The following is a 144179-nucleotide window of genomic DNA, read 5'->3' as shown; positions in this document are numbered from 1 at the left end:
CTCTTTATAGGAAGCCACCAAAATATCATCCACATATTGGATAATTGTGTTACCCGCAGGCAAAATTAATTCATCCAGGACTGCCTTTAGAGCTTGGCTATAAATACTGGGACTTTCTGTATAGCCTTGGGGTGCACGCGTAAATCTAAAGCTTCGGCCTCCTAATGAGAATCCGAAGATATGTCTGCTATCAGGGTGAATTGGAATGCTAAAGAAGGCGTTCTTTAAATCTATTACAGAAAAATATTGGGCCATAGGGGGAATCATTGTAAGAATTGTTGTAATGTCCGGTACCACTGGGTATTGAGGGACTACTATCTTATTGACCGCTCGAAGGTCAATTACAAAGAGATAGGCAGTCCTATAATCAGGGGCACCATCAATTGGGATCCTTTTCAGAATCGGCAAAATGGGACTATTACAAACATTAGCCGCTGTTTTTTCCACCACCATCTTGTCAATGAGGTCACGAATGATATGCAACAAGGCCTGTTCACCTTCTGGTGAAATCTTATACTGGGGAATGCGTGGCAGCTGCGCATTTGGTTTCAGGGTTATTGACACAGGGGTTATTCTTAACAGACCCACATCAGTGTCCCCTGCTGCCCACAATGTCCGAGGAATGGTGTAGAATTCAGAGGGCATGGTCTCATTTCTAGCAAAGTATTGGGTCTCTGTCACAGATGTTTTTTGCATTGTCAGGAAAACACCATCCGGGGAACAATGAATGCGAGCATGTAATCTTTTTAGAATGTCTAACCCTAAGAGGTTTTCACCACAATTAGAAGTCAGAAGGAAGGGGGTGTGCATGGAGATGGGACCTATCGTAAAAGGCAGAGGTTTTGAAACGGGGCTTACTACCGGTATTCCAGAGAATCCTACTGATACATTATTTTGGCCAGACAGAGCTGCCCCTGGGACCAGTGTACGAGCGACTGAACTACTCATCGCCCCAGTATCCACTAAAAACTTTCCCGATGTACCCAACAGTTCTCCTTGTACATAAGGTCCCTCTTGGTCAACTGGTACTGTAATATGGCCCCTGCTCTGTCCATGGCTGTCTCATGCGTAATCCCGTTCGTCGTATCTATCATCCTGGTAAGTCTTGTTATAGTATTGTCTATTCTGAGGGTCATTGAAATAATTTTTCCGAGAACCCTCACGTTGTGTTTCCTCTCTTCTCATGCTATTCCGATCTATATTCCCTTGGCCTCTTCCTCGTCCTCTACTAGGTCCACTCCTTGTCAATAACAGAGGGCAATCTACTCTCCAATGGCCTTCCTCCCTGCAATATGAACATTGATTTATTCCAATATTCGGTGGGCCTCCCCTTCCTCTTCCTGTCGTTTGACCTCTCTGAAATGAGCCTCGCACTCCTTGTCCTGAATTATTTCCTCTACTGACTTGCTGCAATAGCACCCTCGTTTTTAGATCCTTAGGACTAGATGTAGGTAATTTCATTTTACCACTTCTTAAATACCGAATTTTACCAATTCGGTATTTAAGAAGTGGTAAAATAGAGGGGGGGGATGTAGGTATTACAGAATCGGTAAATACCGAATCGTTAAGATTCGGTATTTACAGATTCTGTAACTTCCGAGTCGGTAATGCCCATTGATTCCTATGGGCATTGAAGCCCATAGGAATCAATGGGCATTACCGAATCGGTATTTACCGAATCAGTAAATACCGATTCCAGCAAGGGTGCAGGGGGTGTCACTTTGACACCCTCTAGCACCCCAAATACAGGCATGTGTGCCATGTGGCACACAGACATGCCCTAAGGGCATGTCTGTCTGTCACATGGCATAGGTGTGCATGCACACCTGGATTCGGTATTTTACCACCCAATTGGATTGGGTGGTAAAATACCGAATCTGAAAGGCCTTTGGGACTCAGCAGAGTCCCACCTACATCTAGAAGTTACCAATTCGGTATTTTACCGATCCGGTAAATTTACCGATTCGGTAAAATTGGCCCCCTACATCCCAATAGCCCATTTACCGGTCGGTAACGGCCGAAATCGGCCGCTACCGGCTGGTAAATGGCCACCTACATCTGGCCCTAAGTCTTTTTCTCTGATTTCTCCATACTCTCATTTTCTCGATGTTCATAATATTGAGCCATGCTAAGAATAGCAGAGGGCGCAGCCGTAGTCCACGTGCTTTCTGCCGATTGAAGACGAGTCATAACCTCAGGAAGCAAGTTTGTGACAAATCTATTTACAAATAATCGAATACCATCCTCCGTAGAGAGGTCCTGACCACTGAAATCTATGAACACCTTCTCAAACCTGGTAAAGAAATCGGACACACTTTCGTCCTTTTTCTGTTTACACGCTGTTAATTTATCCCAATCTACCTTCCTTGGAGGGAGAAGAGTCTGCATATAGGTAACAATTTTTTCTGGTACTGCTAATATTTCATTCCGGGGTTTCTCACCCGGCTTTCGTTCCTTATCCCAATCCTTTAACTGATTCCAAGTTCCTGCCAACTCAGGAATATGGTCCGTATCATGTATCTGTCTCCAAATATCCACCGGAATCAGGAGACGAAAAAATAGCTTGATATCAGCTATAGTCATAATGGCCGAATTGGCGGCTTCCGTCAATTCTTTATAATAAGCTTTAGGATTTTTACGGGGTCAGGGAGCTGGGCTTTTAACGTAAGGACCTCGCTTCGTTTCCAAGGGGTGTAAACCCATTGTTCCTGAAGTCTGGCGTCCTCTCGTGCTCTAGTAACATTGCCAGCATTATCCTTTATTTCAGGTAGTTCCGGAAAGAAAAGGGGATGCACCTCTCTCATGGGGTGCTGCGCCCGCCATTCAGCACTCTTTCAGTGCATCCTTTCCCTATAATGCAAAAGGGTGTTTATATTCTGATACACTTCCTCGATTTGGAGATGGAATTTATGAGCATGATCTCTGATGTCACGCAGTATCTGAGGAGGTAATCCTTCCTCAAAACACTGTTCCCATAGTGAGATCAATCGGATCGCCATGCTCTCTAGAGCCATTTGTTGTGCAACGGGTTCAAAATCCTTCATAGTACACCAAATATCTTCCGAAGTATAAATAGGTTTCCGCATCCACTGGGATGCCTGAATTATAATAGCTCTCCTTTCCTCCTGTCCCAACAGCGACTGAGTGAAAGCTCGCTGATCACTCAAGTCAGACATCGGTCGGTTGGGCGTGGCACCCGGACCAACTATATTTCGGAGAACTGAAGGGGTCTGAGTCAGAGGGGAAAGAAATACAGGGTGCAAAGGAGAAGGGACAGCCGCGTCCGGCTGAAGGGATATTAAGGGCGAGGTAGTTGGTCGAAGAGAAGGAGGGGAAACCAGAATATCGAATCCCGATCTTCCAACGGGGGCCGTGGCGACCATTCCCGACTGTGGTCGGGCGGCCGAGACGGCACCCGCCTGATCAACTCGTACCACAGGCACAGCTGGATACAAGCCTTGCGGGGCATAAGGGGGAGGTGGTCGGGTTTCCAGCAATTCTTCTAATTCATCTCCTGTCTCTGGTCTAGCCACATAGCTTTTATCAGTTTCCAACCGGAACTGCCTATCCATCCGTTCAATATTCTTTTCCACCTTTTCCTTATCATATGCTATGGCTTTCTGTGTGACCGTCTGACCCGACTTCATCTTCCCCAGCTTCTCTTCCCTGATTCGTCGTCTTTTTGCTTCCTTCAACCATAAGTTCAAGGAATCAAACATTGACTGACGACTTTTCTTCATAAACAATTTATTCTGTATATAATTAATCTTTTTCTCATCAAAAGACCCCATGAGAGGCCATTGTAAATCCGAATTATCCTTGGTGTATTTGTTCCAAAGAGTATTAAACAGAATTGGCTGTAAACCATGTTTGGTATACATATCAAAACTGAGGCTGCCTTCGGGAGGGGCAGGCTGTCTTTCTTCGAGCCGTGTACCTCTCCGACAACAATACCCAAAACATATTTTGCTGAAGCACGACATTATGATAATACTTTCACGTTGCTGTTTAGTCACAAAAATCTCACATCACATGCATACTTGGACGCGTCCTTTCTATCATCCACCCATACACCTTTTATTCAAGAGTCACAGGAAAGTGCTGTAAAACAGTGCAAGGCATAAATACCTCTCAGATACTACACTATGCAAATGACGTCTTCAAATACGAACAGAGCCCACCGACTCCTGTACGGGGAATCGATTCAAATGAATTCCAGACCAACAAAATTTCACCAAAGGGAACAGTCATCAGACTGTTCTGAGAGCATCTGATAGGCGAACCACGAACTCTCTCACAGGCCATCCCATGGTCCTGTTCTGGTTGGGCCGGGCATCTAGACACGTTTTCAGAACCCTTGCTTACCCAGTTGCTCCCAGGGCTTTCCCGGAGAGAACTCGGCCGAGCGAGCAACACCGTACTCTGCTAAGGCATCAGATGTGTTCTCAATTATTCACCAAACAAGTCCGTGGAGCCTCTACTCGTGTAGCACCTTCGCCGCAACGATAGATCCCCAGATTCCCTCGTGGTCCGGCTTCACCGGCCACCTTCAAACAAAAACAGTTACCTGTTATCCAAAAAGAAACACTTCCTCTAAGTGATTCTTATCCAATTCAATTTCAAATATCACTCACCTGGTGCACTCAGGTCGATTGCATATTTTCCACTGCCGATCCTAGACAGACCGACACAGTCTGTTCTTCTCTCCGGTTAAGCCCGTAGGACTCCAGCGTGGGGTCTTCAAAAGCTGGGAGGGATACTGGGCTCGAGAGTGGAACAAGCTTCTTTTCATACCGCAAACGAGTGTCTCAAATCAGGATCCTCTTTCTGTCCACCCACTTGGTCAGAACTCCTCCCTGTCCCGTCTCCCCTGTTTACAGGAGGGGACGACCCTATCGCGGAGTCCCGGCGTAGTTGCCAACTGAAGGATTCAAAATTATTCTATCGGGCCATACTTACCACCAGCCCATGTACGTTAATTAATATTAATAACTCAGTCGGCAATGGAGAAGGTTCAATCGTTTATTCAATCAAATACAAGCCCTGACAGGGGAGCCTCGGTCTACACGACCCTCGAAGGTGCGCAGAGGAGACTGGTTACATGTTCAAAACACAAAGCATATATACGTTTCATGTGTTCAAGATGACACCCTACAAGGAAAGATACAGCTTGTCTGTATGCCAAGAGGAATACCCAGATAAGGCACAATTGATTGCTAGTAGCCTAGGCCTAAGCTATTCCGGGGGCGGGTCAGCAAGGTGCTTCCCTGTCTATCTGTAGCCCGGGGTATACAGGAACGGGCTCTGCTAGAATGTGCGCATCCCACAAGAAAGGCAGATGTGACCTTGGGTTTCCTTGAGCTCCCAGCTAACAACTATAGTAAGCGGTCTGACTGTCGTCATAGTTTCGAACAGCTAACGTGATCACGTGATTTCAGGGAAACAACGCAGGCACATAGGGAAACGAAACAAAATGGTTATGGTTATATCAATAGGAACAAGCGAGTCAAAAGAGAGAGTCACTAAGAGTTCATAGTGTATTCTAACTATGTGATTATATAATTACGAGATTACATTGGATATATTAGGCCAATAATGCATGGTATCGAAAATTCGATCCCAACATTCCGATGCCCTTGAATTTGGCGGATTGTTGTAGCAGGACCAAGGGTGAGTTGCATAAGGCTTTGTCTGTCTAGAGTGGCATAGTGGGTGAAAAACAATGGTCTGGAGTGTGGCCTCAGTGATCTCCAATAGCTTTGATTAATGTAAGCATTTCTTCAATCACTTTGTTGATTTTGCAGGGCCCCCCAAATGTATCTTTCTGGATCTGATGCTTTGGGCATTGGCTGGGCTATGGCTCTTTAATATTAATGTTTGTATTTCAGGGACCATTCTTTGCAAACCATAAACCCAGATGATTATTTTTACAGACTTCATTTATCCTTAGCATGTGGTCAAAATACCTTATTTCTGCCTTTGGTACATTTATTCCCTGATTACGAGTTGAATGGAGTGGCCCATTTTTCCTGCACCTTTTTTTTTTTTTACTGGGTTCGGGAGCAATAGACTCAATTTCACTGTTTGGAAAGAAAATCTTGATCATAAAACTAACCTGGAAATGGGGTACAATGCCCCCCTGCTTCCAAGCAATATTCCCGCAAAACTTCTCCTGCCATCTTCATCCTCTTCACCACCCTCTGACCTGCACAAGCCTGTCACTCACATTTACCAACTGCTGCTAGAAGGTGGTAAAGGTCAGTGTTAATCCTCATGTTAAAACAAGTACCATGTAGATTTATGCCCAGTAAAACGTTGTCTGCAAGTTATTCCCCATTCTATAGGGATTGACTTGTAACTTCCTGGACTGCCAGGCTGTTACCACACAGTATCTGAGTTTATGGGTGCAAATTTTCTACTCCTTCACTTAGGTGCAATTTGAAATTGAAAACGTAGGGCCTGGTTTAGAGTTCGGTGGATGTATTACTCAGCCACAAACATGGCAGATATCCTGTTTGCCGTGTTTCTAATTGATATAATGGACTTGTAATACGGTGGACGAGATATCCGTCACATTTGCGATGGAGTAACCCATCCACCAAACTGTAAATCAGGCTCTTAGTTCCAATTGTTTCTCCACAAAAAACATCCCTGACTGCTGCCAGCCACTTATGTAGCCTCTTTGACGATAAAACAGTTATTGCTTTATTATCTGCATGGATAAGGGGCTGCACATCAGAATCATTTATGTTTGGTGGTTATCTCTCAGTACTGCTAGATTAAAGCATTCTAGATATAAGAATGAGCAAAATGGGGCTGAAATGCAATCCTGCCAAATACTTTTGTGTTTTCCTCATATACAAATTTGATTTTACCTGTGGGGACATTTGTATTAACCCCTTTGCGTTACTCCTGCCCAACGCAACATGGTGCAAAAGTTATACAAATGTAAAATGAGATTTATGAAGCCATGCAAGGCCACTCTTCATGGCTTCATAAATGTTGAGTAATGTAATGCAAATCAATGAGTTGCATTACTCTGCACCGGAGAGGAGTTTCTATGGGGTACTGTGTGGATGTTACCACACAACATCCATGGACTATGACACATTTCCAGATTTACAAGCCCTTGTAAACCTGGGACTGCGCCCAAAAGTATCTTTATTTCTCCTTGTTGAGGAAAAGGCCTCTCAGGATTGTTTTTGTGCAGGAAGGTGCTCCTTCCTGATAAAAAACAGTCCTGCATACAACACAGGCATTCATTCATTGGTGCTAGGCTGCCATAATGGCACCAGTGCAATCGAAAAGGACAGCAAGATGACTTGCTGAGCTGCCCTGCGCAACAAACCTCAAAAATATGCCCCTTGGTCCTGCATAATTTGTCTGGATGCAGCCAGATTTTACAATCAACGTAAAGAGTCAAGGGCCTGGGCCAGTTCTAGAAAAGACACAAAGTGGACTTATCTAATTATTGTGTGCTTTTCTATGTGCCATTTTTTGATGTTATGAAAAAGTCTATTGTTTTGCAGCCTGAAGGAAATCTTGCCCCGTGGAATGGAAAAGTGTTACTTTAAAAAACGCAGTTCTCTAATTTTGAGTAGTGCCCTTTTTGTAACCAATCTATTATTTACCATTATGTTAACACCTGGGGGTAATGTATCTTTTTTCATGTGTCTGCACCAACTTCTCTCTTTCCAGGTAGTGCCCTTAAGTCTATCTTTTTACTGTTTATATCTGATTGAATGCCAGTGGTGTCTGCTACATTTTTTTTAAAGATAGTTTTTTCAATTGTCGGTGCACCTTTTGTTAAACCAATTGCAGGTTTATCTGCTGTCTGCTGATGCAGAAACAATACATCATCCAACGTAAGGTCTTTCTTACCTTATTTGAGTTTGTCTTTTGCAGCAATTTTCATACCTATAATTAGCTTCTTACCATTCTATTATTTAAAGTGTTATATACTTGTTGCAGGGATTTCTTCCTGTAAACAGAACTATAACTTGGGATCACAGGACATCATTACGTTGGGACTGAATCTACTTACCACATCAGTACCTATGGGCCCAAATCTGACTCGCTCACAGTGCCTCACCTGCCCTCTTAACCTTCCCAGAGTAACAGGTGAATTGGCAACCTAGAACACAACTCTCTAGTCCCCAAGGGAACAGTGGAAACAGATCATCACTTTTTGTTTCTCACTCATGCATGTCCACATAAATTCAGAAGAGGCACGAGAAAAGTTTACAATATTTATTGAAACTATTTTAATCTATTATGAAGCAGTTGTGCTGCAATTAGAAAGCATACAACTAAGCCGTATCATGGCGCATGATATATCTGTTTAAACCTGCTCTCGCTAAGTGAGCACAGGAATGTATCAGTGATCTCTGGAATTAGCAGAAGATCTCATACCTGTCATTTATATTTAGGTGGTCCACAACTCAGGTTGTGCAAGGATGTTATGCCTATTCCAAGACCTTTCCCCTCGACTGGAATTTTCCTCCAAAGGGCTAGTCTTGGTTTATATGAGAAGAACTACCATTTTGGAAAATAGCAGATGTGCCACTGTGTTGTATCTAAATGTTAGGAGATGTTGCTGACCGAGAAGTGAAAAACAGCACACCATGTTGTTGGACTACGCACAAAATGTTCAGACTAAGGGCCTTATTACGAGTTTGGCAGTCTGACCGCCATAGGACCGCGTTAGTTGACCACAGGGCAGGCAGTTTGGAGGCAGGGATCTTGCAGCAGTGGATAGTATTTTTCACAAATATATTGATGCCTGTGTGCATTTCGACTGCAGATGTGTTGGAGGCACACATTTGCATGATATATGTTGAAAAAAACATATATACATTACCAGGTTCAGCCCATATGTGGGCAGTCATGGCAATATGGTATAAGTTTCAAAACAGACTCACATGAAGTTCGCTGCAAACAGAGTTTTAATCCTCGGGGGAAGATGCTGCTGTAAAGAAGGGGCCTAGAGAAAGTGAACCATGTCGGAATCGGCCTGGAAGAAGAAGAATAAAGAGGTGAGTACGCAAACCAAATCCTTCGTCACCGCCACCTTTAATGAGGCAGAGGGCCGGACTGGCTACCGGGCAGTTGTGTGTGCTGCCGAGCTGGGGGTTAATTTCTCAGTGGTGGGGGCTTATTTCGTTGATGGGGACCTGCGTGCGCATTGAAATAAAAAAAGCAAAACGAATTTCGTTTTTCACACGCAGGTCCCTATCAACGAAATCAGCCCCCAGCACTGCAGCACACACAACTGCCCGGAAGCCAGTCCGGCCCTGATGAGGCAGTCGCACTGCTGCAGTTAGCTCATGGAACAAGTAACTCTTAATGCGGGTGGAAATGCAGCTCCCCTGCACCACCCTATGGCTGCTGTCTTTTTGTGACCGTGAATCTGGCAGATTGCTCACAGTCTTGGTGGTCCATCGGCGGTCTTTCCAAAGCCGATCCGCCTAACTCAGGATACAACTGTCACATCGTCCAGCTCACCGCGCTCCGACCGCCACAGCTGATAAGGCGCTTCACTGGACCGACAAACTCCCAATCAGGTGCCTTAATCCCAAGAAGAAGAACTGAATAATAATGACATATAAAGCATATTTCTAGAATAATATCATGGCACAAAATACATGTTTTATGTATGACTGTTCAAAGCTATGTAATACGCTAAAATAAGGGAAAACCAAAGTGGGCCCAAAAGGCAACTTACTACACTCCCTCCTTGGTCACGAAAGTAGTTTAGCGACTAACTTCATAATAAAAGGAACAATCAAAGCAAAGTCAATGCTTTGCTACTAAGCATGTCATAGAAAATAATTATAAACATAATATAAAATATAATACGATAATTTTAAAAAGGTGGCCAAATTAAGGTGAGCCGTTGACACCCAAAATTCCTTCTGCAAGTGCAATTGTTAGTAAATCCAGAATGGATGCCATCTCTGCAAACGATGATTCCGCAATCACCCAGTTTAAAAGCTTCAAAGAACAGACATGATTCTCGTTATCAGCCGATGCTGAGGAAGTAGCTGGGAAATCCACTTCTGAATGATTAGAGCCAGAGTTCAGTGTTCCATGTGTCAAAGAACTCATCTCCCCAGGAGGGAGTGGCTCATACCTTGAATGCTGAAGCAGCCGCAAGATCATGGGACCGCTCTGAGAATGGGTCTTTCAAGGATCCATCAACAGGTTCATGTCCACACTAAACGGCATTCACAGAGCCAGCAAAGATCCAGTGCCCATTCGAAGGGGCACCACAGACAATGAAACAAGGGTTGCAAGCACGTAACCAGTTGGGTTGAAATCACAATGACCAATCAGTGTTCAGTTCTAAGAGCAAAGAGATTCCAAAGAATCGTGGTACGTGCTTACGGCACAGCTGGACCGGTGGTAGTTTCAGTGGGCTTTGAAACAGATCATCCATTGCGGAGAAGCAAAAATAGAACCAAAATGCCGCAAATGAGGAATAACACCAGCGATATGCCTCTGTACACACCAGAAAAGAGGAAATTAATAAAAGCTGTTATTACACCAAAGATTTTCTGGAATGCACTTACTAAACCAGTCTCAATAATGGTTCGCGGACACAATATTGAAACAATAAATATCGAGAAACTAAAATATTGTGTCAAAAATATCAGTCACAAAGGTATCATTTTTCCATACATATAATGGTAATAACAAAACTATTTAAAATATTGTTTTACACTCATATCTAAAAATATGCACAAACATATAATCTTTTATTATATATGTAGTTTAAATAAGTAAAACCTGAATATTTTAACATTAATATAATATGCATCAAATGTTTAAATACTATTTGAATATATATATAAATATTTACTAATTTAAACAAACACACACACATATATATTAAAGTTGGTATGTTTATATACACATATATAATATAAAACTATTTACAAAAATATTAATGTTACCTTATTTTATAATTTGATTTAAATTTACCAATATAACATATATATTTACATACACATACATTTAAAACATTGAAAAGTAAAACAAATAAACTGAAGAATGTAACATATTTCCATTTTAATAATACATAAAAAGTACAGAATCTATAAAAATAAGTTTTAGTAAAAGTATCTTAAAAATTACTTAAATGTATATATATATATATATATATATATATATATATATATATATATATATATATATATATAATATATCCAAACAAATAATAATAATATATATATATACATATATATAATCCACTTTTTTCAATTTTGCAAGTAAGCAAAGCCACGCGCTCAGGTATATGCAGTCACAAGATATTTATTTCCAGATAACGCTACGCGTTTCGACACCCCCCGGTGTCTTGTTCACACGACAACCTCTCCCCTGTTGCCAGCGCATTAAATACACGTCACCTTTTGAAAAATAGTAAACATAGACAAGGATACTGGTGCATACATCAGTTAAAGGAAAATTATTCGGCCATTTTAGACTAGTCATTTTGCATAGTTGCAAACAGTGCATTAATTGGCCTAGAAAACTAGCTATATACATAATACATTGTATTAACTGATGTGTAAATCACAGTTATTAAAAACGGTTTCATAATTTGAGTGATTCTATCCAACCATGAGGTATCAGTATAGAAAAAAGAGAGAGAAACAAGGAGCGGTCTAGTGCCTTTCGTGTGCTCCACAAATTCTAATATTTCCCTCAATTCGGTGAAAATTAGTATACGGTCTAGTGCCAAATCTAACTCTAATGTTATGGTACATCTATACATAACAAACATTTCTTCACAGTGTGTCTCCCCTATTTCATATTGACACAACTGTTCTAACGTAACATAATGATAACCGGTCTGTAAATTATAATTGATTGAGATCAGATCCATGAATACATGTAATACTTTCAAGGAAGTATGCAAGAAAATAAAATTAAAAGAGAGCCAACACGGTCTAGTGCCCATCATTTCTAATATGTCTCCCAATTAAAGATAGCCATAGTAGACGGACTAGTGCCAATTCCAACAATATTATACTGGTTCATCTATGCCTGACATACATATCTTCACAGTGTGCATTACACAATATTAATTGACATCCTGGAATGTGCATTCTAATGTAAAGAATCGTGTACAAAGCTGCTGGCAACGCAAGAGGGGAGGCAGTGCCCAAACTTAATGTGATTAAAGTCTTATCTTAATGTGAATTAAGTGAATTCCTCCTTCCCATTGGAGATAGGTGGGGCCAAACAAGGGTTTCCAAAATACTTTTTTTTCTCCTTCCTACATTGTCTTCCCCCTTCCTTATCTCCTAAAAAATATATAACAAAAACAATAGTTAAAACAGGGTTAAAAAGTACACTGAAAGTGTACTACACACATATACACAGTATGCAGGATTGTCAATACATCCAAATATTTTAGTGGAAAACCGGAATTCATCCTTTTCTAATATACATTGAGACCCTAGTATGCTAAATGCAACACTATTCTGTATAGAGATGAGTTGACAGCTCTTCATCCATATTGTGGCCTCCCGGGAATTTGGTCTCTAAAATCATGATCCATCTAGATTCCCTCTTTCTAAGAGCCAGTTCCCTATTGCCTCCCCTTTTACCTAGGTTGACCTGTTCCACTGCATAATACCTCAGTAAAGAATTATTTGACTGGTGGAACTCCTGGAAATGCCTGGCAATAGGGTATTTAGTATCTACATTAGTTATGGCTCCAAGGTGTTCTTGTACACGTTTTTTAGCCATGCAGGTAGTACTTCCCACATATTTGATTTTACACGGGCATTCTAAAACGTACACCACGTAATTGGTGTTGCATGTCAAGAATTGTTTGATTTTTTTATGTTCCTTAGTACCTGGGATTTCAATGTCTTTAACCATAGAACTGGCTGTGCATGCTCGACAATGTCCACAGGGATAGAAACCCTTGAGACCCTGAATATGCTGTTTCTTAGTCTCTGTGATATCTCCTTTAACCAGGATGTCTCTCAAGTTCCTACCCCTTTTGTAAGTGATCTGGGGTCTTTCTGTTATTTTTGGGCCTATGATGTTGTCTGCTTTGAGGATTTTCCAATTGTCTGCAATAATTTTGCGTACTTTATTGGAATCTTGATGAAATGTAGTGATGATCCTCGTACTCTCTGATGTGGGGTCAGCTCTAGGTTTGGGTACTAAGGTTTCAGATCTACTAATTTCTCCAATTTTGGCAACCGCCTTTGCAAGGACCCATTCCGGGTAGCCACATTCTCTGAACCTAGTTAACATTACCTCCTGTTCAGTAAGGAAACCCTCTGTTGTACTACAATTCCTTTTTGCCCTCAGGAGCTCCCCATAAGGTATACTCCATTTCAAGGGATCTGGGTGAGCACTGAGGGCATGTAGTAAACTGTTCCCTGAGGTTGATTTTCTATGAAGTTTAGAAACAAGATGACCATTGCTCACTTCAATAGTTGTATCAAGAAATTCAACACAATAGTTACTGATGTTGGATGTCAGATTTATGTTATAGCTATTTGAATTCAGTTTCTTAATGAATTCAACTGCTTCTTTTTCAGTTCCCAACCAGATGATAAAAAGATCATCTATATATCTGATCGAAAACTGAACTTTGGCAAAGTCTGTTGTCAAGTTTATGTCCTTCCTAATTTCTTCCTCCCATTTGCCTAAAAATAGATTAGCAAAATTGGGAGAAAAAGCTGATCCCATAGGGGCCCCCGAGTTTGTTTAAAAAGAGACCCATCAAACATAAAGATGTTATTTCTGAGACATAATTTCATCATGTCTACGAGCATACTTGTGTGATCACTAAAGCCTATTTCTCTCTGTTTTAAAAAATGGTAGCAGGCTTCCATGCCCTGGACATTGTCAATTATGGTGTAAAGGGCATTTACATCCATAGTAATCAGCAATGCTCCTTCCACCCATTGGATATTTTCGATCTTATTAAGAAAATCCATGGTGTCTCTAGTATAGGAAGGGAGTAAACATACATATTCTCTCAGGAAGTGATCAATGTAAATCGAGAGGTTCTCATTGACACTGCCTATGGAGGAAATAATGGGTCTCCCTGGCGGTTCTCTAAGGTTTTTATGGACCTTAGGAAGGAGGTAGAAAATGGGCATCTTAGGGTAGTCTTTTTTAAGGAAACAATACTCTTGCCAGGAGAGTAGTCCTTCATTTTTCCACTCCAACAATTTGTCCCAAGTATCCATAATGCTTGTATTGTATTCTTCAGAGTTTGAACTGCAATAAAAGGCACTCCCTTTCAGTTGTTTTAGTGCCTCTGTGATGTATAGATCTCTACTCCACAACACAATGTTGCCCCCGTTTTCCTAAGGCCTCATGACAATACTTTTATCATTGGCCAAAGAGAAAATGAATTCCATTTGTTCTTGTGACAGATTTGTGTTCCTCATTCTCGTTTGTTTATGCTTGAGTTTAATCAGTTCCTTGGTCACCACTTCTTGGAAGGTGTCAATAGGGTCGTGTGGTAGTATAGGGAAGAACACTGACTTAGGTTTGAATGCCGTACCTGCGGCTCTATCTAATCTCGTCTCCCTTACGCCCACTGCTGATATCTCTCGTTAACTATCTCTCCAGTGGCACCCAAGGAATAAACATCTTGCAGTAGATCTGTATCTCCTACAGTGAGTTCTGGCAATCTATCCTCAGATGTAGCTTCTAATACATTTCTATTAGGTCTCAGTGAATGCCTTTTTTTAAATTTCAGTTTACGTACAAATTTAAAAATGTCCACTCTCGTCTCAGCATAATCAAACAATTCAGTTGGACAAAAAGTAAGTCCTAGGCAAAGAGGTTTTTTCTCTTTAAAAAATGTAACTATTTAAATAATAAGTATACTATTTCCACTCCAATTTATACAACGGTAGAGAAAGTGTTAAACTCAGGAGGGGTTACATTTAATTATTTATTTAAGAGTTTTATATAGCACTGGCCAGACTGGAGGGTATCGGAGCGCTCTACAACATACGTGTCAAGGGAATCACACAGTAACGCAGTAGAATCAAGAACATCACATAGTAATGAAGTAGTATACATAGTGGTTCATGGCACATTGGAGGTCTGAGCATGCTGTACTGCATTAAGGCAAGAAAGTCTGATGGAGTACTAGCAGTGTACACATTGGTGTTAGCTCAAGCCGACCTCCTTTAGTGAGGGGGCACGAGGGAGGTGTCCGGTGGCACGGCGGAGGTAGATGTCTTAATGTCAAGGAATCGTAATGCTGCCAGGTGCAAGCTAGTGTGCTCCGGCGGCAGCTATTTATACAGGAGTGACTGATTGAGAAAGAGGTCTTTGAGCTGAATTTTAAATTTTGGGAAGGAATGGGTAGGTCTGATGTGGACTGGGATGCAATTCCAGATTTGGGCACACTTCCAGAAAAGGAGCCGGCTGCGGTTTTTTGTTTACGAGTTTTCAGCGGGATGAGGAGAAGTGTATTGAAGCTCCTGAGGGTCCTTGTCTGACCGGCCTTCTTAAGTTTGGAGGCCAGGTGGGTGGGTTTCCCTGCGTGCAGGGCTTTGTGCGTGAGGCAAGCAGTTCTGAAGTTGGCACGCATTTCAACTGGGAGCCATTTTAGTTCTTTGACTGGGGGTGATATGTGATCATATTTCTTTGCTCCTGTGATCATTATGGCTGCTGCATTGAGCATTGTTGTGAGGGGAGCTAAGTGGTATTTAGCTGTACCTCTGAGGACTGCATTCCCCTAGTCTAGACTTGACAGCACCAGTTATTGAGTAGCTTGTTTGAGGTGAAGTGATTTATAGCAAATTCATTTTTAACGATTATTTATTAAATAACTTCCCACCCTGTTCCCCTAAATACCTACAACCCACAACTAAAAATTAGGTGTGGCCCTTGCAGGTCAGACCGATGGGATGGGGGTGAAGGGTGTGGAGGATTCGACTTACGATGATGAGGGAATCTTAAATTAAATAAAGGAGCCAATTGTTTTCTTTGTTTTTTATTGAAGTTTCCCTCATTGTCATATTTTGAATCCCCCTACCCCAATGCTCTGACCTTCATGGACCGCACCTGCTTAAAATATAACCAAAAAAGTATAACTGCACAATTTACATTATTATCAACTAAACAATTGATAGTAATAAACTAATAACTCATTAATTAATTTAATTAACTTCTCAACCTTTGCCCCTAACAAACACACAATGCACCTGAAATATTACTTAAAAATATCCTAATTACACAATGTATTGATTAACTGTTACATAATTATTATTAATTACAAAAAAATATTATTTAAATATGTTTAATGTCCTTCCCACACTTTACCCCACAAACCATATAACCTACACATAAAACATAACTTGAAAAATAAACTAATTACACAATTTACATAATTAATGTTCAATTAAATAATTAATAGTAAATAAAAAAGAATGACTAATTAATTCTAATCAATTACTTACCACCATTTGCCCCTACAAACCCCACAACCAACACATACAACTTAACTTAAAATATGAATACATTCTGCAATTTACATAATTAATTATCAATTAAATAATTAATAATAGTTACAAATTAATGATTAATTTTAATGAATTTACCTCCCACCCTGTACCCTTACAAACCCTACGAACTGCTACAACAGTTAAAATTACATTAATTAAATTAAATTTAAAAACAACAAAAAAATTACAAACGATATTTTTAAAAACATTAACAGTAATTATGCAAACAATTCATAACATGCAAATAAAAATATACTAAATACAAATAATTATAAAACAATATTTTTGACAAATATATTTTTGTAAACAATATTAAGAACATAGGGGCCGATTACAATGGTGGGAAGTCTGCCACCGCTGGCAGTCCCTTGCTCACTTTGCCACTGGAGTCAAGAAAGCCCGGCTGAAGACGGCTGTAATGCCAGAAACCGGTCCTGGGAAGCTTGATTCCGGTCTAGGGAAGACATGGCTTTGCAGTTCGGGCTGGACTGTTCCCATGAGGCACAGGGTCAGACTGATTTGCATATGGCCATGTCTGAACTGGGATGGCGGAGTGAGCTAAAGAACGGTGATGGATTAAACCCAGATCAGTTGACTGGGGGTGAGTGTTTGTATTGTCAACGCTCCATCCATCACCACCTTTGGTTTTTCTTTGTTCGCCCTAAGTTGGCAGGGTATGCTCAGACGTGAGTCCCTTGCTCACTTTGCCACTGGAGTCAAGCAAGCCCGGCTGAAGACGGCTGTAATGCCAGAAACCGGTCCTGGGAAGCTTGATTCCGGTCCAGAGAAGACATGGCTTGGCAGTTCGGGCTGGACTGTTCCCATGAGGCACAGGGTCAGACTGACTTGCATATGGCCATGTCTGAACTGGGGTGGCGGAGTGAGCTAAAGAACGGTGATGGATTAAACCCAGATCAGTTGACTGGGGGTGAGTGTTTGTATTGTCAATGCTCCGTCCATCACCACCTTTGGTTTTTCCATGTGGGTGGGGGCCATTTTGAGGACTGGTACAGGCAGGGCCTGGCCATGTGGTGGGGGTCAGGGGGCCATTTTGAATCCAGGCAGTGTGCTTTGTGCCATAGGCCTGCATCCACTGTGCCTTGCTTTCATCCATTATGCCCAGGAGTACTCAGTGGTGCATGGGCCTAGTCTTTCTGTGGGGTCTCTTTAATGTAAACATCATGGAGGGCATGGATGGCATTGGATTGTGGTGATTTTTATGTGTTTTTCGATTTTTTTGGCTGTTGTTGGGGCCTTTTGCCCAGGGGTACTCACTCAGTGGTGCTGCATGAGCCTAGTCTTTCTGTGGGGTGTCTTGAATGTAAACATCATTGAGGGCATGGATGGCATTGGATTTTGGTGATTTTTGTGTGTTTTTCAATTTTTTGGGGTGTTGATGGGGCATGGCCATGTGGGTGGGGGCCGTTTTGAGGCCTGGTCCAGGCAGGGCCTGGCCATGTGGGTGGGGGTCTAGGGGCCATTTTGAAGCCAGGCAGTGTGCTTTGTTGTGTCGTAGGACTGCACCCAGTTTGCCATGCTTTCATCCATTATGCCCAGGGGTACTCTGTCAGTGGTGCATTTTATTGGTCTTTCCATTTTGGGGGGTGGGTATAATAAAAATGCTTACTTGCAAACTATTAATTGAAGTGCTACATATGCAACATTTATTTAACTGATGTTCCTCTGGCTTCGTTTGCTTTTAGGTGCAGAAAGACGAATCATCAGCCTCATCGTTCCTCATCAGTGCCAGGAAGAATTCCTGCTGCGGTGTGTGCAGCACAACGTCACGTGTGGCCACAGACAACTCTGCAACTTGGGCAACTACGGCCTGCTGTTCTGACATGTGAAGAAGATTGCCCCAAAAAAAGTTGCCCGTAGCTCCTCTAGCAAGAAAGTTGCCAGTAAGGAGCAGAAGAAGCAAGTGGCGCCACTTACCAAGGAGACTGGTGTGACGACCGCCACATTTTTTGGGGAAAAAAAAGTACGCCTGCAGCAGCAGCGGGGTCTGCTGTGGACCAAGCTGGGAGCAGCACCTCCGCTCCATTGGGCTCAGTGCCACCACCACGACGCCAACTTAGGTCCAAGCCCTTGAGTGCTGCAGAGGCAGCCAGTATAGTTGTTCAATCACCATCGACCAGTGATGTTGGCTCATCGCAAGAAAGTAGCAGCATCCCTCAATCAACACAGGTTGTTGTAACTCATCTGACGAGTGTTCAACAACCACCACCGCAACAACAACCACATGTGCTGCAAGTACAAGCCCAAGTACATGTGGAAGGAGAGGCGGCGCAAGGAGAGGCACAAGCAGAGGTGCATGGAGCGGCACAAGTGCCCACAATAGTTGTTCCTCCCGAAGTAGGGGCACATCAGGAAATCGACATTCAAGCCGAGGTATCATTTGAGGAAGCCACTCCTCCTGATGATTCATTGTCTTCCAGATCCCCAGCAAGCAAAAGATCAAGGATGGTGTCTACATCTTCTTCAAGCCCCCTTCCTTCTGATGATATGGATAAAAATTGGGAACCACCAGTACTGTCTGAGATTGAGGCACACCATGATCTGACAAAGGTAGCTAAGCGTAAAAGGAAGGTCCCCGAAAGTCTCATAGTTATGGAGTGTTATGATGACGCTGAACAAGAAGTGGCGTATACTCCTGCTGATGAAGACTCTCACGACGACGACGCAGTCATCATAGATGTCACTCCAGCCTCAGCAGGCATGTAGCAAACAGACATTTATACCCTATCCCGAAATGCTGCTGAGCGTGATGTTGGCGACGTGTCAATGGGACCACCACCAATGCAGTTAACTAGTACACCACCACCTACAGCTTCCATATTTTCTTACCAGAAGGGTCCTCCATCCACCTCGACCTCCATTTCCTCAATTAGTGGTGCTGTAAGTGCACAACGTACAAAATTTCGGCAACACACATCCTCCACTTCATCTGGCATTAGCATTCCCAGTATCGCCTCCTCCGCCCCCCACAGACATTTGAAGTCCGTAGTTTGGGACTTCTTTAGTGTTAGCCCAACAAGGGAAAACATGGCCATTTGTACCATTTGTAAGGTTCGAGTTAGTCGTGGTAAGCTAGGTACCAACTATGGTACCGGAGGCCAGATAGGTCCTCTTGAAAGACAGCACACTGTCAAATGGCATGCGCACCTAAGGGAGATCAAGGCAGCCCGAACTGCAAGTCAACAAATTGTATCCGTTGATGTTTCATCTGATGATGACGAGGAGGAAGAAGCGTCAAACATTTCTTCAGTTACACCCAGTACCCCTGTCAGCAGCACACCCCCTGCAAGATATATGAGCCACACTAAGAGTGTGGGAGAGAGTGAGACACCAATGTGAAAAAGTTCATCATCATCACTGAGCGTAACTGGGTCGAAAAAGTCATCATCATCCCGTAAAATGATCTAGCCCACCATTAGAAGCATGTTGTTTTCAGATGCGCCATTTGAACGCAACCACCCTACGGCGCGTCTGTATAACACTAAGCTGGCTAAAATGCTAGCACTGGACCTTCTCCCTTTTTCTTTTGTGGAAGGGGTGGGTTTTCTTGAAATGGTGGCAACGCTCTGCCCTAAATGGAAGGTTCCTAGCCGGTTCTATTTTGCCAGAGTTGCGGTTCCAGCACTACATGAAGATGTGCTGGAGGTGATTGGGGCAGCTTTGCAGAAGAGTGCTGTTCACACTATACATCTGACAACAGACATGTGGACTAGTTGCGCAGCCACTGAATACATGTGCATCACTGCACACTGGGTCACTTTTTCAGGGGTTAAAGCAAAGCTAAACGCTGGTGTTGACACGGACAAAGTTTATAAAGCTGCTCGGAAACATGCAACAGTAGCCATGTTTGCCATGGAGAAAACTCATACAGGAGAAAACATTTTGCATGAGTTTAACACAAAGGTCTTTCAATGGCTGTCCCCAAGAAAACGCATGATTGGTTATGTTTCCACGGATAATGGCGCCAATGTAGTTAAGGCCATGGATATGGGTAACAATTTCAGAGTGCCGTGTTTGGCGCACTGTATAAACCTGGTTGTTAAAAAATTCTTGCATGAAGAAAGGCCAGTCTACGAGTTACTGACCACCTGCCGAAGAATGTGCACACATTTCAACCATTCTTTTAAGGCCCGGAAGCAGCTGAGGTGCCTGCAACATGAACGTAAAGTGCCAGTGAAAGCACTCATCCAGGAGGTGGTAACACGTTGGAACTCAACCTTCTACATGCTTGAGCGTCTGTATGAGCAGTATGCGGTAGTCGATCAGTATTTCTTTAAACTGGGTACACCTATGATAGACCTGAGGATACAGGTGGAGCAATGGGAGCTAGTTAAAAGCCTGACAGACATGCTTTGTCCTTTTGAGGTCTTCACGCGTGCAGTCAGCCGGGAGGACTGTAATTTGGGAAAAGCTATCCCATTGTTGCGCATGCTAGAGGACAAACTGAAGGCGGTGTCTTCTACGTTTCAAAAAGATGTAAAGCAAGAAGCATTTGGGTTGGCGGAGAAGTTATTACAGCGCCTACTTCGCGATTAACGTCTTCAAAAGATCCACACAGAACAGCATTACATTTCTGATACTATTCTAAATCCACGGTATAAAAAGGCAGTGGCAGGCAGAGTATTCTTTCCTTTTGATGACGCAGATGTTACAAAGTACAAACATTGTGTAGCTGTGTCAGCCACTCGGTTTGAAAGAGAACGGCAGGAAATTGAAGGAAAAGGCAGTACATCAGCATCAGCAGGCCATCCGGAGTCAAATAAATCCACTTCTGCATCTGTGGCTGTGGCAGAAGTGAGTGATTTTCCCTCTCAGCCGTTAACGACACCAGCAACCGTATCATCTGCACCAGACACAACAGTAATATTGTGTGAAGAAGAGGATTGGCTAACTCAGCTTGGGTTTGCTTCTCAAAAGGTCCCAGAAAAAAGTAAGCAAAGTGGAGAAACCCTGGAGAACCTTGAGTCAATGGTGCAGGCCTATCTGAATGACTCAACAGAGGTCTATGTTCATCATGACCCATTGGCGTATTGGCATGGGAAAAGAAATGTGTGGCCAGAGATCACCAACCTGGCTATATATTACTTGTCTTGCCCACTCACAAGCGTATCTTCTGAACGTGTTTTCAGTGCTGCTGGTGGCATGATAACTTCCAAAAGGACCCGCCTCTCGCCCAAAAATGTGGAGAGGTTAACAATGATCAAGATGAATCAGCACTTCATACCACCAGATTACAAAATACGAGAATGCACGCAGGAAGAAGATGAGGAGGACACCAACTTAGATGAGGGAAGTTCTTCTCTGTTAACTGACCTACTCCTGTCTGAATGCTCAGAGTTTGAGGACGAGCTCTTCTTCCCTGACACCGAGCCCTGAAAATGAGTCAATGAATCACTAACTTTCTTTTTCGTCCTTATTCACTTTTATTCCTGTGTGTCTGTCTTTCTTTGTTTTGCAAAATCTATATTACAAAAAACTTTAATCACCTAATTACAAAAACAAGCCCATCAGCAGAACTGTCTTCACTTATTTGCTTATTGATTTGAAGGTGCCGCAGTCTGCATTCCTCAGGTTCACAAGTTCACAAGAACATGTTCCTTTATCCTCCTCCTCCAGACTCCTATTTCCCTCAAAGCAGATGGCTGGATTACGCCCAATGAAGAAAAACTCTGCACTTGTGGGGGTGTTCTTCTTCTTTGCGGGTGAGTTGACGGGTCTGGGGCATTGCTGTGAAGGTCTAATACAGGATAAAAGTGGTTTGGAGAAAATCAGAGGTGAAAAAGTATATTGCGTTTTTGCTCACTTGCCTGTTTTTGGGGTGCTGTTTGGGGGCTTCCAGGTTTTTGGGGTGGGTTTTGGGGTCTGGGAGCACTGCTGCCACAGTCTAATGTTGATTGCATTTGTTTTTCAGAATATCCGTGGTGGAAAAGGGGAGTTAGGGCCTAGCGGCAGAGCTCATTTGGACTGCATTCCAGGTAGGCCCAAAGTTTCCTAAGTGTGGCTTTTCCCGGTTTTGCTTTTTGGCTTTTTGGGGGGGGGTGAAACTTGTTTTTGCGTGGGTTCACATGTCTGGGGTCTTGCTTGGAAGGTGTAATACGGACTAAAAGTGGTTTGGAGAAAATCGGAGCAGAAAAAAGGTTTTGCACTTTTGATCACTTGCCTGTCTTTGGGGTGCTGTTTGGGGGGCTTTTAGGTTGTTGGGGGTGGGTTTTGGGGTCTGTGAGCACTGCTGGCACATTTTAATGTTGATTGCATTTGTTTTACAGGAAATCCATGGTGGAAAAGGGGAGTTGGGGCCTAGCTGCAGAGCGCATTTGGACTGAATTCCAGGTAGGTCCAAAGTGTGGCTTTTCCCGGGTTTTGCCTTTTGGCTTGTTGGGGGTGTTAAACTTGTTTTCGCCCGGGTTGACAGTTCTGGGGCCATTGCTGGGAAGGTCTAATACCCGAAAGAAAGTGTTTTGGAGACAATCCCTGGGGAAAAAGTTTTTGCATTTTCTGAGATTTCGCTCACTCTACCATTTTCGGGGGGCTGTTTGTGGGGGTTCCTGGTGTTTGTGGGGGGATTTGCGAGTCTTGGAGCAATGCTGGGTATGGATACTTTTGTTTGCTTGCAAGTGGTTTGAATACAATCCATGGTAAGAGGGGATATGGGCCTACTTTACTTTCAAAGTACGTTTTGTCACCATTTTCTACTAGGCCTCTGACAGGTAGCAGTATCGCACGTTTATTGAGATCTGATTGGGGGTCTTCTACATTTTTGCGACTGTGTTTAGTAAGGGTCTGGGAGCACTGCTGGGAAGGTCTAATTTTGTTCTAAAACACAGTTTACAGTACACCTAGCTTGAGGGGAAAAATCCGCTAAATTAATTCGCCCATACTTATTTATCCTTCAAAAGGAGATTCAGACAGAGTACGCACTTTCAAAAATATTGTACTGTCTGTTAGGAAACTCAAAGTGTTACTTTTTGCACTACACATCCTACATACCTTATATTTATTTGTCATTGGTGGTCTAATATCACTTCCTGTTTTTCCATCAATAATTACAGGCCGGGTTTCAGCCTGTGCAATGGGAAAAAAAGGATGAAGTCAGGCTTCACATTAGCGAGCCGCAATCCAGCATCCGCCAGGCAGGCAGTGGACAGGGTGTCTTCTGGTCACCAACATTGATGGACGGAGCGTCAGATGGAATGGAGGAGTCCCGCTAATAAGAGGAATGGTTGGATACATGCAACTTCCCAAATTCAACAGGACAACTACAACAACATACAGATACAGTATCCGTTCTTTTCTAATTATATTTTAAGTAATGTCATTGCTGTGAACTTCTATGAGTGTGATTCTGCATTTCTTTGATCTCTGCTTCTAAATTCATCCCTACAGCCATTGTATAGGTTTTACTTCTGCTATTTTTCAAACCTAATTTAATGTACGAAGTGTTTCTCTGAGTGCAGAAATAGGCAAGCGAAAACGCATAATTACTGCAGCCCTGTACTGTCGCATTCTTTCATTCACGGTTGTCTAAAGTACTACTTACTTTTCAGTAACCATGCATGCAGTAGTGCATGCGCTTCCTTTATGTCACTTAAAAGATTTATGGATAGATTTGTACCCAAACATATGTTTATCTTCAATTATTGTTTGTCAATGCTGTGCTTTTTTTTCTTCTCTCAACAAAACTTTCCCAAAAACCCCCATTCCCATCCATTGTCCAAACCCTAACCCTCTTCCCCCGGGCTGTGTGGTTTTGATTGATGTGTGACTAAATGACAGCAATAATTCCACACACTTGCTGGGGAGGATAAGGTCATAGCAACAGGCTGGTGAAGGAATCCGAGGATATATTCTTACTCAGCTTGACATAGACCCATGACTATTGGCAAATGAAAGCAGATTTTCATGTGCGCCATCAACTTGATTGCTCATCAAGAACATCCTCCTCCTAAGAGTGGCAAATGATTACGCTGCTGTGTCCTTCACCCTCAGTACTATTTCTTGTAGTAGTAGCCAACGTCAAAGAAATTCAACGCAAGTAGTAGTTATACTTTCAATACTTTACCATTTGTAAGGCTACATTGTGGCACTGTTCTAGTGTACTGTCACCTGCTATATTCTCTATCGTACCGTTCTAATGCTACGGTAAGGACAAACAAGGTTTCATTTTCTTTTTTTTCAGATGCTGCAACTGCCACTGTGTAACACCACTAGTACCACTGCAATGATGACATTTCATCCGCCCAGGATTCCCAACCTTAATCGCCATTTTCCGTGCAGCCAGCCCTGTGCCTAGCCCTATTTCCAGACACAAATTACAGGTAAATTAAGCATTTGGGGGAGGTGGTATAATGGAGTATTAGGAGAGACTGACGGTCCTAGGACTTTTGAATTCACTTACTCTGTGAGAGGCACTTAGTTTTGAAAACATTTGGGCAATTACTTACACAACTTGAATCAAGATGCCACTTAAGTTTCAGGAAAACAAACTTACTGTTAAACCCCCACCCACCAGCCTCAAAAGCAGTAAAAAACACGTATGCTAAGATAAAGTTTAAAGTATATTTATATCCCTAACATAAATAATCTCCCGAAAGACACAACCCACACCCCCTCCCGAACCCCAACGAATGTCCGTGAAAACTAAGTCCAAAAAAGTAGAAAACCAAACTCCCAATTCCCACCCCCAGAAGTCTTTAAAAAAGGGGCAAGGGACAGTCTCCTCCTACTGCTGGCTGCTGTTGACGTTTCCGGCCAGGTCGGCATGCTCCTTGCGGAGGGTCTCGAGCAGGGTTTTGGTGTTGAGCAGCTCCTGCTCGAGGTAGGACACCCTGAGTGAAAGGCGGTGCAAACTTTTTTTGGTACTGCTGTGGGGGGCAGCTGATTTTTTTGCTGCTCGGAGGTGGTGGGTGGCTGCGGTACCCCGGCTCCGTACCGCTGGAGACCTGCTGCGCTGACTGGCTGACCCAGGGAGCGAGGAGGAGGAAGCAGCTGTACCGGTCGATGTTGTGGTCGACTGCGTGTCCCCCTCCGCCTGGGCCACCAGCCACCGATATTCGGCGACAGTCGCCTCCAGCCTCCGTTGCCGGGCCCTTTTAGCCAGCACCTTCTGTGTTGGTTTGGAAGTAGCATCTATATGAAGAAAGAAAGACATAGTCTGTAACCAATGCTCTTTAAGATTAACACAAAATGATTCAGCAGAAAGTTGTGTCACAGTAGAACTAGCAACTTGCAAGCGCAGTACATAACTATTGTGGCCAGTATCTATCTAACCTCCCACTTTTTCATCCTTGCTCTAACATTAGTGGGAGTTTAAGGAATCAATTCTGCGAGCACTATGGACTCACTCCATTAGAGTCGACTATGACAGTACACCAGTCTTCTTCTTCTTCTTCTCTCTTGTTTAGCAAAATTGGTACGTTAACTTCTGCAAGCCGGCATAATGCAAGCGCAGTCAACTTGCCCCCGAAAAAAACAGACGCCCGCCATGATGAGTGAGACAGACTTGCGTTACTGTACCGGTACAGTGCTTGCAGGTGGTGATGCTCTTACTTTTCTATTACGGGTGGCACTGAGAATACTCTGTTACAAGGGCTACTGCTTAAATAATTTAACTTTCACCCTACAGTGCCAATGAATACTAGAAAAGGAAAATGAAGAAGATAAATAATCTGATTATCTATCACTGCACATAGTATGTATTTGCTTACATATGGGATGACTTTAGGTGCCTTGCTTTTTATTGAGTGAACAGTGATACATCCACACATAAATGACCGAGTTTTACTAAGCTTATTAACAGCGGTAGTGAGTGGCCATCGTAATAGCCGGATATATGCTGTGCTTGCAATACAAACTACTGCTACTATTCATGGTAGTATTCGGACAAAATGAAAACTTCTTTTCCTTGCCTTTCCTACACTGGAACGGACGTGCGGGTGCGGTGTTACATGCTATTCAAAGTAACACTTAGTTTATCCAGTGACCGTCTACTCTCTCTAGATACACATATGCTATCTAAGAGTCAGATAGTACCATGATCCAGGCATCCATCCATTCAAACTACATGTCAATCATTCTTCTTCATGTCTCTCATCTGGACAAACCTTACGTTTTCTCATGGGAAAACAACCTTTTCATTTTATTTGGGAAACCGCAAGCCATACATCCGTGCTTGACTTGCATTTGAATTTCAACCAAAGGATATATTGCGCACACATACAGTTTCTGTTTCACCCACCAAGGCTGTTCTCCTTCCACCCATCCTTGCTTCATCCTTCACCCAGCCATGCATCATATTCCTTCCCAGCCACCTCGGGCACCAATCAAACACGTATCATTCTTCTTTGTCAGTCATCATTACTTTTAACTTGCTCGTCCTTCCACATTTACTTACACCCTTCTCTCGCTTTTCGTTCATCCCATCCATCAAGTTCATCTCAGATCTGATTTGGATTCTCCAAAAAAAATTCACCCCTGAGTTGAAGTACATTTAGAGGAGGCTACTACCTGGTTGATAAAAACTTTGTTCTAAATTTGAAAGTCTTCTTAACAGTATAGTAACTTAACTGTACAACATATATACTACAGCCGTGCAGAGAGCATACTCTGCAGTCTGCAATCTCAATAAGTAAGGAATATAAGAGCTTACCACTGCCCGCCACTACCATGGCAACCCTCACAGCAGTTTCCTCCGGCACCTGCACTGCCTCCTCCCCAGAAGTGTCCTCCTCCACCTCCGCGTTGGCCCCGGCACCAGATGTTCCACCTACAAAGTACATTTAAGAATGTTAGATGTCATAGTCATACACCACTCACTAGTATTTTGTCTAGGAATGAAGAAATGTGAATACAGAAACCAATCTAATATTTGTGTCTAATACTTGTTGTCTTGCTGCACTTTTTGGCACAACTGATGAATGCTTGCTTTTTAACACGCATCATTTTTCTCATAACAGACAGAAGCTTCACTTCTAAGAACAAGAGCAAGATCAGATCATCATCACTAGGACAGAGTGACCAACGATTCAGCACCAAAAAGAAAAATTAAAGTTCAAACCAGGTGAGGGCTCGGCTCGGCTCGCCCACAATAAATGTGTGAAATAAATCACTAAGCACTTTTCCATTTTTAATCAACCGTTTATGTTTTATGACAAACTTGATTTTTAATAAATGTTTTTACTTTTAATAAAGCTTTAAAACTTAAATAGACTTTGTGGTTTTTGGTCAAGAGTGACTGAGCAAAAGGTTTTGCAATTTGCACGCATGAGTCCGTGCCTCTGACACTTCTGGACTCTGACTCCATACTCTTGTCCTGCGTTGGATAATCATCATTGGGGATCAATCATAGATGAATTCGGGAGCTAAATGACTCTGCCACACTATCTAGTCAGTAAGGAGATTGGGGGTTCTTCAAAGTCTGTTATCTCTGAGGTATGTGGAAAGTCTACCTGCGCCTATTATAATTGATAAACAATGCACTATTTAGTGTCCATAGTTCTGTTTGTGCAGATTTGTCCCTGCAACAGTAGTAGTATGGATTGTCCTCCTATCCAAACCAAAAGTAAAGTAGTATCTTATTCTTTTTTGGTGGTCATTCGCATTTTATTGTTGGATTGTCAAAGCATAAACATTTTGAAGACTGAAGGAAAAAATAGGTACTCTATATTAAAATGAAAACTTACTGGGGCCAGCAAAGGAGCCCTCGCCTGACCGATCCTGGCCTTCTACAGCAGCTGCAGCAACCACCTCCTCCTCTGTCCTCTTGCCCCTGGGGGGAGCTGATGTACAACATGAATTAAAGAAAGATCCGAAAACATGGATGATTGTTGTCAACCAAATCAAACATTTCAAAAGAACAATAACAAAATATTTTGGCGAAATAGCAAATAGACAACTATTACACGAGATATATTGGCCTATCTCATGGGGTCTTCTATGATATTAGTATTGCTTGATTTGCGGACCGTCGACTTGGAAAGTTATGTAACTCACTAAACAAAGTACTAAAAAGGTTCGCCTAGGACTGGCAGGCAGCAGTCTGCAGCACGTGAAGTGACATACAAACTCCATCGTGATTGCAGATCAGTGACAACACTAAAAAGTTTCCTACTACATTAACCAGTCATTAAAATACTCAAACTATCAATCCACCACCACTATATCTTCTTATTGCCAGGTGTACAAAGGAAGGACTGGACTTGAGTCTGTAGGGGCAGATTTACAAGCCCCTTGCGGCTCATTTGCTCCGTTGTTGCGTGACTTTTGTGAAGCAGCGGCAGAACAAAAGAGGCGCCATGGTGCCGCGTATATTAACAACGTGACGCATATGGGAGATGCATCACGTTGTAAAGCCCTGCGCCATCAGGGGGCGTTCCGGCGCAAGAGAGGGCGTTCCTGCGCAGGAACGCATCCTAAAAGTGGCTGAGGGAAATCTACAAGATTTCAATCAGTCACTTTTAGGACAATGATGCGTCACTCAAACCCTGCGCCTGCTTGAAGCAGACATACAGCTTGACGCAGTATTGGGGAGATAGGGCACCCCAGAGCATTGCTGGAGCTGCGCCATCGTTGCGACGCAACTCCAGCAATGCGCCGCCTTTACGGCACAGATGCGTAACGCTTCGGTGACGTTTTGGGCCCATGGTGTGATCAAGCCCTGATCTTTGGACTGGGTAAGAGTGGTCTGCTTAATTCAGACACTCTGTTCATCACCACCCCCTTTTCTGAATCGTTTTTGGCCACTATAGGTGTGGCAGGGTATACTCAGACATGAGTCCCTTGCTCACTGCTCCATCAGGATTCAAGCAAGCCGGGCCGATGAGGCTGAAATGCCAGAAACCGGTCCCCGGTAGCTTGTCTCCTTTCTGGTGAAGAATTGGCTGGGTAGTTTGGTCTGCCCTGTTCCCATGATGCACTGGGCCAGGGACAGACTAATTTGCATATAGCCAGGTTCTGAGCTGGGATGGGGCAGTGAGCTAAATAACGGTGATGGATCAAGCCCTGATCTTTGGACTGGGTAAGAGTGGTCTGCTTAATTCAGACACTCTGTTCATCACCACCCCCTTTTCTGAATCGTTTTTGGCCACTATAGGTGTGGCAGGGTATACTCAGACATGAGTCCCTTGCTCACTGCTCCATCAGGATTCAAGCAAGCCGGGCCGATGAGGCTGAAATGCCAGAAACCGGTCCCCGGTAGCTTGTCTCCTTTCTGGTGAAGAATTGGCTTGGTAGTTTGGTCTGCCCTGTTCCCATGATGCACTGGGCCAGGGACAGACTAATTTGCATATAGCCAGGTTCTGAGCTGGGATGGGGCAGTGAGCTAAATAACGGTGATGGATCAAGCCCTGATCTTTGGACTGGGTAAGAGTGGTCTGCTTAATTCAGACACTCTGTTCATCACCACCCCCTTTTCTGAATCGTTTTTGGCCACTATAGGTGTGGCAGGGTATACTCAGACATGAGTCCCTTGCTCACTGCTCCATCAGGATTCAAGCAAGCCGGGCCGATGAGGCTGAAATGCCAGAAACCGGTCCCCGGTAGCTTGTCTCCTTTCTGGTGAAGAATTGGCTTGGTAGTTTGGTCTGCCCTGTTCCCATGATGCACTGGGCCAGGGACAGACTAATTTGCATATAGCCAGGTTCTGAGCTGGGATGGGGCAGTGAGCTAAATAACGGTGATGGATCAAGCCCTGATCTTTGGACTGGGTAAGAGTGGTCTGCTTAATTCAGACACTCTGTTCATCACCACCCCCTTTTCTGAATCGCATTGTAAATACGGCGCACCATGGGTGGTGGTGGCGTGGCGCACAATTACTGGCGCATCCCTGCTACTTTACAGGGATGCGCCGGTAATTGCAAATCTGCCCCTTAGTGTCTAGCATTACACAGTTCTGTAAACTACACTCATACATATTTTCTCAGGCCAATGAAATGAACACAAAATCGAAAACAAATAAGCATAGTAGCAACGCTACTGAGAAGGAGAGCAGTGCACCTGAAATGCACAGAAGATTTTGAAATATAATTTACCTACAATGTAATCGGCAGCAATATTGCTCTTGATAAAAAACAAAAATTTGCAATATAATAACTCACAGAGCAGGAGAAAACAGAGTAGTGATGAAATAGCTACTACTACTCACCAAGCCCGGGGATCTCGACGCCGAGCAGGTCGAGCAAGTCACGTTCCCGGTCCAGGAGATCCGTCCAACGGTGGGTGGCCTGGTTGTAGGTGCGCCGGACCCAAGAGTGTTGATACATGGCCCGGCACACCTTCTCCCACCGCTTCCGGCGCTCCCGGAGCCTGTAGCCGCTTGCGATCTTGCAGCCTGCCGCGATAGTCCTGGGGAGGCGGCGCTGCACAAAGTTCACCAGTGCGGCCACCTCCTCTGCGCTAAAGATCTCCCGTGGCATCACTAGCCCCCCCTCAAATGCCCGCACGGGAGCGGGGCACGGGGTGCGGGACCCTTCCCCTTCGCGGGCTGCTTCCCGGCTCCCTTTACCATGGTCTGGGCAGAAAGGAAGGTAAATATTAAATAAGAAATAGAATAGGGAAGAAGAAAAGAAAATAGTTTAAAAAAGTAGTTTAAAATTAACCAAAAGTAGCAGAAAACACAGAAATATAGAGCTAGAAAAATAGAGGGATAGATAATAAGTAAAATAGATCAAAAAAACTTCAAACAAGCAAAGGATGGCAGAGATTGAGAGAGGATACAGAAAGGATGCCCATAACCAAAGCAATGAATAAAAAACAAGATGGCCGCGCCCGTTCACGACCGCGTAGGTAAGTTTGCGCAAGATTTCCCTCGCGATCACACGCGAATGTGTACTAGCGAGCCGCACACTTTGCGAGAATACACATAGCGCCCGGAAACAGAAATACGTCACGCAAACAATATGGCCGCGCCCATGTACGACCGCTAGGGTAACTTCGCTTCGTTGCGCTACAAGCGGCTCGCGAAAACGCAAAAAACCACGGGAACTAACACGCCGCAAAAAACAAATCGCATATCCGCACAAATTTGCGGCTTCCGAATTCGATCTCGTGCAAATTCGCGCCCCGCGAATCGCGCGGAATTGCAGAAAAACTATTTTTGCAAAACTGAAAGCACTCAGCAGGTGCAAAAGTTCAAGCTCATAATTAGTAACCATTCCCTGTAGTGCTTCCTGAGGGGCCCCTCCAGAGTTCAGTTGCCTAATTGCAACTATTCTATGACCCTGCTCTGACCCTCACAGCACGCTCAGAGAATAGCTAGAAGTATGCCACAAAGGTCCTGTTAAAAAAAATTACACTGCAACAGAAAGGAATTACAGATAAGGAAGCAGGTGCCAGACTGGAAGTTCAAAATTTAGTGACACATAATTAGCCCCTAATTCATTCATGTCAGTTGAGGCAGGGCAGGTGTGCTAACGAATTTTGCAAAACTGAAAGCACTTAGTAGGTGCAAAAGTTCAAGCTCATCATTAATCAGGAAGCACTTACAGCTAAGGAAGCAGGTGCCAGCTCAAATTCAGTGACACATTAATCAGCCCCAAATTAATTCATGTCAGTTGAGGCAGGGCAGGTGTGCTTTTCCCCCCATAATCTACAGTGATGAACCAGAGGGTGGCAGTGATGAACCAGAGGTGGCATGGGTGAACCAGAGGGTGGCAGTGGTGAAACAGAGGGTGGAAGTGGTGAAACAGAGGGTGCTGTGATGAACCAGACGTAGAAACAACATGGTCGCGACCGTTGCAACCCGACAAGTAAGTTCGCGTTTGCGAACTGGTAAAAAACCCTCGCGAACTGGCAGAAACCCTTGCGAACACAAAAGAAAAAAATCCGCAAATTCGCAAAAGTTCGCAAATTTTGCGGATTGCGAATCCGTAAATACGCAATTTCGTGAATAGCGAATTCTCAAAATTCGCCCATACTTAGTTGCAAGCTCCCTTGGGGGTGGGGGGTTCTGCACGTGGGGGTACCTATGGTACCCCCCTACATATGCATGTACAAGGTGGCTTGCACCGCACGTGCCTGTCACGTTGTACATACATATGCACAATATGTATTTTTATATTGTGGGGGGTGCTGCCGCCCACCGCAATGTAAAAATACATAATGTGCCCGCCAGTGTGCCGGGCGCATCCCAATTCGTATAGCGGGACCGCCACACCAATGGCGGGCGATTCCTTTTGCATCTGCGATGGCAGGGGGACTTTGTCATACGCCATGAATGGTAACGTGTTTACGAACGAGTGAGTGTCTGGCAGAAGAGTGACACTCCATTCCAGTAAGGAAGACTTCTTTGTTGGCTCATTCAGGTTGATAAGAAAACGGGAGTGACCATAACTCATGAATGAAACTGTCAGGTCCGCTCCACAGGATCCGAGTGATGAAGATAAAGCCCACCTCCAAACGTCACAAACACTCTGACTTTGTGTTAACAGAGGATTTGAGCCATTAGGTGAGGGGAAAAGTAAAATAACAAACAGGGAAGGGAAGGAAGGGGACAGCTGGGAAGGGAGGTACCTGAAACGACAGAACATACAAGGGTAAGGCCACCTTTCTTGCAACACCGTAACATCTAAGGTATTGATATGTAGTTTGAATACCTGTGAGGAAAAGGCAGGTCTTTCCTACTGGTTGTTTTGGCTGTTCTCTTTTTAGATATATAAACGTGAAACCTATAAGGAATACACATAGATTAGACACATTGCATTTCCCATACACTAACACGCTTATCACCCAAACAGAACCCTCTTCTATACCTTGTACACAGCCTATGCCTGTAGGATAAGGGATTCCGTGGAAGTTTCGCCACCATAAAAGAAAACCAAAGAAATGACAGAGCACTAGGCAGCTGAGTACACGTCTTAATCCAGGACACGGTAATGCGTGGGAAGCAAAAACCACTGCACTCCGCTCCCTCGAGAAAAGCACCCTCTGAACACCAGGCAGTTCCCAGATACCAATGAAGAAAGAGAGCAAAGTAAATAAGCAAGGGTGCTTGAGAAGAAAGCGGAAATGTTCCAATATAACACAACACAAAATCCTGGGAGAACTGCTCCTATGGCAACGCGCAGCTGCGACCGCTACAGCGCTCCTTGAGTACTGAGCATACTGATTGTCCCATAAACCAAAAGTAATCACACAAGCGCTTGCACTGGTTGCCTGAAGCTGCGACCGCCTCAGCGCACCGCCTCCTTCAGGAGTAGCACCCAGGACGAAAGTAAACACAAGATAGAAGACACGGCAACGTGTGGCTTCCTACCACTCCGCTCCGCTCCTCAGAATAGTCCGATAACAATTATACAACAAACGCAGCAGTTCCTTCACTGCGCGCTCCAAGAACAAACGGCAACGCGTGGGTCCCCACAGCGCTCCGCTTAATGACGGAGAAGATACCGGCGAGGGGCCGCTCCTACCTGACACGCTGAACAAACACAGCAACCGTCCAGGACGAGCCCCTCCGCCAGCAGCAAGACGCGACCTCCTTCCTCCACACCGGATGCCAGGAAACGGAATAACACGCAACAGGATGCGTGTCGCCCTGACTGATGTAGCCTCAGCTAGGGCTTCTGGGTAATGTAGTTCTTACCTCGTATTAAGTCTAAAGAGACATCCGTCTCGCGTTGCGCTACACTGCAGGCGCCCCGACGAGACCTGACAGTATGCCCTCCCTTCTAGCGCCTCCTAGGACCAGGGCGCAGAGGGAACCTCCTGTGGAAGGAACGGATAGCCACCGGAGCGTGGATGTTGGACTCAGGTTCCCAGGAATCGTCCTCCGCAGAATAACCCTTCCACGACACCAGGTACCAAAGCACCCCTCTCCTGTACTTGGAGTCCTTGATGCTCCGCACGACATAGTCGAAACCCCCATCACACAAAACCGGAGGAGGCGCCCTGCGCCTTTCCGAGAACGCTGGCTTCAGCAGATTGCAGTGGAATACTGGGTGGATACGAAGCGAACCAGGCAGTTTCAGTCTGTACGCCACTGAGCTGAGCTTTTTTACCACCACATACGGCCCAATGTACTTAGGGTGAAATATGCTGCGGAGTTTGAACCTGATGTTCCTGGTCGACAGCCACACCCTGTCACCCTCTGCGTACGTTGGGCCTTGTCTTCGGTGTTGGTCTTCGTATCTTTTGTATTTCTTCTTTGCCTTAATCAGATGGGTTCTGATCTTCTTGTGCATTGTCTGGATCTTCTGCATCTGACTCAAAACCGAAGGTTGATCCGCTATACCACTAGGAAGGGTAAGTGGAAGGACCTTGGCATCGTACCCATACGTTGCACAGAACGGAGACACCCCCAAAGAACAATGCCAGGCGTTATTATAGGCTACTTCAGCCATCCATAATAACGAGACCCATGAGTCATGAGCGTCTGCAGCATAACACCGGAGATATTTCTTAAGGGTTTGGTTCAGTCTCTCCGTTTGACCATCTGTTTGCGGATGGAAGCTGGTGGACAGAGAGGAACGAATACCCAGGGCCTGACACCAAAACCTCCAAAACCTGGCGATAAACTGCGGACCCCGGTCTGATACAATGACTTCGGGTATCCCATGTAGCCTGATGATGTTAGTCATCAGTAGCTGGGCTGTCTGTCCCGCTGTAGGCAAATTTACACAAGGGATGAAATGTCCTAGTTTGGAGAGGCTGTCTACCACCACTAGGATGGCGGTCATACCCTGATCCGGAGGTAGACCTGTTACAAAGTCTATGCTGATGTGTTGCCATGGTCTGTTGGGGGTAGGAAGCGGACACAACAACCCTTTCTTTTTTCCAGTCTCTGTTTTTGCCATGGCGCAGACACTGCACGATCTTATCCAAGCAACGACATCATTTTTGATCGTGTCCCACCAAAAGTACCTTTGTATTAACTGAACTGTCTTACACACCCCTTGGTGTCCCACCAAGTGGGAATCGTGACACCAGCCAAAGGAAGTCTTTTTGAGCGCTTCGCTTGGGAGGAACAGCTTCGCGTTTTGGAAAGGGAGGCCTTTCTTAAGGGTGCGTCCGCTCCCCTGGGTAGCCCACACGACCCATTCCCCTGGGGTCTTTGCTCTCCCAACTTGATCCAAGAACGTATCAGCATGGATAACACACAACACCTTTCCAGGTTCTATGATGGGTTCCAGCCTTGCAGTCTCTGTTGACACCCCCCCTTGTTGTTGTCGTGATAGGGTATCGGCCTTTCTGTTGTCAGCCCCAGGACGAAAAGTGATCACAAAATCGTATTCCGAAAAATAGAGCATCCACCTCATTTGTCTCTGTGTGAGGTTGCGAGCAGTCTTCATATACTGCAGATTTCGGTGGTCGGAATACACAGTAACAGGAAACGCAGCCCCCCACAGGTGCTGACGCCATTCCTGAAACGCCTTTTTGATAGCTAGCAGTTCTTTCTCAGCAATAGTGTAATTCCTTTCTGCCATGCTAAGCTTTTTTGAAAGATATGCCACTGGATGTAATTGGCCCGTGAGGTGATTCCTTTGAGACAATATGGCCCCTACCGCTTCATCCGAAGCGTCGGCTTCAACGATGAAAGGATGTTCAGGTTTGGGGTGGGCCAAGATAGGAGCAGAAGTAAACGCGTCTTTCAGGGTCTGAAAGGCTCTGTCGGTGTCCTCTGACCATTGAAAAGGAACCCCTTTTCGTAACAACCTAGACAGCGGAGCAGCCACCTGAGAGAAATGTGCTATGAATCGGCGGTAGTAATTAGAGAACCCTAAGAAGCTCTGTACCTCCTTCATGCTCGTTGGTATTGGCCAATCCTGCACTGCCTTTACTTTCCTGTCGGACATCTGTAATCCAGCATGACTCAACACCACTCCCAAGAACTCCACTTCAATCACACTGAACTCGCACTTAGACAATTTACAGTATAACTTGTTCTCACCCAGTCTCTGCAAAACTTGGGACACATGGGCGTGATGTTGTATGGTGTTGTCCGAATAGATGAGGATATCGTCTATGTACACAACAGCACAGACATCCACGAATTCTTTCAAAACATCGTTTAGGAAATACTGAAATGCCGCCGGGGCGTTGCACAGCCCAAACGGCATTACAGTATACTCATAAAGGCCATAACGAGTTTTGAATGCGGTCTTCCACTCATCGCCTTCTCTTACTCGGACCAGGTGATAGGCACCTCTCAAATCAAGCCGTGTATATATCCGAGCATCCTTCACCTGATCCAGAAGTACGGTAATGAGGGGTAAGGGGTATCTGTTCCTGACGGTGTTTTTGTTTAATACCCTATAATCGACACACGCTCTTAACTCGCCATTCGCTTTTTTAATGAAAAACATGGGGGAGGCCGCCGGTGATCTAGAGGGACGGATAAACCCGATATCCACATAGTGGTCGAGATACGCTTTCAAGTGAGCGGTCTCAGGAACCGAGAGGGCATACACACGACAAGAAGGCAGAGTGGCCCCATCCACTAGATCTATCCGGCAATCATAAGGCCGATGAGGAGGTAGTTGTTCTGCCATGCTTTCACTGAACACCTCCGCATAAGCCTTATACTGCGAAGGCAAAACCACCAGTTTCTCTGCAGCAGTGGCAACCACCAAAGGCAGATAGGACACTGCTGCGGTCGTCAAACATACGGGAACCAGATGCTCCCTGCATTCCTCGGATGCAAACCGGACCTCCTTGGACCTCCAATTGATAGTGGGATTGTGCAAGCTTAACCAGGGCATACCTAAAATGACCTCGTATTGGGGCGCCTCGATGATATTCAACGTTACCTCTTCCCTATGAGCACCACCCGGGACATCGACTGACAACACCAAGGAGTCGGTTTGTTCGGTGATCTTTCCTGACTTCAGCGGCTTTCCGTCCACTGCCAATACATCCTCTGGGACGTCTCTTGGCACTCTCTCCAAGGCCAGTGCGGTTACCAACCCACTATCAATGAAGTTCCCCGTGGCTCCGGAATCTATCATGACCCTCACTTGGTGACTCTGACACTGACTCTCTAAGCACATGGGCAAGAGTATATGCGTTTCGGTTTCTAACAGTGACATGACCGTTAACGAAGGGATCTGATAGGGGGGAGTACTGACATCAAGGGAAGAGTCCGCCCTACCTCCTTTGTCCACTGCCCCCAATGCCGTGACTGCCAACCGTTTGCTGCGGTTCCACACGCCACTGGTTTTGGGTTTGGTAGGGCAGTCCCTAACATAGTGGCCTTTTTTACCACAATAGAGGCAGAGGCCCAAGGCCCGCCTATGTTCCTTTTCTTCTTTGGATAACGGGGCCTTGACTGCCCCTATCTCCATGGGTTCCGTACCAGATTCTGGAGCCGTAATAGCTCTCCGGGGGCTAGCCTCAGACCCAAGAAACCCCCTATCCCATCTTCTCCGATCACTCCCTCTATCGCTCATTCTGCTGTCCAGACGTAGGGTCAAGTTTATCATGTCTGTGCAGGTGGTGGGCTGGGGATCTATTTGGGCAATAACATCCTTGAGGCCATCCCTCAACCCCTGATAGAATAGAGACATTCTTTTCTCTTCTGGCCAAGCGGTTTCTGCTATCAGCCGATTGAAGTCTGTCATATACGATATCAGGTCTCTCTTACCCTGTCTCAGTGTTAGCAACTCACGATCTGCGCTGAAGGTTGTAGCCCGGCGATCGAACACTCGCTCGAATTCGGCCCTAAACGCCGACCAATTGTTCAACATAGGGTCATCGTTACGCACCAATGGTACAGCCCAATTAGCCGCATCCCCAATCAGATATGAAATGGCAAAAGCCACTCTGGAATGGTTGGTCGGAAAAGAGGCCGGTTTGCACGAAAAATGCATCATGATTTGTGTCAGGAATATTTGGGTCTTTGTCGGGTCCCCTGAATACCTCTCTGGGCTGGCAAGGGGTATTGGAGGAGGAACCGTAACCTGAATCTGTGAGGGAGAGGCATCAAAAGGGTTCCTACTCATTCTGTCCACCTTGTCCCTCAGGGCAGCGGCCTCAGTCTTGGAAGCAGCGAGTTCTTGCTGCACCAACACCAGCGCCTGAAGCACATCCTCTAAGGTAGCCATATAGTCCCCACTCGGATCGGGTGTAGCTATATTCGTGGGCGTGTTATTCTGTCAGGTCCGCTCCACAGGATCCGAGTGATGAAGATAAAGCCCACCTCCAAACGTCACAAACACTCTGACTTTGTGTTAACAGAGGATTTGAGCCATTAGGTGAGGGGAAAAGTAAAATAACAAACAGGGAAGGGAAGGAAGGGGACAGCTGGGAAGGGAGGTACCTGAAACGACAGAACATACAAGGGTAAGGACACCTTTCTTGCAACACCGTAACATCTAAGGTATTGATATGTAGTTTGAATACCTGTGAGGAAAAGGCAGGTCTTTCCTACTGGTTGTTTTGGCTGTTCTCTTTTTAGATATATAAACGTGAAACCTATAAGGAATACACATAGATTAGACACATTGCATTTCCCATACACTAACACGCTTATCACCCAAACAGAACCCTCTTCTATACCTTGTACACAGCCTATGCCTGTAGGATAAGGGATTCCGTGGAAGTTTCGCCACCATAAAAGAAAACCAAAGAAATGACAGAGCACTAGGCAGCTGAGTACACGTCTTAATCCAGGACACGGTAATGCGTGGGAAGCAAAAACCACTGCACTCCGCTCCCTCGAGAAAAGCACCCTCTGAACACCAGGCAGTTCCCAGATACCAATGAAGAAAGAGAGCAAAGTAAATAAGCAAGGGTGCTTGAGAAGAAAGCGGAAATGTTCCAATATAACACAACACAAAATCCTGGGAGAACTGCTCCTATGGCAACGCGCAGCTGCGACCGCTACAGCGCTCCTTGAGTACTGAGCATACTGATTGTCCCATAAACCAAAAGTAATCACACAAGCGCTTGCACTGGTTGCCTGAAGCTGCGACCGCCTCAGCGCACCGCCTCCTTCAGGAGTAGCACCCAGGACGAAAGTAAACACAAGATAGAAGACACGGCAACGTGTGGCTTCCTACCACTCCGCTCCGCTCCTCAGAATAGTCCGATAACAATTATACAACAAACGCAGCAGTTCCTTCACTGCGCGCTCCAAGAACAAACGGCAACGCGTGGGTCCCCACAGCGCTCCGCTTAATGACGGAGAAGATACCGGCGAGGGGCCGCTCCTACCTGACACGCTGAACAAACACAGCAACCGTCCAGGACGAGCCCCTCCGCCAGCAGCAAGACGCGACCTCCTTCCTCCACACCGGAGGCCAGGAAACGGAATAACACGCAACAGGATGCGTGTCGCCCTGACTGATGTAGCCTCAGCTAGGGCTTCTGGGTAATGTAGTTCTTACCTCGTATTAAGTCTAAAGAGACATCCGTCTCGCGTTGCGCTACACTGCAGGCGCCCCGACGAGACCTGACAGAAACTGCCTCCTAGGGGTTCATATCTACCAACAAGAAAATGTTTCATGCAGGCTGAGAACAGAAATATTGAAATTGGCAAAGATATTTTGCCATATATTAAGCAGACAGTGGAGGGTGTTTCTGTTATTGTGAATGGGAGCGGCTCTAACTTCTCGAGCTGTAACACAGTGTATGTAGTATCTTTTTTGCCAATGAGCCATGGCACGCAACCATTCTTAAGGACTTGAAGTGTCCAGCTAAACTGGAAGATAGGTTTAAGATGACTTTGCCCATAGTACAATGAACACATGTGACTTTGTATGTTATCAATAACAGATGACACAATGTTATTCAAATTATAAATGCGAGAAGACTAAGGGGGCCAAAAGTCCGCCCGTCATCCTACCGGTGATCTGGACCGCCTGCCATAAGGGCGGGGGTCCCATGGCCAGCATTAGGATGCGCCCACCACAGTGGCGGGCGCATCCAGTATTCCAACCACTGTGGCGGGCGGTGCACTCAGCACCGCCCACCACAATGGCAGGAAGGCATGCTGTGCACTTCCATGCAGAGCATGGCAGGCACCGCGCGGTGCCTGCCATGCTGTGCATGGAACTGCTGGGGGGTACCATAGGTACCCCCCATGTGCACCCCCCCAGAGTCCTAGGGAGCCCGCAACGGGCCCCAAAAGCAGACTCCGCATGCCTTTTTGTGGCAAAGGCATCTGCAAAAGCCCATCCCAATATGGCTGGCAATGATAGATAGACACCGCCACCATATAAACCCTTTTCCGCCCTGGTCACAATGCGACCCTGGGCAGAAAAGCGGCAGATGGTGTTTCCATCCGCCGCGGTCCCCCTCGCCATAGTAATATGGCAGGGGGGGAATGGGTGGCGGGCGGGCAAGGATGTCGGGCGGATCTCCACCGCCCGCATGGCAATGGCGATCCGCCCAACATCCTAATGGGCCCCCAAGGGTCTGATTCACAAAGGTAAAATCGTTAGGTATACACAAAGGGATTTACAAGTAGAATCTTTGGAAGCACTGAGTCTCTGCACATAAAAAGATAGGGCAGTCCTATCTTTTTAGGTGTGGAGACTCCATACTCGTAAAGATACTACTCATAAATCCGTTTGTGAATACCAAACAATCGTAAACTTTCACAAATGTAAATGTTTACCTTTGAGAATAAGGCCCAATGCATTCATAATATTATCAATAACAGCAACAACTTCATCTAGATTATCTTGTTCTATTTGTCTTAAACATGTGGCAGCTTCCATTTATGACAATTTCCAAATTTCATTTTATGTGGCATACATAAATCTTTTGGAACATGAATACTTACGACCCAACAGGAAATCAGATAGGTTCATTTCTTCCAATAGGAGAGAAAGATGCGGTTTTACTGCAGACAGTGTGGAATGTTCCAACCATTATTGGCACAGTTTTCCCACCCAATAGGCGGTGACAATACCTGAAGAGTGGTAATAGCAGGGGTTGGGTCAGTGTGCCTTAAACCCTAGTGTGGAATTAAAAAAACAAGCATAGCTCCCCTGTTTGTCCACTGTCCACAATAAATACCAGTGAGGACCTGAAGGTGTGGAACTAAATGTACCATTCTTCAAAATACCAGCTTGTTGTTTTTCAGTGTAATTTATCAAATGTTGGCAATTGTCAAATTGCCAATAAAGGGAATGTTTGGTGCATTCGTGTCTTTAATTTTTGCCATTCCCAGACCTGTAGTCTGCTGAACTCTATCATTCAGAAAAATCATTTGGGCTGGAACTAAGTAGGCTCGAAAAAAGGGGTCAGTACTCTGAACCTGCCAGGTTCTGGTACCCCAAATTGATTCCACGTCAATGATATCCTGATATCCTTCCAATAATCATAGCATATTACAGCTAATTCTGTGACAAATACAACTGTATTATATATGCTATATATTAGCTTAGTTTGTGTAAGCATATATTTCTTTGGTGTTGTAGGGACAAGTTTTAAATAAAAAGATTTTGGGTCTAACTTGTCATATCCTGAAGAAATATGTGAATGTATCCCTATCTGTTTTTGAGCTCCCGTGTGGGGGAGTAGAGCAATGTTCCCATTGTGAGCAATTAAAATGTGTGCGTTGTTTTCTATCAAGGTTTAAAGTGTGATGTCCTTAATCATGGGACTAGAATATGTCACCATAATTAGCAGAATTTAAATATAGATCCTCTGATTCAAAGCAGAAATGTATTCTAGCTCTGAAAGCATTGTGTTTACAGTTTCAACATCCCAATCATCAGAATGTAACTGAGGCACAATTACATCACACATAGAAACCCTAAATACATAAGGAATCAGCAGCATTCCTGTAGGACAAAATATATCATAAAGTATGTTATCACAAACATTTATCAGTTACTGAAATGTTCACAAGGAACAAGTCTCTCTTAAGCTTATGTGAAGATGAGTGAGGCGTCAACACCTCATTCACCAGTTCTGTTGCAGTGCATTCTGGAAGAAAATGGCCATTAAACAACAAGAAGAAAACAGTCACAAAACCAATCTATAGATGGAAAAACCAAGGAAAGTGTTAGGCAAACATATATCCAAGGCTGCACTAGATAATTGCATATCAGCCATGAAAAGAAAACACAAGCCTTTGTAGGCAGAGTGTCCAAAATGGAAGAATTGTCAATAGAGTCCGACAAAAAATCATCTGATCCCACATAATAACCAGAAGCAGTTAGTTGAAAAACTGGTGCCACAGGTGCAGTAATAGAACTGGAAAAATCCAATAAGAGTGGATCAGTAGAAACAATATCAGCGGCAGTAGACACAGTAGTAAGTACAGTACTCACTGCAGCCTTGTGGCTGACCATTGTAGCGGTATTGTGAATTAACTGAAGTTCCTTCTCCACCCCCCCACCCCTAGGCTGGGAAGAAATAGATTTGGTGCTGCTCACTAGCTTCAGAGGAACTTCCTGCCTGGTGGGAAAAGGAATAAGGAATTTACCAAGGACTCCTTGTGGCCTACAGTTTAGAATCTGCCACATGATGTAATTTGATGTGATCAATAGAAACAACACGATTGTCTTCAGAACCAGCAAGCGGTAGCAAGATTACAATGCTGGTACCTTTAATGCCAAGGAAGGCACTGGTGCTCTATGATGTGCCAAACTCCTTCTTTAGCACAACCTTTTCACAAATGATATCACCATTCTGGCTGGATTGTGTAATGCAGCCAGAAGGTCCCGGCTTTTCCTTAATTCTGGCAGAGCCAGACATCTTCAACTATCTGTTGAATTGGTTGTCAGAGAGGTTTTGTGGATCTTGTAAGTTAGCACAACTATCTTTTACGTCAAAGGGCGCAGCTGGACCGTCAAGGTCTGGAACCTTCATTATGATGCCAAAGAGGACCTTGTATGGGGTCTGGCCACTCAGAGATCTTTTAAGGACATTGTAAAGTGCTTGTTGTACCCTATATCGGGGGTGAATCCAACTGCGAACTGTGCCTAATACACTAGCTGTTAAGGACAGCTTCAAGTCATGGGTCATCTTCTCTACTACAGATTTGCCCTTGCGCCTATGTGCAGAAGAATAATGCACTTCTATACTCAGGAAGGTCATTGTAACCCTGTAAGCCTTGGAGGTAAAATGAGGGCCCTGCTCTGCGTGGAATGTAGTGCATGCATGTGTTCTGATAAAGTCTTGCATATCTTTAACAACACTGCTAGCTTCAGCTGAACACTCTGGCCAAACCCAGAGGAACCTTGATCAAGAATCCTCTGCAACTAAAATACATTTACAGGCAGTGTCCAAAATAAGAGGGCGATAGTGGTCCAAATAAATGCGGCTGAAAGGTTTGTTAGAAATCAACATGTGTGTCTGTGGTGGACATGCCATGGTGGAGGCTTTAATTTGCTGACAAAAGTCACAACAAAGGACATATTTTTTGCATGTTAATATAAGCCTTGCCACCAGTAACGTTGATGTAGCACCGAGAATGTGGCTGACACACCTGCATATGTTGAAGTGACACCTTCATGCGCAGCTATCACTAAAGCTAGTCTGTGGTCTCAACCGATCACCAACCCCTGGAATCGTTAAAAAGAGGTAACATTTTCTTCATTAAAATGGCATGCATATTTAGATTGAAAGCCCTTAGGTAAAGGGGTATCCTCCTTCTTACTCTTAAGGCAGCCAATATGTCATTATCTATCCTTGTTCTTCTAGAATGAGTAGTCACAGCAACAGTAGCAGTTGTAACTGCAACATTTGGCCACTTCATCAGCCAGAGAATTCCCTACAATGTGTGTTCCCACATGCTGATGATTCAATGTATGAATAACATGACTCTGTGACAACCTATCTTTAAGGACCACCACTTTTACCCAAAGTGTTTTATGCTTGATTTAGTTGCCTTTACATTCTTTGAATCCATTTTGGCACCAATAATGTAAACTATCATTAAAGGATTGGACACTGTAATACGAATCACACACTATACGTGTGGGGAATTTATTATCCGTATGTTCTAGTGCAAGAAGCAAAGCTTTTAGTTCAGTCATCTGGGCAGTTCAGTCCCCTAAGGACTGGGTGCAAGTCTTTTGTGGTTGGAATTTCCACTCCAACATACCCCAAAAACTGTGGCGCATGCCGCTAAATATTGGTGCTTGGTGCCTATAGCAGGCTGGGCTGTACCATCAGTATACATAATGTATTTATACTGTTCAAGACATAAAACTGTGCTGGGGATGGGATAGACATGCTCATATTGTAGAAATTCCCGTGTCTGTAAAGACAAAGTCTACAACAGCTGTAAATTATATTGCCCAATGTATCCATCTAGGATGAAGAGATTCAGCATTAGGAATGCTAGCTTTTGTGAAAGCCTCTAAGTCTGGCATGGGAGAGATGACAATAATTCTTTTCCCTTGTGCAAGTGGCTGCTCTTTAAGAATAGCCATCTGCACAGCAGTCAGTATTTTTTCAGTGGATGTGAAACACATTTCCTCACTAGAATATAAATGCAATTTATATGCAATCAGCACAGTTTCACCTTCGTTAAAGGTGATATAGGTAAATCCAATTGTACCCGCAATGACACAGATTACCATATTTGTATTATTTACACATATATGCAAGTGATGTGCTGCAAGAAAGTCAGATTCTGAAGACCTGAGTGTATCTGTATGTTATGATGTCCAACATGAACTGGAAAAATATAGGTGGATTAATTCATACACTGATTTGATGAGTTGAGCATAATCAGGAATGTAAGTTCTTCCAAGATTAAGGAATAGGAATCCAAACAAGGATCGTACTTTCTTTAAAGTGTTTGGAGATTGTAGCTGTGCACATTTCTCCAAAAAGTGACAGACTAGACTCCTCCACTCATTGGTACATTTATATCATAAGAAAAAGATGCTTAGAAATGCTATCTTAAAGTTGGACTTAGAACCAGAGTTAATAAATCCTAAAATGATGCAATCTACTCTGGCTAAGTGAGTGTTAAGTTCATTGTGCATCGAGTAGATATCAACATAGGACAACGTATCAGGGTTAATATCATGTAGAATTGACACTATACGGATTGCAAACAGTCCAGGGCTGTTCTTATAGCCCATAGGCAGACTGGAAAATGATGCTGAGAGCCAAGTACAGAGAAAGTTGTCCAATCTCTGCTTTCAGGCACTAGATTTTGGCAAAAAAAACATTGGAAATATCCGAGGTTGTTTTATATTTTGTATTTACTATATTGTTAATGATTACTGTACTGTGTGCATTTTGTGTTGCAAACGTGAGTGTAGTCTAAGACTATACGGTATGAATGATCTAATTTTAAAACAGGAAAAAGGGGATTATTCCTTTGAGAGACACAGGGTTCAGTAACACCCTGGTACTCCAATTGGGAGAGTGTTTCTATAATAGGTGCTTTAGCATCCTGTTTGATAGGGTATTATGGTTACATTAGTGGGCTGGACTATGGGCAATACATGATAAGGAGAGTCCTTATTGCAGCCAACATGATTGCAATATAAAGCTGGGGCTTGTGCAAGAACCTATTACGCTGCATGAGCTCATTTGACAAGCACAGAAAATGAAAATATGATTACATCCTCACCTTGTGGGAATGTTTGGACAAACTGCTGGGCCCAATCAACATTTGCTAAAAGCATGTCATTGGACAATGTTAACTTGTCCCAGAATATTACTCAAATATGTATGTCACCCTCAATTTGTGTGTCTAAATTTTATAAACTGTCTGGATGGGCTTCATGCCTCTCTGGGGTTTCAACTGTAATGAAGTTATCAGTTAATGTTGCTACTAGAAACTCCTTGAGAATCTGGCACACTATAGTGACTTCTGGCGCACCGTCATGGAGAGTCACTGCCCAACTCCTATTCAGGAGGAGAGTCCTCAGTGTTTGTGACATATTTTGCCAATATAGCCGCAACTTACCTTTTCGGAAATTAGGGTTTAAATTGAGAAGGTGTTTTCTCCTTTATTTTCACGTCAGATGAACGTTGTGAGTCCCTTTTCGGTTTCACTTACTCTACATGTTTGCCATCAGAATGGCCTCCTCTCTCAGATTGATTATCTGGTGAGTCCTGAAAATAACGAGAAGGACAAGTATGAGTAATCAGATACCTTTCTGGTGCCTTGATTTGTGTGTAATCACGTAAATTATAGCACCTTTCAGGGGGCTCCGGTGGCAGAGAGGCTCACTGAGGTTTAGCTTTCTATTGTTTAGATTTGTCTTATTGTAGTTTAACAAACACAGGGTTCAGCTTGGCTTTCTTGTCATAACTAGGTTTGGCAAGTGGAAGTTTAATTAGCCTGGTTCCCAAATTATCACATCCTAACGAAGTATAGACATCTGCAATAATTGTATGTAGCTCGTATTCCCGGTTGACTGGTGCAACCAGCGTGAGACTCTGGCATATTGCCAGCAAATATGCTTCCCCTTTAACCCCTTCCGTGCTCGTGATGGAACCACTCCGTCACGAGCCACGGACATGCTGTGCTGGTGACGGAGTGGTTCCGTCACAGCGGGCCACGCCGCCCACGCTGCAGAAATTCCACGCCTGCGCGGCAGTTCTACTGAGCGGGCAGGGCCGTGACGGAACCACTCCGTCACAAGCACTGTGAGCCCGTGGCTCGTGATGGAGTGGTTCAGTCACGAGCATGGCGGCACCGCGCAGCTCCCCCCCAGTGCCGTGGCAAAATTACCGCCGCGGCCAAGGGATTAATGTTAGACAGAATCATTGTTGACACTACGGAAAAACTTCCCATGAGTTTCATCCCCAAATATAGGGCAGCAGCTGCCCCGTGTTTGTTCGTTCTGTATTTTTTTTTAACATCTGTGGCAAGACTGACATAGATGGAGTACCATGAATAATGGTATAGACTGCAGCAAAGACTGTGACCCAAGTGTTATAGTCACCAAATCCAGGAACTATTACAGGGTGAAAGCACATAGCCAATATACTGTGCTTGTCTTGTGGTCAAGTAAGGGGAAACACAGCTTCAATTTGATTGATTTTTTGAGTGATCCAAAATGGAATCTCCTCACGATTAGTGAGAATTTTCCCCATTATTGAATGAACATTCCCAGGACTTATTGTTGCCACTCCAGGCAACTGGGCTTCCCCAGGCAATCCAGACCTTGTTGGAACAGCCAAGGTGCACCAAGCATATTGAGCCAACTGTCTGTATAGGCGAACTAGACCATTGTATAATTGTAGTAGCTATCGGACACTGAGATCCGCTAAATTAGGTAATGATGTATAACCATATAATGCTGGCCAGGTGGCCCCTTCATCACTAAGGGGTCCTGTGCGTACCGGTACAAGTACATGTGGAAGGGAGCCTTAGAGCCAAGTTTGATGGTCCCAATGTGAAAGGGGCATTCCTAAAAGCACATATGCTCTGTATGGATTAACATTAGTGTATTCATGAAATGTGTCGGTATGAGCATTCACAGCCGGATAATTGACCCAAGAATAAAAGACCTCAAAGAGATAGCCATCGTGGGCTTCAACCACAAAAATAAACTCACCACCTGCATTAGTAAGGCCATGTACAGTCACATGTGCGTGTCCTGCAGGTCTGCAATTGTTAGCAATGGGGACTGGCTGTAGTTGCACCATGATCAGAACAACAATGTCCAGTTTTCAGAGATTCCTGTAAATGCCAATTTATTTTGTAACAAGAGCTGAAACTATCCTTTGAAAAAACACAGCCTGGTAGTTTGGAAATATGATGGGTCAATTTGACCCTACCATCCAGCCATAACATACTATGTGGCAGATTAAGGGATCCCTAATCTAAAACGGAACCCACAATATCACAGGCAACCATTCAGGTGTGCTCTCTTGCTGGTCTTGTAAAACTATTGATGGCCTATGGAGCACTACTCCAAGAAATACCACGTTATTTAGCCACTTCCAAGCTAATCAAACCTTGGGAATACTAGGAGGGAATGTGATAATGTGACTCTGCTAGTCTTATCTCAAAAATGGCTGACGGGATAGTCGAATAATGTGGCAATGAGACCCTGATTACAATATGGGTGGGAAGATGATACTGTGCCACTGCAAACCTAGTTGCATAATGGCAATCTAGCAAGAGTGCAAATATTCAGGGGCAGATTTTCAAAACTGTCACCCAGCGCAGCACAGCAGCCAAAAATGCTGTGCTGCATTGGTGACAAAGACGGACAGGAGAGCGCCATATCTACAGAGATATGGCTCTCTCATCCCCTCTCCCTAGCGCCGATTTGAGCTGCCGTGTGCCAGGCACACAACTTAGCGCCATTGCATTATTGTGCATGCCTGAGTCTAAAATAGGTTTTGAACAGGAAGGGTACCTTTTCTGTGCAAAATACTATGCCTAGACAAGTGTACACAGTTTTCCTACTTTGTATGTGTGCTGCAGAAAGGAAGTGGGAAATAAAAACATTTCGCCTTTTAATGCTGCCTTTAAAATGGCCTTGACTTTTGGTGCTAACCCCTGTCTACTATTGTATGTAGATAGGGTTTTGCATCAAAAGACATGGGTGGTTTCATGGGAACCCCAATGTACCATCTATGTAGCGCCTCCTTGGTGCTAAGTAATGCAAATCAGTGCTTCATGTTGCTTTGCATTACTTTTAGGGTACTTTCCAGTGCAAAACAATTTTTGCGCTGGAAAGTAAATTAAGAAAAAAATAAATTGTGCTGGTTATCTTCACTTCTGTAACGCTGACCCAGCGCAACATGTTTGTAAATCTACCCCATGGTGTTTAGCTCGATCATAATGTATGCCGGATTAAAGTGAGTGTGCAAATGTGCTACTATCAACCCATCACTTCATGGGCAACTACGATGCAGTGCCATAATGCGACACTTGTGATGTGATCTCTTTAAAAGTAAACTAGAAGAGACTACAGTGTAATGTGGAGAGCGCCATTGAACACAGTGGAGTGGCAGAGGGCCTAGATATCTGTTTATAGACATTATTATAAACCAATGATTATTTTCTGATTTTCGTTGTTTAATTTAGTACATTCCACCATCAAAGGGTGAAATGTTCTAATAGCCCTATCGCCTCAGGTTATAATGGTCATCAGATACCCTGGGGACTGTACAAATTGTTATAGCTCTTGGTATGTAACACTATAATGAATCAATGAGTCTACATAAAATGAGCAAAGCAGGAATGAGAGCAATAATGTTCCTAATAAATGTATATTAGGGAAGGTCTGCTAATATACTACTGACAGCCAGATTATAACATAGGTCAACTAGAAATCAATTAGGGAGGTGGTGAGGGCGAGGGATCATAATCAAATTGTACTTTCCATAGGGTTGAAGAACTGGTTGCACTAGACCTGAGAGTATCTTCAAATGTTTGTTCCTTCCCATACTCTTGGTGGGGTTTGCAATCAGTGGTATACTTAATGTACCAGCGATTTCACTTCAGCTTTTTGCAACAGTTTAAGTTCAGCTGCCTGTGGAAGCACATAAGGAAACTAGCTGAACTCTAGCAGTATGTATGTGTGTGTGTGTCTCTCTCTAGATCCACAGTTAATATGGTCAGAGTAGCAGCCAGATGTGCAGTGCTTTGGATTCCATTCCACAATTGATACACGTGGATGACAATGTTTCCTCCTTATTGTCAGCAATCTCTGGGCAATCATAGTCCACACCCCCTACTACAGTTTGAGTCCCTTCCTTTTCATGCTGTCTTCCTTGTTTTAAGAGCACTGCTCAAATCAATGTTAATCTTCAGTGTTATAATACGTTTGGGTAGTCATGCATTTAAGTATGTCTTTCACATGGATTTTCTCTACTTTCTAGATATGTATTCCAACATTTCATCTTACTTTCGGAAATGTTCTTAATAAATATCTGAAGTTGTCAAATATTGACGTTCCCCTTCCCTCTTTCTTGGTCATCTCCTCTGCTGAGGATGCTGTTGGCAGGGGCGGCCTTAGGCATGTGCAAGCTGTGCACCTGCACAGGGCCACCAAACCCCAGGGGCCACCACGCCAATATATATCCTTAATATAATAATCCTTTGAGGATGGACACATATCTGCGTGGCGGCCCCCCCCTCTTCACTGGCCTCCGTGCTCCGCCCCGCCCGGACCCCCACTTCTGGGGCCCCCTACCTACGCTCTCTGCCCAGGGCCGCCATGAGCCTAGAGCCGCCCCTGCTGTTGGATTAACATTGAAACAAAATCATCAATATCAACAGGATATTTTATTAATAAAATGTAAAACAGAAGTGCTTTGCACTGTTTTGCATGAGGTCACTTTTCTTGGCAGTGCACCAAAATCGTGGGGTGGAGGTTCTAAATGCATTAGTTTTTATGGATCCCGCAATGTGGTCAAGTGGGAAAGCCAAGAGGGAACTCAAGTTTGCTGGGTCCACTTTTGGCAATCTTTTATCCCAGTAGTGGCTCCTGGAGGGAGTGCTGTGGGGCGGTGAAGCAGGGTGGGGGAGGGGCAGGGTGGGGGGTAGTAAACTCCAAAATACGGCTGAACTGAGGTAAGTACATAAATAAATACATAAAACGAATTACATTGCGCACACTGCAATGCCAAATTACAATTTTCCATTGGCTGGCATGGTAGCTGGTAAAATAAATATTGCAAAGAATTAGGATACGTTGGCACTAAAATGTGACTGCTGAAAACAAGTCAGGATTACAAGCTGGTTGTTAATTTGCAGCAGTGTCCTTTCTTCCAATCATTTTTTTAACTGACTGGACTATATGCCAAATATGCATAACTAAAAAATATGAACTTTGTTTCTCTGTTAGTAAAATTATGCTCACAGCTTGAAAAACTGCTTTCCCATAGATCTGTGCTATAAATACAGGCTCATGTAGTTTGAAAAATATCAGCTAAATGTAGTCTTTGAACGAATGTTTTATGTAAAAACCAGGGGGTACTCCATGAACGTCAGTACAGTGTATAGGTCGAAATAATGGATTTTCCATGATACTTCATTTTTTCTAAAAGTAAGCAAGAATAGATATTCTGTTAATTTTTGTTACATGCTGACGTTGTCAGTCGAAATTCATGTATAATTAGGAAAATCTACAACAAACAACAGCTTGCAAACACTAAAATCTCATCAAAGCAAATTAAGTTGCACAACCTATTAAATTTCATGGATTTTGTTTTTAAGTGCGTTCACAATAAAAGGAAGGAGAGAGGTGTTAAAAAGGTTGCACTGTAAAATACCATAAAGGCAGTAATTTATTTTGCAATTTCTTCTTATGTAGCATAAAAGTGATAATTAATTTCATACGGTCTAGCAAACATATCCTAACTAGCTAAAATACCTAAAACGTCTGCCATAATGCTCTTCAACTTAACCTGCTTCCCTTACCTTAAATAAATTAAAAGACAAGAGGAGTTTGGCAAAACAGGAGCAAGTTGTTTTAATTAAACACTGCAGCTGAGAAAGCTGAGACAGAATGCGTCTTCTCAAAATCTCTCCATGTACAAAGTTTTGGCCATCTAGATATACAATTCATGAGGTTCAGTAAAATGTTCTCCACATTCCAAAAGATCTTCTCAGTTATAAATCAAATCACATGTGTGCATTTGATAAGAACACAGATGGCTCCCTAGGGGAGTGCTAATGTGGGCCAGTGTGTATATGTCCAGATGTCCGGTGTGAGGAGCTGGTGTGCATGTTGTGTCCTGATTGGTTGAGTGTATCTAACCATGGTATCTAGCTTTGTGGTATTTCTGGAGAATGCAAGCCTTTGGCAAAATGGGTTTTATTTACTTTTACATCAGACTTGTTTGCTGTGCAACTGTCTATGTGTGGAATCAATCAGTTTTTCCTTGGGTGCGTGTTTGCCTGTAACTTAGGGGGGACTCCACCTATGACTTATTACTCGATAACCATGGGCATGGGTTGCAGGATCTGCCTGACCAAGCATCTGTGACTAGGGGTTGATGGGGAGGTCACCTTGGGTGAATCTGACAACAATGATGTGACTTAGAATGAATTAGAGCTCATATTAGCCAGAAAGGTACCAAAAATATGTAAAGTGATTTGTGCATAGCCTCATCCTGTTGGGATGCATTCCATCCAGTGGAATACCGTATCAACTTGTTACGAGGGTTGCACTAGCCAAAAAAGTGCATCAAAGTGACTCGTGCTCATAAACACAGGTACTGTAATAAAATAGGCCTCCAATCTAATGAAAGATTGTTGCCCACATACCTCACATCTCGATATGATCAAAATTCCTCCAGTAGGAAACCTTAGCAGCTAAGGTTCTAAAGTGCATCTAAGGTACATCTGAAGTGCATAAAGTGACTTGTGCTGTGTAAACAGATACTGTAAACAAAAAACATCCAATTGAATACCTTAGCAGCTGGGGTTTTAAAGTGTAGCTAAAGTGCATAGAGACGCTGATACTTTCTAAACAAATACCATTAACGTAGACTATAGACATGTAACACCCGGGCTTTCCTAGCAGGCACTGTGCTCAGGCAGAACATGTTATCTGATTATGAAACACACAAAGTCACTGTGGGTCTGAATAAACTAGTTGTTAAGAGTGTCTGACCGCCAACCTTGACCCAACTAAACCATAGTTTGAAGTCATAAGTGATACTTCCAGAGTGTAAAAGTACCCATCAGTTATAATTCGGTGCCACCCTTGTCATCACTTGGGACTCCTTACACTAAGAAGGATATTCCTGCATCCATAATAGGTGTGGAAAATATGAACAGATGCCCCAGTGTAACTAAGGGTGTATTATTATTATTATTATACATTTTATAAAGCGCTTGGTTACACCTGCTGGTGTGTCCCCGCGCTAGAAGCTACTGTTTGTTTCCTTAGTCGTGGGACTCTGGTTGCGGCTCGAAGCCCTATAAGAGGCCTTAAGGGTTGGGAAACAGGATTGTTTTTAGTTCTTTGTGGAAAGTCAGCTCAGATTTTTCCAGTCGCATCTTCTCTGGCAGCTTGTTCCACAGTTTAGCGGTCGAGACTCTAAAGGATTTTCCACCCATTCTTACTCTTTTTACCTTTGGGACCTGCACCAGTCCCGTGCCCCATGATCTCAATTGGCGTGTGGGTTCATACCGCTTAAGATAGTTGAGCAAGTACCTAGGGCCTTTTCCGTTTAGGATACGATGTCCTGTGCAGAGGGCCTTAAACCTCACCCGTTCCCTAATAGGGAGCCAGTGAAGTGTTTTTAGAGCCTTTTGTGAAGATGCCATTCCGGGCAGTTGAAGGATCAGGCGGGCCGTCGCATTTTGTATGCGCTGCAGTCTAGTGATGCACTTTTCGTTGGCTCCTAGATATAGTACGTTTCCGTAGTCCAGCCTGGATGTTATCAGTGCATGGACTAGGGTTAGGCGCACCGGCGTAGGCATGAGGTCCAATGTTTTTCTAAGGACCCGTAATATGCCAAAGCACGTGCCTGCCACCTGTTTGGTCTGGTGGTCGAAGGATAGATTTTTATCCAGCCAGACTCCTAGGTTTTTCACTAGATTTCTGGGTGTGGGTAGTTCACCCAGCTCGTCTGGCCACCACGCTGAGGTCCATACTGATGGGGTTTTGCCTATGATCAGTACCTCTGTTTTATTTCCGTTAAGACGGAGACAATTGTCCGTCATCCATTTGGCCAGTTCACGCATGCAGCTCTTAAAATTATCAGCACATTGTTCTTCTGGTTGCGTGAGCGACACGATCAATTGCGTGTCATCTGCGTATGGCACTGTCTCAACCCCGAATTTGTCTGTGATTGCTCCAATCGGGGCCACATACAAATTAAATAAGGTGGGGCTGAGACTGGAGCCTTGTGGAACTCCCTGCTTAAGTATCATTTCATTGGACCTAAACTGTCCTTGTGCAACCTGGAAACTGCGGCCTGTAAGGAATGATTCCAACCACTCCCAAGCTTTGCCTCTTACTCCTCCCTTTCTGAGACACTGCAGCAGTGTGTGATGCGCCACAGTGTCGAAAGCGGCACTGAGGTCCAACATAATGAGTGCCGCTGTCTGACCTTCATCTACGTAGCTCCGTAGAGTTTCCGTTGAGGCCAGTAGGGCCGACTCCGTGGAGTAAGGTAACCTTATGTTGATAACTGAAAAGCAGTGCGTGATAGGGTGTGTGATTAAGGTGAATAATATAAAATTGGAGAGTGGAGAGGGAAAGTACTTTATTAGATACCTCTCATACTTCCAAGGATAAAAAAAAGTGCGGGAACGTAGTAGTTTTCAACAAATAGCTACTACTTAGACATAGAAGGTCGACATGTTTCAGCAGTGTGTTGACCATACCAAGTGTCCGCTGCTTTCTTCAGGACCAAAACTTCGCTACTGTATTATGGTGAAAGATAAGAAAAATGTAATCCAAAAATGTCACCTGGACGTCTTGGATAGGTAGCAGTCCTCCAAGATTCTGAAAGAAGTAACGTCCAAGTGGAGTAGGTCAGCGTATCAGACAAACACAACAAAAAATAAAGAAAACAAAAACACATTGGTATTTGTAAAGTAACATCACATTCGATGGTAGGTCTAACAAAAAATTCTTAGACCTTAAGTACCCACTAATTATGTTCCTGACCGATGCTGAGACTCCGCAGGGACGTCAACCCACGACACCACCAACACCATCACCACCGCCTCCATCACCACCACCATGGCGGACAACCCCACCACCACCACAGCGGACAACAACACCAACACCACCACCGGGGACAACAACACAAAGCCGCAGGGCAAATGTCCCCTCCCTGCAGGTGATGGAGACGGAGCAGAGGCCAGCAGCCACAAATGTTCCATGGCAGTCATTCGTCACTCCGCCAGCTCAAACACCAGCACGTGTCCGAGTCCGACAGCGGGGCAGGCTTCTGGGTAGAGCTGCAGAGAGATCTGAGGATCCAACACACGGCTACGGAGTGGTTGAGACACGGATGCTGCGTGTCCAGCGCCTGCAGGGGAGACACATGGGTGCTATAAACATTAACATATCAAAATTGGCACCATGACTGATGCTGTGCGTGAGATGACCACAGCCGTTGGTGAGGGTAACAGAGACATGAAACTGTGCCTGCAGAATCTCACACGTGCTGTCATAGCAGGGCAACAGAGCGAGCGCAAGAGGCATCTGCGGGAACATGCTCTGTTCCAATGCCTCCATTAGGGCCATCACTAAGCTGTGCAACAGCACAGCTGTACTATCACGCAGATCTGTGTCCCTGCAGGTTGACTTGGGCCAATACTGTGGAGATGTGGCAAAGTCCTTAGAAAAAGTGACCACTGCAGTGGAGCATCTGCAGTCTGGGACTTTTAGTGCCAACAGTTTGGGAGTGGAGGAGGGGAGTGAGGCTGCTTCACGCATCAGCAACATCTCTGTGCCGGAGGCCAGCGAGAGGAGGTGCAGTGCACGCAGCTCCACAGCCACTGACACACATTGCGGTGATGTGGAGGAGTCACGCAACAGGAGGCTGGGGGTACGTGGGAAGCGCAAATAGCCATGTTCCATTGGCTCCCTGGCCAGGGCGACGTAACCATGGGCCATCTATACTACCACAAGATACTCCTGTGATGACAACGGACATGTATCCCAAACTATTTTTTGAATCGGCGTCATGTTGGCGTCTCATTTATATGCACCTGACAAGTGCTTATGTGCATTAAACATTTGCAAACAAGATCATGGTGTGATAGCTCATTCATACCTGTCTCAGAAGTGATGTCGTGTGATGTATGCCCGCCTCCTTTGGCCTTCAGCTGTGTTAGGCACATGTGCCTGTTGGTGTTGTGGGGGGGGTTGCTGTGCACGTAAGTCGTCCTCTCCATCCACATCTATTGGTATCCCCTTCTTGTGGAAATGTTGTGCAGCATGGCGCAGACCGCTATTATCCGGCAGCAGGTCACTGGGTCATACTACAAGGCACCTCCTGTCTTGTGTAGTATCCGGAAGTGACTCTTGAGGATACCAAAGGTTCGCTCTACCACATTCCTGGTGCTGATGTGTGCTGTGTTGTAGCGCTGCTCCTGAGGTGTTGCTGGGTTGAGGTAGGGAGTGAGGAGATATTCCCGCAAGTTGTAGGCACTGTCACCTGCAGGGTGGGGAGCAAAGGGTTAGCAGCATGAATACAATTACATTTGTGAGGATGGAGTTAATGATGAGGCATTAGTATGTACCTAGTAAGTGTCCCTCTCCAAATTCACCGTTGTTCAGACGCCTGTGGATGCCACTGTGTCTGAATATGTATGCGTTGTGTGTGCTTCCTGGAAATTGGGCTACAATGTCCGTTATGATGTGCTTGGCATTGCACACGACCTGCACGTTGATGGAATGATATGACTTCCGGTTGCGGAAGATGTATTCGTTGGCTGAGGGGGGACAGATGGGGACATGCGTGCAGTCAACGCATCCTATCACATGGGGAAATTGTGCCACCTGGTAGAACTCCTATTTGGTGTGGTTCAACTGCTGTGGGGTTGTGGGAAAGGTGATGTGGTGATGTAGCAATGTCAGCATGGCATTTAGGAATTTGTGGAAGAAGCGACTCGCCTCTAGCTTCTGCTATGACCCCCTGGAAGCTTCCAGACGCCAGCAGGTGCAGGCTGCATAGCACCTGGACATGGGCTGGGATGGCGTTGGTCCTACGGGTTTGGTGCTGCAGTAATGGTTCCAGGTCAGCAATGAGGCGCATGATCATAGCCCGGCTCAACCTGTACTTGTCGTTGATCAGTTCCTCTGTCTGGCCCAGCAATGTGATGCGCACCCTGAAAACCCTGTCCTGGATCATCCTCCTGCGCTGTGCAAGAGCGTTGATTCTCCTCCTCCTAGCACGCACATAGGGGCAGCCATTTTTGTAGATATACAGGGTCTCCAGAGGCATATTTGAAGGGTTTCTGATTATCTGCACCTGTATACTTTTTTTTTCTTCCTTCCAAAAACTTTACCTCCAGTTTGAAATTCCCCTTATTTTGCTCATGCAAAATAGCGATTTTGGTCATTTTTGGTATTTGCGAGTTTTGATGCATTTCGTTGCAATTTTTTAATAGTGATTCGGTATTTCCGGGGGCTGATTACTTTCTGGGTATTACCGATTGGCTAATTTGCGATTCGGTAATTTACCGCGGGGATTATTTTGCGATTCTTTATTTTTTTAGGTTTTGGGGTTGATGCATTGGATTTTCAGGTTTTGCGTTCGGTATCGGCCTGTTTTACCGATTCGCTATTTTGTTTGATGCATCTGCCAGTATATATATATAAAGACTGATTTCTTGATAGGGCAAAAAGAGCAATTTATTGCAGAATGGTCAAAATGCGTAACAGAGAAAAATGCAGGAAGTGCCATGAAGGCCCAATTAGAGAAGCACTGATAAATGCAAAAGCATAGTACTTAATAATCCCTAGCTAGGCAAAATATTAAGTACAAATTCTAAGTTTCTGTTGAAAATGGCCCTTTTTGCAGGGTTATCCCCAAACTTTTTGCTTCTTCCTTCCTTGTTTTTCCTGACCCGTGGTTGTTGGCAATAGCACTCTGGACACTTTTCCACTCCACGCAAGGTATCGCATCCCTCCCCATACAGACCGGAGTCACCGCAACAAGCCCGCTACGTCCAGCGGGGTTGTCACATTGCCTCCCCAGGGTCTCAGGAGTGGTGCATCGCTTGCTTTTCAAAGCTACAGATTTCACTTGGAACTTTTGTCGCATCTAAAGGTACTGTTGGCTAAAACGTGACACAACTGCGGATTATTTTATCGCAACCTTAAGAACTCATTTGAAACCATATTCTTGAACTGTGTATGTTGGATTTTTGTTGTTTTGGTCTTGTGTAGTTTAGATTAAATACCTTTATTTTTCTAAACTGTTGTGGAGTCAGTTTGTGGTGTTTTCACTGTGTTACTGTGAGTGTTGGTACAAATACTTTGCGCATTGCCTTCAATAAGCCTAACTTCTCATGCCAAGCTACCAAGGGGGTGAGCAGGGGTTTTCTGAAGTGTGTTTCCTCCTTACCCTGACTAGAAGCAAGGTTTCCTATTTGGACAGTGGTACCTACCTCTGCCAACTCGAGACCCCCAGTTTTAACAGTTTGAAACTCATAAAGAGTACTGACAGCATCCTTTTAGCCAGTTTAAAAGCAAAAGAGGAGCATGACAAGTTGCCTACAAGGAAAATTAGTAAAAGAAAATCCCACGAAAGACAGAAATCCAATGTTTTTGTAGACAAATCAAACAAGCTATTAATAGATTCTGCAATGTCAGCATGGTACGATCATGGTTACGGTCGCATTAGCAAATCAGATGCACCAATTTAATGTTCTAAAACTTTAGAACTAAGCCTTTTTCTAAGGTACGAGAAATATTCCTCCTGGTTTTCAAACCACTGCACTCCGGAGATGTTCAACATGAATGAAACATTTCTTGAACTATGGTTCACAGATTTAGCACATCTACACTAACATTTACAGTGGAAGTCCTTGAAAATGATACTTTGGGTGACAATGGAAGCTTCAGTCATAACACATACTTTCTGACAATGTTATACACTGCTAATACATTGACGTACTTCACCTGTTGCTCTGCAGAAACAAGGGAAGAGATGGCTTTTTGTGGGAGACACTGATCGGGAGAGGGAATGAGTAGGAGCACGTTTAGTAGAACACTAGAAATAACATATATTAAAAAAATATTGCGTATTACACGAAAATGTGGCATAACATTTATAGCATTATTTTCACTCCTAAGTTACCTAGTACAGCATCATAAGCTCATCGGTTACAACTCTATGCACCATTAACTAATTATAAAAAAAAAATCACACAATATTTGCACATTTTCCATATTTTGAAAACACTACAACAAGGTCATAGGCAAATAACTCATTCCAGGACGAATAAAATGTGGCACAGGAACATCTCTTGCACACTTCCAATTTTTTTTCTTAAAATCACAACAAATTAGACTTTTGTTCTGAAGAGTCTGTCCTTCCACAGGTTAGAAAAGTTTCAGATGTTCCAATTAGTCCAACAATTCATTTGCAGAACCTAATAGGTAAATTCATGTAGTTATCAAAACACCAACATCTAAGTTTCTATTACACATCTTTTTAATATAGCAACTTGAATTCACATCCGCCAGTCAGTATTGCTGATGCTGCTGTAGATGTAAAAGCGACGATCATTGATCCCATTAGTTTACTTGTCTATCAGGTGTGTGTCTCAAAACCTTAATGTTTCAATGGATGTCAAACTCAGTGATGGTTTCAAAACAGCACAGGGGTGGTTTGACATGGTGGGTGGAGGTTAGTAGAACAGTGTCCCTTGGATGCTGTGTGTTAAGAGTGGTGAGTATCACTTGAAAGCTTTTCAGCATAGGGCACAACGCCATTTGGAGGGTTAGCGATTCAAGGATACAGTGCAATGTGGTGATTTACGGTTAAAAAAGTACAATATATTTTCGATTTCTTTCCAAATGGTACAGTGCAGTGATGCGTATTGGCTTTCCTAGGGATAACTACGTTGGGTTAGTGTCCTTGGGATGTAGGATGAAAGAAGAGAGCCCTAATGATGCAATGCAAGGTGGTGGATTCAGTGCCTCTAGGATGCATGTGTCGTGTTTGTCCCTCTAGGATGCAGGATTGTATATTTGCATTGCATTGCATTCAGGCCTGATAGAGTGCACATTATATGCACTATATCAGGCCTGTTTCCCTGAATGAAATGTAATGCAATGATGTGGGTTAGTTAGTGTCTTTGGAATTAATCTAATTTTTTTTGCTTATGCCGCTAGGACATTTGGTTAGTCTGCCTTTGGTGAATGTCAATGTAATGGTGGAAGTCCATGGTTTGAGGGCAATGTGGTGGGCTAGAATCACAGAGACAAAGTGCAATGTGTTGGGTTATTAACTACAGTATCCAGTGCAGTGCAGTGGGAGAGATGAACCCGCACATAGGGACTTTGAACCGGATAATAGCATACAGGTAGCTGCCAGGTCTTTACCAAAAGGTTGAGCCAACACATATTTGTAGATTGGCGCTTACTAGAGGAAGGTGTAGACCTAAAAGGCATTTTCATTGATTCTTGGGCACTCCAGAAGCATAAGTTAGATTTTTAATTCTGTTATCTGTTTATCGCTAAACAAATCGCACACATAATTGGTGCAATCTCCCAAGGTAAGTGTTGTGGGCAACAGTTCCTTACAAAAGTGGTTGAAGAATGCAATATTCGGAAATATAGCAACACTTATTGAAATCGCGATACTGACGTTCAGAGTCATTGATTCCAGACTGTCTGTAGCAGTCCTGCTTCACTCATTCATTTTGAGAAATGTACCAAATCATTTCTAAATACATTTTTAGGCAACAGCTATGATTACCAACAATTGATTATGATATCACACCAACATAAGAGTTGGATAGATTATGTTTTCTGGTCCAAGATGTATTAAGATGGCCTTGTTAGATGTATTACATCATTTGATACAGGCAACATGTAAATAAAATGCTGCTGATTTACAGCTCCTTAGAAATCTGACGAGTTTCTCACCTGACACATTTGTATATAAAGTCAGGTTACTACACTGTGAATCGTCTAATAAATTTTTAAAGAATATTGCTAACTAGCTACTAGGTCGAGTAGATTTTACATTATAAGTTGAAAAGAAATGAGCAGTATGCATTAACAATTAAGAATCATTACCGTGGCCTTAAAATATGACATGATTTGAACTGGTTGAGGATAAAATGTTATATGAGCAATGTAATGCCAGTAGGACACATGATATTAGCTGCTACTTACCAAGTCACTGCTTTATTTCAAAGAAATGGACAGCGGCATAATTGAATGAGTTTTAATCTCAACAAAAGAAATGGTAAAAATGAGGTGTTAGCTGTAAAAGCTACCTAAAAGCACTATGTGAACTTCACAAGTTCAAAGCCAAAAGTATTAGTTGTAATTAACCAGTTCACCCACATGATGCTGAGTGTACATGAGCTAAATAAAGACAAGAAAAATTCTCCACATTGATCTACACTTACATTGAGAGTACTATATCGATACCTACCATGAATTTTATTCAACTTCTCAGAATATATTTACCTCAACTTTATGGAGGAAAATGATTTCCTTGGCATGGTATTAGGTAAGTTTCTTACAAGTTTCTAATTTATTATTGTATTGCTTATTATTCAAAAGAAACAGCTTTATTAAGTATATAAAATCAATTTGATAGAAAAAATGAATTAGATATTGATTGATAATAAAGTCCTATTGCGGATGCATATCTTATGATTCATAAACTCATGGGTGTGGGACTGCAAAGGGCCTGTTCCTAAAAAATTCTTGTAGAAGTCAGAAAATCATTTCCATCTCTTAAAAGGGCTTTGTCAACCCTTTCTAAATTGCAAAATGGAGGAGGTATGACAGGGAGGTACCCCTACTATTACTGTTTTTAAAAGGAATATATCAATGGTTTGTATCGCAAACCATTAATGAGCTACCAACACCGGACCTGGATGGTAACTGGTTCACAAAAGGAACAGTGACCAAAGGACCACTGATTTCTCCCTACAATGTATTCTCAAATAATCAACATTTATTTAAAAGCAGAATCAGAGGCTTAGATGGAAAAGTGCTCCTTTTAAAAAAAAATCCCATTTTGGAAAAGCAAATGTATAGAACGAGAGCTGTTCTGCGTGGCAGGCATCTATCTGTGAATTGGCACCCAATCACAGGGGATTCAACAGCCCAATAAATATTCATTAGGCAGGCTGTTTTGTAATGCCCTTGCAAATTAACAATTTGTGGTGTGAGTGCATAGGTTGAATTGCAAATTGCATTCCCATTCTCAAACCAGTCAGTGTGGAAATTGCACATCCCTAGTTTGCCAATAGGAAAGATGTACCTGACACTTATTTCTTTGTTACTTGATTTGCCATTTTATTGTCATTAGGTTTATATGGTTAGTCTTTCTTCCAGCTTTTCCTCTTCATTGGGATTAGACTACTGAAGATGGAAGTACTGGAAGGTGCCTAGAAATTGCCCTTACTTTGAAAATGTCAGTTAATTTGGGTTTTTTCGGGTGTTCTGGCATTTGTTTTTGATGATAACCCTTGTGTTTGCTTTTTACAGGTTATCACATGAAATGTTCTAGCGTCATGTTGGAATTTTTATTAGCTCTAAATTATTTTTAATGGATTTGGATTTGTGGAGTTTTTCTTTTTGCAGGGCAGACAAGTGCGGAAGGAGTACTACAACATTCTCACAACTAATCTTCATATTTATATTCCTAACTGTAAAACTACTATTCTTAAAGTTGTTTTTGCTGATTATCTTTAAGGTTTAATCATTTGAAGGGATTGTGCATCACAAGCTAGTATGTGAAAACATGGTAGACTTCTACATCTAATTCTGCCTAGCTTCTCTCTATTTAACTTCAAGAAATCTAGTGTTAAGACAGTACTAAATAATTTGTGGGTGCTATTCTCTGTAAATGTCATGCCCACCTTACTAAAGGTTTTCCGAGGCATAATGCAGACTTAAGAGTGTTTTAAACTAGAAAAGATGGCCTTTGTAACTTCAGGGTTTCCACTTGGTCAAGATGTCCCTAAATACGTTTTAAATATGTCCTTCTTGGTTTCAAACTATTGTAAATCAATCTTTTTGTTTTAATAAAGTATAAATATGAACTTAAGTCAGGAAAGATCATAGAAAAACATCCTTAGTTTTCTGGGTAATGCCCACCAAGTTGTATAGAGTTTTATAACATAACATTTGTAAAGCTAGTCATTTTACTTTTTCATCTGATGTTTCAATTTGCTGTCTGTTATGTACGCATCTAGTAATGAACTGTTCAGGTTTTTTGCCAGATGGTTGTGAAAAAAATATGATAATAGCCTTGCTTCTGGATTTCTATGTATCATTAACATACCTTTTCAGGCAGGTTTGTTCCAATTTCTTAATTAATTTTCCCAGATATTTTGTCAAATATTCCTAGATGTTTGTTTTCGAAAAGGAAGGTGACTGATAGAATCAGCCTTTAAACAGTCCATCCATTAGCCAACAGCCACTTTCTTTAAGGATTTCTATATTTTTTATGACTTTTCTTATATAAGAAACAGTTTGCATCAGTATGTGTGTTTTTATACTGCTTTTGAATGCTTGGTTCATTGTAATTCAGTTCAGCTATTGGTTTGCTGTTTTTCTAGATGTCTTCCGGTGAATAGTGCCCATATGACAATTGTGCTTCCTTGTAGTTGTCCTCTGTTGCCTTCTGACGTATTGATAGACTTTTCCTTGACAGGTTCCACTGTCCTCATTGCAGTAGAATTGACTCACCTTGCAGTTCATACATAGTTACTCTTACTCCTTTCTCAGCTACTGATGCTGTACAATTAGCTTTGTTATGGTGTTGTTTTGTAGACAGCAGTTGTTATTCCTTCACTTTTATTTTCTTAACATTTTACTAAACTCCAATGTATTTAATCTTTGCTTGATGTCCTCTTGTTTTATAGGTGCTATTTGTGGGCTGCGAGTATTTTTTACCTGTTTCTTAAATATGTTGCTGCCATGTTTAAAAATGTCAGTTTTGGGTGAACGTTAATTGCATTGAATTACTTAATTTTCATTTGGAATATTTTTCATAGTATTGTAGTTGATCTGTGGGATAATTTGTTCTTGTACTTTGTGTTTAGCGTCACCATTTACAGTAGGATTACCTGTTGAGCGATGTAGACAACACAACAGTTTGATTCTTTCTCTCTCTTTGGGTATGAGCTTTCTGGTGTGTGCTCTGCTCTTTATATATATTTATTTTGTGGTCGTCCCCTTCTCAAAATCACACATATTTGTATTTTTTAATTGGAAGTTCACAACGTCTTTGTGTAATCTGTTAAAAAATAGTTTGTTACTTTTATATCCGAATCAGTCATTACCTCGATATCAGCGTAAATTGTTTTCCCAGTAATAATTGTTAGGGATAGCAATATACTTTAAAAAAAATATATATTTTGGGGTTGTAAATAGATATATTTTGTAGCCTTCATTTGAACTTCAGTGGCAAAAAACATATTTTTGGGCAAGACAAAATCAAATATATCTAGTATTATCTTGCCCTTAAAATGTAATAGGGATATAGAAAATTAAAACAAAACTTTAAACCTGATTAACAAAGATAAAATTACACTTTTGTGTAACTTTACGCTTTACACTGCTCATAACAGGTATTTTACAGGTAGTATCTTCAGGACTGCAGAGTATCCACATCTAAAAAAACCCGGAATGAACTATCTTTTTATGAGCAGAGTCTCAGCCTACTGTGCGAATAGGGTAAAAAACATACACCGAACTGCTCACAAAGGTATTTTATAGGTAGTGTCTTTAGGACTGCAGAGTATCCACATCTAAAAAAACTGGAATGAACTATCTTTTTATGAGTGGAGTCTCAGCCTACAGTGCGAATAGGATAAAAAACGTACACCGAACTGTAGGTTTACCCTTGTGAATAGGGACCTTCCTGAGGGTGGGCCCTTCGAAGTGCTAAACACATGTAATTGGAACAGTCATTGTAATCAGCTGTCGTGTGAGATAAATTAGCAGCAGAATCCTGTTTCTGCAAACAATACTATATATAGGAATCCCCAGTCTGACGAGAAATATCTCACAAACATCACACTAGTGCAAGACATACTTTGCAAATCCTTTGCAGATGCTTAGAGCAGGCAGACTATGTAATTTAGGCAATTTCAAGGATCATTTGCATTTGAAATTCTGAGAAGAAATGAGCACTGCAATGACATACAAGTGCTCTGAGTTTAAAGGGGCCATTACTAATGGTCACTCTAGCATTCTAGAACGTTGCTTTCTTTGATGATATGTGCTTTGGTTTAGAGATATATGGTAACACCATTCACATGATGGCCCATGTAAGTAAGTGGAACTTATAGTGTAGAGAAAAGCTGAGATGACCATAGACATTTAATAGAAAAGGGGTATTTACAATGCTAGAAATCAAGAAGCAGCAGGCATGAAATGGGCAGGAGAAAACCTTGAAAATTCTGGGCCATATTTACATCTGGCAAGTATAAAATACACTTTTATTTACTGGCCACAATCACAAGTCAGGTGGAGGGTTCGCTATCGGGAATACCACCCAACCCAAACCTGTACTGCACATATCAGGACCCATTCTCTCCATTAATATTTTGCACAGTCGCACAAATGATCGCGCACAGTTTCCTATCCCCTGGTGGAATCTGTTCAAAGAAATACTTCCAGAATAGGAAAAACATCTAGGAGTAAGCCATGCTTTTTTCCCCATTGCACCTGGGCCTGCTGCACCGGGATTTTCAGAATTGGCGCAATACTGATTTAACCTCCTATGGAGAGATATCACTTTTTATAATAAATAGTTTTTATATGCCACCTGCTTAACCTGTCTATGTTCCATAAAGAGAAAACAAGGTACGCCAAGTGTCATGTGGAGGGTGCATATGACATAAATCTTCTTGAAAGTTGTAAGTAATAAGGTCACAAATTTAAAACTAAAAGTCACAGAGGTGAGCACATATTTATAAGTTGAGTTACAAAAAGAATGATCCACATCTCGAAAATGACTCGCTTAAACAATGGTTGTTTTACATAATCATTCTGGCTAGAGTGATTAAGGGCAAATATTGGTTTAGGGCCAAGCCATGTAAATTCAACAGATATATTGATGAATTGGTTATGTCCATGATACTAGATAAGATTAGAGTAACACAACCATGACCTGAATTGTGCAGCCCAACTCACATTTGTACTAGGCATGTGGTGGAGCACTCCTAAAGGGAATTGCCATTCATACACAGTCAGGGAAATGAAAACACTTGCGTGTAATGGCACCATTTTTAGAAGAGTATGAAATGTGCGTTGAGTGCCTTCTTATAATTAAATGAAATTTTGTGACAATTATGGAAAGCATGCATAATTATGCGAAATGCTAATCTGTTATTTACTGCTATATTTTAACTCAAAATGAGTACTTGCATCCACTTTAGACGAGAGGCTACATTTTGCTATAAACACTGTGCAAAAAACAGAACTGCTTTGAGCAACATATGCTTGCACTTTTGGTTCTTCACACGCTCCTGTGCTGTAATTTTGTAAGCTGCAAAAACCACAGGTGATGGACAGAATGTAGAACAATGTCTTACATTCACCCCAGTACAAAGATCTGGACCTAAATCCATCGTTTTTGTGCACTCCACACCACCCTAGGTCAGACAATGGCTATCTGCAAATCAGCCTTGACCCTGTGCCTCATGGGAACAGTCCAGCCCGAACTACCAAGCCATGTATTTCCTAGACCGGAATCAAGCATCCAAGGACCGGTTTCTGGCTATCAGCCTTCTTCAGCCTGGATAGCTTGACTCCAGTGATGTGGAGAGCCTGGGACCTCAGGGCCCCAGGCTCTCCACACCACTGGAGTCAAGCTATCCAGGCTGATGAAGGCTGATAGCCAGAAACCGGTCCTTGGATGCTTGATTCCGGTCTGGGAAAGACATGGCTTGGTAGTTCGGACTGGACTGTTCTCATGAGGCACAGGGTCAGAGCTGATTTGCATATAGCCAGTGTCTAACCCAGGTTGGTGTGGAGTGCACAAAAACGATGGATTTAGGCCCAGATCCTTGTACTGGGGTGAATGTATGACATTGTTCTACATTCTGTCCATCAACTGTGTTTTTTGCAATATTCACACCGAGTGGGCTGGGTATGCTCAGACGTGAGTCCCAGGCTCTCCACACCACTGGAGTCAAGCTATCCAGGCTGATGAAGGCTGATAGCCAGAAACCGGTCCTTGGATGCTTGATTCCGGTCTGGGAAAGACATGGCTTCGTAGTTCGGACTGGACTGTTCCCATGAGGCACAGGGTCAGAGCTGATTTGCATATAGCCAGTGTCTAACCCAGGGTGGTGTGGAGTGCAAAAAAACGATGGATTTAGGCCCAGATCCTTGTACTGGGGTGAATGTATGACGTTGTTCTACATTCTGTCCATCAACTGTGTTTTTTGCAATTTTCACCCCGAGTGGGCTGGGTATGCTCAGACGTGAGTCCCAGGCTGTCCACACCACTGGAGTCAAGCTATTCAGGCTGATGAAGGCTGATAGCCAGAAACCGGTCCTTGGATGCTTGATTCCGGTCTGGGAAAGACATGGCTTGGTAGTTCGGACTGGACTGTTCCCATGAGGCACAGGGTCAGAGCTGATTTGCATATAGCCAGTGTCTAACCCAGGGTGGTGTGGAGTGCAAAAAAACGATGGATTTAGGCCCAGATCCTTGTACTGGGGTGAATGTATGACATTGTTCTACATTCTGTCCATCAACTGTGTTTTTTGCAATTTTCACCCCGAGTGGGCTGGGTATGCTCAGACAAGAGTCCCAGGCTCTCCACACCACTGGAGTCAAGCTATCCAGGCTGATGAAGGCTGATAGCCAGAAACCGGTCCTTGGATGCTTGATTCCGGTCTGGGAAAGACATGGCTTGGTAGTTCGGACTGGACTGTTCCCATGAGGCACAGGGTCAGAGCTGATTTGCATATAGCCATTGTCTAACCCAGGGTGGTGTGGAGTGCAAAAAAACGATGGATTTAGGCCCAGATCCTTGTACTGGGGTGAATGTATGACATTGTTCTACATTCTGTCCATCAACTGTGTTTTTTGCAATTTTCACCCCGAGTGGGCTGGGTATGCTCAGACAAGAGTCCCAGGCTCTCCACACCACTGGAGTAAAGCTATCCAGGCTGATGAAGGCTGATAGCCAGAAACCGGTCCTTGGATGCTTAATTCTGGTCTGGGAAAGACATGGCTTGGTAGTTCGGACTGGACTGTTCCCATGAGGCACAGGGTCAGAGCTGATTTGCATATAGCCAGTGTCTAACCCAGGGTGGTGTGGAGTGCAAAAAAACGATGGATTTAGGCCCAGATCCTTGTACTGGGGTGAATGTATGACATTGTTCTACATTCTGTCCATCAACTGTGTTTTTTGCAATTTTGTAAGCAGCATAATTACACAACATGTTGTAGTTTTGCCAATTTGGCATAACAAGTGAGCGCAAATTTCTTGAAAGTACATGAATTACGCCGACGTAATTTAAATTTCACCCTGTCCTACTCATTATGTGTGCCCTGGAATTGCTGATTCGAACCGTCCTGCCACCTCAGAAATGGCAAAGTCCACAGAAACACCACAAAATTGTCCAGCGTTTCCTGGAGACAACTGACTGCTAAAAGGAGCTGAAAACGATGGTGGAAACTGTACCAGAGAATGATGAATTACCAGGAGAATCTGACACAGAATTACTGATTCCTCCTGGCAATCCCTCATTATTCAGGGGTTCAACCAGTAATGTCCATACATTCCATGCCCTTGCATTTAACAGGACCAAAGTATCATTCATTACGGGGGCAAAATTGAGATAATCAGCATCTGATCATTTTTAGGACTAGCGGTATGTCACTGATAAGAAATAAAGTCAGGTGAGTGCTCTTCAAAAAAAGTTCACTTACTCATACAGCTGCCTTTACCATTATAACATCAACACACACCCTTTCTCACTCCATGTATGCACAGAGTATGTAAAATCATTGAAGGTACTAACTGAACCACTAGTCTTTCGGGGATCAAGGTGGGTCAATTTCACCTCCTACCAATCAACTTTTATCACTTACTAACACCTTGTCTAGCAGACAGGATGCATTGATTTTCAGCAGCCACATTGTAGTACCAAAGGAATTAATGAAGTCTATCATGAGTTTATTAAACAAAGTATTTGATAATGTATTGCAACCCTAATATATTTGGAAATTAATCTAAATATCCCCATCAGGTGTATGTATTACGCACACAGGGCCTGATTCACAAAGGTAACCTTACACTTTTGTGTACGTTTACCAATTTGTTGGTATTCACAAACTATTACTTTAATTTTACTTATAGTACTTTTATGACTGTGGAGAGTTCACAGAGACCTTCACATAAAAACATAGAATAGGCCTATCTTTTAATGTGCTGAGTCTCTGCCACAAGTGTGTAGTCCTCACAGTCATAAAATTACTTTTAGTAAAATTACGCTCATAAGTTAGGAATACATTTTAAAGATTCTCTGGTCTGTAAGAGCGTGTCCAAGCAGAAAGTTATTGCTATGTTTATGTTGATGGCTGAATATAAGCGTAGGGAATACCATAAAGAGAAACATGTAGCACAGGTTTATTACCTTAACCCACCACTAATGGAGGGGGATTTCTCTTACCTAGTCAACATAAACATTTCCCAAAATAGATTCTTACTGTTAAGATTCCGCACCAACTTGATTTCCCTGATACTTGGAAATCCTGAAAAAACATATAACCACTCCAATCTAAGCTTGTGCTCATGTGATAATGTATCACCTCAAACCGAAGTGCATTTGGTTTGATTTTGCAGGCTCTACGAGAGTGAATGGAAGGCCTACTTGAAGCCAATTTTAAAGAAAATGGGCTTTAAGCAGTGTAGGCTAGCACTATCCTTCGTAAAAACACTGCCAGGTCCTTTGGTTTGCTTCTCTGTAGCAACTTTCCTATGGGCTTGCATGAGAAAAAGGAAGGGGATGACATGCAGTAAATTGAGTTTGATTAGCAATCTCAACGTAACTAGACCTATGATAGGAAATGTTTTTTATATATTTTTTATCTCTTTTTTATCTTTTATACACTCTCATCTCAGCTTAGGATTGTGAAGAAATATTCGGAATTTTAAATGATAATATTTTGTAATAACATATTTTTATAGATCCATTTGTATGTGCTTTTATGGTTATTTTTTAATATGACTGAATAAAGATGATGATTGATTGATTGAAGTTAGGAATACCAAACTACACAGCTATATAAAAGTGTAAGTTTGCCTTTCCCTACAACTGACCCATAGGCTCTGCAAAGGCAGGTCGGAGACAGGTTTGAAGGGCTCCTTAAGTGGGTGGCACAATCAGTGCTGCAGGTGCACTAGTAGTATTTAATTTATAGGCCATCTATGTACCTTCCATGTACCTGGATCTGTGTGTCTGTTACTTTTCTCCTGAAAAAGCATATCCATGGCACTACCCTATTTCTCATCCTGTGCCTCTATCAATATCTTTAATCTACATATACTTACCTCCTTTATGTATCCTTATACTTTCAATGTAAATATGGATCTATATATTTATCACTTCCTTCTAATTTAGCATTTCCAATGCACTACCCTATTTCTCAGCCTATACTTCGCTCAATATATCTTCTAGCCCAACCTTCTGACTCATCTCAAACTTCTTCCTTCCAATGCACTACCCTATATCTCATCCTATACATCTATCAATATATCCTCTAAATCCACTCTCCCATTTACCCCAAACCCCATACCACTACTATGATTGCCAGAATAACCCTTTCTAGACTCTCTCCTACTCTACCCCTCCTTGCATCATCTGACACCTCTTTTACTATACCCATCCCCTAAAACAAACCTTTCTAAACTCTTCCCTCTGAGTCCTCCCCTCCAAAACTCCTTTTTACTCATCCAAAAGCCTCCTCCTACTGCTAAGACCTAAAAAATAAATAAATAAAAAAACTTCACTCTGTTATCCCTCCACTATCCTTTTCAATTGAAATTAACAGACTAACATGTTCACTTCTCAAATTCCATATTAAACTATACTAATATACGTCCCAAATGACTGAATAACATATCCACTACTCAAATTACTTCATATTTTTTACTATACTAATTTTCAACAGTAATTCTTTATGGGTTCCAGAGTGGCGTGCTACTCGCCAGAAGAGCGGTTCAACACCCATCAGGGGTTACAAGTGCTATATGAATGCAAATCTTTCTTCCCGTTTTATCCCTCCACTATCCTTCTCTCTCCAAGTAACTGACTAATATCCACCACTGAAATTACTTAATATTTCACCATATTAATTCCACTAATCCTTTGTAGGCTTCCTGAATAGCGTGCGTCAACAAGCGCTATATAAATACAAACCTTTGTCCTCCTCTACCCTTCTACTATCATTCCAAATCCAAATAACTGACTAACCTATCCTCCAATTAAAATTTACTTGCATGTTTCACTATACTAATTCAACACTTATCCTCTATGGGTCCCAGAGTAGCGTTCTACTTGCCGAAAAAGCTCTTTGACGCCTCGTCAGGGGTAGTAAGCGCTATATAAATGCAATTACAATACAATACAATGTAGTCCCATTTTACTTCTAAGTAAATTAAATACTCCAATTGGGTATGAGTCAATATTACCATGCTTTAAGGAGCGAGTGCATGCACTTTAGCACTGGTTAGCAGTGATAAAGTGCTCACAGTCCTAAGGCAAGCAAAACGAGATCAGTAAAAATTGAGAAACGCAAAAAGTTTGGGGGAAGACCGCTCCTAGTGTGAGAGGTCTAATATGTTTGATTATACATCACATTACAGGAATGGGAGGAGATGTATGGAACAGAATCGGTGACTTATCATTGACACTTTACTGCACTCCACCCTAGTAAAAGAGTAGGGATAAAACGGCGCTGTGCTGTTATTATGGTGTTCGTCAGCAACTCTATAATCAGAGCTGAGGTTTATCGTACGTGCTCCATCATGGAACGCAAATTGTTTGTAAAAGAGAACCTAGGGAATTTAGGAAACAGACTCATTGGTTTAGGCCACGTAACTTTTTGTTGTGCACATTTGTACTGCATATGAGCTGGGAGGTTTCACAGTCACATATTTCAGTGATTTAAAGATGTACAGCATGACATACTTCAATCTGCTCTAGGCAATCCACCTCTTACCTTGGAGCAGTCATGTCCAGGTGTAGTGCTATGCCACTGCAGGTAGGGGCAGAGATTATCCCTGTCCCTATTGCAAACCCTACAATAAAGTGGTGGAGTATGTGTTTTATTCCGACTGCTAATATAGTGGTATAATTCAAATCTAGCGACTCCCTTGCTCTGTCTCGGTGCCTGTAAGGCTTATGCATTCCAATGCATAATAAAGCAGAGGCTGTGCATTGCCTACTATGATGTAAATGAGAGCCGAAATTGCTAGTGCAGCAACATGCACTCGCTGCATCCATCGTCATTCCCAAGGGTCCCAGTTCCGACTGAGCTTTGAAACCTCAGCCATTTATTGCCCCATGAAACTCAGCAAGGACAGAGTCAAGTTATCACCTCATTGGAGCTAATTCAGAGTTACATATTGTGGTGCTTTTTTAATTCATATGCATGTGTGGTAACATGTTACCGAACGAAAAAGCCACACAATGAGTCATGTGATGCAAACACAAGCAGGTTTATGTCCTCCGTATATAGACAAAGCCCTTATTGTGCTATTGATCTCGTCTCTGTGGGGACCAAGTAACGCGCATATGTTTATGGCTGTGCAGAGGCAAGCGTTAATGTGGGTAAGAGACGTTCTTGCAGCCCCGGCCCCTTGGGGGGGTTTGAGGTGTACTCACTCATGCAATTTTGTGCAATTCAGAGAGGGTCGATTTAAAACACTCTTGTATTTTTGTCATTTAAGTGCTTAAAACTCACAACCCACATTTTGTTTTTTGCATTTGATTGATTGTGCTGTCACTCCTTCTACTTAATGCAGCCTTAGACTTGCATGATAAATGTAATGTAAAACACAACTCAAGTTCCTCCTGGCATGCAAGATAATAGAGACATTTGATAGACTGATAAATATGCTCTGAAAAGCATAGAGAGTGATAGCGCACTTCAGTTTCTATTTCAGCTCGCAATTTTTTAATATGTAAGTTCCACGTTCTAAGCATCATGATTGCATACTGTTTGCCATTTTATTATTTTTTTGATTCTCAAGTGAATGTCAGATAGAAATCTCATGGGGGACCCTTTTACAGAACTTGTAAATTTCACTCTGACAAAGATGTTGCTGACTTTCATGTTTTTGAGCAGGCCCAATCATTAGACATATGTACTTAAAATGTTTGGTTATATAAAATGGAGGAGAGCCACAATGACTGGCCCTCGGTTAAATGGACAGTAAGTGGCGGCCATTAGTCATAGTCTTGCAAAATAAAGAGGAAGTTATAAAATTGTTATAAGAAGTACTCAGTGAAGGCGAACACACTTCCACCTTCTTCATTTTTTTTGCTAAATATTTTCTGATTCGTTTTTATCAATGTGTTTACTATAAAGCTCATGTAAAGTAACAACAACAAATGAATAATCCTTTGGTGCTTGGAAGCTGCGTTGCCTCATATGGAGTGTTGCGATCACACAACGCGAGAGTGGGAACATGCTGCACAGTTTTTGAAAACTGTTTGGGGTTGTCAGCATCAGAAGACGTACACCTGCGAACACCTATATTAAGATGTTTCTGCATCAATTGCTGTCAGAATTAGAAGATCATTAACGCGCCGTGTTATTCATCTACTTCCTGTCTGTACTAATAATGAGAAAACAAACTTATAAGTACAACGAATAAAAAAAAAAAGCAGGAAGGAAAGTACCTCTCACAATTTGCATGAAATGACTTATCATCCTCACACAAGTTAACAAAATGTATATGATAAATAACTCTACAGCTGTAGTAAATTTGTAAAAAAACATAAGTGCTGGGGCTATCCTCAGGAGGCAGCTTGCACAAGCTCATTTCTCCTGTTAGCACAGCCTAAAACAGAACCAACTACTGACCATGAAAGTGGCAAAGAGGATGTGGTGTAATGTCCAGAGTTGCCAGACTTTGGCCCTGGGCATTAGATTCAAGTCTCGGCGTGGGCTCAACATTCTGTGATTCTGGGCAAATCACTTAACCCCTTCATTGCGGCGCACGTTCAGCGGACGTCGCGTGCACTACCTCCGCTGAACGTTCCGGCCCGCCCGCGCAATAGAACGTTCCGCACCAGCGCGGATCCTTCGGCGCAGCGGAGGGTTAATCTCCCTATAAACTAATGTTTCCTGGTCCCCATGAAAAGCAGTTGTGTTGATGAATAAGTGCCAGTGCACCGGCTCAATTTAAGCACTAGTCTATGGAGGAAGAGAATAGACCTTCAACACTAAAGGGCTTATTTACAAGACTTTTGCAAAACTTTTGCATCACTTTTATCATGGGAAATGTGGTGTACGGGTGGCATAAGGGGCTTGTAAATAAGCCCCTAATTCTTAATTCCTAATACATGCAGTTCTCAGAAAGATAGCACTGCATGTGACACACTAGCTGCCCTCAGAGATGAGACGTTTAATCAGAAGGCGAGTTGTATGAACGTAAAATGCAACCACAGTTATGGAATCACATGCGCAAGGTGTTGAGGCTTGGTTTGAGCAACAGAATTGCCTATTTCCCATATCTGGGTTAGTGATGGCTCCATCAGAAGACAAGAAGGCCAGGAGAAGAGGCCAGAGGTTAACTGACTGGTTTGTATACTCGGACCGCCACTGACTGGCAGAAAAGTGCCAGGGTTTTAGCCAAAGAATTGAACTCACACTACTAATCCCCACATTTCCAACATCTCATGCACTAGGCTTATGCTGAAAGTAGGGATGAGTCAATATAGCACTGTCAAAATCAACATTTAGCCATTACATAGAGCGGTGGTTATTCCTCTCTACAAGCCCTGTCATAAAACTCAATGAAGCTCCTTTGATTCCATCTCTGTCACTTGTTGGCTAAGCCTCCACTGGAGACACCGGGGCATACGTGAGACAGTGGCTATTTCTATTAATATGTATGTGCGCTCGCACGGAAATCTCTCAAAAATCTCCACAAAAGATGCCTCCTTAAAACTTACTTAGATAGCCTAGAAGTTCAGCGCCTTTATCGGCCGATGAATTTTTGCCACCATTTTCGAATGGAGCATTAAACATCAAAAGACATTGATAATTACATTTGATGATCAGCCAATATAGAGAGTTGGTGAAGTTTTAAAGGTTTATTTTAGTACATTAGTCAGCATTTTTGTTCTTTTTATTCAAATTAGTGGCAAATCGATTGTTGAAAAAATTAGAAATAGATTTGGTTAGAAGAAGCATAGAGAAGTAAAAAGAGTCTGTTTCATACAGAGTATCATCCTTGTTCTAAACAAAAGGGCACATTCAATCCTAATAAGAACCCATAAAGAGTCTTTCAGGAAAAGAGCAAGTAGATTTAGGAGCAAATTCCAGATAACTAAGAAGAAGAACAAAATCCCTATGAAGGGAAGTTACGGAGACTCAGCTGAGTTCTTCGGACAAGTGCAGTAGCAATCATCTAAAATGGTGACAAGGAAGGAATCACAGCAGCAGCTATGATCTGCATAAAATAGAAAAATCTCCTCACAAGGCGTAATGAAAGAAAAATAAATCACTGTAAGCAATAGCTTATGGCGAGTCAAATTAGCATAACAAAGTGTCAACTGCCCAGGCAACTGAGTCCCCGTTAGGGGTGACCCTGCTGGATGCCCAAAAAGCATTCAACAGGGTCTCCTGGCGGTTTTTATGGTATGTCCTGCAGTGGAAACGATTCTGTATGGAATGTATTCTAGCAATTAAGGCTTTATATGTTTCTCCAGAAGCTGCTTTCTGTATATCTGGGCAGGAGTCCAGATTGTTTAGTACTACTAGAGGCACCAGGCAGGGGTGCCCAAGCTCCCCCTTACTGTTTGCAATATATATTGATTCATTTCTCAATAAATACAATTTAAACATCAATATCAAGCCAGTCAAAGTCCACAATGTGGAATATAGAACATTGGCATATGCTGATGACATTGTGATTCTTACTAGTGATGTCCCCCTGGCCCTTCCAGCAGTGAGGTCTCTGGCAGAGCAGTTTGGTATCTTTTCTGGTTACAAACTAAGTGGTCGATTAGGATGGCGGACGGACGCGCGTCCGTCCGCCACCCCCGAGGTGGAGGGACCGACCGCAGAGGCAGCGGCGGTCCCTCCGTAGCAATTTGGATGTGACCGCCACCCTGGCGGTCACATCCCGTATATTTTACATTGCGGCGGGTACTGCTTTGAGCAGCACCCGCCGCAATGTAAAATATGCATGTTTTACTTTGGCATGCACAACTTGGCAGACACCGCATGGTGCCTGCCACCTTGTGCATGCCAAAGCAGGAGGGTATGATAGGTACCCCCATGTGCACCCCCCCACCCTCCAACACCCCGGGGGCTCGCAACGGGCCCCCAAACACAAAAGACCACATGCTTTTCCACGGCAGAAAAGCCGCCGTGGAAAAGCATGTTTCCGCCTGCATCATAATATGGCTGGCGGTGTCTGCAAGACATCGCCACCATATTTGGGTGCACGCACCGCTGATCAGCGGCGGACGGACTTGCCGTCCGCCGCTGATCCCACCGCCATCCTAATGTGGCTGGTGTTGTTTTCGCAGTCCAAGGCCATGAATCCGCATCCTCCAGGCCGGCGGTGGCTTACGCCGGCCCGGAGGATGCGGATTCACCGCCATCCTAATCGGCCCCTAAATGTGGGGGAAAAAAAAGATTCTTCGCTCACAGACCCAGTATCCAGCAGATTTACTAATTGTTGCTGAAGCCACATATCTGGGGAATAAGATCACACCGTTAGTAGACCAAATTCCTGATTTAAATATTATAGCAGTGATAGATAGTGTTAAAAGAAAACTGGAGCGATTAGACCATTTACATCTCTCTCTTCATGAGCGATGTAATGTTTTAAAAATGCTGGTTCTTCCTAATATTTTATATTTGTTTAGGACTATTCCTTTAGAATTTACTGCTTCTAGTCTAGCAAAGTTAGAGAGGATTTGATCCAGATTTCTTTGGGGCTATCGAAGACCGAGAAGGGCACTTAAATGGATGATTCTTCCTAGATACCGGGGAGGGTGGGCATTTCCATATTTTTTGTATACTATTGGGCATCTTTGTTACAGTATAAGAGGATTCTTTTAGTTAGAGCCAAGGCTATAATTCCGCTAGCTAGCAGACCAACCATTTATGAATTTGGACTGGGGATGAAGCTAAAAGCTGTTGGGTGAGGATAATATAGCCTAGCTATTGTAAAAAGACGTAATTCAGAGGGCCTCATTTATGAGGTTTTGCCGTAAGGAAGCGCAGCAGGTCTTCCTGCTGCGCTTCCCTATGGCAAAAGAAAAGGGCAGGAAGGCACTATATCTATAAGATACAGTGCATTCCTGTCATTTTCCCCTGTGCTGGCGCACAATGGGCTGTCTGTGCCAATGCAGGTACCTTTGCACAATGGTTGCAGGGATGATTATTTTTGTTCAGGAAGGGAAACCTTTCTGTACAAAAATAATCACAAGAGGTTTTTCCTCTTTCTATGTGTGCTGCAGTAGGGCAGTGTCAAGGCCATGGATGTTTCTGGGAACGCCCCCAGCAACACCCATTGCACACCCCTTTAATGCAGAACACTGCATTGAAGGCACTGATATTTATCAGGCAGCATTAAGCCAGAAAAAGTGGATTAGGGCTGCCTGATAAATATCACGCAGGCTTCTGCGCCACGGAACATGACAAAAAGTGATGTTCCGATGGCGCAAGGGGCCTCATAAATGAGGCCCATAGTGCTTAAAGCCGCTTACTCTGTCTGGAACCAAGTTCGGCGAAAGCTGAAGATTCTAAATGCAACTATTTATACTCCATTATATGCCTCTGGTATTCTCCCAGTAATTTTTCAGGATCACAATACACTTTGATGAGGGACGAAGGGAGTTTTATGCTTCGGTGATGTATTTGATGGAGGCCAACTCATTTCATTTATGAGAAGGACAGTTTATCTAAACAAGATTTTTTTTAATTTTTACAGATTCATAGCCTTATAGAAAGAGGTACACATGGGTCAGAGTTAAGATTTGACAAGATCCCTCTGGTTGAAATAACAGGCAAAAGGTCTTTGACAGATTTATCAGAAATTACTGGCAGCTTTTCCCGATGATATGTGCACTTGGAATGTAAAGTGGGAAAACAAGTTAGAAACATCGAGAATCGACATAGGGGAATCGCTGGATTTGGCGAATCAAATTTTAATAACTGGTAGACTTAGGAGCCATCACTTCATGTCTATTTTTGATCTGTATTACACACCTGATAAAATTGCTAAATGGGGGGGCTCGAAGGGCGGGAATTGTAAAACGTGTGGACTACAAGCTGGAAGTTCTGTTCATATGTTTTTTTCTTGCCCTAGATTAGACTGTTTATTTTCGAGAAGTTGAAAAATTCCTGACTATGATTCTAGAGGTTCCGATAATTATGACTACCGACCTTGTAATTTTGGGTGTAGGATTCGATATAGAAAGAAACACAAGACCGAGATCTATGTCTGCATTTTTGTTTATCGCAATGGCTTTGGTTCGCTTATGCATTACCTCTGAATGGATAAGCCCGGATTCCCCTACATTTATTAATTGGCGGTCAAGGCTTTGGATATTTATAATTTAGAATCTTCAATTTATAAAGTAAGAGGGTGCAGGAAAAGGGTTTTGGACTGTCGAATATGGGCTCCAGTTACAAACTGGTGACAGGAAGTGTAGTTTTTTTTCTATTTTCTACTATATTTTTGACCATGTGTGAATTATGTGATTGCTAAAAAATCTTTTCTTTGGATTTTTTTTGTTTTGTTTGGTGAAAATGAGGGCGAGAAGGCCCCTGGGTCAAAATAACGGATGTATTAGAGAATATTACAGCTTATCAATGTGTGATGTTATGTACCCAAACCGACCGCATAGTCAGTATTCTGTTTTTTCTCTTGTATGATGGATTTGTCGTGACCTGATTTATAGTACAAGCCCTTGTAAAAAATGGGATAAAATCAATTGAAAAAAGTATGTATTTTTCTTTTTAAAGTGCCAAGGGCCAGGGTAGGGATGCCTGGAATTAATAAAGAGCTCTCTAGCTAGGAACACATACTATAAAGAAAACAGCAAAACATGTTTTCAAAACAGGTGAATGTCATTATCATCGTCCAATGGTAAGAGGTCTTTCAATGTTCTATCCTCTTCACCCTCAGTTCTCACGGAAAAGGTCCACTCCAGCATGAAGTCAGTTAGAAATGGCTACAACGTATTACAAAAAGTTTCAATTACGAATGTTCTCATGAGAACCTTGTGCAATGCTACTCTATTAGCTGGATGATGACTCATCATATAACAATGAGCTGTTCTATGAAATGAAGCATTCAAATTCTGGTATGTCCTGGTTAGATCATGACATGTAAGCTACAGCAAGCATTTTTTTTCATTAGTACACTTGGTCATTATACATATGTGGCAAAGAAAACAATTACAGTGAAGTTGTTAGATATGGGGGTCTCTAGTTGGCAGAGGTAGGTACCAATGTCCAAATAGGGACCCATGCTTCTAGTCAGAGTAAGGGGGATACACTCTTTGGATAACCCCTTCTCACCCCCTTGGTAGCTTAGCACGAGCAGACAGGCTTATCAAAGGCAATGTGTAAAGTATTTGTACCAACACTCATAGTAACATATTGAAGACAGCACAAATGGACTCCAAACCAGTTTAGAAAAATAAAGTATCTTTATCTAAACTAGACAAGACCAAAACAACAAAAATCAAACATACACTGTTCCAAAATAAGGGGCCGATTAGGATGGCGGTTTTTCCGCATCCTCCGGGCCGGCGGAAGTGTCCGCCGGCCTGGAGGATGCGGAAAAACCGCTGCGGAGCCTCCAAAGACCCACCGCCAAATTAGGATGGCTGGTGGGTCTGGAATTCCGTCCGCCGCTTTTCCGCCGCGGTCGGCTTCCGACCGTGGCGGAAAAGCTATAACATGGCAGGCGGTGTCTATGAGACACCGTCCGCCATATTAGGATGTTCGTGAATACATGCTTTTCCACGGCGGCTTTTCCGCCATGGAAAAGCATACGGACATTCACTTTGGGGGCCCGTTGCGGGCCCCCTGGGTGAATGGGGGGTGGGGGGTGCACATGGGGGGTACCTATGGTACCCCCCTGCATTTTCGTGCACAAAGCAGCAGGCACCGTGCGGTGCCGGCCGCTTTGTGCATGTAAATGTAAAACATGCTTTTTTAACATTGCGGCGGGTGCAGCTTGAAGCTGCACCCGCCGCAATGTTAAATATAGAGGATGTGACCGCCACCCTGGCGGTCACATCCTAATCAGCACGGAGGGAACGCCGCAGCCCCTGCGGACGTTCCCTCCTCCTCAAGGGTGGCGGACGGACGCAAGTCCGTCCGCCATCCTAATCGGCCCCTAAGTCTTTAAAAAGAGTTCAAAGGTTTGCACCAAAATAATCCACAGTTGCGTCACAAAGTACCTGTAGATGCGACAAAAAAATCCAAGCAGCAGCTGCAGCGTCAGAAAACAAGCGATGCGTCACTCCTGAGACCCTGGGGAGGTGATGCAAAAACCCCACTGCACGCAACGAGCGGGTTGCGTCGATATCCGGTCTGTATGGGGAGCCATGCGATACCTTGTATGGATTCCGGTTTGCAGGTTCTCCGGTAGGAAGCGTCTCGCACAGCATGATGAAATGATCTTCAGGGCGTTGATCCTCTTCTGTCACGGCCCCTCGAGGCGTTGGCGCTGGACTCTGCCACGATGTTCGCAGCGACAAGATGCGGTCCGCAGGCAAGCGGTGCAGCGATTCTCTCAGCAATGACAGGCTCTGTGACGATATTCGCAGCGACAGGAATTTTCCCGCACCGGGGCGATGCGCTCTGCGGGTGAGCGACGCGTCGGATCTTGCAGCAGCAACAGGCGCTGAGACGATCTTAGCGGCGACAGGAATCTTCTCATACTGTCGACAATGCGCTCCGAAAGCGAGCGATGCGTGCAAAATTATAGATTTTCTCTTCTTTTCCAGCTCCCCAAACAACAGGAAACAACCTCCAGAGGCCCCACAAATGGATCAAGCACTCTAGGCAGGTCCGAACTCACACAGCAGAGCTCAGGGGGGAAAGCTGGGGATGAAGTCCTTTTATTCCTCAGACTTCTTAACAGGAGGCCAGCTCTCCTCAGGCCCTTGAAGATCTCTTCAAGCAGGAGACAGAGCAACTGCAAAGTCCTCCCCCTCTCCTTGGCTGAATAGCAACTGCAGGTCAGCCTACAAATACACAGCAGGGCAGTCGTCCCTCTTCATTCTTCCAGATTTCCTCCCTAGCAGAGGTTCCTTCTTGATTCCAGGATGATCTAAAGTTCTGGGTTCTGGGTATCCCTTTTACACCAATATTTTCTTTGTTCTCTGAAGGCTGAGAGGCCTTTGCCTAGTCCAAACCAGTTCTGGTCAGTCCTGGAGCAATCTGTTTACATGACTCCTTTCCATTGAGAGAGAGGGGCAGGGTCGTCAGCTGCCCAGCAGGAGATGGACCCAGTATTGTGGAAGGTAGGCACAGCCCTATTCAGGCCCAAGTGCTATCCCCTCCGACCACTCAAGATGCATATGGAGCGGATTCAGCCCAGTGCTGACTCATTCAGCCTCCTGGAGCCACCCCAGCCCCTATCACTCACAAACCAGGCAGTCAATTAGCAAACAGGCAGAGGCACACAGAAAGGCTAGACAGGAAAACAGCGACTTTCTAAAAGTCTGTTTTCAAACACAGGATTTAAAAACCATCCTTCCTAAAAGATGGGTTATTAAATTCTGAGTTCAGGGATGCTACTCTTACTGGTGTCCAAATAGATTGAAGTACACGTTGGGTGAAGTTCACTCTAAGGTAAGATCTTGTGGCATGAGCTGACTGTAAAAGTTGAGATATGTGCTTAATACCCCAGTAATAGAACAAAAAGATGAATTCTTACTTTGAAATACAACTTTACCAATTGTTTTTATAGGGATATTGAATTTCACAAGCGTTGGTAGATACAGTGCAGATCAAATTGGATTTCGGGTGAGCCATTTTATAGATGTGTATGTAGATCACAGATGTTTTCTGCAGCATTTGCACAGTATGACTGTAGGTGTGGTCGGTTTTGAAACTATGGCCTGTCCCTTTTGTTTGCTAGTTTTTGTCACTTATTGGGTAATCCAGGTCACTTTCATGGTTTTTATGTTGGTAGTTTCAAGTGGTGGCTGTCCTTTCTGCAGTTTCATGCTTCATGTGTTGCAGCGCATGTATTGGCTGTCGCAGTTCTGGCATGATTATAAGCATGATATTTGTCATGAAATAATCTTTGGTGGTCATGTTATAGGCTGTCTTTCACAAAATATTATGGATTGAAAACTATGTATAAGGGATGATAATATTGGAAAAATTACTGTAATTTATTCTTTTACATATGATTTGCAGCCTTGAGGAAGCCCACAGGGGGCGAAACGCACGTCAGCTGTGAAGCACTTTGTTTTAAAAGAAATACAAACTGAAATTTGTCTACACTATGTGATTCCTTTGAATTGAGAAGGAGTGTCTGTGCAGGAATTCAAACTGAAGAATGGTGCTGAATGCACATGGATTATAGTGACTGTATATGATGTGTGCTGGTGTTTTTGTTTCATCTAAAAGATGGGTTATTAAATTCTGAATTCAGGGATACTAGACTTCAATTTTATATATTGCTCCTATGGGAAGATATGCAGGTACACTTTATACACAACATTCTCCATTCTAGCCTCTGGGCAAGATAGCCTTTCTATAGTGAAAAACGAAAGTGGCAGTATTTCACTATCATAGCATGTCACTCACACTAGTACATGCTCTACCTTTCACACACACTGCACCCTGCCCAGGGTGGGTACCTTGGGTCTTTCATAGAGGTGTCCAATGTGTACAGAAAGAGAGGGGTTAGGCCTGGCCAGTGGGGACACTGGTCAGTTAGCAACTGCACACAGGCACTGCGGTGGCAGGCCTGAGACACCATTTTTAGGGCTACTCGTGTGGGTGGTACAATCAGTGCTGCAGGCCCAAAAGTAGCATTTGAATCACCAGCCCTGGCACACGTAGTGCACTTTACTAAGGACCCACTGATGAAACAAATCTGCCAATCATGGAGAACCAATCATAATAGCAATTTGCCCAGGGAGCACTTGCACTTTGACACTGATCATCAGTGGCAAAGCATCTAAACCGGCAAAAACGAAATCCAGCACAGCGTCAAAAATACAGGAGGTTGAGGCAAAACGTCAGGGGAAACCACGCCAAAGATGCCAGGTCTAACACGTGTCCCCTCCAGCTGAAAGTGAAGAGAACTACCCACCCTCTTGGGAGTTCTCATCACTAAGGCGGAAAAACCTGGACAGACCATCAGCATTGGCGTGTTCCACTGTGAAGTCCATTCCCTGTAGGGAGATGGACCACCTCAACAGTTTTAACCATCTGAGAGGCCTGTGGTCTGTCTGAACCCAGAAGTGAGTCCCAAGCAAGTAGGGCCTCAGCTTCTGAAGAGCCCAGACCACAGCAAAAACTTCCCTTTCAATTGCACTCCACCACTGTTCCCTGAGAAGTAGCCTCCTACTAATGAAAACTACAGGTTGGTCCAAGTCCTCATCGTTCAGTTGTGAGAGCACTGCTCCCACACCATGCTCTGAAGCGTCTGTCTGCACTACAAACTCACTGGAGAAATCAGGCGTCTTGAGCACAGGTGCTGTGTACATGACAGTCTTCAGGGCATCAAAAGCAGTTTGACAGGCATTGGTCCAATTCACTCTCCTGGGCTGCTTCCTTGAAGTCACCTCTTTCAAGGGGGCAACAATGGTGCCATATCCCTTGACAAATATTCTGTAATACCCGGTGAGACCTAGGAAGGCTCTCAACTCTGTCTGGGTCTTGGGGGGCTCCCAAGCCAGAATAAAATCCATCTTCGCCTGTAGGGGCGCCACCTGGCCGCTCCCTACCTGGTGTCCCAGGTACACCACAGATCCCTGCCCTATCTGACACTTACTCACGTTCTTAGTGAGGCCTGCCCTTTGCAGAGCCTTCAATACTTCACAGAGGTATTGCAGGTGTTTCTCCTAAGTGGAGCTGAATACTGCAATATCATCCAGGTAAGCGGCGCTGAATCCCTCTAGCCCGGACAGTACCTGGTTGACCAGTCTCTGGAATGTGGCAGGAGCGTTCTTCAACCCAAAGGGCATGACACGGAACTCCAACTGCCCCTCTGGCATTGAAAACGCAGACCTCTTCTTAACCCCCTCAGTTAAGGCAGTATGCCAGTACCCAGATGTTAAGTCAAAAGTACTGAGGTACTGGGCAGCACCCAACCGATCCATGAGCTCATCAGCTCTGGGGATGAGGTGTGCGTCAGTCTTGGTGACCGCATTGAGTCCACGGTAGTCCACACAAAACCGGAGTTCTGGAGTGGTAACGGGAGCACCAACTTTTGGCACTAAGACCACGGGCTAGCCCATAGGCTGCTGGAGGGCTCAATAACCCCTAGTGCCAACATCTTGTAAACCTCTTCTTTGATGCTGGCCCTGACGTTGTCAGCTACCCTGTAAAATTTCTGCTTCACAGGTAGACTATCTCCAGTGTACACATCATGGACGTACCAATTGGTGACTCCTGGGGTCGGGGAGAACACGGAGGCAAACTGACCCAACACCTGGAGACAGTCCCTCTGCTGTTCTGGGGTCAGGGTGGGCGAGAGGACCTCTCCATCCACTGACCCATCTTGCTCCTTGGCTGACATTAGGTCAGGAAGAGGGTTACTATCCTCTTCCATCCCAGCATCTGTAGCAAGGACCATTGTCACATCAGACCTCTCAAAGTGGGGTTTGAGGTGGGTCACATGTAGGACCCTCAAAGGGTTTCTGTGAGTCTGCAAATTAACCAGATAGGTTACATTGCTCTTGCGCTCTACCACCTCATATAGCTCAGTCCACTTGTCTTGGAGCGCACAAGGCCCCACTGGCGGCATTACCCACACCTTCTGCCTATGTTGAAATTCGACCAGAGTGGCATTCTGGTAGTACCATCTTTTAATTTCTTCCTGGCTAGCTTCCAGGTTCGCCTGAGAGAGTTTCCTCAAGCGTTGTGTCTGGTTGCGAGAGGCCAGCTTGTAGCTGAACACATTCTAGGGGGTCTTACCAGGGGATTTCTCCCAACCCTCCTTCTCTAGACTGAGAGGCCCTCTCACAGGGTGGCCGTACAGGAGTTCAAAGGGACAGAACCCTAAGGACTTCTGGGTCACCTACCTGTAGGTGAACAACAGGCATGGTAAAAAGACGTCCCACTTCCGTCTCATGTGCTTCGCAAGGCCCATTATCATACCTTTCAGTGTTCAGTTGAATCTCTCAACCAACCCGTTTCCTTGAGGATGGTAAGGAGTGGTGAACTTATAAGTTACCCCATACTCCTCGCACAAAGACTTCATGTACCTAGAGATGAAGTTGGCACCCCAGTTGGAGACCACCTCTCTAGGGATCCCCACACAGGAAAAGATCCCCATCAATGCACGGCCCACCACGGGGCTGTGATTGTCCTGAGAGGTACAGCTTCCGGGTACCAGGATGAACCTGTTGCCTAAGGCAGTCTTGGGGTCCAGTGGCCCCATAATGTCGATGCCTACCCGCTCAAAAGGGGTGCTCACCACAGGAAAGGGTTGGAGGGGTGCCTTGCACTTCCTGCCACTCTTGCCACTTGCCTGACAAGTCTGGCAAGTCCTACAAAATGTACCAATGTGCTTCTTCATCTGGGGCCAGTAAAAGTAGGTGACAAGCCTTTGGAAGGTCTTGTCCTGCCTCAGATGTCCTGCGAGAGGCACGTCATGAGCCAGACCCAGTAGGAAGGCCCTGAAGCACTCGGGTACCACCAGCATACGGGCTGCACCGTGCTCAGTGACCTTAGGCTCACTATAAAGTAACCCATCTTCCCAGTAAATGAGATTCTCCTTGGACTCGCCATCTGCTGCCTGGTCTGCAGCCTGTTGCCACACCATTTAGAGAAGGGCATTCCATCTGTGCCTTGCATAACTCCTCCCTGGAGGGGCCCCCTTCTTGTGGCCAATAGGTCAGCTCAGGTAGGTCCCCCAATTCGGCCACCTGTTCCCCTGTAGGCTCCAGGGCATCCCCCTCAGGTTCTGCTCCTTCCTGGACCTTGGGAATGGCTGGGGCTGGTTTCCCACACCCCCTGCTCATTCTCTTCCTGGCAGGCACCTGCGCCACTGTTTCAGGCTCCAGGTCTCCTGAATCACCCCTTCTGGCTGCCATGGACCGAGTGGTCACACAGACCCACTCAGGCAGACTCAACATCTCCAGGTGAGCCTGGTGTTCCACCTCCTTCCTTCGGGAACTCTTCAGGTCATTGCCTAGCAGTCTTCAGAAATGGATGGACTCACAAAAACCTTCAAGAGACCCGAGACCCCCCTCCACTCAAAGGGAACCTACGCCACTTTGCAGAGGCGCACTGAGTTGTCGGCTGACACTACTGGGTGGAGTCCATTGGGAATGACCTGCTCTTCATACACCCACTGACACCTTGCAGATGTCACACTGGCTCCTGTGTCTCTCAGAGCCTCCACCCTCCTCCCAATAATGGTCACCCACTGCCTGTATTTCTTTGTATTCTCAGGCAGGTAGGTTTCCTGGACCATCTCTCTGGCTCCTAAAGAGACAAGGGTCATTACTGCTGGTCTCTCTCCCTAAATGGAAATGAATTCCTCCCCCAAAGCTACACTCACTAAACCAGGTGACGGAGCACCAGTGGCTGCTTGGGATTTCTTGGAGCACTTAGGGTCAACGTGTCCTACCTCATTGCAGTGAAAGCAGGTAGGGGCATCCCTGTTGTCCCACCTGCCCTTAGGGCTACAGGTTGGTTTAGGCATAGGGGCTGGGACTCCTTTCCCTGGGAACTGTTTTGGGACCCTTGAGAGAACTCCTTTTGATTACCCTTGTCCCCCCCCCACTCTTCTGCTGGGGACCCTGCCCACCTTTGGCTGTGGTACCCTCAATCCCCCTGTGGTCCCTGGTGCTGGTCCAGCGGTCCGCCTCCTTAGCAAGCTCAGTGGGGTCAGTCAGCTTGCTGTCTAAAAGATGCTGGCACAGCTCTGGAACACATAGACTGCTCAAGTGCTCCCAACTAATTAAATGCAACAACCCCTTATAATCAGTTACTCTGCTGCCCTTTATCCAACCTTCCAGTGCATGCGTGTAGATTCACACACTCCATCCAAGTCTCAGACTCTTTCTACTTGGAGTTCCTAAACTGTTGTCTATACTGTTCTGGAGTAAGTCCATACCTGAGGCATAGGGCCTCCTTCATATTAGGATAGGTCATGGCACCTGCCAACTCTAAGGGCTCTGGAGCACTCCTTCCAGAAGCCTCAAAATGTTTCCACAGGCCCGCCCCCCAATGCTGTTCAGGCACCTCGTTCATTCTCAAAGCATTCTCATGAGGTGAACCAGGCATAGAGATCCTCACTCCTATTATAATTCTGTACCAAATACTTGGGGGATATATACCTTATCCCCCTGCACTGGCTATGCGATGCCACCATTTGAACCGGACTCCGCCTGCTTGGCCTCGATCTCAAGCTCCCTCATGCTCAATTCATGAGCCAAAAGCAATTTCTTTTCTTCCAAGGCACACGCATTCCTGCACTCCTCTGCCATCCTTTCTTTTTCTACTTCCATTTGCTTCATCTTGATTCTCATGACTTCCAATTTGTGATCTCTCACTCTTTGATTCTCCTCTAACTCTTCTAGAGTGAAAACTCTACTTGAATGGTTGCTGTCAGGCCTTGAGCCTGATCTGCTCACAGGCAGATTTTGGGGCTGAAAACCATTCCCTCCACTTGCATCATTTCGATCTTTGGCCTCCCACCAGGCCTTCAAGGCTCTTTGCAGCTAATCCTTCCTAGAGCTGCTCTTCACGGGGCAACCAAAATCTTTGCAGAATTGTTTAAGCTGACCAACTTTGTATGAATACAGATCCTCAATGCGAAACTCACATTCTGCCTTCTCACTGGTTGCCTTCTGAGACATGATGCTTTTCAAGAGTTACTCAAAAATAGAACCAAAAATAAAAACATGGTATGTGGTTGCATCGTGGTCTACACTAGACCAGTGATGTACACAACTTACTGTAGGTCAAGTACACATACAATTTCAAATCCTCACCGCTGACCACCAATGTTAGATCTTGGGGCAACTAGTTGGCAGAGGTAGGTACCAATGTCCAAATAGGGACCCTTGATTCTAGTCAGGGTAAGGGGGATACACTCTTTGGATAACCCCTGCTCACCCCCTTGGTAGCTTGGCACGAGCAGACAGGTTTATCAAATGCAATGTTTAAAATATTTGTACCAACACTCATAGTAACACAGTGAAGACACCACAAATGGACTCCACACCAGTTAAGAAAAATAAAGTATCTTTATCTAAACTACACAAGACCAAAACGACAAAAATCCAACATACACTGTTCCAAAATAAGTTTTTAAAAAGAGTGGCAAAGTGCCCAAAGCATTTAAACCAGCAAAAATGAAAACCAGCACATCATGAAAAATACAGGAGGCAGATGCAAAAAGTCAGGGGAAACCACACCAAAGATGCCAGGTCTAACAGAAGTCATATAGTGTGAGGAAAGAAGGAATACATTTTTCCAGGACACAGCACATTTCACAAAAATGCAAGCCTTAGAGTTTGGTTATAACATTTAGGGCCAGATGTAGGTAGCCAAATACCGGTCGGTAACGGCCGAATTCGGCCGTTACCGACCGGTATTTGGAGATCGGCATGTAGGTGACAGAAAATAGGCCGAATCGGTAAATTTCCCGATTCGGTAAAATTACCGATCGGTAAAGTTACCGATCGGTAAAGTTACCGATCGGTAAAGTTACCCATCGGTAAAGTTACCGATCGGTAAAGTTACCGATCGGTAAAATACCGAATCGGTAATTAAGAATAGGTAAAATTGAGGTTTGAGATGTAGGGAGGCTCTGAAATACCGATTTTGGGCCAAAATCGGTATTTAAGAGTCGGTATTTACCATGGATTCAAATCAGGTGTAAACCAGGTACAGACTATAAAAATGGACCCAAAATGCAAATCTGTTTGCAAAATGGCGGCATTCTATGTAATTGCAAGACGGCTACGGCTACAGGAGGAAGGAGAGAGGGAATGGCTGAGACAGGAGCAGGTCTACAGGCAGAGGGTGACCCTGTTCATGCTCACAGAGGAAGAGATTTTGCAAAGGTACAGGTTGGCTCCAGACACCATCATGGAGCTCATCAGGGACCTCAAACCTCTGTTGGAGCACCCCACCCCAAGGGCACATGCAATACCAGCACATGTACAGGTGCTGTGCAGCATCCACCTGCTGGCGTCAGGGAGCTACCAGAGCGTGGTTGCTGCGGTGGGAGGGGTGACCCAGAGCAGCCTCTCAAGGTTTTTTCACAGATTCCTTGACGCCATGTTGCACAGGATGGACCATTACATTTCTTTTCCATCCACCCATGCAGAACTGGTACAAACCAAATCGGACTTCTACCAGATGGCAGGATTTCCCCATATCATCGGGTGCATTGATGGCACACACATCCCCATTTGTGCCCCTGCTGCCACAGAATACATTTACCGCAATAGGAAATCAACCCACACCATCAACGTGCAGGTGATTTGCAATGCTAAGCACTACATCACAGACCTTGTAGCAAAATTCCCGGGAAGTACCCATGATTCATATATATTTCAGAACAGTGGCATCTATGAACGGCTGACTGCAGGGGAATTTGGTGAAGGCTACCTCCTAGGTAAGACACAGTGTGCAACACCTATTAGACCTATTGCAATTAGCAGTACATGTATGCATGTGAGTAAATTATTCCCTTTTCTTTCCAGGAGACAGTGCATATGCCCTTCGCTCATTCATACTAACCCCCTACCTCAACCCCTCAACACCCAGCCAAAGGAGATACAACCGGGCACACAAGCGCACACGCAATGTTGTTGAGAGAACATTTGGAATTTGGAAGAGCAGGTTTAGATGCCTGCACAAGAGTGGAGGTGCAAGGCAGTATACCCCCATCACATGCTGTAAGATCATTGTTGCCTGTGCCATGTTGCAGAATCTGGCTGTTAAGAAGGGGACTGAGGTGGAGTTAACTGACTATGAGGATCACGACGACGACGACAATGCTGTGCCTGAAAGACATCCTGCAGGAGTGTCAACACCAAGTGATGGCAGATACAGACGTGAGGAGATTACACGCAACTATTTCTGAGTAAGTGAAGACACTGAGCTATAGTCAAAGCACAAGCTTCTGTTTAATTAGATTTCTTAAACAGATGGTAAAGAAAAAAAGAGCAACAGTAAGCATTTGACATCAATGCTCACAGTGAGCAAACACACTCAGACAGGTCTTGAATCCACCCACCATAGTTGCATATTGACACTAGGCTTGTTTAAATGGCACAAATGTGCAAATGAAACTTTAACAACTATGAAACAAATGTCCACAGGCAGTAGGCCATAGTAAAAACTTTTCATTTTCGGCCACGCTTTGCACTGCCAGGTGTTTGTGGCTCAGCCTGTTCACTGGGCGTTTGGCCTGTAGCCTCACCCTGTCGCCTGCTGCTCCTCCTTGGCTCAACACCATGTGGGCTAGCTGTGCTGCTCCTACTGGTGCTAGGTTCACTGTCCGGCACGTCAAGAGCAGAACTTCGTGCACTTTGTGCATTGAGTAGGGCCTCCAGCGCACCAGTCATTCCAGCTATGCCCCTTGTTAACTGGTTGGTATTAAAAGTCAGGACTTCCTGACTATTGATGCTACGCCTGCATAGCAGGGATGTGGCTGTTGCCAGGCGGTGTAAGGATTTCTCTGCTCTCTGTGCGCGCTGCTTGTCCCTGCGCCTTGCAGCAATTTCAGAGTCAAGTTTAGTGCACAGTTGCTGTATGCCTGTTGCCATGCACTTGTTCACTTCCACAAGCTCTTGTATGCCCTTGCCAATGTCCTGAATGTTAATGTTCATGTTTCTCATTTGTCTCTGACAGGCCATGATGCCCTTGCCCTACATCCTCTGTATCCTGACCATGGATCCCTCCAGGCCTTGGAAGACACTGGACCCCTCCCCACGTGCACCTACACCCCTTCCTTGGACTGTGCGCCTTCTAGTGGTAGGTGGTACAGGCTCTGTGCCGGGCTGCAGTGTGGCAGTGATGTCAGCCTCAGACAAGTTATGTGACTCTACACCCACCATTTCCTCAGCACCTATCTCCATTTGCAGCAGTGGGGAAACAACATGCCTCCTGCTAGGGTGTGCAACAGGTGTTACCAATTCAAGGGATGCAGGCATTTCTGGTGATGAGACCAATAGTGGTGACTGTGAGGGAATTGGGGATCCCTGCCTTTCCTCACTGATGTCTGTTTCTTGGGAGGGCGGCTGCCCACTCGGAACCCCTGTGTCCTGGGATGCACTGGGCCCTGGATCCTGACTGTCATCCCTCTGGGGTGCCGTGCCTTCTGCCTCCTCGGACTACCTTCTGGATGTGTGACCTGTGGACATATGGGCACATATCAGCTAGGTGCAAATGTGTCACAGCCACTACAATTAAACATATCAATTTGCACTTTGAACATGCTGCCTGCCCTTCATTTTGTCTGCAATCATTTAAATTTCTTGTTGGTTACAGTGCTATGTCACATGTTCTTTCAATGACTGACTACATGTACCATGATGCATTGCTACAGTTTTGCACACACACCATGGGACTGGGGTAACTGAGCTGCAAGGGGTGAGGGATGGATGGGGGTGGGATTGCTGTGCATGCATCTTACCTTTTGTTTTTGCAGATTTAGCCGAGCTGTCCACTTCTCCCAGTCCATGGACACTTTCTGACTCCAGGGTTGTGGCTACCAGCTCCTCAAGCTCGGTGAGTGGGGGTGCAGTGTTCTTTCCTCCACCTGTTTTCTGTGACTGTTTGTGGCGATCAGCCAATTTTTTCTTTGTGAGGCTCCTTAGGTCATAGAACCTCTTCTTTAAGTCTTCAGTCACTCTGGTGGTCACTCCCACAGCATTAACTTTATCTAGGATGTCCAGCCATATTTTCCTTTTTGTTGATTCTGCCACAGTGAGGGACAGTTTTCCAAAAAGTCTGTGGTGTACCTTGACCACCTCCTCAACAAGCACCTGTAATTCAGTACTACTGAATTTAAGTTTCCTTTTCCTTTCTGCCTGCTCAGTTTCCCTGCTGCTTTCCATTTTAAAGTGTTCTCAATTCACAAGCTCTGCCTGCTGCTGCTCCCAGTCTCTCTGCTCCAACTGCATTTCCAGAACCTTCTAATTAGTTGCAGCTGCCTGTGTGCACACTTCCTGCCAGGAAGGGGGAGGGTGGTTGCACCTGATTGGCTGTTGTGTTGAGTTTCACTTTTGTTTGCTGGCCGAAGCGGAAAATACCGATCGGTATTTACCGATCGGTATTTACCGATCGGTATCTACCGAATCGGTATTTACCGATCGGTATTTACCGATCGGTATTTCCAATGCATTCCTATGGGACTTTTGCCCCATAGGAATGCATTGGACATTTACCGATTCTTATTTACCGATTCTTACCGAATCGGTAATTGGAACATCTGGATGTTCCTACATACCCCCCCTTCTTATTTACCGATTCTTATTTACCGATTCGGTAAAATTCGGTAATTAAGAATCGGTAAATATTTTTTACCTACATCTGGCCCTTAATCACTATTTTATGAAAGGCATTTACTTTCTTAAAGAGATAGAGCAGAATAAATTAATAGTGCGGCCTAGCAAGGGGAGTACAATACAAATGGATGCTTTCTGCAGAAAATAAACAGCATTTTTCTCACTTTTTCCTGTTAAATAGAGGTACTTTTTCCAAGGTTTGACTTATTATGCATTTTCAAGTTTAATATTTAGCGCGTTTCTATACTATTATGCAATGAAATGTACGTAACTATTTCAGCTTCATCATCTCACTCACACAGCTTATGCTGAAGGTAGGGATGAGTCAATATAGCACTGTCAAAATCAAGGTTTATCCATTACATAGAGCAGTGGTTATTACTCTCTACAAGCCCTGATATAAAACTCAGTGAAGCTCCTTTGATTCCACCTCTTTCACTTGTTGGCTGAGCCTCCACTGGAGGTACTGGAACCTAAGTGAGGCAGTAGCCATTTCTATTTATTTATATGTGCATCACTCCTTCGGTCGAGTTTTGGACTTTATGACGGCGCACTCCACCTTATCCACTGTTGTCTAGGTGCTGACACTCACTGACCCCAGGTGTTAGGAGGCAGAGATCTGTAGGCAGGGGTTCTCTTTTACTTGAGCCAAGGAATCAGGGTAGCCAAGCACCATGTCCCCAAGTACCACCCTCTGCCATGGTCCAGTCATTCAGAACCTTCACTCCTGACTGTGTCACGAAATCCTAGGAGTTGAGAAGAGACAGGCCTAGTACCCAAACTGGAAGTGTAACTTGCCTAGGCCATGACATACGACGAAGTCTCTTTTTTTTTTATTCTCCATCTGATCAAGTAAAATCTCTCACTATATTTCAGCAGACAAGGTACAAATGCTTGCTCCCATTTTCCTCCCCTGTCACTGAGATAGCAAACCAAACATGTTCCTTATCTATCATAAACAGTGATGTTCAATGTGCAACAAGCATTCATTAAAACACAAAAGACTTAGGGGCAGATTTATGTCGGACTTGCACCACGTTTACGCCGCCGTTGCGTTGCGCAACAGCGGCGTAAACGTGGCGCATCCCTGTGACCCATTTACAACGTGACGCATCTAGGCAGATGCGTCACTTTGTAAAGCCCTGCGCCACATGTGGGCATTCCGGCGCAGGGTGGGCGTTCCGGGGCAGGTGCGCCTCGCAAATGTGCCTGCGTGAAATCTACAAGATTTCACGCAGGCACTTTTAGGCCAATGCTGCGTCAAAACCCTGCGCCTGCTTGAAGCAGGACTAAGGCTTGATGCAGCATTGGACAGATAGGGCCCCCCAGAGCATTGCCGGAGCTGCATCGCGCTTGGGACGCAACTCCAGCAATGCGCCGCCTTTACGGCACAGATGCGTCATGCATCTGTGCCGGTTTTGCCCCATGGTGCGCCGCATTGTAAATACGGCGCACCATGGGTGGCGGAGCTGCGGCGCACAATAACTGGCCCATCCCTGGGGATGCGCCAGTTATTGTAAATCTGCCCCATTGAAATTAGCCCAAAAGATTTAACATTGCCTCACAATGGACACACATCATATCTTACAAAGCTAAACATTCTGTTCATCTTCACAAAGCTCAGGGGACCTCTGGGAAAATGAAACAAATCTACTGCCCCAACAGTATGTTATGTTATGTCATGTCATGTTTTGTTATCTTATGTTACATTATGTTATGGTATATGTTATGTTATGTTAAATGTTACGAAACATTAAAAGCACACAATTACCTGGATGTGTCTTGCTCTAACTCTATTGAGTGGGCTCAGAAAAACACGTAATTAGACAAAAAGCCACGTTTTTAGTTCCTTCCAAAAGGATAAAAAATTGGCTCATACCACCTCAAACTATGTCTCTGGTAGACTGGACCAGCATCATACAGTGCCTTGTAAGATGTACACAGAGTCTCTAATGTAATATGTTGCCTGATTGGGAGCCAATGCAAATGATGCATGGCTTGTGAAGCAAATTTAAATTTGGGGATCCCTGTGAGCCGTCTGCCTGCAGCGTTCTGGAGGGTTTGTAATTTGTTAATATGTTGGTGCTGCATGTTGAGATACAAGCCATTACAATAATACATTTTTGATAGAACCAAAGCTGTAATCATCAATTTTTGTGACTCAGTGGGAATAAAGCGGAGAATTTTCATAATCACCCTCAAGATGAAGAAAGAGGATGAAATAACTGTGCTCACCTTCTCACCAAAGTTAAGTTTGTTGTCCAGAACAGCTGCTATGTTTTTGGCTTTGTTCACTGGAATGGACAAGGTTCCTAGTTCCTCCAGCCACCAAAATGGTGACCAAAGGGAAGGTTGATTACCAAAGAAGATGACCTAAATTGAGTTGTAAGCAGTTTATGTTCATCCAGTTACTAATGGCCAACATGCAGTCATGAAATCTCTCCACTGTGCCTTTGTCATAGGTAGATAGTGATATCACAATTTGTGTATCGTCCGCAAATGATGTTAGCTCAAAGCCAAAAAATCTTATCAGGGATGGCAATGAGGTTACATAAATGTTGAGCAATGTTGGACTTAATGAGGAACCCTGTGGGAATGAGAAAATGTCAGAGACAAATTGATCCAAGGCCACTGTTTGCGTACGCCCTGAAAGGAAACATTTTAATAAGGCAAGGGTAGTCCCCTCGATACCAACAGCCTGGAGAAGGTCAACCAACAAAATGTGTTGACTGTGTCGAAGGCAGCTGATAGATAGAGTAGGATGAGGGCTGCATTTCCTCCTTTTCCCAAAGTGTCTCTTATCTCTTTGTTTGTTTTATTCAGAGCTATCTTGGAAATGGGACTGCTTCTGAAACTGAACTGGGAGGTATCCAACAACTGATTTTTCTGAAAAATTTGAGCAAGTTGTTGATTCATCGCCTTTACTACAATCTTTGCAGGAAGTGAAAGGCAAGAGATGCTGCATTTACTGTTCAGATCCATCGGATTCAGACTGGATTTTGTTTAATGAGAGGAAGTATAGAGGCTAATATCCAGTCTTAAACATAAAATTAAATATTCTGGTGAGATGAGTAGCAATAATCTCTGGGGTTAACTTAGTCGCTGCAGGGAGGTGGGGTCCATTGGGGATGCTGACTTAGCAGCTTAAATCTGTATCATTACTTGTTCGCTAGTAATTGCAGAAAATTCTGTGAAAGTGGCCTGAGACCTACTGAATAATTCCTTCCGGTGTAAAAATTAGATTTTTATCAAACTTATTATATTTTTGTCCCGGAAAATACTCCCAAAAGTGTTGCAAAAACACTGGCTGCTGTTTATTTGATTATTGTTCAGAACAGTGGAAAGTTTAGACAGTATCTGGAATAAGTTTTAGTAGAATCTTTAGCAGATTTAATTTTGTATGTAAAGTTAACTGATTTTTCTTTGGACAGTAGGGACTTGTAATCAGAAATACATTGTTTGAATTTTTCTTTTTTATCCTTGCTATACTTGTTTCTCCATTTCCGTGATTGTCTTCTGCAGTCTTGTCTCTACAATCTAAGGCTATCTGTAAACCACGGCGCATAGGGTTTACCTCTATGTCAACATGAGGGCCTAATTGGAGCGGAGAGGGAGACAGTTGAAATCAGCCAATTAGCTAAGTGAGACGTGACTGAATACACTCCTCTGAAAGGTCAGGTTGAGAATAGGCTACAGTCTGACCAAATTTGCCAGCCTAAATTCTGTTCCATGCACACTACCTATTTAGGTTATGAAGTGGTTTTCCAGGCCGAGCTTTGTTTAAAGTTTGATATCAAACATGAAGGCATGGTGGTCTATCCATGTTGAGGGCAGAGAATCTTTTACTTTCATCTGGGCATTATTCGTAAAGTTCCCACCCAACAAATTGACAGCAAGATAAGTGGGGCCATCTACTATTTGGGACAAACCAAAACTAGCCATAGTCTTGGTAAGGGCCTCCGTATCTCTATCTGCTAAGGCTTCTAGATAGTAATTAAAATCTCCAAAGGCAGTGAGGGTATTGGAACACAGGCTAACTTCCAGTTGGATCACTATGTCAAGGTCACACTAAGGGACAGATGTACAACCATTCCATTTTACGGGGTCAGAAGGTGCGATTTTTTGCGACTCACAATTAGCGACTCCCAAAACGGACAGTACTAATCTGTCTCCGATTGGGTCGCAAATGACCTGCCTCATCAATATTCATAAGGTAGATCACAATTTGCGACTCATTAGGAATGGGCTACAATTACAGGGATGGTGGCCGGCTCTGGACAGCAGACCACCATGTCTGTGTTTACTTTGTAAATAAAACAACTTTTTTCTCAAATGCAGCCCATTTTCCTTAAAGGACAACAGGATGTGTTTACAAGAAAAACATTTAAAGTGTACTTTTCGTTTTTTAAGAGCAGGCAGTGTTCCAAGGGACCACTGCCTGCTCTGAAAAAATGTTGGCGCCCCCATTCACAAAGTTGAAGTGGTCCCTAGGGGACCCCTTACCTTTGGCAAATGGCTTACTACTAACTTGAAGTTGGTGGTAACTGCTATTGTTTCACGACTGCATTTACAGTTCCAAAACAATCATACATATAATCATGCATACGCCCTTGGCACGCCCCTTCCTAATAGAGACTAGCAAACCCGATTTTGCGAGTTGTAATAGGTTACTGACTCGCAAAATAGGGTTTTTAAATGCTTCAACCATTTTTAGCAGTCGCAAACGGCCCGATTTTCCATTTGCAACCTCTAAAAATGGTTGTACATCTGGCCCTATATTTTTACCAAGAAATCTGCATTAAAGTTCAGTGAAGGTAATGATATTGAATAAGATTCTGATATATACACATAAATCCCTCTGGGAATTGCCCTCCAACTTATTTAAAAATTAATTAATGTTAAGCCAAAGATTTCACACTCGCTTTGCTCTCAAGTCTGGAATATATGATGGAAAATTGAAGGTTCTAGATATCTTTTCTTGGAAGAAATACGATGAACCAGGCATTTGAGATGTGCAGTACACTGTGAAACACCACTCTGCTACTCCACTGTTGCTTACAGGGGTGGTTAGCAGGGAATAGGCACGTGGGGGTGGGAGTGTGGAAGGTAAAATATTTTTAAGAAAAACAAAACACTTACCTCCTCACGCCATGGCCACCTCCATCTCTCCTCCGTTGTTGCGGAAGAGCCCAGAAGCACACAGGCTCCCCTAAGCCAATCATAATGCTACAATGCAGTGTTTTGATTGGTCTGAGAGCCATGGATCAGGGATTAGAGGGGGTCTGGGGGCCTGGGCATGTTCTCCACTAGGCTGTGTAATGCATCATTTTCATATGGCTGGGTCTGAACTGGAGTGGCAAAGAGAGCTACAGAAAGATGATCAGGAAGATGCAAACAAATTCAAAAGGGCGATGGTTAGAAGCAAAAATGATTATTTCTTATTAGATCTAATTTTATGGCCCCATATGGTTGATATGGCAGTTGTAATTTGAAGTGATAGTAATCATAATGCACTTTCCCTCTCTTTGAGGAACACCTCCTTTATTCTTTGGTCTGCACCAAATAATACACCTGGTGTGGCAATCTTTTATATTAATAACAGAACTATATGTATATATGTTGGTCAACAAGATCCGGATAATTAATATTCATCCCAGCATGTTCATCTAAAAGAGCAAACACTCAGCCTTTTACACCAAAGGAAATACTCTGCTTTAATAAGAGCTGTAAGCAAGCTAAAGTACAATTGCTCGCAGCAATCACAAGTGGTAACAGAGAAGTGATAGTTGATGCCAGGAAAGTATAAGTTGCTCAAAATGTAGGTAAAAAGAGATGGAAAGAATCACAATGGCAAGTCCTGGTTAAGGCTATGAGAACCAAGGATAGCAGGTCACTTTGGAATATTCTTACAGACAGCAGTCGCAAAACAACCAGAGATGAAGAGTTTAACCCCTCCCATGCTTATGACGAGCTGCGCTCAGCAGGGGAATAACCCCCGCAGTGAAGGGGTTAATACATCACCTCGGATCTGGTTTCAACAGTTTGCAAATCTTTAAACAGTTCAAGAAGAAAAAAGCCTACCTTGCTGATGGTTGTGCCCTTATAAATACCCTGACTGGCCTGGAATCTATTACACTCCAATTTTCCTATAACCGTGGCATTGCTGCCGCGGTGCGGCGGTTTAGTGCAGTGGGCGGGGCCGCGTCAGCAAATGGACGTGCGCAGCACTACGGAGGTAGTGCACGTGATGGCCATTTGCCGGCAGAAGCAGCGAAGGGGTTTTAATGCAACATTTTAAGCCATTGAGACTCTAAAAGTCGGCCAAGCCTCCAGATTGGACAGGATCTCAGGGAATCTCTACCCACCCAAGTCTATCATCTGGGGACCTTATGTGAATGTAGTATTCAATGAAATCTCAGCTGGTGCTGAGATTCTCGAGACCTGGCAGGTAACAGCTGTTATTCCAATACACAAAAAGGGAATACGGATAATCATGAAAACTATCGAACCATCAGTCGGATATATAATGTTAAAAAAATATTTGCAGACAAATTTTGGCCAAAATCAATGACTGGATACAGGAAGCAGAGGTTTTATTCCAACTTCAGGCAGGATGTAGATTCCACACAAGCACCATTGTTCAAGTTTTTCACTTTTTATTTGATTAATTTGGAAAACAATCTTCCAAAATTATGACCACTTGTCTGTGGTATTTGTGGACTTACAAGTAGCTTTTGATCTGGTCCTAGTAGCCAAATTATTGGTGGTACTGTTGGACAAAAAATCTTGTTTTCTCATTGTTTTATGTAAGTTAGCCTTCGCCGAGAGAAGTTCATCCCATATATCACCCCGAGATACTAGAATTAACAGATGGTCGTGGCAATGTTACTCAAGCTGCTGTGGAGGCCTGGTTTCATGGAGCAATTGGTTTATAATCTGTGGAAAATAAGTGAAGTATTATCTCTTAAAACTCATTTACCTGACCCTAGTAAAAATCCTGCTGCATATTATAAAGAATCAACCAAAGCTGCTTCTTCCACTGTAATGACTCTCGCTGATATTGAAATGTTCTTTGGTTTACCGGTTCAGGTGTATATTGAGAAGCAGGTGCACACACAAAATTATGTTGTGGAATTGGGAGGCACATGGGATCAAATTAAAGCATGGGACCGGGAGAGAAGCCAGGTGACAAGCCTTGAGCTGAAATTTTGGCCTCGCCAACCCGCATTATTACCTACATGCATTCCCTTATTCCGCTGAGAAAGGTAGATTGGGAGAAATTATCGGCTTGTCGACAAAAGAAAGATGAGAGTGTGTCTGATTTTTTCACTTGGTTTGAATGTACATTTTTGGATTACAGTGGGCAGGATTTGTCTATTGAGGAAGGTGTTCGTCTGTTTGTTAATAAATTTGTTTTGACAATTGCAGGCCCCCTTCTGTTATATTGAATATGACACCGTATTATGAACATAGGGATAATGAGGAAAAAGAGAGGACAGAGAAAAGGCACAAGGATTTAAAGATGAAGTTGTTGTTACAGTAGGCTTTTAGAAGGAACGGCAGAGGACGTGGTGGTTCCTGCTCAACAACTACCACGTACTAGTAGACAGCCGAACTACACCCTTGGGGCCGAATCTCATAGCAAGTGTCCTGTGTTCTCTTGCAGAAGGTAGCGGTCCCTAGAGGATGGGGTTCTCCTGGACGAGGTTGTGCAGCTGGTGGTGTCTTACAGCAAAGACAGCCATGGACAGAGTGGGGGACCAGTTCTGAGACCTGTAGACCAGTGTGGTCCTTATGTAACAGCAGAACTGCAAGGTTAGACTAAGGAATTTTTAGTGGACACAGATGCAACAAAAAGTTCTGTTTCTCGAAATATGGTCCCTGGGGCAGCTCTGTCTGGCCATAATAAAGTTTTGGTAGGTTTTTCCAGTATACCTGTTGTAAGCCGCATTTAAAGACCCCTTGCATTGATCATTGGTGCATTTACTGTGGGTTCGCCATTCCTGCTGACATCCAATTGTGATAAAAATTTGGTGGGATTGGATTTATTGAAGAAATTGCATGCTATGATTTAATATTCTCCGGCAGGTGTCTATATGACAATGGGTCCAGATAATGTTGCACCCACTAAACAGTGTTTGTCCAAGGATGCGCCTCTTCCTGTTGAATTAAAGCCGTACCACCCACTTTGTTGGCAACCGGTGATACAGACTTGGGACTGTTGCAGACACCACCAGTTTTAAAACAGGTTAAGGACGGCGCTATTTTGCCCTGTATCCCTCAGTATAAAATACTGCAAGCAGGCGAGGGAGCCTTTTTGCAAATTATTCAGGATTTGATTAAGAAAGGCGTGATTGAGGAGACAACAGCTCATATTTATAATAGCCCTATTCTTCCAATTCTTAAATGGCTGCCATCAGGTTCTCTTGATGAGCATGAAGATGTTTATCATTTTGTGATTGGTTTGCGTGAAGTTAATAAAATTGTGGTTCCCCAGTTTCCAGTGGTCCCTGATGTTACCACTCTTTTGACAATGATTCCTTCTTCTGCTAAATTCTTTTCTGTAATTGATTTGAAAAACGTGCCCACGCCACAGACTCAAAAAGATGTACGCGTTTTCATACTGTCAGCAATGGATACCTTACTACTCCTTACTAATTAAACCCTTCCTTGCACTAACCACCAAAGACATGCATAAGCCCCTGCCTTGGACGCCTGAATGTCAGCAGTCTTTTGAGCAATTGAAAACTGAGCTTTGTTCGGTTCCAGTACTCGGCACTCCTGCTTATAACAAGTTGTTTATGTTGTACGTCCATGAGATGGCTGGTTGCACGTTTTCTATTTTAACACAAAGCTTTGGAGATAAGCAATGGCTGTGTGCGTATTTCTCTGCTGTTCTTGACCCTGTAGCACAAGCCCTCCCGAGCTGTCTAAGAGTGGTTGTAGCTCTGGCCGTCTCAATAAGACAATTGACTGGACTCGTACTTGATACTGACCTCATATTTACGGTGCCCCATGCTGTGGATACACTCTTGAATAAGAGAAAGACATAGCATATCACCAGTGCACGTCTGACTGGCTATGAATTAACATTGTTTGCTAAACATATCACAATTAAAAGATGTGCCACTCTGAATCCAGCTACGTTACTGCCCCTCCCTTCTGAGAGTGATGAGAATGATGAACATGATTGTATCTTCCGGACGGAAGAAGAGATGAAAGGATAGGTAGACTTGACTGATGTTCCCTTATCTGTCCCATAAGGGGAACTATATGTCAATGGCTCTTGCTTTAAATTGCCAGATGGCACTACAACTGCTGTGTATGCTAACATCCACTGGATATAGTAGTTGAGACATCACAAGTTCCCTATCAATTGGCCCAAGCTTCTGAGCTTGTTGCCTCAATACGAGCTTGTAAATTGAGTGAGGGACTGGTGGTCAGTATTTATACTGACAGCTAGTATGCCTTTAAAGTTGCACATAATGTTGGGTGGCTCTGGGCTGAGAGAGGGTTTATTACTTCACATGGCACCAAGATACAACATGGGCACCTCATATTGAGGCTTTTTCCTGCTTTGATGCTCCCTAAGAGATTGGATATAGTAAAGTATAGTACCCATCAGAAAGTCACTGACGACGTGGGCAGGGGAAATGCTTTTGCTGATCAGACAGCAAAGGAAACAGCCCAAACTAAAATGAAAAGAATGTTTGTAGCAGGACCCGCTAGGTGGATGCCTGAAGTTACCATGTTTGCGGATACACTTGAGAATGTGAAGGGAATAAAAAGTGACACAATAGAAGAATTAGCAATTTGGCAATAAATGACATCATAATTGAACAATGAGGGGTGTTGGATTGATAAGTCAGGGAATCAAAGATGGATGTTGCCAGATGCATATGTTCTTCCTGTAATGACGATGGTCCATGATCCAGTTCATATCAGTGCTATGGGTATTTGCAATTTGTTAGACCCTGTATGGCAGAATGATAACATTTCAAAGACAGCTGCACATTTAGTGAAGTATTGCATGGTGTGTATGATGCAAAATCCTGGAAAGGGTACCCCTACACCACCAGGTAATTTTGCACCACCAACTTTTCATTTTGAGGTCCTCCATATAGACTATATTGAGTTAGATAGGTGCAATAATTTGAAGTATGTTTTGGTGGTTGTTTGTGCCTTTAGTAAATGGGTTGAGACTTATCCCACCAAAGACAATGCAACCATAACGACTGCAAAGGTGCTCCTGAAAGAGTTCTTTCCTTGTTTCGGCATGCCCTGTTTGATCTGGAATTATAATGGAAGTCATTTCAATGCCTAAGCAATCCAATTGATTCATGATGACTTGAGTATCAAGCACAAGTTTCATGCTGCCAATCATCCACAGTCAGCTGGTTTGGTTGAGAAGTACAATTGTACTATCAAACTGAAGGTCGCACAAATTCAGGAGACTACAGGGTTACAGTGCCCAGATGCTTTACCATTAACTCCTTTGTCAACAAGAACAACAGCACATTCTAGGACAGGATTGTCACCATACAAGGTTGTGTTTGGACGCCCGGCAAATGTCTGTGGCGTCCCGCGCCCCCTGCGTTTTTCAGATATTAAGGGGCAGATTTATGATAACTGGCGCATCCCCAGGGATGCGCCAGTTATCTTGCACCGCTGCTCCGCCACCCATGGTGCGCCGCATTTACAATGCGGCGCACCGTGGGGCAAAAACGGCACAGATGCGTGACGCATCTGTGCCGTAAAGGTGGTGGCGACGCAGCTGCAGCAAGGCTCGGGGGTGCCCCATCTATACAATGCTGCATCAAGACCTACGCCTGCTTCAAGCAGGCGCAGGGTTTTGACGCAGCATTGGCCTGAAAGTGACTGAGTGAAATCTTATAGATTTCACTCAGCCACTTTTGCGAGGCGCACCTGCTCCGGAACGCCCACCCTGCGCCGGAACGCCCACAAGTGGCGCAGGGCTTTACTACGTGACGCATCTGCCTAGATGCGTCACGTTGTAAATGGGTCGTAGGGATGCGCCACGTTTACGCCGCAGTTGCGTGACGCAAACGTGGCGCATTCCCATCATAAATCTGCCCCTTAGTATCCATTGTTGATAATTAACCTTAGCCAGTTACCTGACAATTTGCATTCCATTCACCAACAGGTCCAAGAGTCCCTACCCACTACACCAGCGGGGCCCGGATACGAGATCCAGCCTGGGGATTATATTTTGATACGCAATTTTCAGCAAAAGAAGAGTTTGGAGCCACGATGGAAGGGACCAGAACAGGTCCTTTTACCAACTTGTACTGTAGTCAAGGTTGCCGGCCATAAGAACTCGATCTATGCGACTCATTGTTGCAGGGTCCCGCTGCCTCTGCCCTATGATCAATTTGTGAAGGATGGAGTAGGGGACTCCGAGTCTCAGACAGTGCCCCTGTTTTCCCCTTCAGTGATGCAAGGCTGACCTGGACCAAAACGGATGTGGAAAATGATGAAGTGCTGAATGGAGCAGTTCCTCCAGAAATACGGGCAATCCAGGAGCCTCTTTTTGTTGATCCACCTGTGCCTGGAGTCACTAGGTACAATTTGAGATTTCGGCAGAGAAACAGTGCACCATTGGAGAAGTCACGTTAGGTGGGGATGGACTGTGTAAATTAGGATGTAATTAGCTATAGTACCAATGGAGCTAGTGTAGGGTGAAGTGAGACTTGTGCACTGTTTGAACACTGGACAGGATATATTGATGGTATCCCTTTGGGGGTACATTATCCTGATCGACGTGGGAAGCCGAGTTTAGGACAGAGCAAGTGCCACCTCCGGTGCTCTAGAGCACCAGCGTTTTGATGGACATTAGGAGCCTGTACCAGTGAGGCTCGGACGACACTAGGAACTTGTATATTCCTCTTGCTGGCTTTTCGTCCCTTTGTTTATCATTTTGCTATGCATCCCTTTGGCAGAATGGTTGCTGATGAGGAGCAGCCAGTGATTTCCCCTGTTCAAACACTTGCATTTTGGTCAAATAAGAGAAAAATGCTATTTAGTAATTTTGTGATTTTACTGCTATTGGTTTTAGGTGGGGTGTTCTGGATCCTTGGACGAGATCAGACTGCCCCGTTAAATGTTGAGAACAAGGTTATTTCTCAAATCCGCACAAAAAGGACAGCACGAGTAATGTATTTTTGAACACACATAAACTATTTTTTGGGGCATGCACAGCTTGTTATCTTACTGAATCCATTGCAAGTTTATGGACTGCATACCCAGTGTCACTTGTTAATTACATGTATACTCGACCAGCCCACTTCATAGAGGTAAGGGGTGAGTTTGGTATGGGATATCCTGGCCCTTGTCTGTATTACAGAAAGCCACTAGGGAAGGGGTACATGGGGTGTGATAATACCACGCATTGTGATAACTTGTATATGAAAGAGCAAGATTTAACGGTTCGTCAAAAAGCTGGACATTACCCTGCATGTTGCCTGATAATTAATAGTACTGACGCATTTTTGTATGTCAAATGTCCTGGAGTAATACTGTTTAAAAATACACTATCTTTAGCGAAAAAGAAGGATCCGAGTACCTCCGTAATGAATACTAGATATGCCCCTGTAGATTATCAAGCCCACTATATGCACATCCAGGATTTTATTTATCCACTGGTATGTACTCAAATGATCGTAATGGTACAGATGATGTTGCTTTAGGAATGGTGCTCCCCTAGGTGTACCATGTAAGTACAGTGACCCTAGTATAAGATGGATGAAAAGAACATTGACAATAGAGTTTTGCGATGGAGTGACAGATTTAGAAGTGAATAATTATAGCAATGCTATCACTTTTGGTTATATTCTTTCTTCCATCATTACCTTTGGTGCCAGAGAATATTTTACATGTAAGATGCAGATATTGTCTAACTCTACAGTAGCAGCTTTGCATGAAATCACCAACCAATTGGAAAGTATGCGGATATATTCCAAGCAGACTAAATATGCTGTTGATTTCATTCTAGCTAAGAGTGGTGGTGTGTGCGCTGTAGTTGGAGACCAGTGTGTAGTAGAGAGCACTAATATGGAAAAGAACAAGACCCAACACATTTTAGAGAGCCTAGAAAATGTTAAAAGAATGGAGAGTGGGAATTGGAGTTGGTCACTCTTTGGTGGATCGGGCTGGATTCTTGAAATGCGATTTATTTAATTGTGATTCTGATTTCCTGTTGTGTTCTAGTCCAGTGTCTCCCCTTATGTTGCTCTTTTTGCACCACTCTTTTTGCTCCTCAGAGAATATCAATTCATGATACTAACGCAACAATTATGATTCAGAAGGAAGTTGATGACCTCATGCAAATAGATGAGGGTAGTTTTGAGACTTCTTCCCTCCTTACTACTTCTCTTCCCGTAGCTGATAATATGGAGTGCTCCTAAAACAGTTTATTCTTGGTTTATTGTTACATGTCTTTTAATCATAACACAAAATTACTTAGCTCATGCTAAAAAGAGGGTCTGTTGGACAAAAAATCTCGTTTTCACATTGTTATATGTAAGTTAGCATTCGCTGCTCCATTTTGTGTACAGACACCATTTTGTATCATGATCGAAACCAATCCTTTGCGACTTTCGAGAAACAGCCTTCTCTAAGTTATGTTTCTTCAGAGCTGAGTTTCTGTACACTAATGAATGTACTGTTCTTATTAGCACATACATATCCCTTTAAATAGAAGCCTTCTCCCACTTGTCTAGTGGTGGGCACGGGCAGAAAGACCTTGACTGGAAGATAGTTTGTGCCTGGCCTTCTAATCAAAACGTACTCCTTTGTAATTTATTGTCCATCTGCATCTCTCTGGAAAGTTCCATGGTGGGAGCGTGCTTACATTGGTTTCGCAATGTACATAATGTATTTGGTATGCTTCCTGGAGTCAGTCCCTCTGCAGCACTCCTAGCGACTGGGCAGACAGGGGTCCTGCTCTGACTGTACTTTGAATAAACAATTATTGGTTTGCATTCTCTACTGTCTGACCGACTTTTCATTTGGTATGGAAGGCTGAGAGGTGGTCGTGAGTGACCAGGGTGACCCCAATTGGGCCACTTCCTTCAGTACTAAGAGGCCGTAAAATCTACTTTAGCAAACAATAAACATATATAGCGACAATTATGCTTATGTTACGAGGGGCAGGAAGGTCGAGCTGACGACCAAATTAAAACCGAGAGAGGGAACAAACCAAGGTTTTGTGCTTTCCCAAACCTTATTTTTATTATAGATTAATGGGGTATTGATATGCTTCATGACTGAAACAATGACTCCCTCATGTTTTCTGCTCAGAAAATTCCTTTGCTCCTCTGTGCAGGTGATACCCTATTCATTTTTTCGAAAACATCTATGGGCCTAAAACCATTGCTCAACAGTTTTTCCATCCTCTGTAATCAACGTGGATTGAAAATTAAGTTTAGCAAAACAAAATGTATGGCATCCCCTTCATATAGATTCTTTGGAGCCTGGGTAGTATTGGGTGTTACTCACCTGAAGAGAGTGAAGGTCTTTTATTTCTTAGAGATGCGGTTGGTGAATTGGTTGTCATGGGTACAGATTACAAAACTCCAACTGATATTGCAGCATAGAGCATTTGCTGTCTTGAAACTGCAAAAATCCTCCACATTTCCCCTATTTTATCCGGAGATATATCGTGCTAAACTGTTAGGGACAGCCCTATATGGTGCACAGACGTGGAACAATGATGATCTATCAAATCTGATCAGAGCTTAAAATAGGTTTTAAGAACTCTCTTCTGCAAAGTGCTCGAATAACTCCTGTGCTCCTGGATTTTCAATTAAAGAACATAGCACATGATGCAAACCGTAAACCCTTAATCTACTGACTAAAACTCTGCTCTAGCAACTCAATACAGGCCTTCAAGAATGAATTTGCAGAACTGAAAGAGTGCATAAGACTTTCAAATTATCATGATTTAACTAAGTTAAATACTAGTTTTATAAACTGGACTTACACGAGACCTGAGACAATCCAGAATCCAGCTCTGATGAAAGGGTGGAAATAGTGAAATCGTGATATTGGCTGTGTGCACATGAAAGGCAGCTTTTTGAGTCGAGCTCAGGAAGCCTGTCGGAGACACTTCTTAATTTCTATGGGGAGCTGAGATTCGAACAGTTTATGGATCGGATGGAGCCGCCTGAAGCAAGATTGCTATTTCTGAAATTTAGGTTTGGGATTTTACCAGCAAAATGCTTTCATAGCAAATGGTGTGCATATATTAAAAGCTGAAAGGTTTGTCTTGTAAGACTCTTCCAGAAACCAAAGAGCCCCTTTTGTTCTTTTGCCCTACATACCATCACATTAGAAAGGGCTAGATAATCTCTTGCTGCTGAAACTTGAACACAAGCAGCATGAAGTTGCATTAAGGAATTTAGGAGAAGTTTTTGCTGTGTCCAAATATTCACATCTTGTGTGGCGATTAAAGCATAGGATGAGCAATCGAGCAAAGGGTTTTATGATGATTTTATATGTAATTACATTACTTTTAATTTTAATTTTTGGGGCAATTGTTTTTAAAGTTTATCAGTGATGTATCTAAATAATGTATTTTATCAGAATGTGTATATTGTATTTTATACATGTTTTATGGAGGATTCCCCCAATAAACATTTTATGATTATTATTATTATTATGTGGATAATGTGCAATTTGTGAATTTAGATAATGATAGGGTTTTCCCTAATAAATTCATCTTTGGGAACACCATGTGTCCAGCACAGGGATTTCATTTAACCCCTATGGTGCGGAGGACTGCCACTGTGCTTGTGTGCAGAGGATGGAACCATTTTGTCTTCTGCACACGACCACCAAATCCCTCTTCTGTAAACAACAGAGGGATTTCCTTTTTTGTTTTTAGCTTCGGGAGCTGGGGAAGAGCTTCCCCAGCCTCCTGAGGCATGTTTTTTTTCAATGTAATTAAGATTGTGCACATGGCGCGCTGACGTCATTACATTGAAAGTGAAATGAAATGAGCCGATTGGCTCATTTCACTTTCACTGCTTTGGTGCTTGTGGGGCTATTTCAGCCCACGAGCACCAAAACACATGGGAGAGGTATCTTTGGAAATGGGAGATTTGGGGACAATCTCCCCTTTTCAATTGTACCCTTCCCTAGTGGATCCCTGCTCTAGGATTACCGCTGGAGGGTGATCTCCAAGCATGGATCAACGACTAGACACCAAGGAGGGGGAAGCGGCCCCTTGGGAGAGGGCCTTTGCAATCCCCCCATATTTCTATGGGCATATTCAGTCTTTCTGCCCCCGGACAGAAGGGAACAATAGCTCAGATCTGCCCCCCGGGGGGTCAGAAAGCACACTAGGACCAAGGTATTATTTTTATTTTAAAATATAGGAGTTGGGGCTGCCCAAATGGGCATGCCAAGGCCCCCAAAACAAAATGGACAGTGTTTCTGCCCCCCAAGGGGCAAATGGAGGCTATTACCCCCAATCAGCCCCCCTCATGGGGATAGAAAGTCCACTAGGCACCAGGTATTATTGGGTATTTTTATAAAAGAGGAGTGGGGGCTGGCCACAATGAGCATGCCAATGCCATCAACCCCCAATACAAAATGGACAGTGTTATGCCACCCCGGGGGCAAATGAAGGCTATTACCCCAATCTACCCCTTCAGGGGGTTAGAAAGCCCACTAGGCACCAGGGATTGTCAGGTATTTGTTATAAAAGAGTGGTGGGGGCGGCTCACAATGGGAATGCCATTGCCCCTACCCCTCAACACAAAAGGGACAGTATTTCTGTCCCCCCTGTGGGGCATAAGGGGGTTATTATCCCAACTGCCACTCCATGGGGGCATAAAGCCCCCGAGAAACCAGTGAATTTTTTTCTATAAACGAGGGACAGAGGATTCTAAGAATGGGCAAGCCAATGCCCCCAATCCTCAAAAAAATGTGCAAAATCGTTCTGCACTTGGCATATGGCAGAAATTGCCCCCTATCTGCCCCTTGTGGGGCAGAAAGCACACTAGGTACCAGGAACTATTTTCTTTCTTAGTGTAGGGGTGGATGAAGCCTAGACTGGGTGGCATATTGCAGAAATAGCCACTGATCTGCAGGGGGGCAGGAAGCCCACTAGGACCGGGGACTATTTTTTTTCCTTATGCAGGGGTGTGGGCTGCCTTGAAGGGCATGTTCATGCCCCCAACTCTCCTCTCAAATAATAGGCACAGCCTTTCTTCCCCCCAGGGGGCAGATATGGGCAACAGACCCCGATCTGCCCCCTGACGGGGGGTACAGAAAGCCCACTAGACCCCAGGGACTATTTTTGCTTTGGGTGGGGCTGCCCTAAATGGGCATGTTGATGCACCACCCCCTAAAAAAAATGAGCACAGTCTTTCTGCCACCCCCCGCGGGCAGATGGCAGTTATTACACCCAATATGCACCCCAGGTGGGGGTAGAAAGCCCACTGGGCACCAAAGATTTGTTTATGGGCATGTTTGGGAGCGGCCCCATAGTAAAGTGTCGCTCCACTTTTTTTTAGGCACACACTTTAGCCGTTTCTGACCCCCTTGGGGGCTGGTCAGTGATATTTGTAGGCTCATCTGCACCCAAGGGTGTGGGGGGGGGGGCAGAAAGCCACTAGATACCAGGGAAAGTTTCTGTCTGTGTGTGTGAACTGGAGTTCGGCTGACAGTCTGCATGTACTGACATTTGGTTGGCTGTGTGTGCACTGGCATTTTGCTGGTGGTGTGTGTGGACTTGCATTTGGCTGGCAGTGTATGTGGTCTAGCGCTTGGTGGGAGTACAGGGAGGGGCCCAAACCTTATTGTGGAGGCATGACAATTGTCAATTGTTTTGCAAGGTGGTCACCTGCTTTTTGATCACGGACTTGGTGGCCATCTAGGGAAACCTACAAAACCCAGACATTTCCTGGAAACTAGACACGAAGGGGAGTATAGGGAGGTCTGGCTGGCATGGACCCCCCACTGTTTTCTTACCCAGTATCCCATGCAAACCTCAAATTTAGCTAAAGAAATCACATTACCTCACATTTCTGTGTGGGTAATCAGTGAGATCACCAGGCCATCACAAATTTACTACCACCCAGAATTCCTCCAAGTCTCCCAATAAAAATATTACCTCACTTGTGTGGGTGGGCCGCGTGTCCACAACAGGGAGGGGCCCAAAACGTATTGTGGATTAAAAAACAACCTTGTTTTTCGAGAGGGTCACTCACCTGCGTTTGTGGACCCTGGCTCAGTGGCCATCTAGGGAAACATACCAAACCCAGACAGTTATGAAAACTAGACTCCCGGGGAGTCTAGGGACGTGTGGCTTGTATAGATCCCCCAACGTTTCTAACCCAGAATCCCCTACAAACCTCAAATTTAGCTAAAAAAACAATTGTTCCTCACATTTCTGTATGTGAAAGCTGTGGGATGACTGAGCCATCACAAATTTCCCACCACCCAGCATGCCCCCAGGTCACCCACTAGAAATGCTACCTCACTAGTGTGGGTGGGTGAAGTGCCCACGACAAGGAGGGGTCCAAAACATATTGTGGAGGCATCAACATTTTCTATCACAAAACAACCTGGTTTTGCAAGGAAGTCACCTATGATTTTGGTCCCGGGCTAGCTTACCATCTATGGAAATCTACCAAACCCAGACATTTTTTACAACTAGACACCCGGGGAGTCCAGGGAGGTGTGACTTCCATGGATCCTCCAATTGTTTCTTACCCAGAATCCCCTGCAAACCTTACATTTTGCTAAAAAAATCATATTTCTTCACATTTTTGTGTGGGTTCACTGCCCCGGCCCAAATTTCCCACCACCCACCATTCCCCTTGTGCTTTACAGGTTACAGGCTTGCAAGGTTTCTCTAGGTGCAGGCTGATCTAGGGTACAAAATCCACAGGCTAGCCATATTGCAAATAAAGGGTCACTTTTATGTGGAAAATGTGATGTGTCCATGTTGCGTTTTGGGCCATTTCCTTTTACAGGCACTAGGCCTAACCACACAAGGGAGGTACTATTTGTATCAGGAGATTTGGGGGAATTCTGGGTGGGTGGACATTTATGGCTCCCAGCAGATTCCAGAACTTTCCATCACAGAAATATGAGGAAAGTGTGTTTTACTCTAGTAAGTTTGTGGTTTGCAAGGGATTCTGGGTAACATAACCTGGTGAAAGGAACATGTCACCCCAGCCTAGATTCCAAAATTTTACAGGTTTGTGAGGTTTCTCTCAGTGATGGTTGAACTAGGGCCCAAAATCAACAGCTAGGCACATTGCTTGGTCCGTTTTCAGCTGACAAATGTGGCTAGTATCAAGGAATCCAAACAACATTTATTCAGCACGTAAATAGGTAAAAGGTCAGTGCTAGAACCATTATGCAGGTCCTAGATAGGGGAACATAACACCCACCCGCACCTCATCCGAAAAACGATATGTAACTGATGCTAACACAAGCCCGCTAAAAAGCACAAAAGCATGGTCATAAAAAAAATTAAAACCTATGGCTAAAAACATCTAAAAGCATGTTGCATGGAAAAAAGGATGCTGTTCAAAATTTCAAAAGCTCTATAAGTCCACTAAAAAGGAGTTAATATATCATCGGAATGACTGAGCACATCGAAAGTCATGGTACTCAGTGAGAGCAGAAAAAAATATAACAAAACAATGTTGTCATTACAATTTGGTCTTATTTTAGAAAAAGGCCAAATTGTTCCCATCACACGGAGAGCCAAGTGTTTAAGTGTCCTGTGTGAGAGACGCAACATCACTGTCACTCACATTTGTAGATGATGGTCCCTGTAACACCTTCTGTATCAGGTCAATGGAACACAGGTGATCTTCTCCAGTTCCCACAGCAGCCACTGAAGAAACACTTGAAGCCTGTGAGGCTGTTGTAGAGCTGTTATCTGTTCCACCAGGAGCTGAAGCATCCTGTGGAGGCTCTAATAATGCTGTAATCAACATGTGTAATACGCTGAGGACAATGATACACATGGGCCTTTTAGGGGTCCAGTAGTACTCTGCGTCCGGCGGCGCAACCGATGGAAGAGTCAGACATAAGTCTAACACACATTCATATCCACAGAACAGTCAGCGGAACATAGGCAAGATGCAATCAAACCAGGCTGGTCCGAACAATAGGAACCAATGGTCACTCAGCTCCGGAAGCCGAGGTGTGCCCAGATACAGCACCATATGGTCACGACCACGTTGCACCAGCTGTGCCCCTGCCATTTCTTGATAAACTGGGATGTTCATTGCAAAGAAGGAAAATTAAAACTAGAATGGCCGCTAAAAGTAGTAGGACCAGCGGAAGTCCACCAAAAACGCTTCCCAGTACTGAGTGTATGAATGTTGGAATTACTCCGAAGTTTGTCTGAAAGATGCTCAATAGCCCAGAATCTATACATTAAATAGGTGCATGATCTCCCTCGTACCAGACATATTAAAGATACTATGAACCATTTCTCTGAAATGGAGAGGGAAGTTCATATGGAATAGTACCGGTAACTCAGATGATCCACCCCCTCAGCCTGGGACGAGTCCTGGTGGCAGACCACACTGGGAACAGCACCAACACCCACGACCATGCATGTCATCTAGGATTCCTCCTCGACTCCTCCCTCTCCATGTCTAAGCAGGTCAACGCCGTCTCCTCCTTCTGCTACAACACCCTCCACATGCTCCGCAGGATCTACAAGTGGATCCCGACCGAAACAAGAAGAACAGTGACACAGGCCCTCGTCAGCAGCAGACTGGACTACGGCAACGCACTCTTCACAGGAATCCCAGCCAAACACCTATGACTACTACAACGCATCCAAAACGCCTCCGCCCGACTGATCGTCAACATCCCCCACCGCAGCCACATCACCCCCCATCTGAGAGACCTACACTGGGTATACAACCTTTACAACGCAACTTTTACAACGACCTACCATTACCACGCATTTTTTACAACGCAGGATCCATTACAACGCATACCATTACCACGCATGTATTTACAACGCAGGTACCTTTACAACGCATACCATTACAACGTAAGTATTGGTAAGTATATTATTTTATTAAAAATATTATAAGTTTGCGTTTTTGGGTAAAGGGGTATTTTTAGGGTTCAGGGTCAGTTTTGTTTTTTTGGGTAAAGGGGTATTTTTAGGGTTCAGGGTCAGTTTTGGGTTTTTGGGTAAAGGGGTATGTTTAGGGTTCAGGCTCAGTTTTGGGTTTTTGGGTAAAGGGGTATTTTTAGGGTTCAGGGTCAGTTTTCAGTTTTTGGGTAAAGGGGTATTTTTAGGGTTTAGGGTCAGTTTTCAGTTTTTGGGTAAAGGGGTATTTTTAGGGTTCAGGGTCAGTTTTCAGTTTTTGGGTGAAGGGGTATTTTTAGGGTTCAGGGTCAGTTTTCAGTTTTTGGGTAAAGGGGTATTTTTAGGGTTCAGGGTCAGTTTTCAGTTTTTGGGTAAAGGGGTATTTTTAGGGTTCAGGGTCAGTTTTCAGTTTTTGGGTAAAGGGGTATTTTTAGGGTTTAGGGTCAGTTTTCAGTTTTTGAGTAAAGGGTATTTTTAGGGTTCAGGGTCAGTTTTCAGTTTTTGGGTAAAGGGGTATTTTTAGGGTTCAGGGTCAGTTTTCAGTTTTTGGGTAAAGGGGTATTTTTAGGGTTCAGGGTCAGTTTTCAGTTTTTGGGTAAAGGGGTATTTTTAGGGTTCAGGGTCAGTTTTCAGTTTTTGGGTAAAGGGGTATTTTTAGGGTTCAGGGTCAGTTTTGGGTTTTTGGGTAAAGGGGTATTTTTAGGGTTCAGGGTCAGTTTTGGGTTTTTGGGTAAAGGGGTATTTTTAGGGTTTAGGGTCAGTTTTGAGTTTTTGGGTAAAGGGGTATTTTTAGGGTTCAGGGTCTGTTTTGGGTTTTTGGGTAAAGGGGTATTTTTTGGGTTCAGGGTCAGTTTTGGGTTTTTGGGTAAAAGGGTACAGGGTAAAAATTAAATATAATTAAATTTAAATTACATTAAATTAAATTGATTAAATTAAATTAAATTAAATTAAATTAATTAATTAAATTAAATTAAATTAAATTACATTATATTAATTTTAATTAAATTAAATATTAAAAAATATTATATACTTACCAATACTTACGTTGTAATTGTATGCGTTGTAAAGGTATATGCGTTGTAAATACATGCGTGGTAATGGTATGCGTTGTAATGGATCCTGCGTTGTAAAAAATGCGTGGTAATGGTAGGCGTGGTAAAAGTATGCGTTGTAACGTCATACATCCCCTACACTGGCTCCCCGTCGACAAGAGGATCACCTTCAAGCTCCTCACCCATGCACACAAAGCACTCCGCAGTGCCGCACCAGCCCACCTGAACAGCAGACTCAGCATCCACACCCCCACCCTCCAGCTCCGCTCCGCCAGCCTCACCCTCGCCGCTGTCCCCCGCATCCAACGAACGACCTCCGGTGGCAGATCCTTCTCCTACCTCGCCGCCAAGACCTGGATCACCCTCCCTACCCAAGTATGGCAGACCCCAGACCTACTCACCTTCAGAAGACCTCTCAAGACCTGGTTCTTCGAGCTGTAGCAGCACCCCCACTCCCCTCAGTGTCTTGGGACCCTCATGGGTAAGTAGCATGCTTTACAAGTACTCTGATTGATTGATTGATTGATTGATTAATTGATTGATTTGTTCAAGTCCTTGTTCTTGGCTAGCCAAAGACAGGAAGTCAGTTACACTGTATCGTTCAGGAAAAGCATTTGATGTAGTAAAAGGCATGATCTAAATAGGGCCTCAGTTCCCTGAACCTGACAATTTTTAGTACCCCAGACAGATTTTGTGTCTATAGTATGCCTCCAAAATTCCAAACCCTGTAAAGACAGTTGAGAAATAAAAGAAGCAGAGTATATCAGCTTTGTGTCAGTGAGCATACTTTTCTTTGCTGGTGCAAGCCTATAGTAATAGGAGGCCGGGTCTGAGGTATTGATCCCAAAAAAATAAGCAAACTTCTGTACAAATGCTGTTGAACTGCCTTTCGGAGGAGTTGGGCAATGTTCCCATTAATAATAATTGAAAATATTATGTGGGATACTTGCTTTGGGCAAAAAGTGGTCACCATAGTGCTGGTAACAAAACATGGTGTCAAAATTAGATGTACCATCATACAATTAATAATTTGAAAATGCAGCAGATTGTTCTAAATCAGACAACATAGTATTAACAGTTTCAAAGTCCCAATCATCACAGAAAGTGATAGAGGTGATCACAATGAGAAATTGTAAATAAGTGTAGTATTTTTAAAAGTTCAGTTGGACCATACACATCATAGGAAACTCTGCCCCAATCTATTACTTCAGGAACTGGAACTGCTGGTTCACTAAGGACAGATCCCACTGTTCACAGTGTGATTGCGCATGCAGTTTCAGGACCACGTTTACATGTTGTACTGCAGAGTGTTCTGGGAGTTAATGTCCATTTAGGAGCAGGAAAAGGATAGTCACTACACCTATCCAGAAAACTAGGTACAGTAGACCAATTTCAAACCAAAGCTGTATCCAGGGAGAAACAAAGTAAGTTTTTTTCAGCCAAAGGAAAAATGTTGAAAATCAATGAAGTAGCCAGACGCAGTCCGATTTATCTTTGGTAGCTCAGCAGGTTTTGTGGAACTGGCAAATATCTCCTGTCGAGACATTTTCTCATAGGTATCGGTATTAGGCTGCATTGAGATCTGTGTTTCATTTGTAGTTTGTTGCTGTTCCATTTCAACAGGTACACGTTCCATTCCATTGTTGGTAACTCCTTCACTTCGCTAAGTGAAGTCTTCAAAAGTTACTAATCTTCTATCTGAACTTCCTGTATGGTAGCGAGAGGAGCTATGTGGCTACCCAGGAGCCCACGCAGCTTACTGTTGAGTATCAGTCACATAGTGTGGTTTCATCAGATCAATTGAGGCAAATCTCTTGTCTTTGCAGCAGTGTCTTCAACAGTCAGAACAGGTACAGGCCTCTGTTAGATGGCACACATTCTTTTTGCCACTATTATTTCTCTGACCAGGTCCCCAATCTTCGGTACTCAGGCAGGTCTTGTCGGAACAACTTTCACTTCTCCAGTGGCGGTGCATTTTACTTGGGCGTTCATTGAGTTCCTGTAAAATAGTCAAACGATCATTGATGTCAAATGGTTTTTCATCTGCCACTGTGCTTCCACAATCGATGTTGGGTACCCACATTCTTATCCTGAACAGAACTTTATGTGGGGTACAGCCCCTGAGGGACTTTCTTGGAACGTAGTAAAGTAGCCTCTGGACCTAATATAGGTGATTGACCCAACTGACACCCAAGCCTAATACATAGCTGTTAAGGGATGGTTTAAGACTAAGTTCTTCCACTCTACAATTCAATTTCCCTTGGGATGATATGGAGAGGAGTACCGAAAGGCCACACCCAAACTTCCCATGGCTTCTTTGTAAACCCATGAGCTAAACACAGAGCCACGGTACGAACTTAATATGCCAATTGCATATGTCCCTATAAAGACTCGCAAATCCTCTATAACAGTTCAGGCATCAGCTGAGTGCTAAGTTCAAACACACAGGAATCTAGAGCATAAATCCACTGCCATCAAGATGTACTTGTAAGCCCAGTCAGGTTGTAAGGGGCCGCAGTGGGCCAAATAGACACATGCAAGAGGTCTGACTAAAATCAGTCATGGTGTTTGTGGTGGATGTGCTACAGAGGATCCCTTCATCTGCTGACAGATGGCGCACTTAAGGGCAAAGTCCTTGGTCTGTTTAGCAAGACTTGGCCACCAATAACGCTTCTTCAGTAGTGAAACAGTTGCAGCGATACCTGCGTTTGCTAAACCCAGACCCTCATGTGCCGCTAGAAATATTCCTAATCTGTGATTCATGTTTGGTATTAATCTATCCCCCACTACTGGACTTTGAGCATATGGAATGTTTTGTGCAGGTACCTTGCAGGATTACTTGAGTGGAAAATCTTTTGCCAAGGTTGAGCTGTTGAGTGTAGCTGTCTGTCTATCCTTGTGCTAGAGCTAGTGATTGCAGCAACGGCAGCAAATCGCACTGCCGCCTTGGCGGCTTCATCATCCAATGAATTCCCTTCAATGTGCACGCCAACATGCTGATGACTCAATGTGTGGTTTACATGAGCCCCTGATAAGCTTTCTTTCAGCTTTGCCACTTGTTCCGAAAGCAGCTTGTGCTTTATTATGCAACCTTTGAAATCTCTAAACCCATTCTGGCCCCAATAGTGAAGGTATTCATTGCAAGACTGAACACAATAAAACAAATCGGACACAATGAGTGTGGGGAATTCCTGATCCACATTTTGTAGTGCCAGTATTATGGCTGTTAATTCTGCCAGCTGTGCCATGCAATCTCCTAGAGACTGCGTCTGTGTAGTGCTAGGACGGAGCTTGCCATCCCGCATAGAGACTGCATCTGTGTAGTGCTGGGACGGAGTTTGCTGTCCCGCATACATCCCTTCACAACCTCACATGCTGCGCTGTATTGCTATTTACTTTTCCTACCTGAGAAACAGACGAATACACACGCTGCCGGTTACCGAGCCGCTACAATGGAAATATACATTGTATAAAACTCTTCTGAATCTGTGAACCATGACACTCTGTTCAAATACTTATCATCCCTGAATGAGTCTATCTGTTACTTGAATGAGCCCTGAAGAAGTCTCAGTGTGAGACAAAAACGCATCGGCTATGGTCCTTTGAATTTTAAAACTCAATAAAGAATAACCTGGCTTAAAAAAATAAAAACAACTGTATTCTGAACATCCTTTCGTGCACTCTCTGCTTTGGACATTGTTTTGCTATTACACTGTAAAGTGCTGAACCTTTTTGCTTTACTTTCTACGGCAGTATGGGCAGAGCCGTCAGTATAAATGATGTATTTGTACTGGTCTAGAGGCATTATTTCATTTTGGATGGGATATTTTTAGTCATACTGCAGGAATGCTTGTATCTTTAACGTAGAATCAAATTTGTAATCTACATCTGTTGCAGTGAGAGAATTAGCCTATTGTATCCATTGTGGATGCAGTGCTTTTGTGTTTGGAACACTCGCTTTAGTAACAGCCTCTATGGTTGGTACTGGAGTCACGACAGTAATGAATTTCCCCTGTGCTAGTGCTCTTTCTCTCATGACAGCAGTTTATACTGCTCCCAGTATTATTTCTGTGGATGCAAAACGCAATTCAGCTTTTTTGTAAAAGTGTGATTTGTATGCTATGGGTACCATTTCGCCTTTATTGAAAGTGAGATATGTGTACCTTGTTTGACCCGTGGCTACACGGATCACCAAATTAGTGGTATGTAAAAGTGTGTTTAAGTGTTTGGAAGCTATCATGTCAGCTTGTACAGAACAAAGGATTTCTGTCTGTTCCTGTGTCCAATGTTGGACTGAAAAATCAAATCTGATTCGGTCATAGAAAGGTTTAACCCTTTATACGTAATCCAAAATGCATGTTCTGCCAAAATTTAGTAATCCTAAAATGGATTGTAAACTTTTCAGAGTCTTTGGAGGTTGGAGCAGTGCATACTTTTCTAAAGAAAATAGCTGCCAGGCTTTTTCCTTCACTTGATAACTCATATTCCAAAAATAGGTCATTGAGGTGGGCAATTTTTGTTTTTTTAAAGTTATGTTTGTAGGCCATTGTGGCAAACCCCAGAGTTAAGTTGTTCACCTTGTTCAAATGATCCAATAACTCATCGTCCATCGGATTCATATCATACATGGAGGACAGTGCCTCCTCATCATAATTTTTAAGTAACTCTGTTACTCTTTCTGAGAACAACCCAGGGCTATTCTTATATTATTGGGGCAGTCTACAGAATGGCATTGAATGCGGAGCGCTGAAAATGCTGTCAAATATCTGCTTTCAGGGACTATATTTTGGCAAAAGAATCTGTTGAAGATATCTAGTGTTGTTTTGTATTTCTTCCGCACAATTTTATTCATTAATGCAGTACTGTGTGCATTTTGTATTGCAAATGTTCATGTGCATGTGTTTAAATGCCTGGAGTCTAAAACTAGACAGTATGAATTGTCGGGTTCCATAATGGGAAATAAAGGATTATTCATGGAGGCAAGCTTCAATCACACGTTGGTATTTAAGCTGTTCTAAGATCTCTCTGACTTGTTTCTTTGTGGCATGTTTTATTGGGTACTGCCTTTGTGGTGTAGGAGTAGATTTTAATGGGATTTCCTGGTGAGGTGTCTCAGCATGCCACCCTTCATGATGGCGGTAAAGTGCGGGAGCTAGCACTAATGCCCACTCCTGCGCGTATGAATGTTTTAGTGACTTTGGAACAAGGTCGTGGAAGGCTGGTAATATTATGTCTTCCCCTTTAGGGAAATCCATAATGAACTCAGGTGGCCATTCTCTCTCAGCCAAAAGGATATCCTATCCTTATGTCAGGTTCTCTCAAAAGAAAACTTTTGCTTTCCTGGGAATGTACCCCTCCATTTGGAGCGTAGTTTCGCATAACCTATGTGGGACACTTACACTCGAATCTGGTGTTTCCACCGTGATATGTTTATTCAATGCTGCTGTCACCAGAAATTCCATCAGGTTCTGGCAAGCTATTGCTACCTCTGCTGCACTGTCTAGCATCATCAAAGCCCATTCTCCGTTCAATAGTAGAGTCCTCAGTGGCATGAGCATTTCTTATTTTAATGCCAGCTACCTTCCTCTTTTTAAATTGAGGTTTAATTTTGGGTTTATCTTCTTGTTTGATTATATAGTCTGAAGTGCGATGTGTCTCCCTTTGCGGCTTGACTCACTCATCTGATCTGTGTTTTGAACATTCTTCCCTCAGCGAGTGTTTTTATGAACTCTGAAAGGAACGATAGGAACCTGTATCATTATGCTGTTACCTGTCAGGCTTTTTAATATTATCACGGTATCTATGGTTAAATTGTTTCTCAGAGGGCTCCTGTTGAGGAGACCCATCCCATGATTGTGATGCATTCTGCTTATTATTTTTTGATTGTTGGGTTTCCCATTTCTTTTTAGAAGAACTGGGTGCTTGCTTTTTCAGGATTACTCATTATTTGTGGTTTCCCAGTTCTAGATCCAAAGTTATCTCTACCCAGCGAAGCATACGTTTCTTCGATAATATTACGTAGTTCTCACTCCTGTTGTGGAGGACTGGATTCCGTTAGGCGTTGGCGTATACCCACTGCTGCTGCCTCCTCATTTATGTTACCTAACATCTTTTCTGATACATGGGCAAAACTGCCCATCAGTTTCATCCCCAAATTCAGGGCAGGCTGTGCCCTGTACTCATTCTGTATTCGTTTCAATAACTCCTACTGAGGGGGTACCATGAGTTTGTAGTGTAGTTCCAATAGTACCCTTTCATGCAGGACCTATGCTGTTTACGGATAATATATACTGTGGGCTTGGTGGCAAACTGAGTCTGTATACCCCCACCGAATAAGTCAGCCTATGTTTTCGCATTAGCTAGCTCGCAGTTCCACTAGAATCTCCTGTTATCAGAAAGATTAGTTTGAGCAACTTCAGAACATAATAACCTCAGACCCGTGGAAACAATATACTACTTTTCACCCAGTGACTCATGCTTGCTTGTTTATCTCTCAGAGAGATACACTGAAGAAAAAGTTGAGCGTGTTTACAATAAGAGCTTGTACCGTCGTTCTTCTCATGTAAAATAAGTGCGATGCTACTACTGTAATACAGTATCCGAGATATAGAACCAGTAGTACAGTGAATAAAAAGAAATAGTGTTGTTCTACCAATTTGTCATAGTCATGAACACATACATGAATATGAAATGCATTTTATAAAATAAAGTGCGCACTTCTAAGATGCCTGTCCAGATGTACCTAAGTGTTCCTAGCATGTGAGTAGGTGCGTAAGAGCCGAAACCTACGTCTAAGAGCCAATTATCCCACTACAATTTAGTCAACCCCCCATAACTGAATAGTGAGAGTGTGGGACTTCGTCCTAGACTTGAGCTGGCCACACCCCACAAGGGATCGTCAGACCACTGTCAGCTGTGTGTCGGCCTTGAAGTCTCAGTTCCCTCCTGCTGACTTATTGCAAGAGGTGATGTATTTATACAGTCTATCTGCGTATGTTCCCCATTGTTCAGTATGAGGATGACGTTGGGGGGTAAACCTTGTGCGTCAATGGGAGAGGTGAAGTGGACCTCCTGTAGAGTGTACTCATAAATTATTCATATGCGCTAAGGATGACCTCTTAGCAATATTGATAGGGAAAAACCCATCCTCGGCATGGAACCAGGTGAAAGGTTTTGTTCATAAAAGGCTACAGTCCTTATAAGATGTTATATCCATACAAGGCAGGCTGTCCTTATTTGGAGTTATGCCCTTATAAGGCTCGTTCATACGAAATGGCGGGGAGACGATGTAGGGAAAGTGTACGATGTTCCCTAGACCTATATCAGGGTACCGATATGAAATATAACACCCACTCCACTTATACTTAAAAATTATAATACACATATGAGATACACATTTATAATGGTGTCAGTGCATACAATTATCAAGCAGTAATTTAAAATGTTTCTAAAAACGTTAAAATTTTATTTAAAAACAGTTTAACTAGGAAAGTATGACATTTGTAGTAAAGTTCTGCAAATCACAGTTCAAAATGAGTTCGATCACACAAGTTGAACTACTATAAGCGTACTTAGAAGGTCATGCTTCGGTATAGAAAGTGTCAATTTGAAAAAAGTTTGTTTGAGAAAAAGAAGGGGAAAGAAAAACTGAATTAGATCCCAGCATACGGTGAGCCAGATTCTGATTACATGTCCTGGCTGGGAGACATAATATTGTCGTTGCCTGCCGTCGTAGGGGACAAACATCGCAGTACCTCTCAGAGCACGTCAAGTGTGCATAGATGTAACTCCTTAGTGCTGCCAACAGTTGTTGGTGAGGCAGCCGGTGCTGTATTTGATACCTCGTCCAAGTGTGGAGCTGAAATCCATCTCAGTCAAGGATACCTGCGGAATGGATCCTCGAGGAATCCATGTGTTAAGATGGGAATATGCTGGGGCCAGAGTCGAGCATGGGACCGCAGTGGTTCCAGCCTGGAGGCTAAATCCACTGGTATCTCCATCAGAGGTGTCAGACAGATGTCTAACTCGCATTCTCCTCCGCAGAACAGGCATCGGAAAACAGGTACGATGCAGTCTTCAAAGACTGGTCTGAATGACAGGAACCAAGAAGCACTTAGTTCTCGAAGGCAAGCCGCACCCAGATGTTGTACCATGCGCTCATGGTAATATCTTTCCAGAAGAGTTTTCGCAATCTCACTGGCGGACGGTCCATTGCAAAGCAGGTAAACGACAATCAGGATTCCAGCTATAGCAAGCAGGATCAGAGGTAGACCCCTGAAAATGCTTCTGAATACGGAGAGTATAAAGTTAGGAACAACTCCGAGAATGGTCTGGAAGGTGTTAAGGAATCCCGACCCTATTGATTTAAATAGACAATATCACTCGTATCTGACATATTTACGATACGACCCACCATTTCTGCGAAATGTCGGGGTCAGTTTGTACAGATTAGCGCCTGTATCTCTGTCGAGGTCCTTGCAACTTGAAGTTAAAAGGTTTCTCGTGCAGCGGTCAATGGCACGTTATGCTGTAAAAGCATGGCTTTCAGTCTGCTCAAAGCATCAAACTGTATAAAAGAAACATTCAGGGAAGGCCATAGCGGTGCCTCCCTGACTGTATTTATCAGAGGAAACAGTACTTGCATACAGCAAGTAACCCTGGTGTTTACGGTGACCAGATAGGCAATGCCTGGGAGCATCCCACAACAACCTTGATCGTTCAGCATCAAGTAACTCCCATTTGAAAGTAACTCGAACGCTGGCGTGATCACGGCAGCTGGAGTTCCTATCATGTGGCAAGACTGATTCAAATCTAAACCATTACGGGCCCCATGTAAAACGATATCTTGGTACATGAGAGAACCACTTAAAGCGCTCTTGCAGGTATTACCACTAAGAAACACTTCCTGATCCCTGCTCCTTTATCGAAATCTGTATGGTAAATGCCAGGTTTTCTTAATGTATTCTTTTCCCAATTTTTCATATTTGCCTGCCTGCCTCTGTTCAAGGCAATTGCGAAACTGAAAGGCAGTGACCGGGAGAGTGATTTGGCTGTGGATTAGCCACTCTGTAGATGGCATTTCACCCACTGTGAATGGACGCCTGTCCAGTTTTTCAATTCGCAGCATTGTATATTTCTCTCCCCTTTGTGCCATTTCTATCTGTTTATCAGTTAGATTGTATTCTGAAAACTGAATTGTGCTGAAGTACTGTTTATCAAACTCCAAGTCACAAAGCCTGCACGCAAAGACTGTAGCGTCCAGCTCAATAACATATTAGAACGTAACTGTGATTGGCCGTGTTGTTAAGTGGCTAAATCATGTTCCAGTATGTCAATAGCAGAAGATACAATGTTGCCCAAATAATATACTCTGGAGGTCAAACTGTAAATCCATTATCCACCATAGCTAAAGCTTTTTCTAAGTTTATACAGTCTATTTCCAGTATTCTCTCTGCAGCTTCTTGTTGGAAAATCTTTCAGATTTCATTATAGGCAGCATAAATGCCTGCATATATGAAACATGTTTGACATTGTTTCCTAGGTTCTAGAAAAAAGTCCCTAATATCCTTGTCATGTGAGAGTAAAGATAAGTGTGGCTTCACTTCTGCACGTGTTAAGGTTTCTAGCCATTCTAGGCATAACTTACCAACACTATAGGGTGTCACTACCCCTGTATGTTCTCTATGTACAAATTGTGGATCTGGCCTATGCATACTGATTCCTTTGGTGATGGTTAGGAACTGTTTATGACTTGTGTTTGTGTCTAAGGGCCAAACCACCCACTCCTTGCAAATTGGGTCTGATCTGTTGTACTTCAGTACATCATCAATTGTTGCCCCTTTCTTTGAAGAAGAATTATGCCACCCCTGTGATGGTGTAGGAAATTTTGGTGTGTTTAGGTCCTTAATCTTGGCTATCCCGAAACAGGATGTCTGTTGCACAGTATCATTTAAAAAGATAATCTGCTGTGGAGTGAGGCATGCTCTAAATAGTGCCTCTGTACCCTGGACTTGACAGCTTCTGGAATCCCAAATCGATTTCAAGTCAATTTGTCAATTGCGTCTTTCCATAAGTTGAAACCCTGTTCAGACAATTGGGCCATAAAAGAATCTGTTTGATGTTTGTCAACATAATTTTCAGTGCTGATTTTGGTGCAACCTTATAATAAAATGAGGCTGTGTCTGTGGTGTTAAATCCTGAAAAGTATGCACATTTTTGTGCAAACATTTGTGAACTACTTTTGGGTGGTGTTCCCACTGATTCTACTCAAGTGCACTCCAAGGTGAAATGGATATGTGCAGGAAATGATGACCAAAATGTTGATAACTGTACAATTTGTTATAGTCTGAAGAACCCTCTAACATTTCATTATTAGAAAATGCAGCATTTCTCTCTAAATCAGACAACATGTTATTTACAGTTTTAGTGTCCCAATCATTGGAAAAAATGTACTGGAGGTAATGAAATCACTTAATGAGATTTTAAATACATGATAAATTTTTATTAGTTTGGTTGGTCCAAATATGTTGAAATCAACCTTGTCCCATACTATACCATCGGGTATAGGAACAGCTGTAATGTTCACTGATGAAAAGTCTCTTTGTTCACGATGTGATGATGGATGTGGCTTCAGTAGGATGTTAACCTTTTGGGCTGTTGAACCTTGTTGAAGAAAGTGTCCATTGATAAGCATACTAAAAGTCAATACTAAGCTTAGCTAGAATAGAAAAAAACAACATCCCAGAAATTACCCAGAGTTCAATCCAAGGTGGTACAAGGTGTGTCTTTTTGAAGAAAGAGAAAAAAGTTCTTTAATTCTTGCTTGAATGGCTTGAATTTGGCTGGCGTCATTTCCGGCTCGCTTGGATCCAGAGAAAACGTATCAAAGTTAATGAAACAGCCAGAAGCTGCTCGATCAATTGTAGGAATTGCATCGGGATTGGTTGAAATGTTATTTTCCTCTTGAAGAGGCATGTTGATGTAGACGTCTGTATTCGGTCTAATTGCAACTTGTGAATTATTCTGGTTTTTATTTTGAATTAGAATGTCTGTTTCAAGTGGAACAAGTTCCATAGCATTGTTGCTTAGTCCTTCATTCCTTACAGGTGGCTCTTCAAACGTGATGAGTTTTTTTGTTTGAACTTCTTGGATCATAGCTACAAGAGGGCATCTGCTACAGCATAGTCCACTATGCCTACTGTTTAGTATCAGCCACTATGGGGTCGATTCCGATCCGGTAAAAAGCGCTCCGAATTGCCGTTCGGAGCGTTTTTCCCGTACGAATCGTACCCTGCAACGTCCCCTGTATGTACGACAAAGTACGATCCGTACCAGGAGCTGGACTCCGTACGAATCGTACAGGGACCGTACAAATGAAATCCCCATACGATTCTCCCTCGGAAGCCGCTGTACGTGACATCTGTACGGTTCGTGGCTGCTTTTTCCGAACTGGCAAGTACGATTCATGTTGAGTACGCACCGTACGACCCTTTTTCTATGGGAGCTGAAAACAGCCATAAAAGCAGAGTTTGCCCCGAAACAGGTACGGAACGCCCCCTCCCGGGTAGGGTCATACCCCCCATGATCGCAGGAGTATGGTACGTACCCCTGCGATCACTGGGTGTACGCACCGTACCCCATGATCTCGAGGTGTACGCACTGTACCCCATGTACGCTGGGTGTACGGTGCGTACCCCATGTCTGCTGGGTGTACGTACACCTCATGATCGCAGGGTATGGTGCGTACCCCTGCAATCATGGAGGGGTACGCACCGTTCGGTGTGCATGTGAATGTGCGCTTTTCCGTACGAATCGCCCTTACCTTACCCTAACCTTACCTCGTGGACCGTACGAATCGTGTCCTGATACCCCGGCCCGGATCGTACTCGGCGAGTCATACGTTGTGTGTACGAGTCGTACGGAAACGGCTCAGGATGCGAATCGTACGGACGGAAATTTTAGCGGATCGGAATCAACCCCATAGTGTGGTTTCATTAAGTCGACTGAGACAAATCTTTTATCCTTTTTTCTGGCAAGAGGCAGCAGTAACGCAGTTCTTGTTCCGTGTACTGCAAGGACTGGTACAGGTTTTCTGTAAGAGGGTCCAAATTCCTTTTTATCTGTAATTTTCCCTCTGGCCAGATCCCCAACTTTTGGGATTCAGACAGGTCTTGCCGCGACTACCTTTACTTCCTCAGTGACGGTCTGTTTTAGATGAAAATTGCTTTGTTTTGTCCTGGATTCATTTTGATACCGTAAAACAGCCAAAGGATCATGGCTATCAAATGGTTTTTCATCCGCCACCGCACCTTCACAATCAAGATCATGGAACCCACATTCTTGTCCCAAAGAGGACCTCATATGGAGTGACACCCCCTAGAGAGCTTCTTGGCTGGTTGTTTAATGCCAATTATACCCCATAAAGGTGTGTGACCCAACTACCGCCCTTGCCTAATACCCTAGCTGTTAAAGAATGCTTTAAGTCCCATTTTTTTCTCTCCACAACCGAATTTCACTCAGGATGGTATGGAGATGAGAACCGCAATGCTACACCCATTCCGTCCATGGACTCTTCATAAGCCCGAGAGCTAAACGCAGGGCCGTGGTCAGTGTAACGTGCTAATTACGTATTTACGGACAAAGACTCGCAAATCTTTTATAACAGCTCGAGCGTCAGCAGAATACTGAGGCCATATCCATAGGCATCTCGAGCATGAGTCCACTGCTACCATGATATATCAGTAAGCCCTATTCGTTTGTAAAGGGGCACAGTGGTCCAAGTACACACATCCGCGAGGTTTGTCTGACTTTAGTAATGGTGTCTGTGCTGGACATGCAACAGTGGAGCCTTTCATCTGCTGGCAGATGTTGCATTTCAAGACATAGGGGCCCGTTAGGATCACAGGCGGATTGCCAACACCCGCATGGCGGTGGCGATCCGCCCGTTATCTGACCCCGCCTGCCACTCATTTCCCCCGCCATATTACTATGGCGGGCGACCGAGGCAGACGGAAAGACCGGAAAAGGGTTTAATATGGTGGCGGTGTCTGTTAGACACCACCAGCCATATTACCATGGGTGCGGTAACATGCCTTTCGGCATGTGGGAATAGATTGTGGGGGCCTATTGCGGGCCCCCAGGGACTCTGGGGGTTGGAGGGTGCACATGGGGGCACCCCCCTGTAGTTCCATGCACAACATGGCAGGCACCGCACGGTGCCTGCCATGTTGTGCATGGAAGTGCACGACATGCCTTCATTGTGGCATTGTGGCGGACGGTGCTGAGTGCACCACCCGCCGCAATGACAGGAATGCAGAATGCGCCCACCACTGTGGCGGGCACATTCTAATTGCCCCCATGGGACCCCCACCCTTATGGCAGGGGGTCCCGTTTTCCGATAGGATGGCGGGCAGACAAAGTTCGCCCACTATCCTAATGACCCCATAGTCTTTAATTTGCTTAGTTAACCCTGGCCACCAATAGCGCTGTTTCAATAAAGGAATAGTCACTGTAACGCCTGTTTGCGCAGAGCCCAAACCCTCATGGGCAGCTAGTATTAAATCTTGCCTATGGTCCATATTTGGTATTACTCTGTCCCCCACTCCAGGAATTTGAGCATATGGAATGTTTTGTGCATCAAACCTGTAGGAGTATGTGAGTGGAAATGTTTTAGGTACTGCTGTGCTGCCTTTGCGTGATGCGATGACAGCTGCCATTATTTCTCCGTCTATCCTCGTTTTTGAACGAGTCAGCGCACAGCCCCCGTTGCGGGTTCATCAGCCAATGAATTCCCTTCAACAAGAACGCCATTGTGTTGATAGCTCAGTGTATGGAGTCCTCGGTAGTTCGGATTTCAATTCCGCTACCTGTTCCATCTTGGATGTAATGCTTTCGTATTTGGTATGCTAGCTTTTGTAACAGATTTTAAAGCGGTACCAAAGTTACGACAATTATGCGTTTCCCCTGAGCCAGTGCTCTTTCTCTTGCTACAGCAGTCTGAACTGCTGTCAGAATTTTTTCTGTTTAAGTGAAACGCATTTCTGCATTCGTGTACAGGTATGATTTGTAAGCAATTGGTACAGTGTCTCCTTCATTAAAGGTTAAATAAGTGTACCCGCATTGACCCGCGATTATTCGTATCACTAAGTGCCGTACGTTTACGCGTGTTTGGAAGTGTTTGGAAGTGATCATGTCTTCTTGGAGTAAACAAAGAATATTAGGATGTTCTTGTGTCCAATCTCTAGCTGAAAAGTCAGGTTTTATTAATACTTAGAAAGGTTTTAACCCTTTGTGCGTAATCTAAAATGTATGTCCTGCTGAAATTTAGGAATCCTAGAATTGATTGTAAATTTTTTGAAGATTTTTGGAGGCTGGAGCAGCGCACACTTTTCTAAAAAGTTAGCTGCCAGACTTTTGCCTTCACTTGACAGCTCATATCCCAAAAATAGGACATTGAGATTGGCTATTTTTGATTTTTTAAAGTTGAATTTGTAGAATTCTGAGGCAAATCCCATAATAATGGGATGTGCCCTGTTCAAGTGCCAGGTTTACACTGGATAAAATTCATTTTCTTTAGTAGAGGAAGGATAAACCTTTTCCTGGCCTCATGGTACAAAGGGCAGAAAAACATAAAGTGCATGGTGTCTTGGGGGGAAAAATCATCACATTTACACAGGGCGGCATCTTCAGGTTTTCTCCAACCATCCAGATCCCAGAGTACAAAATGAATTTGGTTAAGCCGGAATTTTGTCAGTAGCCATCTATGAAAAGAATTAGTCACTATAGACAGATAGGGTGACATCGCTAATGACAAAGTAACCAAAGTCACCGATATTTTACCTAGTTCTGCTGCTTCCCGCACTGCCTCCCTTAACCTAAAGAAGTTAATTTTTACCCACTCTAGGTCCGCCTTGCATAAGGATTCTGGATTAGAAAAGATCTCAGGTCGCCCCATATACATGGCTAACATTTTTATATAGGACAACCACTGGATTTCTTTCCTATTGTCAAGGTTGATACAGTCCATTAGGATCTTATGATTTAGGGAAAGGTTCGGATTCAGCCAGATTTTAATCCAAAGCAGTATGGGGGCTATTTTGATTGTGTCTACTATGTAACCTATCCCCAGTTCAAGATGGACCGAGTGGGTAGCTGTGGATTGAGGGAGGCCTAGGAGGGACCGTAAAAATGTATTTTCCTCTGGTTGTATTAGGTCGGATTTGGTAAATCCACATATTGATGCCCCATACCTTGCTATAGATATGGTCTTGGCTTTATAAATTGCCAAAATCGCCTCAAAATGTTTCCCCCCCAACCTTTTGGCGAAACCTAACACTGCGGCTGAAGAACTTCTCACAGCATTTACCTTTTATTGAGAGCTGTGGGGACCATGAGCCCCTATCATCAAAAACTACTCCCAAGTAGGTAAATACCTTCACTCTGGAGATTACTTCTCTGCCACAGTAAAAGGACTTCACTTTATTCCTTGAGACCCGCAATGACATGACATGAAATTTGCCATAATTAACTACCAGATCCAGGCTTTTCATAAAGTCCCCGAATGAGTCCAGCAATCTTTGCAGGCACAGAGGGGTCCTAGCTAATAAAACAGCGTCATCCGCATATAGGAGCACCGGAACCGGTGTACCTCCCATGCGTGGGATGTCAGGAGTCGCTGCTAACAGGTTTACCTCCAACGAGTTTATATACAGCGTAAATAACATGGGGGCCAAGATGCATCCCTGTCGCACCCCTCTACTGGACTTAAAACTTGACGTGCATTTCCCCTCATTTGTCATCCTAATAGAGGCATTTAAGTCTTTGTGCAACTCAGACAGAAAATACACAAGAGGCCGTTCAAGGCCCAGCTCCAGGAGCATTGTCCACAGCTTTGACCTATTGACTAGGTCAAAGGCCGTGGACAGGTCCATAAAACCCCCCAAAAAACAGCCCCTAGCCGCCTTAGTGTATTTGGCTATTATTAGGTGTAGGTTCAGACATTGGTCCTCCGTACTCCTCCCCGCTCTAAAGCCATACTGGGCATCTGACAGTATGTTATTGTCAGTAGCCCACCCAGTTATCCTTGCTAAAATGACCTTCCCCAGGATTTTTATGGAGTCCAACAAGGATATGGGCCTATAGCATCTGGGGTCTCCCCTTTGGCCCTTCTTAAATACTGGGATTATTGTCGATCGAGACCAAGATTTAGGGAATCCTACGCAGGCCGAGGTATTAAAGACATTAGTCAAGATATTTGCCCAGTACAACGGGTTTGCCTTGTACATATCTGTGGGAACCCCATCAGGGCCAGGTGCCTTTCGTCCAGCTGAGCCTTCAATTGCTTTAACAACTTCCGCGAGATGAAATCTTACTGGCATGACAGGAGGTTCTGAGGCTGGGGCCACAAAAATTTCTAGCTCAAGATGGCTTCCATAGATTTGTTCAAAGTGGCTTAACCAGTCCTCCTCTGCTATATTTACTTCTAAAACGTTATTCTGTGTATTAGAAAACAGGGGCGTATTAATGATAGACCAAAAATGTGCACTGTCTTTTAAAGTTGCTTTGTCCATGAGCTCCTCCCACGCTTCATGTTTAATTTCCTTTTTCCTTTCATGAACTGCTCTTGTATACTCTCTTCTAAGCTGAGCAACCAAAGCTTTATTCCTTGGTAGCTCCTGAAGAGCTTTTTTGAGGAGATTATGGGATTTAGTGCATCTATGGCCAAACCAGCCTTTTACCGGTTTATTTTTAGTAGGTCGGCTTTTGGACGTAAGTTCTTTGGCTACTTGGGAACAAATAGCTTCATAAGAGGTTATTACCTCCTCCCCAGTTAAAAGGGGATCTCCGCAGATGTTTAAATCGTAAGCGGCCTTAACAATAATGGTATTAAAAAAGTCCTCAGGCACCACCTTACTCCACTTTAACCTCCTCCCCTGGTCTCTGGCTTTAACTTCCACTGCAGCCAGTGTCGCAACTGTTTTGTTTAAAAAAAAAAAAAAACATTTATCAACTCAATTACCACTGGATTGTGGTCACTAAAAGAAGACGGTATAGCATTATAGGAAATGACATATTTTAAAAGTGCAGAGGAAAGAAATATGTAGTCAATTATTGTTTCACAATCCCTGCCTATATAGGTGGCAACACGAGTACTTCTGTCGGAAAACCCAGCTTCAAACAGATCGTTATTAGACAGAAGGTTCTCCAGAGCTTCGCCCTTACTGGAATGCTCAAAGTGTTGCGAGGATGTGAAGTCTGGCCCATCATTTTCAATTAATAAGCAATTCTGACTACATAAATGCACATTAAAATCACCCAACAAGATATATTGGCAGAAAGGGGTTTGCTTTGCATTATGATCTTTTAAAAATTCAGTCAACCATACCAAATGTTCATTTGGGGAATACCCTTGCTGTGAATTATTGCAGTTCACTAGAATTAATTTAGTGTTATTTGTGGGATTTAGTTCCAAAATAAGAAAATTATGGGAGGAACAGTCTACTCTTTTAATTTTCCCCCTTACATTCACCGATACCAGTAACACAAGCCCCCCTCTATCTCTCCCGGCACTTAAGATCTTAGTGCAGGGACAAAATACGAGGTAAAACCGTCCAACCAAAAATCACAATCCTTATCCCATGTCTCTTGGAGAGCCACAATATCATGTTGCTTAACAAGATTCAGCCAGTTACAGTCCTCTCTCTTGGAACGCAAGCCCGCAACGTTCCAGCTTAACATCTTGACTGATTCCCCCTCAGAGTTATACATAGTTACGGGGTTACACTGGTTAGTGAGAGGAATCAAAGTGAGGTGATCAGATGCCGAGGAAACCGAGCCTGTAAAGGACTCTTTTCTTGGTCCCTCGCTAACTTCTTGTCAATCGCACAATTCCAGACCAGAAAGTGTGTCAAATCTGTTATGTGTGGTAATGTTAGGCCCATCGTTAAAATAGTTCTCCCCACCAGGTCTTTGAAATAAGCCTGGCGTCTGGGCCATGACAGGAGTATGTGGTCTAATTCTCGCACTATGTGGGGGCGCTCTTATGGGCTGCTTATAGAAAAACCCAAGAGGTCGCACACAGATACTATTAGCATCATACATCAGGGAGGCGGCCCTTAGCAGAACTGTGTCCACATGTTGTGGGTGTCTGAAAGTTACAATTACACAGTCCCCGTTACACGTCTTTCTGGAGGCCCCTATCCAATTTGCCCTTCTAGTTGTAATAATATCAGGGGCAAATTTTATAGGGAAACCACACTTCATGTTCAACCACGACACGGTTTTGTTTTTAAGGGAGTCGTGCGATTCCTTAGGTGTCTGGGCAGATTGCATATCATGGGCAGGAACATTAGTCAGGACGATTACGTAGGGGATGCACTCCGGCGGAGGTTTATAGATTTACATCTCCTAGCCGGGTTAATGCTAGGTGTGATGACAGGCCCTGTAGTTGGTCGTGTGGCTACACTCACTACGGTAGTAGGGACTGATGTAACTGGGTCAGTTCTAATTGGATGCTGGGTAGAAAGCTGCTGGTTTTCCACTCTCACTACCTGCTCTGTCCCACCTCTAACTCCCTGCTCTGGCCCTCCTAAGCCCTTTTCCGCCTGTTTAGTGCTGTCAGCCATGGATATATGTTTAGACAGCAACCCTCCTAACCTTTTTACTTCGGCAGTAACACTGTCGAGTTTACGCACAAGGGGTTGAACATACTGTTCTAATTTAGCTTCAAACTTCGCTTCCAGAGAGCAAAGTAGTTCCTCAAATTGATCTGGACTTACTGTGTTACTCATCCTGTACTTTAGTTGACTCATCAGTGTTATTCTGAACTGCTAAGGGGGTATCTACCCTTCTTTTAGAATGCTTCCCCCCCTTTTATTTTGTTGTTTCCTACAGTTTCTAACAGGTCTAGTGATAGGCAATGCTTCTTCGTTATCATTGCTTACAATATTTAGATCAACTACTGGGGGCTCGGTGTGAACCTGGGCTACCACCATAGTTACCCCAGTAGGATCCAAATCGGGAGTAACGGTCTCAGGGGGGTTCTCCAAAAGGATCGGGGGATCTTGGTTAAGATTGGGAGGACTACCCCTCCCCAAGGAGGCCCTCCTGTCGTTGTTTATTTTATTTACCATCTTCACAAGGTAATTATCAATAGGGCCAACCCCCGAAATAAATTTTCCTTTGTGCCACTTGGCATGGTTTAACCTATGACCTAAGATTAACGATACTGGGGTGACAATACAACCAAATATGTATCCGATGCAGTACAAACAAATCTATAACAATAATGTAGGTCGGCGCTTTACCGGATTCAAATGTCCTTAGGCTCCGAAGGACCAGATACTATTTTGGCCAGGATATATGGCCCAGCCCTGTCTCTTCCTGTCTATGACTGTCATAGACTGTCCCGCCCTTATCCCGGGCTTCTCCCAGGCTTCTCCCGTGCGCTCCAGCGACACGGGGGGTAGCGCTGGTCTTTATGCGCCTCCTGACGCGAGATCACGGTGTGCGGCTTCCGGCCGCTGAGGATCCTGGGCAATGGAGTACCACAAGCTCTGCTCTCCTCAGTGCGATGGCACTTTAGCTGACAAAAAGTGCGGCGGCAAGAGGCTGGCTGTAGCGGCAATCCTACGATGGCAAGGTCCACTGGTGAGGGCGCAACAACACCCCCGTGGTTATTCTCACTCTCCCCCGCTCTACCGGGGGTAGCGCTGGTCTTTATGCGCCTCCTGGCACGAGATCACGGTGCGCGGCCTCTGGCCGCTGAGGACCCTGGGCAATGGAGTCCCACAAGCTCTGCTCTCCTCAGTGCGACGACACTTTAGCTGACAAAAAGTGCGGCGGCAAGAGGCTGGCTATTGCGGCAATCCTACGATGGCAAGGTCCACTGGTGAGGGCGCAACAACACCCTCGTGGTTATTCTCACTCACCGTGATGTAATCATTCAACTTCGCTGTCACCAGAAATTCCTTCAGGTTCAGGCGAGGCATTGTTACTTCTGCTGCACTGTCTAGCATTGTCAGAACCCATTCCTCGTTCGGAAGTTGTGTCCGCAGAATTCTGGGCATGTCTGATTTTCAGACCCTCAACTTTAATTTTCTTAAATTGAGGTTTTGGATTTTGCCTGTCTTCTTTTTTAGAAGTAAAGTCTTGAGTGCGCTGCTTGTCTACAGACTGTGTGCGCTCCTCACTATTTTCTGACCATCCTTCCCTTTTAGAGCTTTTCTTCGAGCACTGAAAGGACCAAGAGGGACGTGCATCAGTAACCTGTCAGGTTTCCTAATCTTATCCCTATTCCTAAGGTTATACCTCCATTCAGAGGCTCCTGTTGAGGAAACCTACCTCGAGATTGAGAACTCTTGTCTTTAGAGTTCTATTTTTTTTAATCCCAATTCTTTTTAGAAGAAGTAGGTGTCTGCTTAGAAGTGTCCTTCTCAGGACTGCCCTGTAGTTGAGGTTTTAAAGCTCTTCCCCCAAACTATCTCTGCCTAATTCTGCATATGTAGTTTCAATTAATTTGGGTAGCTCAGCCTCTTGATCTAATGGAGAGAACTCTCTTAGGCATTGGCGGATTGCCTCTGATGCTGCTTCCCCTTTGATATTAGCTAGTATTATGGCTTTTACCTGATCGTAGTTATTTAATAACTTCATACCTACGTTTAGGGCAGGTTCTGCTCCATAGTCATTTTGTATTTGTCTTAATACATCTGGTATTGTTGCTAATGAAGGAATACCATGACTTCTGGTATATATGGCAGCAAAGACTGCACCCCAAGACGTGCAATCCTCTAAGTGTGGTGTAATCCCCATGGGCAAACAGATTGTTAACATTCTGTGTTTTTCAAATGGTGTTGTATTTGGGAATACAGCTTCTAACTGGGTTATTTTCTGAGCTACCCAGAAAAGAATTTGTTCACGTTTTGTGGGCACTTTGCCCATTACCGAGAGCAATGTTTGTGGAGTAATTTTAGTACCTGAGCTCTGTGTAGGAGCTAGATTTGTTTTTTCTGTAGGTTGGACCTCTAGTGTCCTTAAGACAAAGTGTGTCATGTTTATGTAGAGATTTATCAACTCTTTGATTTGAACAAGCAGTTCATCACCTGGTATTGTGTCAATGTCTTGATGTGGTGCATAGGCCGCCAATATTGGCCATTTTGCTCCTGGTCTTCCTAAAGGACCAAGCCTTGCTATTGTTCTTGTGTGGGGTAGGGCGCCATTTAACCAATATTGATGAAAAAATATAGAATGACAGAATATCGACTTCCTATCTACAAACAGGTAAGTACAAAAATATTGAATCCAAAATATTGTTGTAAAACATATAGGGGCCCATTAGGATCACGGAAGTGTACAACATGCCTTTTTGGCATTGTGGCGGGCGGTGCTGAGTGCACCGCCCGCCACAATGACAGGAATGCAGGATGCGCCCGCCACTGTAGCGGGAGCATCCTAATGGCCCCCATGGGACCCCCGCCCGTATGGCGGGCGGTCCCGTTTCCCAATTTGTCCGCCCGCCATCCTAATGACCCCCATAATTTGTTAAAATATCGAATTTTTTAAATGTCTGAAAAGTAATGTAAAATAATGTAATAATGAATATAATTAAGTAAAACATGCTTAACAATACTTAAATATCCTTAAAATTAAAAAAAACATGCACTTTTATTTTTTAATACATATATGTTAACGTAATAATACAAAAAAATATTCTATATTTTTAGTGTTGGATAGTGGGAGGGTAAAATGTACTATTCTCACTCCAGTGAGTGCAACAGTAGGGAAAGCGTTAGATAGCGGGAGTGTAAAATGTACAATTCCCACTCCAGTGAGTGCAACAGTAGGGAAAGTAATGATTCAATAATTGAATATATAAATTAATTATCAATACCAATAAAAATTACAAATTATTAAATAATTAATTAATTATAAATACCAACAAATATTCATTATTAAAAATTGATTACCTATTAATAATTAATTAACAACAAATTAATTTTCAATACCAAAAATTAATAAGTAATAAAAAAACGTACCAAGTAATAATTAACAGTAAATTAATTATCAATACGCAAAAAGAATTTCAATAATTACTTAATTACAAATAAATTACTTCCCACCCTATTCCTCTATAAACAATTAACATAATTATGGATTAATCAATTAATAAATATGAATTAGCAATTAAAAAAAATGTATTACCAATAATAATTAATTAACAATAAATTAATGATCAATACCAATAAATAAAAATAAATAATTACCTAAATACAATTAAATTACATCCCACCCTATTCCCCTATAAACCCACAACCCGCTCCGAATAATACATTAATACAATTAATATAATTATCAATTAATTAATTCATAAAAATGAACTACCAATTAATAAAAATTCTTTACCAAATAATAATTAACAATACATTAATTATCAATATCAATAACTACAAATTAATATTTATTTAATTACAATTAAATTATTCCCACCCGATTCCCCTATAAACCCATAACCCGCTACTGAACTAACATGTACAATTAAATTAAAAATGATTAATTATTCCTAAAAATTAATATTTGATTTACTATAATTAAATTACTTCCCACCCTATTCCCCTGTAAACCCCCAACCTGCTACGGAATTAAATTACACAATGATTCAATAACATAAAATGCATTACTTTAAAAAAATTCAAACATACATTACAAAAATAATACGTACTTTTAACACATACTAACACTTAAAATACTATAAAAACTTCGATATTTTTAACAACTATATTATGACTGTCGATATTACTAACTTCAATATTATAAAAATCCATATTTCTTACCAGAATTTCGATATTCTGCACCATTATATTTTTGTAACTCTATATTATGTCCACTAAACTCGATATTTTGCCATTTCGATATTAAAAATTCAATATTGTGACTGTTCACCGCTCACATTTAGTGGGCATTCTTCGCATAATTGTGTTCAGCGTTTGTGGGCTGATATTTGTTGTAGTCATTTCAGGTTGACCAGCTGAGTAATCGTCACAGGTTAAATTGTAAGTGTTCGCATTACGAGCTGTGTAAGGTTTCTGTATAGTTTTACTAGGGCTCTGTAAAGTGTACATATTTGCTGCTGACTATGTATCAATCTCTACATGCGGTGTGTAAGCAGCTAGGAACGGCCAGGTCACTCCTTCTCTGCTGAGCGGATCGAATCTCATATTTGTTGTGGTGTGTGGGAGGGCAGCTTTAAACCAATTAATATGTTCTTGGTAAATTAACGGAACTTCTACGTCCTTGTATGGAAGATATTCTCAGGTGTGTCATCTTCAATGGAAGTATGAAACAAATGTGTGCGTGCATTTGCAGGCGAGAATCTAACCCAAGAATACAATGTTGCTGTTCTGAATGCCTCGTGTGCCTCAATCATGAAGTTAACATTACAACCCATTGCCGGGAGGCCAAATTCCATTAATTTCATAGTAATTGCATGTCTAACATTTTCTGTAATGCTAAGAACAGCATCCTGATCTTCCTCCCCTGCATTCGCTGCGCCATCTCCATTGACAGTCATTGTGAGCGGAAATAGTAAGAAAAAGAGATTTTTGGACCATGTGGGACATTTTAATTCTACAAACTTGAATAACCCACAGCCAATACTTAGGGTTTCCTACTCAGCTGCAGTGGATTTCCCTTCCCTTGGGGTCTCTGAGAAAGCAAGACGGAACTACTCAGATTTGACCGTTAAATAAGAACCAAAGCGACGTTGGTGACGCCATGTTGTGTAGTTCCTAAAAAACTATAGGATCTGCGTGTTTGTTGAACAAGCTTGGTGCCAACACTAAGGGGTCGATTACGATGGCGGACGGAAGGACGACCGCCGTCCTGGAGTAGGCGGAAAAAGGCTTTTTTCTGTCCGCCTGCCGCGGACACTCCGTCCGCCATATTAGTATGGGAATCACTGTCAAATTTCTGTATGCGGCGGAAGAGCACGCACCGCGGCGGACGTACACCCGACCCCGCGGCGGACGCACTCAATCCAGAGACACCGCCGTACGGAAGGGCGTCTCCGACCGTCCTCCAAATCACGATGGCGGAAAACACACATAAAATCGCTGCAGAAAAACAACCTGCCTGAACACGGCGGACTCACCACAGCGGAGATACACACCACAAGCAGATCGCCGTCATGGACCCAGATCTACACGCATTTCCGATACTCTTCGTGCTCCACCACCAGCAAGTCATGGCCCATCACCGTCGATGACGCAGGTACGCCAACACACCAATTGACGTCAGAAGGGGAATACCTTCCAGGGCTGTGACGTAGGGAGGGGGAGTGCCATGTTTGTGAAACTGCCTTTACGATCGCACCAATATATCAACAATTTAAGTACACAACCAGGAATGACAATGACAAACAATGACACATGATTGACTTGCTTTATTAAACAGAATATTGGTATAATCGTACACTACCAAAGAGCATGGGCACTGGGTACAACAGAGCAGGTACATCAGAGGCAGAACATGAGGGCACAATGCAGTATCAGAACAGCAACAGGGCACTGGGTACGACAGAGCAGGTACATCAGAGGCAGAACATGAGGGCACAATGCAGTATCACAACAGCAACAGGGCAGTGTTTACAACATAGCAGGTACATCAGAGGCAGCACGTGAGAGGGGCTAAGTGCATCAACAGTCCATTGCACAGAACAGGTACATCATTAGCAGCACGTGAGAGGGGCTAAGTGCATCAACAGTCCATCGCACTGAACAGGTACATCAGAGGCAGCACGTGAGAGGGGCTAAGTGCATCAACAGTCCTTTGCACTGAACAGGTACATCAGAGGCAGCACGTGAGAGGGGCTAAGTGCATCAACAGTCCATTGCACTGAACAGGTACATCAGAGGCAGCACGTGCGAGGGGCAATGTGCATCAACAGTCCATGGCAAGGCACAGGTACAGCAGAGGCAGCACATGAGAGGGGCTAAGTGCATCAACAGTCCATTGCACAGAACAGATACATCAGAGGCAGCACGTGAGAGGGGCTAAGTGCATCAACAGTCCATGGCAAGGCACGGGTACAGCAGAGGCAGCACATGAGAGGGTCTAAGTGCATCAACAGTCCATTGCACTGAACAGGTACATTAGAGGCAGCACGTGAGAGGGCAGAAAGCAGTATCAGAACAGCAACAGGGCATTGTGGCCAACAGAGCAGGTACATCAGAGGCAGAACATGAGGGCACAATGCAGCATCAGAACAGCAACAGGGCAGTGTTTTCAACAGAGCAGGTACATCAGAGGCAGCACATGAGAGCGCACAATGCAGTATCAGAACAGCAACAGGGCAGTGTTTACAACATAGCAGGTACATCAGAGGCTGTTTTTGTTGTTCTCTCATTATCCCTAGGTCCCTCCCAAGAGAGGCATGATTCTCAACAACATTGATCCCTGCACCTGGTAACGTTACATTCTAAGACAATCATGTGATTAAAACATGGAGGCCACACATAATTGAGTGTTTACGTGATGTTTATTTACAGGTTGAGGATTGATGTTGGTGCATATTTACATGGCAGATGAAACACCGTGGGGACACCACAAAGTGTGATGTCCAGCTAGTCCAACAGACGTGTGGCAAGGCTTGGCATTTTGGGACAGGATAGTTTGCACGGTGAATGGCAGGCTCAGAAAAGGGTGAAGTCATTGGCGCCCCCTCTTAGAGTGGGTAGATGGGGCAACACCACTGCTCTCACCTGGATCTAGCCTCGGACGGCCCCTCCGTCTTGGAGCCGGAGCAGAGACAGCTGTGGGGGCAGGTTGGTCAGGGGCCACCTCCCTGTCTGTGGGCTCAGGTGTGGGTGGCGGTGGTGTTGGTGAGCAGTCCCGCTGGGTAATTGGGTGAGGGGGTGGTGGTGTGGCGCGGGATAGCCAGTCCCTCCACAGAGCAGTTTGCTGGCCCATGAGGTCCACAATTTGGCTATGCAGGTATCAATTGACCGCAACAGATGACTGCTCTCTTGTGAGTCTTGGTGTGCCCGATCAGACTGTGCCTGTGACCGCTCCTAGGAGGCATTGACTTTGGCGATGGCTTCCAGGGTTTCGGCACCAGGATGGGGTGGGTGTCCTTCCCCACCTCGCCGGACAACTGCACTCCTGGTTGTGAGCTGTGCCCTCACCTGTGTCCTCTCACATCCACTCTCCCTGCTTGCCTGGGATGTTGATGGTCCATCATCGGCCGATGGGTCAGGCAGGGTGGCACAGGCAGGAGTGGTGGTGGTGGTGGTGGCTGCACAGCTCACAATGGCAGCTGTTGGTGTGGTGACACAGGCCGAGGTGGTGGAGGCAGTGATGTCCTGGGAGCCTGATGGCCTTGGAAGTCTGCTTGGCCCCGCATCATCCTCTGCGCCTGAGCTGGCAATGGGCTCATCCCCAGAGAGTCCGTGCTGTGAGGGGGCGACTGGTGCAGGCAGTTGCTGCTTTCGCCAGTCAAGTTGCGATCTTCTGAGGGACAAGATTATCATGATCAATGCTGTGGACATGACATGTTTTTCGTACCAACACTACAAATCAATGACCACTCTCACACACCCCACCCACCTCTCTCACACACCCCACCCACCTCTCTCACACACCCCACCCAAATCTCCCACACACCCCACCCATCTCTCGCAAACACCCCACCCCACCCACCACCACCCTCCCTATGGACATGGGGGCCTGTTGGGAGTTGTAGTGCTGGTCTCTCACACACCCCACCCACCTCTCACACACACACCCCACCCACCACCACCCTCCCTGTGGACATGGGGGCCTGTTGGGAGTTGGAGTGCTGGTCCCTCACACATACCACCCACCTCTCTCACACACCCTACCCACCTCTCTCACACACCCCACCCACATCTCTCACACACCCCACCCACCTCTCGCAAACACCCCACCCACCACCACCCTCCCTGTGGACATGGGGGCCTGTTGGGAGTTGTAGTGCTGACTGCTTTGACAACATGCAAGGCTGGGAAGGTAGGAGGCAACATTTGTGTTTGGTCATGGTGTGTGCATTTGAGGCCAGGACTTCACATTTGGGTGACTGTGTGGTCCACATGCATGGATTGGGGCCAGGGAGATGTGTGTTGGCAGTTGTGCATGGCAGACCATGGTAGTGTGATAGTGGTGATTGGCTTGTCCTTACCAGCCTCTTGTCCCTCCTCGATTCCTTCCAGGCTCTCAGGGTGCAGTATGCCCAGCACCTTCTCCTCCCATTCTGCATATGTATGGGCTCCGGGGGAGTGCCACCGCCAGTGTGGTGTGCCCGCAGGTGGTTCTTCGCCCTGATGCCTTTCACCCTTGCCTTGAGGTCGTGCCACCGCCTCTGGATCTCGTGTTTGGTGCGTTGCACGGTCCCTGACTGATTGACTCTGGTCACTATCCTGTCCCACATGTGGTTTTTGGTTGCCAAGGTGGTCTGCTGGACCAGGTTGCCGAAGAGATGTGGTTCGACACGGATGATTTCATCCACCATGACCTTCAACTCACTGTCTGTGAATTTGGGTTTTTTCTTTGGTGCCATGGTGTGTGATGTGCAAGGTGTTGGTGGGGTGGGGTGGGTTGTGCAGGTGTGTGGTGTGTAGGGATGGTGTTGTGTGGGTTTGTGTGGTGTGTGTATTTGTGTGCAGGTTGTTTGCGTGTTTGTGTGTGTCTGCTGTTCGTGGTATTGTGGCTCCTGCTTGCAGCTATGCTGTGATGCAAAGGACTGTGGTAGTGGGAGGGATTATTTTTATACTCTGTGTGGTGGTGGTGTCCCAATGGTTGTTGGCAATCAGGTGTTCTGTGGGTGTGGTGATTTTGGTGCATTTTTCAGTGCTTGGGGGTGTCAATGGGGCGTGTGGTTCCTGGGGGTGGGTGTTTCAGGTGGTTGGGTGTTCTATTTACTTCCGGCAGCGGTTGGGCCTGTTCCCGCGGTCATGTTCGTCCGCGGCAGTGGGTGTTCTTTTGGTACCGTCCGCCGCGGACGGTGTTTGATGTGTTCCGTCCGCCGCGGACGGTGTTTGATGTGATCCGTCCGCCGCGGTCGGAGTTTCTTGACTTAAATATCCTAATCGCAACCGTGGATTCTCCGCGGTGCGGTCGGGAGTGATTTTGCCACGAGCATGGCGGACGGTACCCGTTTCCGTACACCATCCTAATGAGCCCCTAATTCTGGACAGCCCCATCAACCGATTAACATTTATTCAGCACGTAACTAGCTAAAATGTCAGTGCTAGAACCGTTCTGCAGGGCAAGGTTGGACGAATGTAGGTGAAAGGTCACTTTGCTACTTAGGCCTAGATTGAGGGACATAATGGTATGGGTACCCAAAAATTCTGAGATGTGCAAATAACCACTGCTTCTAAACTCAATATGTTGTTCACATTTCAAAAATACATAGGTTCCCTTGCTACCTATTTTTTACTCTTTATATTTTAAAAACTGAATTGCTGTCTACCTGGTACACAATGAAAAAACATTGCAATGCACAGCTCAGTTGTTGGCTCTGAGTAACTTGGGTTCTTGATGAACCTTCAAGTCCTATACATCCCCGCAACTAGAAGGGTCCAGCACACATAACAGTATATTTCTTTCAAAAATCTGTCATACTCAGAATAAGTTACAGGTGAAAAAGTAGACACAAATGGCTGTTTTTTCAACTCAATTTCAATATTATTTTAATTCAACTGTTACTTTATACAGGAAAACCTTGAAGGACCTACACAAATGACCTCTTGCTGAATTTAAAATGTTCACTACTTTTCAGAAATGTATAGTTTTCAAGAATCCATTATTGATTTCACATCCATTTCTACAACTAGCTGGAAGGAGGTTGAATGAACAAAAAATAGGAAAAATAGGCTATGCCTCACTTAAATGCCAAAACATTGTAGAAAATGTAGGTTTTCTGACAAACGTCAGCCTGTTCCCGACAGCTACTAATATGGTGATTTTAGCATTGCATACTGTCTGTTGTTACAATATGCAGGGAAAAAAGACACTTTCTCCTGCAGCACTTTTCCCATTTTTCCCCCCAAAAACTAAATTTGGCTGTATTTTTGCTAATTTCTCAGGCCTCTCCAGA

Source organism: Lissotriton helveticus, chromosome 3_1, assembly GCF_964261635.1.
Source record: "Lissotriton helveticus chromosome 3_1, aLisHel1.1, whole genome shotgun sequence".
NCBI classification, from domain to species: domain Eukaryota; kingdom Metazoa; phylum Chordata; class Amphibia; order Caudata; family Salamandridae; genus Lissotriton; species Lissotriton helveticus.
The sequence above is the reverse complement of the archived record's forward strand: the minus strand, read 5'-3'. Positions refer to the sequence as shown.